This window comes from Pelecanus crispus, chromosome 16 (assembly GCF_030463565.1).
Source record: "Pelecanus crispus isolate bPelCri1 chromosome 16, bPelCri1.pri, whole genome shotgun sequence".
Lineage (NCBI taxonomy): Eukaryota > Metazoa > Chordata > Aves > Pelecaniformes > Pelecanidae > Pelecanus > Pelecanus crispus.
This window is the reverse complement of record NC_134658.1, coordinates 5,914,570-6,052,131: the sequence shown is the minus strand read 5'-3', so window position 1 is coordinate 6,052,131 and position 137,562 is coordinate 5,914,570. Positions and strand designations below refer to the sequence as shown.

The following is a 137,562-nucleotide window of genomic DNA, read 5'->3' as shown; positions in this document are numbered from 1 at the left end:
GCTCAGACATACAGGAATGCGGAGGCTGCATGTAATAGTTTACAGGTAGGAATTTGCTGGCAGATATTTTGTAAAATATTTGGCTTTCTCCTATGTCTTATCTTGCCCACAGCTGCAAAACTTCAGAAACAATAAAAGGAAAACTTAAATATATGCATATTTCTAACAGAAGAGTCTGATCTCTTCTGGTCCCTTTCTTTTTAATTTGTTTCTGATTTACCATAGCTAAAGAAAAAAGGAGGGAAATGTAGTAACACGATGGAGAACAGCAGGACCCCCACTTAGGCACTGACAGGGGAGAAGCTGGAGGAATTGAAACCATGAGTTTTACTACGTATTATGGCACAAAGTAATGCATTAACAGTCCGATCCTCATGCTGTGTTTCTAAATGGCAGCAATACTTAGAAAGTCAAAACGCTCCTCAAGTATTCAAACACAAAGGCAAGAGTTATTCACTGCAGAGGGAGCCGGTTCAATTATCCCCCATGTACCCAACCACTCCGAAGGGAGCGTGATCCGCTGGTTCCAGAAGAGCTCCGCAAAGCCCTGAGCAAGAGCAGGTTCTGCTCCCAGCCCTGCCACTGCGACTTGCTGCAAAAAGCGGGGTTTTAACTGAAAAATGGTAGGGCGGCTTCTTGCCCCGTAGAAAGTGATCTGGAGGGAGAAGGATTAAACAGGGAAATTTTCTCAGCGCTTCCTCCTTAGTTTTTTCAACACTGCATGTTTAATAGTAGTTACATTCACCAACACTTACTGACTCCCCTCTGCCCTTGCTGAGTTTGCTTTGCAATTTCTTCCTATTTCAGTTGCACCTGCCATGTGCCTGCCCTGCTCTTAGATGGTGATCCAAGGAAGCAAAAAAAGTAAGGGTAAGAACCACCATTGTGTTCTTCCCAGCTTGCGTATCTGATCCGGTTGACTCTCTAGCGAGCTTGTGAAACAGCAACTTTATTTGTTCTGTGATAGCGCTTAAAAGAGCTGTTGGACAGGGATTCAAAATCATCACCGGCAGCCGAGCAACGGCATGCTTTGGGGTCCCTGTTGCTTTTTTTTTTGACCTTTAAAATTCCTGGGGCTCCGAGCGCAACTGCGAAGTCCCACAAGCCAAAGCGATCGCTGCGCTGAGATATCGTGCTTGTCAGGTAGAAGTTGTTTCCTCCCAGCGGGGCTCTGTGCAGTGCAGCTCTGAAGGTGTGCGTCTCCCTCCGCTCATTGCTTGGCTCTTCAGGGAAGCAGGTCCCTTATCCTAAAGCAGGCAATTTGCTTAGCTGGACCTCCTTCTTCATCTCCCTCGCTTTTTCCAGCCAATAAGCAGCTGATGGAGTTTCAGCCCGTTGAAAGTTTGTGGTCTTTCTTGATTGGATTTTGGATTGCATGGCTGCCAGTAATACTATTTCTCAAAGCCCAGGCTTTGAAAATTACTTAGCCTTATGTTTGGCAGTTCAGTTAATAAGTTGCATAATTACAGTTCTAGGACCAGATCCAGTACCTTTAGAAAGTGCATTGGAATCTAAATACCTTCCTCCTCCTCTGCCTTGAAATGGTATGCATTTCTTTCTCCTCTAAATGGCAACAGAATTAATTTCAAAGACACCTGTTGCTTGAAGTGGAGTCAGTGGATTAATAAAAGTGTTAATTATTAAAGCCTGCAAATGCTCCCTAATGATTGTTTGCTGCAAAGTTAATGTTTGATTGGAGAAGGTCATCTGCAAGCCTGAGTAGAAAACCTGTCTCTGTAATAGCAGGTGAAAGCACAATTACCTTCTCTTCACGACATGCACTGGTGCTCTCTGCTACGCTCCGCCTGATCATCCTAAACAATGAGCTCGGAGGAAGAGCTGTTTTGCCATAGGACAGCTGCAACCCGAAAGGTTACCCTTTTTTTTAATTAAGTGGGAGCAATTACATCTGTGACTGTGCTTCCTCGAATGAGGCACGGGCACCTCATTCTGCATCCCTACCTGAAGATGAACCGCGGGCTGAGCGTGGTTTGCAGTGGTTTGCAGCCCAAAGGGCTGCGCTGCGTGCGGTTTCCTGAGAGCTCAATTAACACACGGCAGATAAGCGAAGGAAATGAGCGGGTGCTATGTTTTGACGCCCATAATCTGTGCTGAAACAACATGCATTCAGAAGCATCTAGCAATAATCTGTGCTGCAAAAACTCGGCCTGCTGGGTGGCTGGGGTGGAGGGTGTCATCCCGAAACCTCTGTGTGCAGTTGCCTGTACACGATCTTCAGGTGCAGTTGAATTGCATGGCATCAGCAGGTGCCTTCCCCAAAAGAGATGGGCATCCCATTGCTCCAGCTGAAGAACGAGCTTCTCTGTTAATTTTAGGTCTAAGGCACGCTGCTGAGCCTTTCTGATCCCACCTCGTAGGGGCAAGTTAACTGCAGGCTAGCCAGAATCTGTGCCTGTTTCAGTACTGAATCCTGCGCTTTGACTCTTTTCCTCCACTGAAAATTAATTGGAAAGGACATCAAGAATCTGGCTTAACAGTTTGCTTTGCCTGAAACGACAGCTGGTAGTACTAAGGGTGGGAAGAGACCTCAGTTGTTCCCAGCCCTGCCACTCACTTTCCTTGTGGTTTCGGGCAAAGCATTTAACCTGTCTGTGCTTTGAACTTCTTTCCCTATTTAAAATAAGGATGATAACGTGCAACCTTGAGAAAGACCATCGAGAGCCTTGTAGGAAGGGCGTTGTCATAGTGCTGCCAAGTTCTGTAGTTGTCAGGAGAACGGATGTTTAACTTTACAATTTAAAACAAAACAAAACCCTCTTTGAGTAAAGCGTTGCGTTTGGCTGCTGGGTCTTGGGGATTAATAATGTTGCAAGTCCCCGTAGACCCTTCCTAGCTCATTGCTTCATCGGAGGGATGAAACTAGTGTGTTTTGCAAAAGGAAACATAGGAAGAGTGGGAATACCAAGCGGTGAGTCTGTGCCAGGTGAACAGCCAGAAACAGGAGGGGAGCAGCCAAATGCCGTTTGCCGCAGCTACGCCTCAAGCGAACGAGGGACGCAGCGTAAGAACCGTCTTTATAGCAAACAAGGCAGTCGGTATGCAAAAGCGGAGTTGGAAAGGGTGGTTGCTGACATGAAGAAACAAAAGCTGCTGCTTTATCTTTCAGAACGGACAAGGCCCTTGGAAGCGTCCGCTGTGAAAGCACTGTTCCCCGGGAGGAAGAGGATGAGGGCTTCCGAGATGGCTGCTGTGACGCGTGGCACCAGGAGGAGCCCTGTCAGTCTGATAGAGGATCGCGAGAGATCATCAGGTGGGAGAGAACTGAAATAATTCTGACCTTTTGATATAGGAAAGCTCTCGCGCTTCATGGACTGTCCATGTAATTGTTGCAGCTTTGGGGATCTCTTCATTAACCTCTTAGATGTCCGTAGGCAGGCTCAAAGGAACAGCTTCTGTCTCCTGGGATTTTGGGCCCTTGCTTTTCAGCTTCAAATTAAGCCGATAAAAGGGGATTGAACAGGGTCCAAGCTGCACATGCTCCCATCGTAGCAAAACGCAGAGAGAAATCTCCTGACGGATTCCGACAACAGGAGCCGCAGCAGCGAGAAAACACACAGAGCCTGGGACTTCGCGGGTTTTGTATATTCAGCCAGTTCAGATTTATCAGCCCGCTTCTGACTGTAATTCGCAGGGACATGGGAACGTTTGGGTTACAGCAGCGCTGCTGGGCAGCGAAGGACCGAGCGGCGCGGGCAGCCGGGGCAGCTCCCGCTCGCAGCCGTGACGGCGCAGGCGTGGGGCGAAGCAGCCCGGCTGCGCGCTGCCACAGCCTACGGCTCAGCCCCTCGGGCCCGTTCAAATGCTGCCGAGGCACGGCTCCCGCGAGAGGACTCTCCCCTCGCTACCCCAATTTACGCTTGTTGTTGATCACTTAACGGCCCCCGTCGAAAGGTTTGGTAGGTGCTACTACATCGTCTTAGCTCCAGCAGGAAGCCAAGGGGGTTTCCTGCTCCAGCAACTCCAGCCTTTCAAGGGATACATAAAACCGAGTTGTTGGACCCAATATAGCTATCAAATATCCAACGGCACTTTCACGGGAGGAGGAGGGTGAGCCCTAGGGTCCTGGCTGAACTCCAATTTAGATAATTACATTCTGCCAACCAAAGGTCAACGAGGGAGAGCGGAATTCCGGGCTTGCGCATCCGCGATGCCAGGCACTTCAGGAAGTGTCCGGCGCTTGTGGATCCCTACGGTGTCTGGGGAAGGACGGCAGTGTTCTGGCCGCGGAGTAGGTCAGTATTTGTAAGCTGTCCGTGGCAGAGCCTCTTCTTTACGGAAGGACATGGACAGCAAGCGACGGAGAGGGACCCAGCCTTGCTGTGCGAGTCCTGCGTGAAACACGTTGCGGAGCCCATGAAGATGGCTGGTTCCTCCCCAGACTGATGCTGCTGAGGTACAGGCCGGGCTGCACAGGAAAGGCTGGTGGGTTTTCTTGGGGTTTTTCAGTTTTTTCATTTGTTTTTTTTGTTCCATTTTTTGGTTTTTTAAGAGTCTATTCAGCAGGAAAAAGGGCCAGAAATACATCCAGGCTGAGAAAAGCCTCCAAATCCCGTATCCAATTGAAGTTGCAGCAAGAATGAAGGTTGGCAGAATGTAATTATCTAAATTGGAGTTCAGCCAGGACCCTAGGGCTCACCCTCCTCCTCCCGTGAAAGTGCCATTGGATATTTGATAGCTATATTGGGTCCAACAACTCGGTTTTACGTATCCCTTGAAAGGCTGGAGTTGCTGGAGCAGGAAACCCCCTTGGCTTCCTGCTGGAGCTAAGACGATGTAGTAGCACCTACCAAACCTTTCCTAGCCACAGCTTGCAGCACCTGGATTTTCTTTGGCAATCCCTATCCGGGTTCTGCGGGCAGAGAGCCTGCTTCTTCGCCTGTGGGGTCTGGCGGGATGGCAGCACCTCTGCAGGCTCCGCTCACGGCTTTGTCTTTATTACCGCTATGGCAGGCGACTGCACCTTTGGTCGGCTTCTCCCACACGCCCTCCCACGTTCAGCTGAACGCTCCCCGGAGCCTGCAGCAGGGAATGCAAGATATGCCAGTTCCCTGTACCTAAGGATTTTGCTGGTGCAGTTCCCCAAACCTCCTTGCTTTTGGCCACGTCTAGACACGTCAGCGCAGCGTGGCAAGGAAGGGCAGCTTGCGTTTGCCCATGCATGAAGAGAGTCCTGGATTCGCTGCTGACTGTGTAACAAGCCCTGCCTTGTTCCGTCCTCGTGTGATCAAGAGGACCGGGGCTTCTGTGGCTGCCCTGTCCTTGCGTGGGAGCGACGTCTCGTTGCGTGGGAGCGATCGACGTCCCGTTGCGTGGGAGCAATCGACGTCCCGTTGCGTGGGAGCGATCGATGTCTCGTTGCGTGGGAGCGATCGACGTCCCATTGTGTGGGAGCGATAGATGTCTCGTTGCGTGGGAGCGATCGACATCTCGTTGCGTGGGAGCGATCGATGTCCTGTTGCGTGGGAGCGATCGACGTCTCGTTGCGTGGGAGCGATCGATGTCCTGTTGCATGGGAGCAATCGATGTCTCGTTGCGTGGGAACGACGTCTTGTTGCGTGAGAGGGAGCGATGTCTCGTTGCGTGGGAGGGAATGATGTCTCGTTGCATGGGAGCGATCGACGTCTCGTTGCGTGGGAGCAATCAATGTCCCGTTGCGTGGGAGCGATCGATGTCCCGTTGCGTGGGAGCGATCAACGTCGTTGCGTGGGAGCGATCGATGTCCCGTTGCGTGGGAGTGATCGATGTCCCGTTGCGTGGGAGCGATGTCTTGTTGCGTGGGAGGGAGCGATGTCTCGTTGCGTGGGAGGGAGCGATCAACGTCTCGTTGCGTGGGAGCAATCAATGTCCCATTGCGTGGGAGCGATCGACATCCCGTTGCGTGGGAGCGATCAACGTCTCGTTGTGTGGGAGCGATCGACGTCCCGTTGCGTGGGAGCGATCAACGTCTCGTTGCGTGGGAGCAATCAATGTCCCGTTGCGTGGGAGCGATCGACGTCCCGTTGCGTGGGAGCGATCGATGTCTCGTTGCGTGGGAGCGACGTCTTGTTGCATGGGAGGGAGCGATGTCTCGTTGCGTGGGAGGGAATGATGTCTCGTTGCGTGGGAGCGATCGACGTCTCGTTGCGTGGGAGCGGACGTCATCACGGGCTCTGCCCGGCTACTCTCAGCAATGTGTTCCCGCTAACTGGGCTAGCAAAGGGGTGATCAGGTGTCTGTGTGTCGCTGCTTTGTCCCAGCGGCCAGAACGCACCAGAAAAGTTCGTTCTTCTGATTCTTTGGTATAAATATTTCATGCGTCCCAGGAAAGTCCCAGTGCGGGCTGTGCCGTGCACTCCGAACACAGGCCACGTGAATAGAAGTGGTGTATTAATTATTATGAAACAGCTCTGAGAAACAAATGCAGGTTGCCATGGAAGCACCAGCAGCGACAATGTCACCTCATTTTTAAGATGCTTTCAATGTTCCAAACACAATTTCCTTTCTCTTTCAAGACAGACAATGGCAAAATACCCCGCTGGAGGGGAGGTGGGGCTGTGTCCGCAGGCTCTGCAAAACTTGGCTCCCCTTTATTACAGCTGAGAGATCAACTTGGTGCCCAAGGCATGGGGAAAGGGCACAGGAGCTAACCCAGGAGGCAGCGGAAAGCGCAGGCTGGAGATCGGGGGAATAGGCTGTTCTTTCCCCGTCCACTGATACAAGGGCTGGGGATCCGCAGGGCAGCAAGTCTTGCGACCCCTGCTCCTTGGGAGGCTTGGGGTGTACCAGGAGAAGAGTTAAACGTTAAAGAGGGTTAGAATAGGGACACAGGAAGCTGTCTCTGAGGATTTGAATGGCATAAATTGAGGTCTTGCATGAGAGAGGAAATGAGGCAAGCAGTAATGTTGAGAATTGATAATGCTGATTTAATGAATGCAAAAATTCAAATTACTGGAGAGCGATGAAAAATACAATAGTAAATGCCTGGAAGCTGGATTCTTCCTGCCCCTTTCAGTCATCTATGCAAAGCAAAAAGGTGACCTTTTGACCCACGTTATTTTAATGAACCTTTTGTTGCCCGACTTGCCCCAGGAACTTGCAAGTGTTAGCGCACGTAGCCGGCACTGGTGAATCTAAAGGAATTATCGGTCGTAGCCAAGTCCTGGCTTGCCTGCTCTCAGCTAGTCCCACCTGCAGGCTACAAGCACGCACCTGGAGGCAGCGGTGTTCAAGTGGCCGTGCGGTGCCGTCCGCCGGCCGAGCCGCCCCGGCCGACGGCAGGCGGGTTGCGCGGAGCGATGCCTTGCCCTCCGCTCCCCGCGGCCGGGGCGCGTTACCCTGCAAACGCGCCCGCGTGAGCTCAGGCGGCTGAAACGCCATCGCCCGCAAGCCGGTGTCCTGCGCGCTTATGGGTGCTAATAGCAGAGGTGCGACGCTTGTCCTGTTCTGGCTGTGCCTGGCCTGTAACACCAGCCAGTTCTGCCTTCAGAGCTGTGCTTGCTTTGAGCCTGCGGTTAGTCCCTCGCTTCACGTTTGTTCCCTTGCAGTTGCCTAATTTCTTCATTCTGTGGCCCCCACCTCGCTTTTTGGGTTGTCTTCGCTGCGTGCTTAAAAACCAGCGCTGTTAGCCACCTAGACAAGGGCCTTACGGATATTTCTGCAGTGCTCAGCATAAGTAGAAATATATTTACTGCACCGGTGCTGTTCAAAACTGGTGGAAAAAAACCCCATTAAAATTTCATAGATTGCTAAGACCCAGTGTCTCTGCTCTCTGCAACCTTTCAGTGCAAGGATTTCTGCTGCCTTAGAGGATCTTTATGAAGACCCCAACTGCTAACACTGAGGGCAGCAAGTTTCACCCTGGAAGGCTGGGATCATGGTCGGGGAGCCGGGGCTTGTGTCCCTGTGTTTTTCACCCAGGCCCTTAGAGGGGCTACTCCACCATTCGTGATGGGCCTTAAAAATCTCTCTTGGACTATAAAGAAACACTGCAACCTAACGCGTGTTTGAAAAATTCACACACACTCAGAGAGTTACTAAAAAAATGCATTTTAGCTAAATAACTAAAGACTTGACTTAGCTGAGCCTGAGTTTTGTGTCATTTTCTTCTGCAATGAGGAGGTTTTATTCTAGGCCAAAATAAAAATCAAAACAAAAACCCTTGCAGTGTTTTTCAGGGACCTTGGATGACCACATGCAGCAGGAAAACTGCAATATTCCAGCTGTTAAATCAAGTGATTGTGGATTTTGATTCTTTGCTGAAAGGCAGTGATATCTCCCTGCGGTAATAGCGTGAGCCAGAGCCAAGCTAGCGGGCAGTGGGCAGGCACAGATGAAAAGTAAGTGCTCTCCTTAGATTCATTTTAATTCCCCTCTCTATCTTATGATAACTGCTAAATCATCGGCACCAAGAATAGCATTTGCAGTTATTAAAAGCATCCGTCAGTCCACTTAGCCACTGTAGCTGGTGCTAACCCCAATCTGTCTGTTTTATGCTCCTGCTGTGTTGACTCTGCACCTCTGCAACGATAACAGGGGTGCTGATTTTAAAGAGGAGGAGGGCAGGCGGCGTTGGCTATGCCAGAAAGCAGAGGAAGATGCACGGAGACTTTGCAATTCTCTTCGTAAAGGGGAAAAAAAAAGAATAGAAAATGGATTTCTCAAAGGTTTTTGGCCCTGCCAAGCCTCAGCCCCCATCCAAAAGCAAGCTGTGGCGCTGCTTGCTGGCCTTCAGCTGCGAACACGTTCCCTTCGCGCCGGCGGCTGGCCCGCTAGCAGCGTGGTTTCAAGGAGTGCCTGGCACGTGGGCTGGAGCGCGTGCGAAGTGGGCTTCAGAGCTGAGTCTCGCGGTGCTCTGGCTTGTCTGGTCTCTGCCTGGCACACCCCATCAACTGCAGTGAGACTTAAAAGCTCCCAGCGTCCCTTCGCAAGCAATTTTAATGCTTTGGCAGCTGGGCTTGGAGCCTCTGGGGTGAAAACCCTTCTCCTAGAGTGATGAGGATGGCGACCTCCTTAATCCTAGAGAGCAAATGTCAGCCTGAAGCTCAGGAAAGGGAGGGGAAAAAAAAAAACCCAAAGTATCAAAGGGGACACAGATGGTCAAAAATTGATGGAGAGCACAGCTCCCTGGCCGGGAGCCTGTGGGCATTAATATGAAAAAAATTGTTCTACAGATGTCCAGTTCTTCTGATAAACAGAGTTCTAGCAGCTGATGACAAGATGGGAGCCATTTAACTAAATAGCAGGCAATACAGACTTTCCAGTACATTTCTGATGGATTTTTTTTTTTAAATAATGAGGTTTGTGGGTTTTGAGTTTGTTTTGGGTTGTTTTTTTTTTTGTCTTTTTGAAAAAGCCTCCTTTCATTTGAGCTTTAAAAAGGTTCCTGTATTTCTTATCCCTTCTGTCTCCAGCCTTAATGCACAGCAGCTGCTGAGAAGTCCAACTCAATGCCCGGATGCCGTGCAAGTTTGCAGCGCCAGCAGCCAGCAGTTTTTAACAGCCTGAGTAGTCAATGCCTTTTCTGTCTGGTCCTCAGTCGCTGGCAGTGCCTGTGATGCTGTAATCAGACCTGCTCCCGAAGCCAGGCTGGGTTCAGCGCACGGACGGATGATCCGCATGGGAAGCCAGCTCCGGCACCGAGCTGCTGGCAGCCGGAGGTTTTGGGCTTGCTCCTGGCCCAGCCCTCCAGCATGCAGCAAGGAGAGTGCTGTGGCCTGAGAGAAGATGTCATGGAAGGCTGTACCTTGAACTCTTGCCATTGTTAATTAACCGCATAATCTCTCTCTTATGCAGCATTCTTCGTCAGTTCATTTGTCTTGTTCTCTTCATTTGGCAGATGGAGAAGCTAAAACACAGAGGATCAACGTCTTGGCTAATAGTCATCCATCGAGCCCATCTGCAGAAGCCAAAATAAACCAAAGTTCCCCAAGTGCCAGACCAGCATGCTAACCATGAGGTAACACTGCTTCCCTCCTGTTCTCCCTATGAAACGTGATCAAATTAGTCTTATTTCTCCCTTTGATTCCTCTTGAAGTGCTAGGATGCTACACTCAACCGATTCCCAAATGATTCCCCAGCCCACCTCAAAACTTTGTGCCTCTCGCTCCGTGGAAGAGCTCATCGTTTGCTGTCCGATGAGTAACAGAGCACTAGCAGAGCCGCAGCAGCTGGAGCGCGGGGTCGGGGGATTTGCCGCTCCTTTGCCAAGAATGGGCGAGCGGGGCTGTAGCAGTCAGTGCCCGTGTAGGGCTCGCTGCTGCTGAGAGCATCCCTGGGGAGCAAGGTCTGTCCTCGCCACGACAACGCTCTGCGTTTCTGCTTGCTCATACCAGACACAGACCGAACGTGGATTTCTCACTGGGCCGGCGGTGGGCTGGAGGAGAAGCAAAATATCCCTTCTCACGCCCCACGCAGCAGCTGAGGATGTTTCTTCTAGCCTGGCACCCTCCATCCACCTCCCGGAAACTGCACGCAGAGCGCTGTTCCCGAAATGCGGCGTGATGCGACGGGAGCCCAGCGCTTCTCAGCACAGTCCCTCTTCAGCAGCTGGAGAAAACTAACAATGACAAAAGGTGCCCTTAAGGGTATTTGCTTCCCAGAGGAATGCACTTAAGGGCTCTGTGAAGCGCACTGACGTTATTAAAAGGATGTGCGCGGGGGAGCGCTTGTCAGCCCTAAGTGAAATTGATAAAAAGATGTTTTATGCAACAGGCTGTATTTAAATCTAAGGGGCAATTTAAGCTGCTTTGTGGGTAATAGCATCTCTTTGATTGAGAAGCCGTGTTTTAAATATGGAGTCAGTGGAAGTGAGCGTGTTGGTGACCCTGTTTTCAGGGAAGGCACTGTTATGCATGTTGCAGCGAGCGATGGGACTTGAGGCACAGTGGAGTGACTTTAACCCTTCAGTGGCTTTCACCTGATTACGGACCAGCCCCTCGGCTCTCTTCTGGCATGTCGGAGGCCTGGGTTTGGTCCCTGACCCCTGTGTGGTGACTGGGCTCAGCTGGGAGCACCAGATGAGGGGTGCAGATGCCCAGCTGCAGGCGTTTAAAGGGCTGACAGCAGAGAGGCATCTACGCCAGCCGGATCTGAAAGCCTCTCCTGGTTAATTGCCTTCTGCCTGTGCAAGATCGGCCTCTGTTTCAGACAACTCTCACATTCATTATCGTTCCCTTTCCGAGCTGTCATCCAGCGTTACTGTTCCCTGTTGCACTCCACCCCAGATCCTGGCTCCTTTTCAGTGCTCCCTTGATGCAGTTTGGCATCTCTCTGGGCGAGAAAGCGCTATTGCTGCCACCTTCCCCTATCAGTATCCCGTTCTTGCAGCGCCCTTCTGCCTCGGCGCTCAATACCATCAACTCGGTAATTAGCATCGCCTTATAATTGAATTGTCAAAAGGAGCTTGCATCAGGGCTGAGCAAGTCAGCAGGGTTACTGCTGTCTCCTTTGGTCTTTCGTCATCTTTTTAACGTCTTTTCTCCATCACTTTATCATTTATTAGTCATGATCGCATCTAAGGATGAGATTGGGAGCCTTTTGGGGCAGGCTCTGTGTCTCTCCTTTCTGCAGTACGCCTACAGCGCTGCAGGCAGCTAGAAACCTGTATCAAGAGCTGCTGTTCGGTCCCTACCCCATTACTGGCTTGCAGCCTCAAATCTTCCTTCAAGCCGTGTGCTAAATCTCCAAAGCGACTGAGGGGGATGTTTCCAGAGGAGCTTCAAGTGGCAGCAGATGTGCAGAGGATTGTCCTGCCCAGCCAGGTAGAACCAGCTGCTGAAGCCCCAGCTCTAGTAAGTGCTGGTAAGCAGCTCAAGTGGCTGCTAAAAAGGGCTCGAACAAGCTCGTGCTGCCTGCTGGTGCCGCTCTTGGGAGCTGCCTCCGTCCTCTTCCACCCAGTCCCACTTACCCTGCACTGTGCTTCTAGTCCAGCCTGCGTGCCCTGGTCCTGCTTGCAGCGCTGACCGTCCGCACGTGCCCGGGGAGTCTGGGTCCTGAGCACCTCTCCCCCTCTGCCAGGACAACTCTCCCGGCTCCTCCAGGCAGCGCAGAAGTGCGTACGAGCCTCTGATGTAGCGGGGGAGAAAGTCCAGAGCTTGGCACAGCTGCTTGCTGCAGTCAAATACAAAACAACTTCCCTGCCACTGCAACCCCATCCTCTTGGCCACGAATTTTGGGTTTCCCTTCTGGCAGCAGCATCAGAGAATTTGCAGATGAAAAGCTGCGCGGCAGAGGAGCGGGGCTGGAGCAGGAAGAAACACTGCGCTGCGGATTTGCCAGGCCCCCACCGAACGTGCTCTCCTCTTGTCTCGCTGCCACTTCCTACAAGATTAATGCGGAGAGCACGTAGAAAACGCCTTGGCAGGAATAAACACGTTTTCCAGTCATCTGGGAATCCCAGCAATCTCTGTTGATGCTCCTGCTCGTAGCCAAGCCACGAGCTTTCAAAACACCATTGGGACCCATTTTACAGTAGCATTTCCAAATAAAGAAGGCAGTTCTTGCACAGCAATTTGCAGGGCTGAGAGAGGAAGCAAAGCCATGTGTTGTCTCCTTTGCAGGTGCTTTGACCTCTTTTTCCTGGGACTGTTTTGCAGCAATACTTCCATTCTCCTCTCCCTTCATCTCCCCACTCTGGGATGCTCCGAAATTCCCCAGGGAGTTGCTGTTGCTCTTCACCAGTAGCAGGACTGCAGAGTGTGGCGGAGAAGAGCCTGCCGCAGGACCCGCAAGCCGGAGAGACTCAGGCACCCGGCTGCAAAGACAGCTCGGGCACGGCCGCTTTGCACGCCAGCAAAGTTTTCCAGCCAAGCTGGTCTCTTCCGAAAGGATTAGGCTGACTTCCTAGCCGATTTACATGCTGACTGAGGGCGGATCCGTGGAAAGCAGCTGGGATGGCAGAAATGCCCAAGGGCTGGAGCAAGAGATGCGATCCAGGAGATACTTTCTGTGCCGGTGGCTGGCAGGCCAGGACAAGCCCCTTCAGCGCTCCTGCCTACAGAGGCGGGCGTCGAACGCCCTGGGGAGCCCGTGAGGAGGGGATGAGGTCGCTCCCGGCGTGGCAAGAGAGGCTGGAGGAGCGCGGCTCCAAGAAACTGCTTGTACGCTGCAGATGAGCGGTGAGCCCGGTGCTCTCGTTCAGGGCTGGCTCTGGCAGGAGAGGGCTCCACGACCCCTTCCCTCGCTCTCGATTGCCGAGAACTCGAAGAATTCCTCTTGCAGCTGGGGCTATCGCGGGGCTGTCGGAGCCCGTGGCACCCACGGCCCGGCTCTGCACAGCCCTTGCTTTGCACAGAGCGGCAATCGGTGCAAGCGGCGTTACTGCAAAGAGCGCGGGCAGGGGTTCGTGCGCCAGGATGGCGGCACTTCACCCGCTCCCGCTTTCCAGCAGACGAGGTGCCTTGCTGCTCTGCGGATACTGCATCCCCACACGCATGCATCAACTGTCCCGTCCCCCTACAAGCTTCTCAGCCGCTCTGTTTCTTTCCTCATTAAAATTAAAGCACCCAGGCCTACGTGTTTCAGCGCCCTTCCTGTTCTTGCATTCACCGAGCTACCCGTCCCCGCGCTCCCATTCACCCAGCAAGGGTTTGCTCAGGGCAGGGGCCTGCGCTTTGCTGCTGACTGCAGGAAGAGTTAGCTGCTAAATGGCTGGAGGACAGGAGTATGCCGAGAATAATCAATATTTTATGAAACCTTCCCAGGCAGGCAGGCCTGGGGGTGTTTACAGCCCGCAGGGAGATGCGCTGCCTGACCCGCAGCTCCCGGCAAGCGGAGATGCCGCGTTCAGAAACACCCAAACGCCCGCGGGACTTCGGCAAAATGGAGTCAAGCGCTGCTGTTGCCTGCTGCGCAGCCCCGGCTTCCTCTTGGGAACGCCGAACGAATGGGAAAGATGTTTTCCCCTGAGATAGCGAGGCCTGCTTCGATTTCCATGCAGCTCCAGTGAAAGCAGCTCCCTCCTCCCGGATGGAAATCCTGCCGGGCTCTGCCAGCCGGCCCTGCGCCCCATCCCCGGGGTCGGCGGGGAAATCTCCCAGCGCGGCTGCACGGCTTTGGGGGTCTCTCCACTATTTGGGGGTGTCGGGGTATGGCTCAGGCTCGGCACTTTTGCCACTGTAGCTGCGGGGCGAACGCTGGCGTCCTGCTCCAGCTGAGGGGCTGGTGCCCCGCGGCTCGTGCCTTGTCGACTCTAGCATCCGAAAAGAGGTGAATTCACCTTCACCGGTGGGTGCACGAGGTCTGCAGGAGCCGAGCGCCTTCGGGACCTCTTCGCTCTGCCAGGCAGGGGGGAAACCCGCTGCTGGGTCCAGGAGCCGCCGGGGCGGACGCGCCGGCACAGAGCGCGGCTGCGTGCGTCTTCCTCAGAACAACCACCTCATCCCTGAGGGCATGGCCTGCAGGTATTTTTTGCATTCCTCGGCTTCGGTGCCGCGTTGCCTCTTTCGCTGCAAGGACAGGCCATCCGCTCAGCTCTGCTCGCTGACTAGAAGCAGCACCTGATGTAGCCACAGATTTGGGGGCGGCAGGGTAGCCAGTGAGCCCCTGCGACCCAGGGCTGATGGCCAGAGAGCCAGGGCACAGCTCCCACGCCGCTTCTCTCAACTGGAGCCTCTTAGCTGGGCGCACGGCTGAGGACCTGCCACCAGCACCCTGCCGAATGTATTCCCACATTACCCTGCATCCCAATTTACATGCGATTAATTGAAACCTCTCGTTGCTACGGGGCTGACATCTCCCTGCCTCACCTTGGCTTTCACCTTTTTTTTTTTTGTTTGTTTTCCAGGTAACTGCTCTTTGTTCTTTTATTTTCCTGCTTGGATGTGGTAGAAAAGCTGGGACCGGGGAGGGGGGCGGGAAGGCGGAGCTGGAGCTCGTAATAGGAAATAATGGACTTTTGTAAATACGTAGCCAGCTTTTGCATACGGCACGGCAGAAATAATCTGCTTTTGGTGGATCAGGAGCCACGCGGTCGGACTGAGGCTGCCGGAGGGGCTTCCCAGAAGAGAGGCAGCGAAGGGAGCTGGTATGCTGGGCGGCAGGGCCGGGGAGGGCCAGAGGCTGCACATCAGTCCATCCCCGTTCTCGCATGCTGCTGCATCCCCAAACGCCCGAGTCGAGCAGCCTGAGCATGCCATAATGTGAAGAGCCAGCACTTGGCACCAGCCAGTCCCAAATTAAAGCTGCGGATCAAACCCCACATTTGCTGCTGGGGGTGGTCACGCGCTTGTCGCGTGATATTATTATTATCTGTCCTGGAAACAGCACCATAAATAGCAGCAGGGCTTAACGCACGCGTTCACTGCCCCAGCCTGCTCACAGCGGGGCAGATCGTCCCTTCCCGGCGGGAGAGCGCGGGAGCGACCTCCCGGGCGGAGGCAGTCCCTGGGGAGCGGGGCCGGTGGCTCCGGGACCCGTCCGGGGGCTGCAGGAGCGGGGATAGCCCGGGGAGGGGGCTGACGCAGGGTGGCTGCTGGCTTAGCGCGGCGGCAGAGCTAAAAGCAGCAGCCGGGACCAGCGCGGCTTCTTTTGGGGCTAGTAAAGCTGCTGTGGGCCTCAGCGCTGCGGGAAAGGACCCAGAGCCTGGCTGCGCCAGCTGTGCTGGCAGAGGTTTGCTCCGGCCAGGCAGATCGGGGCCGCTCCTCTGCGCCAAGGCTGCTCGTCAGAAACGTGATAATCCCGACCCCGGGGAGATCGTGACTCTAGCATCCTCGGTCTTTGCTCGGGGATGGTTATCTTTCTTCTTTCGAGTTATTAACGTGGAATTATCGATACCCATATTGAGGTTTGTTGTACCTCCCGGCAGGGTTCAAAAGCAGATAGATGTCCAAAGAAATGTAATCGATTCGGTACAAACGAGAGCAGGATGACGTTCAGCAAGTCGGAGCGTGCATCGGCGCTGTCCGAGGCACAGGAGGTGAAGACGACGCAGGTACCCGCAGCCTTCGGCGGCGGCTCGGGGGCACGGGCAGACGCATAGCTCTGCCATATGGTCGGGAGACCAGCAGCCGCAGGAAAAGGAAGCTGGATTCAGGACAAACTGATTTATCCGAGGCACCTGGCATGGAACAACCTGACACCCGGCGTGCAGCCAGTTTAGCGAATGAAAGGTCAGAGGGGAAGGCTGGGATTGCCACTCCGAATTCCTGAAGCCGCAGCACTTAATTCTGCCTTTCAGCAAGGCATCCAGGCTTAGCTTAAGTTTTTCCGCTGCTAGAGGATCCAGCCCAGTTCTTGATAATTGCGCCAACGGCCAATTATCCTCACTCCTGAGAAACAAAACCAGAAAGACACAACAAAAAAAACCCAAACCTATTCCGAGTCAAATGTATCCAGTTTTACCCTTCAGTAATTGGGTATGACCGCCCTGTCTCCCGGGTTGAAGAGCCGCTGCTGGTCAAGCTGCTGCTCCCCGCAGCGCTGCGCCCCACGTTCAGAGCCGGTGGATTTGCTGCCAGCCGAGCCCGTGGCGCTGCCTCCCATCGCGGGCTCTGCTCGGAGGCGAGAAGAGAGAACCGGGCTCGCTGTCACCGCCGAGTGCCGCACCTCTCGCACAGGGATCGCTTTAAAATGAGAAAATTATTTTGCTTTGCAACAGTGGAGGGGGGGGCGGAAAAAAAAGAGAAGTCGGCAAAGGCCAAGACTCTTTTCCAGAAAAGGATTTGGTGACTTTTTAGAGCGGTCAATGCCTACCATTCCCTTTGCAGTCAGCTGAGACCCGAGCGCTCAGCCTTGGGAGGGCCAAGCTCATCAGCCATGTGACCAGATTCCAGCATTACTATTAAAAGCTCAAAAACATAGAGTCAGCTCCTCCCCTGAGTCTAAAGACTTAAAAAAAAAAAAAAAAAAAAAAAAAAGTCAGGTTTCTCTGCTTGCTGTCTGGGTTTTTGAACTTCTGTTCTGCATATTTTCAACCACAAAAATCTAGAGACCTCATGTTTTAATGGAAGGGAAGACTTGTAATCTGATAACATAACCCTAGGGGCTGTGTGTAAAACAACGAGGCTTGTAGGAACGGGCCACTCCAAAAGCTACAAAGCACATCCAGAGCAAAACCGGGAATCAAATGTGACCCCTGGTCTCTGGATGTACTCATCATGAAATGTTTATTTCTCTTTTTAACTTGCTGGCATCTTTCGAACTGCCAGAGCCCTGCCTGCCCCTTCTTCATGGGAAGGATGAAGGACGCTGTCCTGGTCTAACCCCAGCCCCAGCTCAGCACCACGCAGCCGTCGCTCGCGGCCCACCCCGGTGGGATGGGGGGGAGAATCGGAGGAGTGAGAGTGAGAACCACTCCTGGGGTGAGATAAGAACAGTTTAATAACTGAAATAAAGTAAAATAGTAATGATGATAACAATATAATAATGATAATAACAATAATAATATACAAAGCAAGTGATGCACGATGCAATTGCTCACCACCCGCCGACCGATGCCCAGCCCGTCCCCGAGCAGCGATCGCTGCTCCCCAGCCAACCCCCCCAGTTTCCATACTGCCCATGACGCCGTATGGTATGGAATAGCCCTTGGGCCAGTTGGGATCAACTGTTCCGGCCGTGCCCCCTCCCAGCTCCTTGTGCCCCCGGCAGAGCATGGGCAGCTGAAAAGCCCTTGCCTGGTGTCAGCACTGCTCAGCAACAACTACACCATCAGCGTGTGATCAGCGTTATTCTCCTACTAAATCCAAACCACAGCACTGTGCCTGCTACTAGGAAGAAAATTGACTCTATCCCAGCCGAACCCAGGACAGACGTTTTGTTGGGAAAGAATCCCCTCATGAAGCCTGGGTCCGGGTGGCTGGGTACCCCTCGCCAAAGGCAATGTGCAGCGTGTGCAGCTCTGGCGGAGATGCCCCGGCTGCAGGGAACGACGGCAGCACACAAAGAAAACAACAACCTGCACCGGCGGGTAAGGAGATTATAAGGCTTACACAAGATGGAGAGAGGTGTTTACAGTTATTATTAGCTTGAGAATCTGCCCACCCGGAGCAGCAAGGCACTGCCCGTCTGGTGTTTTCCATCTACGCGGCCTCGATGGTTTTGTTCCTGTCTGCGCCGTACATTTGATGTTCCGGTACAACCCGAACGTAAAGCAACACCAGCGAGAGCAAAATCTGACACTGATGATGCAGGGCTGGAGGTACTGAAGTGGCCGGGGGGAAGAAGCAGCTGGGGAAGAAGGGCCCTGCAAAAAAAACCTTGGAGAGAGAGAGGAATAGCGTCTGAAATGAGCACTGTAGCAGGAGGACAGAGAGCGCGCTGCTGGGCAGAGACAAAAGGCAAGGCAGAGTTGTCTTAAGGAAAAACTGAAAAATGGTTATAATTAAGAACATATTAAATTGAGCTGAGTGGTAATATTACATGAGGCAGTCCTGGCTTTCCACACAGTTCAAATTAGCTCCCTTGGCATTTGCGTTATAATTTCCCTTATCCACCTCTGCTCTAACCTGACAGAGAAGCGTGGCTCAGGGCTGCCACACCAGCAAAGGACGTGAGATGAGGGGGATAGAGAATCTGCCAGGAGCTTGCTTTAGGGGATGGGAAGAGGATGAAACCTTTTTCAAAGGAAATACATAAAAATCAAGGGATGGATTTTGCAGGCTCTTTCCTAAGAAATCCTCGTCTCGGCAATGGGGTTATTTTCTAGGGGACGATTTGCCTCTGAAAGGGAGGGATGCTGGACCCCGTGCGACCGTGGAGGGTTGGACGTATGGGGGGTGTACGTGCAGGGCAGTACGTGTCTCGACCATTCCTGAGACAGGAATTCATCGCTGGTTTTCAGGTCATGATATTCAACTCTTTCAAAACACTTGAGCACATCCACATGGGCGCAGGGTGCGTTCACCCCGCCCAAGGCACACGGCCGCATCGCCAGGGTGCCAGGCCCTGAGGGTTGATCCCAAGAGGGGTGACACTACCAGGGAGAGGCAGCCTTTGGGGGAGCAGAGCATGGGCAGCCCGAGACCCCAGCAGCCCTGTACTTCCAAACATCCTTCATCATTTGGGTCGAACAAGGGGAAAGGTGTCAGCTGGAAAGGATGGGGGACTTTCAGTGCCTGGATGCTTTTCTGGACGCTTTTTTTTTTAGGCTGGGCAGTTCAAAGTGTTGTCTCAAAATGGATTTTTTTTGTTTTGTTTTGTTCCTGGTGAATAATTTAAAAGGCTTAAAAAGCTTAAACAGACCTAAGGAAAGACCGTTGTCTTTCTCTTTCTCCCAAAAGTCGCTGAAAACCTGACTGAACCTTGATTGCATTTGGGAACCGGTTTGATGTTTTGGCTCAGTCTGACCTGGAAACCCGCTCCTGGTGCGTTCATAACCGCAGGCTTGACAGGCGGAAACAGAACGAGCAGTTCAAGTGGCTCGAGCAAGATTACCTGGCAGGTAAGGGGCAGAGCTGGAAATATATTCCCTGTCTTCTCTCCCCCCTCTCTGCCGAGCCCTTTCTGCCTTTAATCAAAGGATCACAAAGGTTGTTTCAGTGGCAAGGCGATAATCAAGCCTCGCTGCTGACTGTGGCGAGTTCTCACCAGCCGGTAGGACCAGGGGAGAGAGATGCTTTCGGCCGCTGTAAATCAGCGCAGCGTTGCTTTCCCTTCCAGAGAACCGCGCTGATTTATGCTGGCCTCACAGAGGTCCCCGGCAGACATGTGCCGGTGGATTAAAATCAGGCTGTCAGGTGCCCCCGTCCTGCTGATGGATGTGACCACCCAGAGGCAGGGACATTTCATTTACGGCAGTTCAGGAGCCGCTGCACAAGGGGATGCAACAGGTTTGCCCGGCAGAAGGGCAGGGCTGGGTGCAGCGGCCGCTCTGGGTGCCCCGTGGTGATCTGCCACCGCGTGCCGGTGAGAACCCGAGTCACGCTGGGCGGCTTTGGTCTCACAAAACTCTCGGGGGCTGAGGAGCGCTGAGGCCGCCCGGGATGCTCTCCCCGGCGCAGGTCGATGGGAGCGCTGGGCTTTTTCTTTGGCGGAGGGACAGGCAGCGCCGAACTGTAATCCCAGCAAGCAGAAGCCACGAGTGCATCAGGGAAGGAGAAGTAAGAGCCCTCCCCGGATAAGAAGCGGGCGGCGTGGTTTCGATTTGATAGCGGGCACAAACGAGCGGTGACCGATGGGGTCTGTTTGCCAGGAGAGCCCCGCCGTGCCTTGCGTACCGTCCCTTCTCCCCTCCTCTGCACGCCCCGGAGCCGCTTGGCTGCGAAGAGGTCGGGGTGTTGGGTCAGGGCCTCGAAAACAGCAGTTTAAGGGATCAGATCGTCAGCACGTGGATGCAAGATCCTGGAAAGAGGATCTCGGCTTTGACTGAATTAAACTGGAGTCTTCGTAGGAGCAAGTAACCTTTCCCGCTCGGGGTACGGAGAAGGGCAGGGAGTTACGCAGGGGTCTTGGAGGAGGGTTTAGGAAGCAGCGTCTACTGAAGCTCTAAGGGGCATCCTGGTATTGCAAAGTATGTTTATTTTCTCAAATCGGGTTGAAAATTCACAGCAACTTCCCCCAGGTTATGGAAATAAATACTCAGAGCAGTTCTGGTCAGAAACGTGCAATTAGCCAGACTGAAAAGAAACATTTAGCCACAACTATTTACACGTGACGTACACATGACATAGCAAACGTTGTACTGAAATAAAACCTCCAGCCCCTCTCCCACATACTGACGGCGCCAGATCCCATTTTGATGCTGAATTGCTTTGAAATTGTTCTGTCAAAAACTTTCTTGCTATCAATATGCTCCAGCTAAGTGTTTCAATCTCGGGGAAACAGCATTCCCCATTGGAAACCTCTTAAGTTTAAATATTTCCTTGTCTCTGCTGATGCTTCCTGGGTTCATGCCCTGCTTCCAGCATTGTCCTCTGTGACCAGCATGTGACAAGGCTTAAATAAGTAATGATTTGTAAAGTGCTTTGATATCCTCTGATAAAAGATGCCCCAGAACACTGTGCATTACAGTACCGTGATTTCTCTCCTCGTTTCTTCAGAATGCATTAAATGGGTGGGCGCTTCAGTTATTTCCTCTAACAGTTGATATTTTACCCTGATGTATTTTTATCTTTTCTTTATTATGTAACTAAGTTATGCTGGTGTCAGTCTGAAAGCTCCAGCACTGCCAGTAAAACTAATCCAGTTTAACACCAGCCTAAGATGAGGACTCAATTCCTTGTGATAAAAAGCAGAATTAACCCAAATAAGAGACTGAACTCCTCAAAGAGCGCCTGGTCCCCCTGTCCTTACACTGGGAAAATTAATTAAAATCAACATGAGCTAACTTTTACTCACAGCTACATCCTTGGCATGTGCCAGGAGAATTTGTACCCCGTGGTTTCGCCTCCTAAAAGCTTTGAACCTGGTAACGCCACCGGAGAAGTCGCACGAGGAATAACTTTTCCTCTCCACCTGCATTAAAGCTGAGCAATCTTTTTGGTGAATAATAAATTCACCATGCAATAAGGCACTTCCTGGGGAACTATTCATGAATTAGATGCTCATTCGGCAAATCACCTTGGCCAAACAAACCGCGAAGAACAGAAAGCGCGAGGAGGTGGGGGGAGGCTGGGGTGCACCCCGTCGCTCTGGTCGGTGAGAAAATGCGACGCAAGCTCAGTGCCTGGCCTGGGTGCAAAGTCAGCGGGAGAAGAAAGAGACCCCCTCCGAGGAGCGCTGGTCTGCTCCCAGGTTTGGTTCACCCTCTGGAGATGACGCTTTCTCCTTAACGACAGAGGGAGGGCAGGTAATTAGCTCCAACCAGACATCTAACTCCCAGGCAGCAAAAACGAGCCGCATCCTTCTGCGGTGGCTGCAGATGCTGCCGCCGCTCGGTATTTTTTGAGCCAAAGTCTCCGAGCGCTTTATGCCAGCTCTGATCTTTGCAGCAGACCAACATCTGCAGGGGTCAGAGGGGCTGCGGCTGGCGCTTGGGAGCCGGGCGGCCCCTTCTGCTCCGCGTGACGGGGGCTTATCCCAAACGCCGTGACGCCAAAGCAGCCCGCTGCGCCCCGCCAGGCCGGGGGGGGACCAGCGTCCTCGCCCGGCTCCCAGCTGCCCTCCCTGGGGCTGCGCTCAATCCCCTGGCACTTCAGCTGCCATCTGCCAAAAACTGGGGGAGCTCAGCCCGGGGCTGTCCCGTGGGAGGCCGCGGCGCGCTGGAGCAGACGCGACCCTGGCGAAGTGGCCACACGGATGGGAAGGGACCGCTCCAGCCTCTCCCGAGACTGCTCTCGGCCGTCGACGAGACGGAGCTGGAAAGGATGCCCGGGATATCAGCTCCCCTGGCTGCTGCCCGACGGGTCAGGACTGCTTCCCAGCGTCCGAGGGCGCGCTCAGCTCCTGCAGCTCAGCCCAGCACTCGGGGCTGCGCTGTGCCACCCCAAGGAAGCAGGGGACGATGTGCTGGCTGTGCAAACGCACGTTTGCAGAGGGAAGAAAAGCGAGTCTGCAGGGGAGCAAACCACAAACACGCACTGGGAACGAGCGCAGCTTCCTATTTCCCTGAACGACAGCAATGCTGATGCAGATTCTCCATCCCTCACCCTTGCCACCGTGCTCAGCTCCCCAGCTCGGCTTCCTCCCCAGTCACAGGAGCCTTTCTTCCCTCCGAAGAAGAGGGACGTGTCCCAGTGACGGGGCGTACAAGGCACCTCCTGCCTCCCCCAGCAGCAGAGCAGGGCCGGAGGCTGCTCCCCTCACGCGCTCCCGCCTCATTTACAATTTGCTGTCGGGGCAAAGCACGAGAGCTCCCTCGGCGCCAGGCTTTTGGAGACGGGCGCTGGCCACAGGGAGCAGCTGGGCTGTGGGATTTCCTGTGCGGGACATTGTTCAGACCCAAAAGCGCGCAGAGCTCCAAAAAAGAGTGCGATTTACTTCTTGGTACCCAAGAGTCTGCAGAGCTGGCCTAATTAACATAGGAAATTTGGTGAGACATTAAGTCTTACGCTCTCAGGTTTAAGCCAGCCTCTAATTACTAGGGATTAGGAGATTTCCCGAGCCATCCTCTGCAGCATCTGGCACTGCGCATCCCTGGAAGCAGGATGCTGTGCAGGTGGTGCACATGCTGGAGCAGCACTGGCCGTCCCACCTCCGCAGCCTTCCCACCTCCGCAGCCTTCCCACCTCCGCAGCTCCGGTTTCCCTGCTGCATGCTCAGCCCACAGCCCTGGCCCGTCAGCTGCGGCTGATCGGGCACGCTGACGGGGCTGACAGGCCTTGATTGCAATTAAGTCGCTGCTACTCATTGCCCTGGGCCTGTTTTCCATCAGCACGGGCGGTTCAGCGTGCGCAGCCTGATTTTATCGGTGATCCAGGTGAAAGCAGCCAGGCCGCGGAGATGTGAGAATAGCTCAAGAGCGTGATACAAAAGAGGTGGCAAAAAATAGAAAATTCAGGTCGTGGTGTCTGGGGGGAGCATGTGAGGATCGTGCCAGCGGTGGGCACGGTAATTAGTATGTTAATTTGGCATCGCCAGGGGTGAGCCCCCTGCTGCCCCTCTGCGTTGGGGGCCATGAGGAAGGTGAGAGCAGCTGGGGCTTCGCTCCCTGTGTTTGTGCACGGTGGTACGGAGCGGGGCGAGGAGCAGCAGGAGCCAGAGCGGGGATCTGGGAGGGGGGGATCGAATACCCCTCGCTCCGAGAGAGGGGGTCTCGGTTCTGGCCTGGATGCAGCTCCAGGCTTCTTAAGGATGCTTAAAAACCTTACTTTTGGGTGGCAAAAACTGCAGGGCAGAAACACAGCCCCATGCTGTGCGTAACGGCACCCGTTTGGCTGCTGTTAAAAGCAGCGTTTCATCTTTGTTTCCTGTCGTGGTCTAACCCCAGCAGCAGCTCAGCGCCACGCAGCCGCTCGCGGCCCACCCCGGTGGGATGGGGGGGAGAATCGGAGGAGTGAGAGTGAGAAACACTCCTGGGCTGAGATGAGAACAGTTTAATAACTGAAATAAAGTAAAATAGTAATGATGATAATAACAATATAATAATGATAATAATAATAATACTATACAAAGCAAGTGATGCACGATGCAATTGCTCACCACCCGCCAACCGATGCCCAGCCAGTCCCCAAGCAGCGATCGCTGCTCCCCAGCCAACCCCCCCAGTTTCCATACTGCCCATGACGCCGTATGGTATGGAATGGCCCTTGGGCCAGTTGGGATCAACTGTTCTGGCCGTGCCCCCTCCCAGCTCCTTGTGCCCCCGGCAGAGCATGGGAAGCTGAAAAGCCCTTGCCTGGTGTCAGCACTGCTCAGCAACAACTAAAAACATCAGCGTGTGATCAACATGCTTCTCCTACTAAATCCAAACCACAGCACTGTGCCTGCTACTAGGAAGAAAATTGACTCTATCCCAGCCGAAACCAGGACATTTCCCATCTCCAGCCTGGTGCTGTTTTCCGACCGGTGCTGAGCCTGGGTGTCCTGGCGTCAAAGGCGCGCGCGGTGCCGCTGGAGCGGCTCCCATCTGCAGCCTCCGGAGAGCCCTTTGCAGGGGTGACACCGCGACTGCTGCGACCGATCCCCCGTGACCAAGCGGCGTACGTGCGCTCGCTGCAACCGACAGCAGCTCCTGGCTGAACACCGGTACAGTCAGACGCTTATTTCGGCAGTATTTGATGCTATGCGTATTTATAATGCCCTTTCTCCATACATCGCAAAGCATGTTAATTGACTCGTTAACAAGGTATCGATGACTGTGGTAATTGAAGTCCTAAGCACGCCTATAAATTAGAAGTTTTACTGACGGACTGAAGTGATGATCTGAGGTCTGGGTCGGTTGCAGCTCAACCTCCGGGCAGTGGGCTGAGTTAAGGCGATTCTCCGAGCCGGGGAGCTAACGGGGAGCGGCTCAGCCTTTTCTGCAAAGCCCTGCGACGCTGCACGGCCATGGGAGGGCTAAGGGGAGTTCTGTCATCCCGGAGACGGCATCCGTCCCCCTTGCCAGCTACTCGCTTAATCAGGGTGACTCGCAACATTATGGCCAACAAACATCAATGAGAGCACATTTGTAGTTGCTGGTATTATTTTCTCCTTAATGAAATGTCAAAGGAAGGGAAAACAGCAGCAAATGTCAGCAATTGGTCTTTTATCACATAGACGGTTAGACGCAGGCTCTCTCGGCAAAGATGCCAATTTATTAGGAGGCAAACCTCGGGTGGATTTGACAGAGTGGAAGGAGCTCAGATTTCTATCAGTGATCACCTTTAACCAGCCCCAGATATGCTAATTTGCTATAAACACACTTTGCTGTGAATACGAAGACATCAGAGTGAACGAGTAAAGCCTCGGGAGCGTGCACTGTCCCTGGCTGGCGGGGACAGCGCGGCTTGGCTAAGCCGATCCACGGAAGCCGGGAGCAAACAGCCACCTCGCAGCAAAGCGTAAGGACCGCCACTGAGCGTACGTCTGGGCGGGTGTGCGCTGCAAAGATTGCTCCAGAGAAATCGGGGACGGCTCGCTTGGCTGTGGCCCCGCCAGCTGGGAAAACACAGCGGCGTTAACAAAAAAAATGCAGAAGTTTCGCTGAAAAGCCGCGTTTATTTCATTGTCATTCGTGGATGCAGACCCCGTGGCAGGGAGGAACGGTGGCAAGGATTTCTTTGTGTTTCCTGGGCAGGAGAGATGATGCTGGGCGTTAGAAACAGTGGAGAGGAGCAGCCCCGCTGCTGCAATACTGGAGATGCAAACTTGCGTGTTTCGGTGATGCTGCAGAGCCGAAAATAACCTTGAGAGAGTACGTGGGCAAAGAGCCGGCAGCTCGTCAGGAGAGACAATTACCGGGGAGATGAATGGGTGGTGATCCGCTGAGCACCGTGGGGCCGGGGAGGTCAGCCACGGGGTGCTTGCAGCTAGCGAGAAAGCAAGAAGGTTTCCAAAAACTCGCCGCTCTGCCGTGCTCAGCACTCAGACCTAAATAGATTTGACCTTGCTTGCCTGGCCCGCAGAATCCGGCTGCCCGCGGGCTCCTCTTGCGGGGAGGAAAGCCTGGGCTGCCCGGCGCGGTAGCAGGCAGATGGGCGCGGAGCTGCCGTTTGGAGCCGCCTGATGCTCTGCTTCCCTGATGACACTGGGAATTTTTTACCGTGACAGGGATATTTTAAATTGATGACTTTCAGGGAGGCCGGCTTGGATGGCACAGCCATGTTCAAGACCTTGATTTGATGACTCCTCTCTCGCAGGCTGCTGCCATGGTCCTTCGCTCTCCGACGCGAGCGGTGACCCTTGAAGAAATACGTTCCGCCGCTCCCATGCAGCAACACCTGCCCGAGACAGCGCAGTCGGCAAACCGAGGGGCAGACATTGACACCGGTGCTGGGATTCAGTGGGAAAACTCGGCAGGGGAAGGCAGCGCTGCAGCTGGGTCTCGCACCCTTTGCGGTACAACCAGCAGAACAGGAATGCGCCTCGCGCGCCACGGAAGGAGCTACAAAGGTCGCTGCAGGAGCGGCTCTAGCAGGGGAGGATTGCAGCAGCAGGAATGCTGCGGATCTTTCCCCATCGGGATCATGGCCAGTAACTGCCCTGTGAAATTGCCGCGGAGGAAACGGTGGGAAGGAAGCAGCGGAGCAGCACGCCAGTGCAGACACCGCTGCCCGAGCGAACCGGAGCGTGGTGTGATATATTTAGCCAGTGGTGGTACAAAATACAGAAATAGGAAAATAAATCACGGATGTGCCCGATACCTGCCGGGTGGCTTTCTCAGGCTAGTTTATCAATGAATTAATTGCAAAGGTGTCCGCCTTAACTCATTCGATATTGGCAAGCGGGAAGCCCTCCGGTGAAATGCAGGCTGAGCTTCCTCAAGGATTTAGTGGAACGTTTGAGCGTGTGCTTAAAACCCGGGCCTTCAGTTAGGTCTGAGCACGTGCTTAAAGTAAGCGCAGATACTTAAGGGAGTCGCTGCAGGGAGATGGATCTATGCGTACACTTAAATTTGTTGCTGACACAGCGATTTTTCAGGTTTTTTGGTATTTGCGTGCTACTGCCCTTAGAGAGCCGTGCCAACGTGGTTAGCCCTCGGGGGGAAGTTGCTTTCAAGTTTCAGTCACCGTCCCCGGCTCCCCTCCTGCGTGCTCAGACCCAAAGCAGGCGCTGAACGGAGATGTACCAGTGACGCCGGCCTCTTGGAGGCCCGGCTTTTTGGGAGAGAGGTTCCGCCTCACCCTTCCACCGCCCGCTCGTGTCCTGCGGAGGGGAACCGGCCACCCGTGGTTTGGCTCCGTGACTCCTGCGTGTTGGCTCCCGGCTGCGAACGTGTGAGGGGAATGTTAAAATTTAACTAAAAAGGGATTTTCAATTACACAAACGTTTCTGTGAATAATAGCCTTTGTAAGGCATTAATCTACAAATCCTAAATATGGGGTTTAACCTCCTCATTATTATCCCTTTAATTTCGGAAAGCCTTTGAGGGCCTTAATCTTCCACACAATTATGTTCAGGCGGTGTTAAAAGCGGCCGTGGTGACACGGAGGGCGGCGCGTGCTCAGGCTAACCTTTATCGAACGCGACATTAAAATGTCATATCCCGTTTTTTCTCATCCCAGGACGGGGACAGTCAAACACCTCTTGGGGCACACGCAACTTTTTTGGTGTCACTCGAGTATGGCAAAGCGGGGCCGTTTGGGTCGCGCTGTCCTGGAGCCCTGGGAAGGTTTTCCTGCCCTGGATCTGTGGGGGACCCCCCCTGTGGAAAGGAGGGACCTCCCCCCCCCCGTGGAAAGGTGGGACCCCCCCCCCGTGGGAAAGGAGGGACCCCCCCCGTGGGAAAGGTGGGACCCCCCCCTGTGGAAAGGAGGGACCTCCCCCCCCCCCGTGGAAAGGTGGGACCCCCCCCCGTGGGAAAGGAGGGACCCCCCCGTGGGAAAGGTGGGACCCCCCCCCTGTGGAAAGGAGGGACCCCCCCGTGGAAAGGAGGGACCCCCCTGTGGGAAAGGTGGGACCCCCCCCCCTGTGGAAAGGAGGGACCTCCCCCCCCCCGTGGAAAGGTGGGACCCCCCCCCCTGTGGAAAGGAGGGACCTCCCCCCCCCTCCGTGGAAAGGCGGGACCCCCCCCTTGTGGAAAGGAGGGACCTCCCCCCCCCCGTGGAAAGGTGGGACCCCCCCCCCGTGGGAAAGGAGGGACCCCCCCGTGGAAAGGAGGGACCCCCCTGTGGGAAAGGTGGGAGCCCCCCGTGGGAAAGGCGCCCCCCCCCCCCCCCGTGGAAAGTAGGGACCCCCCGTAGGAAAGGTGGGACCCCCCCCGTGGGGAAGGCGGGACCCCGTGGAGCTGGTGCTGGCTGCCCCCCCCCCCTCCTCCCGCAGGTGTTTTTTAGGGTGGCTCGGGGGTCCTCGGGGGTCCCCAGGTCACCGTGGGGAACCTCCCCGCATCTCGGGGGGCCCCCGCAGCTTTGCGGCCCCCCCAGGTCTCCACCGCGTCTCGGGGTCCCCCTCGGGGGCTCCCCGCGGCCCCTACAACAGCGAGGGGCACCCACGCAGCGCCGGGGACCCCCCCCCCACCCAGCACGAGGCTCCGTGGGGACACCCCCCTCGGGGGGTGGGCGTGGCCGCGTGACGTCACGGCGCCTGATTTGCATGCGGGCCCCGCCCCCGCGGGCGGTCAGCGCTTGCGCCGCAGCAAAGTTTGCGGCGGGGCCGGGAGCGGGGCCGGGCGCGGAGCGGAGCGGGGCCGGGATGGACGCGCTCAAGTCCGCGGGTCGAGCGCTGCTGCGGAGCCCCAGCGTCCACAAACCCTCCTGGGCCGGCGGCCGGCACAAAAGTGAGCCCCGCTCCCCCCCCCCGCCCCGGCAGCGCCTCTCCCCGGCCCCCCCGCACCCCCTTGTCCTGCACCCCCCGCTGCTTCCTGCCCTTCACCCCGTTCTTCTCCCTCCTTGAGCTCCCCCTTCCTCCCTCCTGCACCCCCTTTTAACCGGGTTTAACCCTGTCCACGCCCCCCCCCCCGCTTTTTCTATCCCTCCCTCTACCCCCTTTCTGCTTTACCCCCCCACACCCCTTCCTTCACCCTTCCCTTTTGCCCCCCGCTCTGCTCACCCCCCCCATTGCACCCCCCTTCCCCCATTGCACCCCTTCTCCCCCTGCACCCCTTCCCCCATTGCACCCCCCTTCCCCCATTGCACCCCCCTTCCCCCATTGCACCCCTTCTCCCCCTGCACCCCTTCCCCCATTGCACCCCCCTTCCCCCATTGCACCCCTCCTCCCCCTGCACCCCTTCCCCCATTGCACCCCCCTTCCCCCATTGCACCCCTCCTCCCCCTGCACCCCTTCCCCCATTGCACCCCCCTTCCCCCTGCACCCCTTCCCCCATTGCGCCCCTCCTCCCCATGCACCCCTTCCCCCATTGCACCCCCCTTCCCCCATTGCACCCCCTTTCCCCCATTGCACCCCTTCCCCCTGCACCCCCCTTCCCCCTGCACACCTTCCCCCGTGCAGCGGTGGGGTGGGTGGGGGGGCTCTCCCTGTCCCCCAGGCCCGGGCCAGGGACGGAGGAGCGTGGCGGGTGGTTTCTGGCCTCGTCCCATCGCTGGCTCCATCACGCGATCGATGGCCCCGTGGCGAGCGGCCACTCGGCCCCTGCCAGGCCTCCTTCCGCTGCGGCCGGGCAAGGGGGTCCAGCCCGGCAGACCCCTGCGCTGCCCCGGAGCCCCGAGCGCCAGGGTGGGCAGCGGGAGGGGGCCTTGCCCTGCCTGCACCTCTTGCCGCCCGAAAGCGAGATCAAACGTCTTGATTTTACTGATCTGATGAGATTGACCCGGCATCCTTCCACCTTTCCGCGAGGATTAAGGGCTGGCAGCTGCGGGGTGCGAAGGGGCAGCGGGCCGGAGGGCAGCCGCGGGGCTCGGGGGGCCGCGTGGCAGACGCGGGGGGCTGCCCCGACGTGGCCTTGCGGGATGTGCCCGGCAGAGAGGTCCCTCGAGATCTGGCAGCCTTCGGACTCGCTTTTGCCGCGGCGTGACCTTGCAGAGCACCGTCGTGCCCTTCGCTGGGTGGGGGGCACGGCCGGCGCCCCGCGGGACAGGCGCACCCCGGGCCTGGGTGCAGTTGTTTGCATGAGGGAGAGGAGGGTGAGGGGGGGTGAGCGGTGCAGAACAGGATGCCATGGAGGAGCGCGTCTCGCTCTGCGCTGCCTCCGGTGCTCCTTCCTCTCTGAAAGCACTTCAGTGGCTGCGCTTAAACCGCTCCTGTTTCCGTCCCAGGCCAACACAAGCTGTGGGTTCCCCGGGGCCCCGCTGCAGCCGGCATCGTCCCCGGCAGCGTGGGGTGCTCGCGGGGTCCCCGGTGGGGCCCCGAGCCGCCCCGCGCAGGGTGCGGGACCAGGGGACACGTGCTGTGCCCGGCTAGCGAGGCAGGGAGCGTGGGGCAGGCAGCCGCCCGTCCGTCGCGCGCAAACTGCCCGCCGCCCCAGCGTGCTCGCCCGGCTTTGGCCGCCGAGGGTGAGAGGACAGCGGCAGCAGCCTTGGCTTTTGAGAAATCCAGGCTTTTCGCTGGCACCCTCTGTTTCCAGCTAGGATGCGAGGTACATGCAGCATCCCGCCTGTCCTTGGTTTTTCCTTTCCCTCTTCAGGGTTGGGACGCGCTTCCGTACGTCGGACGCGGAGCCCCTGCCCTCCCGCACCCTCTCGTCTCCCCAGGGAACCGCTCCCACCCAGCTTCCGTCACTTCCACCTCAGCCGGTGCCGGGCTGGCCCAGGTGGTTCACTGCTCGGCACCCACACCCAGCGCTGGGAGTGGTGCCGGGTTTACGGCTTATCTCCCGTCTCGCCTTCGCCAGGAGGCTGAGCCTCGTCCCCCCTGCAGCCCTGCCCTCCCAGCGCTGCAGGTCTGCAGGGAGCTGCAGAGTTTGGCCCTGCTGCTCGGAGGCCGAATGCAAGGCAGGGAAGCCTTCAGGGACGTGTTTTGTCTGCAGCGAGCAGAGACTCCTCTCCGAGAGCCCTATTGCTTCCCAGGGCCCTGGGTGCCTCAGGAGGGCTGCGGTTTGTTGCTTCCTGCTGAAAGCACGACCCTCCTTAAAAACACGAGAGCAGCAGATCCTGGGTTGCGAGCTCCATGTCCGGGGCTTAGATCCTGTAGTGCAATTTCAGGCTTCGAAATAACCGCCGGACTTCCAGTTTGATCCCAAACTTTTCTCTGTATTTCGGGAAGAGGCTGGTGGCTTCCTTGGCGATCTCAGGGGAGAGCAGAGACCTCTCCCTGGTGCAGCTTCACCGGGGCGATGGGCTCCTCGGGGCTGTGGGTGACCGGTTTAGCAAGTCACAGCACATCACCTGCATCCCTGCAGCTGTGCGTGGGCTTAGCTCGCAGCAAATCCCATCTTAGCCTCTGTGGGTAGGTGATGGTTAGCAGAGCGTAAGGTTATTGCTGCGTGTGGGGCGGCACCGAGCCCTCCCCTGCGCCCGGCTGGGGCTGATGCTCAGGCTCCCCTTGGTCGTGGTGTGAGCCTGGGCGCTCACAATTAAACTGAGGAGCTGATGGAGCTTAAAGCGTCGCTACTATTTGCTGTGGCTTGTGGAAACAGTTTTGGGGAGTGTTCTTGTCTTTGCCCCGTCTCCTTCTCCCAGCACCTCACAAAAGCCGCGGCAGCACTGTGAGCTCCCAGCCGCTCGGGCACGGGGGTCCAGGCTGTAGCTGAACCACCCTGCTCGTTCCTAAATCCTCCCTCGGGGCTTGACAGGTATCCTTGTGCATTTGGGAATCTAAGAGCCTCTTTGTTGCCTCTCTAGAGCTCCCAGAGAACTGGACAGATACCCGTGAGACGCTGCTGGAGGGGATGCTCTTCAGCCTCAAGTACATGGGCATGACGCTGGTGGAGCAGCCCAAGGGAGAGGAGCTCTCCGCGGCCGCCGTCAAGAGGATCGTTGCTACCGTGAGTGTCCGTGCTGGAGCAGAGCCCCGTCCCCTCCTGCTCAAACAAGTCTGTCACCAGGGAGTTTCAAAAGCCGCAGGCCTGGAGGCAGTGCTGGGGGGTGTCGGGAGCGCAAGCCCAGCCCTCCCGGGGCGAGCACGCGTCTGGTGGTGTAGGTTGAAACGCAGGCAGCGGCGCTGGGAAGCCCCCGGGACCGGGACCAGCCCGCCCATGGCGCAGGCTGCAGAGAGCCGCTGTTGCGTGGCGGAGCTCTGGCTCCCCTTGATAAGCTCTGGGTGACCCTGGATGTGGAAGAAGCCTCTGACCCGGTGAAATCCTTCCCCAGGGTCATCGCTCCTCCTGCGAGCCAGGGACAGCGTTTTGAGTGCGGCCAGCACGTGACCGAGAGCTGGCACGCGGTTCTGGGTTCTCCTTCCTGGGATGTGGAGGGTTAAGAGGAGAAGGGAGCAGGACAGCTTGCTCCGATTCCCAGCCCGTACAGCCGCCGTCCCGCTGTAACCTCTGATGCAAGAGGGACCGATTTTCAGCCATCCTCTAGCACCAAGCCTCCCTGGAGCCCCTGCTCACCGGGCTCCAAGTAAAATTAATGCTTCTTTAAGCCCTTATAAAACTGTATGAGGCAAAGACCAAATCGTACAGTTAACCGTCGTAAAACTCAATGGGGTGGCGAACTGCGCTGGGTAATGACGGATCCTTTCCTGGCATGTGCTGAGCTGGACGGGAGGGGAGCGCTTGCCTGGAATGGGAGCTGCTGGCAGAGCCCTTCGCGTCCGCTCTGATCGGCCGAGAGTGGAGCCTTTAAATAAAAGCCCCAAGGCTGAGGCCAGCCTCGGAGGGCCGGGCTGCCGGCCGGTCTGGATGCGGCTCAAGTGAGATCCCCAGGGAGCAAGGCTGAGGATCCAGGTCTGCAGTCTGCAACTAGCTAGCTGTTGCGTTTTTTGGTGTTGGTTTGGTTTTTTTTTTTTTTTTTTCTGGTTGGAGAGCAGCTGGGCAGCGAGCTGAATGTAACCTGAAGGCCAAAAGCACGAGACTAGTAAATAAGAGAAAGTGGCCCCTAAAAGTCTAGTTACTTTTTAAGCCAGTGTCCTGACCTCGGTGTGGGGGATGCTTTGCCACTCCAGCGGGGTTTGGCAGCACGGCTTGAAGCTGGCTGCTTGGCAGCCCAACGTCCTGCAGGACTGTCTTTCCTTCCCCCTTGTCCGTGCTGCTGTCCCCCTCTGCTCCTAAAGCCAAAACTCCCCAGGATTTCACCAAGCGCTCGCACGGCTCAGCCAGAGCAGCCGCGGCTTCGTGCTGGTGGCCGCGGGGAAATCCTCGTGGAGGTGCTGGGCTGGAATTACCGATGCACAGTGCGGGTGTGGGCGGTGTGTGTCCTCGTTAATGCCAGCAAAAATCACTGCTTCAGGGAAGGAAAAGTTTTAATGAGTGCCTTATCACACCTGGTAGTAAATTCAGTCTCTAGTACTAACGAGTGCTATTAATATGCCTATTAGGTAGCGCGTATCTGGAATCTCTGCTCAGGTACCTTTGGATGTATCGGTGTTAAAAGTCTGTAACTTCCCTACCTCTTTTCCTTCCAAAGGCGAAAGCAAGTGGAAAGAAACTGCAGAAAGTGACTCTGAAAGTCTCACCCAGAGGGATCGTGTTAAACGACAGCGGAACGAACGAGCTGATCGAGAACATCTCCATATACAGGTGGGTTAGGGGATGCGCTTCAGTGCGTGCGTGCTCCAAGACTCCTCGTCTGCTCCGGTCTCCACCCAGGCTGAGCTGACGCCTCGCTCGCCACCCTGTCTGGATGGAAAGCAAGGGTGGGGGAAGGAGGGGTGGTTGCTAAATTTAAGGTAAATTTACGTCTGGTGCAATAAGTGTCCAGCCGGGGGTAAGGAAAGACGTGAGGAGCCTGGAGGTGTTGTGTGTGCGGACTACGGGTCCACAGCCAAGCGCTCCATGGCCACACGTGGCTTTACCGCCTGTTTTTGGCAACAGAAATGTCAGAGCATCCGGGGCGACGGCCAGAGTCGAATACGGGGGGATGGTCAGAGCATCTCTGAGCGGGCAAGGATGCAAGTGCCGGAGCTGGGGCTGCCCGCCCCTCGCTGGCTGCTCTGCATCTCTGATAACATTTAAATAACTCTGACACGGGGTCGGGCTGGGACAGCTGCTGAGACTCGATACCGGTGTGGGGAGGGCGAGGATGCATGATCCCATATCTGCTGCTCGGGCTTTGGTAAGTATTTCTTCCAGAGAGGCTGGAGGCAGGCACGGGCCTGGCAGAGCAGAGCTCAGCTCGGATCTGGCCCTTTCCATCTCCTCCATCCCTTCTCCCTCTACATCCCCCACGCTCCGCTTCTGCCCCGCACCTGCTGCTCTGTCCCCCTTTGCTAAATGTGGGGTGGGGGGCGCTGGGTGGGGCCCCTCTCTAACCAGACTACTAACCCGCTCGCTTTTCTCCAGTTCAAACTAAGCAGTCGCCTACAGCAGCTGGTGCTGAGCCCCCCTCTTCCCAGGAGATAAACCCGCCGCTAAAGAGCGGAGCTGGGTGAAGCGGCCGTGCCAGAATCGGGATCGCTGCACTGGTGTGAAAGCAGGCAGAGCCGTGGGGCCGGGGTTTTTTATTCCTCCAATTCTCCCCAGATGCTTTAAGAGCCGTCGATAGAGCTGTTCCTCCCGGTCGGAGCTCACGTCCGAGCATCCCCTCGGTTCAGTCGGAGCATCCTAAATAGGCTGTTGATGGGGGGACTGATGCTGCTCCCCGCAGACGCTGGCGCTGTGGGAGCGGGGATCACGGCGAAAGTTGGGGTCTGTGCATGGGGGGGGGGGGGGGGGGGGGGGGGGGTGTCATCTCCCCACTCTGCGAGCGTCCTCCACCGGTGGCGGTCCCCAGGGCTTTCCTCTAACACCTCTGCTGTCTTCTCTTCGGTGTTTCCATTCACCGGGACGATGCTGGCTCTGAGCTCTTGCCCCAGATCGTGTGCTGGGGCAGGATGGGGTGGGCACGGCTAAAATGCAGCCGCCGTCGCCAGACGAGCCGCTGCCAGAGGCCTCGGTGGTAAAACCGGCTCGCTTCAGAGGCAGGGGTGAGTTGTCCTTTCCCTGGATATTAATGGCCATCGAATATTGCGCTGGGCGTTGCTGGAAGGGCCACGTGCCTGTGCAGACGACCTTCCGCGGCTTCGTCACGATTATTAAAAGAGTGGCCATGCCACTTTGGGAACAAACGGGAGGAAGGGGTGAACTTCCAAGTGCCTCTTTAATCCAGAGCACAGCTCACCTCTACCAGACAAAATATAGGCCATTGAGCAGAGGCATCCTCACACAGAGCAAGAAACTAATGCAGCGTAAATGAATTTTGAATGTGGCTTTTTAAGTCCCAGCATCTGCTGGGAACCGGAACCTTCCAGTCCCCTCCCTGCAGACTCGTGGGGGCAGCGAGAGAAGGAGCTGAATGAGCATCAGGGGTACCATGGGAGAGCTTTTACTGAAGTGTCCCACTTTTTATTCGGGTTTTCTCTTTCCTTAACGCCCGTTTGGCCTGTCGCGTGCCCAGGGAAGAGGCTTTGCTCGCTGCCAGCACTGCTGCCTTGCACTAAACCTCCGGGGCTGCTCCAGCCTGTGCTCGCTGGCTTCAGGCGAGACGCTCGGTCCCGCAGCTCCTGGTGCAGATGGACCCGCAGGAGACAGGGGTGGCTGATGCTGCCCCGCAGAAGGGAGCTGAGCCCTCAGTCACAGCCTGATCTCCCCAAACAGCTCAGCCTGTTGCTCTTCCAGAGCCTTGTGCGGCATTTCAGAGTCAGCCCTGCCCTGCCCGGGGCTGGGAGAGACACGGCCACCCTGGGGATGCTGCACTGGGGCAGCTGAGCTTCCTTCCCCGTGTCCCGTGTGCTCAGGGGTCTCGGAGCATCCCGTGTATCTGCTACTGCGGGTCTCGGAGCCTGAATTTCAGCCTTTCTCGGGCACTCCTGCATCAATTCTTTCCCTGCTTTGAGCCTCAAGATTAAATCGTAATCTGAGAACAAGTCCTTCTCTCTCCTTGCAAGCTTATCCTCCAAGGAAAATCTTCTGGAGTCTCTCTTCTGAAGGCAGAGCATTTTGTCAGGCGTAGTCCCAGGCTGGCATGCTGCAGAGTCTTTACCTTCTCTAACCTGTCCTTTCCCGCAAGGCGAAACGTTTTCTCTTCTCTCCTGCCTCTGCGCGTGATGCGTGTGGTTCACGCCGCGGCTGTGGGAATCGCTCCGGGCTTCTTTTACGCTCAAGCCGGGGGCATCGACTCCTCTGCTCTGGGAAGGAGCCGCGCTGAAGGCTGGTAACGCTGCCCCGTTCCCTCCGCCTCCCCTGCTTGGCCCCGGCGCTGGCAGCCCGGGGTAGGCGCTTGCTGGCAGGTCAGAGGAGGGGTTGGTTGATCTCCCTTGCACACAGTGCCCCGGACAAGACATTTCGTTCTGTCTTTCAGGATATCCTACTGCACGGCAGACAAGATCCACGATAAAGTGTTTGCCTACATTGCTCAGAACCAGCTCAATGAGAACCTGGAGTGCCATGCCTTCCTCTGTACCAAACGGAAAATGGTCAGTCCGGAGGAGCAGATGGGGATGTGGCTGTAGGTGGAGGAAGGAGAGAGGGGCTGCGCTGGTGAGAGAACGGCTCTGCCCCCGGTTAGAGCGAGGGGGGCCCTGCCCCAGCGAACAGCCGCGGGAGAGCACCCGTCCTCCTGCTGCCGCGGCCCGCGGGCAGCCGCTCCCGGCGATGCTGCCCAGCGCCTGGCCGTCGCTCTCGAGCGGGGCGTAACTCCGGGCCGGGTTCAGCCCATCGTCTCGGCAGGTAACAGCCTTTCTGCCCCAAGGTCTGGGGCGGGGGTGAGAGGACCTGGCCCTGCACCCGAAACCCCGCTGCCGTGCTGCGGTCCCAGCTGCTGGGACTCCAGCTGCTCAGCATCCGCCTCCCCCGGCTGCCGGAGCCGGCCTGAGCCCGGCGTGCGGAGCGGCTTTGGCAGGCGGGGAGGTCTCCGGGGAGGCTGGTAGCGAGGTGCCCGGGGGGCGGCCTCGATGAGAGGCATTTAGCCAGCGGTTCTGGGCTCGCCGCCCTGGCTTCCTTCCATTTCTTGCCGTTGAAGCTTCTTGTCTGAATTTTAGCGGCTTCTTTGCAGACGGGACCGTGTCCTCCCCGTGGAAGCAGCACAGGAAACCCCGCTGCGTGCCGAGGATGGCGCTTGGAGCAGAGACCTGTGCATAGGAAATGGTCTCTGGCTCTTGCTTTGAACCCGCTCGTAGGATTTTTTTCCTGCTGATTCAGTGCGTCGGGATGGGCAGGGACCCAGCACTGATGAGCTGGCGAGGGCGAGGAGCGGGTCGCTGAGCGCCGGCTGCAGGTGGGGCAAGCAGAGCCTGGGGGTCTCCGGCGGAGCCAGAGCTGGGGCTCAGCCCCCTCCCTGTGGCAGGAAGGGGCTTTAGGGGAGAGGAAGGGCAGGTCAGATCCCTCTGCCCCCGGAATCCCTTCCCCTGGTGCCTGTTGCGGGGCCCAAGCGGATAACGGGATCTCCCGAATCCGCAGGGAAACAAACCTCCCGAGAGGTGTTCCCACGCAGTGTATCCTGGCGTGGGGATTCCAGGGTCCTTACGAGCATCCCTGTGCCTGGAGTGTGGCCACCACAGCTCTGTTAATATTCTGCACTTCTCCCGACTCATGGTTTGGTTTTTTGGTTTTTTTTCCGGGGAGAGAATAATGGAAGCTACAAGTTGTCTCCTTTCTGCAGCATGCGCTCCCATCCTTGCACGGTGAAGATAAGCCTTGCTCTGCAAATTAAAATTTAAATCTCTCCAGTGCTAAAAGAATTATCTCAGTGGTACATCAGCTCCAAATAAAGTTCTCCAAGGCCTTTTGTGGCAAAACCTAGAAATATTTTTTTTTTTTTCCCCCTTGTCTTTAAAACTCATGGACATCACGCTGGTAGAGTGATGCCCTGCTCCCAGACCAGGGACTGTCCCTGCCCCAGGGCAGGGTCCCTGAGTGCACGCACAGCTACCAGTCACGGGCATATAATTAGTCCGTATTTTTAGTTCATGGGTAATTCTCAGTGGTAGCTGGGTCTATTAAACTTGATTCAGATGTGACAGCTTAAATTGTAAACAGCTGTGAGGAGTTTCATACTTAATTACCATATTTAAGTTTTTGCCATAAAGCGTTTGCACTTCCATCAAAGATGTAAATAGCTCCGACATTCAAATGAGCTTTCCTGCTTTGCGAGGCTTAATTGGCATCGATAGGTTTGCTGGGTCTCCTCGCCCCTCCCGCGCAGGAGCGCCTGGCTTTTGGGGGACGTCTGCGCTCCCCCCACGTCTCCATCCTCCGAGCTACCGGGGACTGCGGGTTACGGACCCGGATCTGGGTTTGTTAGTTTGCAACTTTGTAAAACAAAGCCGTGCCTCAAGGCTCCTGCAGCGTGCCAGCCTTGCAGAGCGTTACTCGTTATCTCCTTGCACTTAAACTGCTCGTGAGCTCTGCCTTCTCCTAATGAAACTGGCATTTATGTCGCTATTTATACATCTCCAGCAACTTGGGCTATTTAAGGTGTTGGTGTTTCTTGTTTTAATGCTGCTCAAGCTCTTGGCTTGGGGAGGAATGGAGGGACTGAAGGGAAGGAACCTGCAGAACCCTGCTCCTGCTGCAGCCCTGCCTGCTGCAAAACAAACCCACGCTGTTGGTCGAAGCCAGCAAGACCCCAGCTTAGCTCGGCGGAGCCAGGGGAAGACCCCGGGGTCTCTCTTGTCCTGCCTCTAAGATTGCTCCCAGCTGAGGAGAGCTGCAAATTCCTGGCATTTTACCCTGCCGCTCTCGGAGCATCCTTGTGCGTGCGGTCGGGCGCGGTGCTGAGGGATGGACCGCAGCTCTGCGCGTCCCTCCCCAGCGCCGGTGTGGCCGACAGCGGCGTGGTCCGGGGCTCGGATCGGGCGCTGATTCCCTTTTGAGATGTTGGTCGTTCCGGTGGGTGATGCTCTGCGGAGGGTGCAGCGTAGCCCAGCCCTGGAGCGGGGAGCCACATCCCTCAGGGAGCTGCAGGGACGAGCCCGGGGCCGTGCAGCACTTGCACTTGTTTAGGTCACGCTTAGATGTGGGGTGCAGGGAGAGCTGTGCGTGCCCTGCAGTCGGGAGCAGCTCTTCTTTCTCCACCTGTCAGCGTGATGGCTGTGACAGCCATGTCCCTGCTTCCTCCATCTTCCCATTACACCTAAAGACGTGTCTACGATGAGCTGCGTGTCCAACGCGGAGCAAGTCTCTGCTTCCATCAATATTTGATTACCCCTCCCCAGCCAGGCAGGGAGCAGAGGACTGGTTGGATCCAGGTTAACGTGAATCTGCAAAGCAAAACCTCCAAATGATTTAAATCTACGCGAGGACCGGTCGATTAACGTGCTGCCTCACCGCTGTCTTTCCAGGCACAAGCAGTCACCCTCACCGTAGCCCAGGCCTTCAAAATTGCATTTGAGCTCTGGCAAGCAGCTAAGGAAGGTAAGTTTTTTTTTTCCCCCTGTTCCCATTCTTCACGGGAAAGTTCAAGGGATGACTTTGGGTTTTTTCCAGCTTTCAGGTGCCTTTTCCCCTTGCCCTCCAAATTTCCAGGCTGCTGTTAAGGTTGGGCCAACCTCTGGTGTGATTTAAGGCATCTTCCAGGTTTCTCTTGACAGCCTTGTAAATCCAGCCAAATTTTGGCTGTGCTCCTTTCTTGCAGGCGGGGTGTGAAGGACCTGGTGCTTGTCTGTGGGACCTCAGAGCCCTGCCGCTGTCGGGATTTTTGCTTTCACCTTCCATGAGATTATAAAATGCACCCAGAGCCTGGGCTGCCATGGGCAGAGGAGACCTGGTGGCCCGTCCTAGCTGTCCCCCCCGTCCCTCCTCCCTGAAAGCTTGCGGGGAAGCGCTCTGCAGGCAGTGATGGGGTCTCCTTGTTTTGCAGAGAAGGAGAAGCGGGAAAGGTCCATCTTGGAAGGAGAAGGGACGAGCAGCCCCAGCTCGGAAGCCCCTGCTCACCCTGACACACGTAAGTCAAGAGCAGAGCTTTGCTCCGGGCTCGGGGATGGGAACAGCCTGAGGTCTGCGGGGTTGTCCCTGAACAAGACGGGCTCCTGGGAGGGCTTGGGAGACCAGCGAGGAGCAAACGCTTTTGTTGTAGCGGAGATGTTGCCCTCAGCAGAGCGCTTGGGACGTGGTGGCTGCCTGCCGAGTCCTTCCCTCTCCCCCTTAAATATCTCCTGCAGTCCCTCGTACACAGCTGCTGCCACCCCAAAACTGCTTACTTCCACCCCAGGGAAACTGGCCATAATGTCTGTATGAGCTTAGCGTTGACCCTCACATCCCAAGTTTGATTTCGGGTTTGTCTCAGACCTGAAACACTCGCCATCCCATCGGGCATCCGGGGGCCGCTCTGCCTCCGGCTCCCCTAAGGAAGGAGAGGTGCGTGAAAAGAAAACAATTAAATAGTAAACCCCCTCATAATTCAGTGTCTGGCTGTGGGTTCTCTGCTGCCTCTGAAACGCAAGACGCGTAGCCAGGGAGAAGCGGGACAAAAGGCTAATCTCTCTTCCATGCTGGCCACGGAGATAAGAGGATTTGGCGTGGAGGAAAATAGCATTAAACTGGGCTTCCTTCCAGGCTGGCACGTCTCATTTCTTCATGCGAAGGCCCAGGACTGGAGGAATCTGTCACAAACAGTGGCACATTGGGATAAGTGCGGCTCGGGGATGCCGCGGGTGTAGGAATGGGCTCTGGGGGATGCTCCGCAGCTGGGACGCTTCTGCATCGCCCTCGCTGCAGGGCGATGGGGAGGATCTGAGGCTTCCCTGAAACAGCCCAGCCTGCGGTGGTACCAGCAGCCCCCAAGCTACAAACTGCTCTTCACCCGGCGCAGGATTTGCCCTCGGTCCTATAAAATAATGATGCATCTTTGTAAGATGCTGAATCAGTGTCGTGGGCTGAGCTGAGGATATTGTCCTGGATCTGTTCCTGCCCTGGGGTTGGGATGCCCTGGGGTTGGGATGCCCTAGCTTTGCCCGGGGCTGATCCTGACTCACCCTGAACCTAAGCGGGTACCCGGGAGCTTCCATCGACGGCTGCTGGAGGGATGAGCCGGCCAGTCCTCCCCTGCATCCCTGTCGAGCGGGGCTTGGGTGCCTGATCTGAGCATCGCAAATTATTCGGGCTGAAACCACGGCCTGCGCTGGGGTGAATGCTGCTCCTGCCCTAAAATTCAGGGCCATCCTGAAGGAATTGGATGCAACCCTTCGATTCGCCTCTTGAGGGGAAGCAATTACTGCAGAAAGGCTTGGTTTCGTGTCGTCTGTTTTCCCCTCCTCTGCCTCATTCCCTCTCCGCTCTGTTGGCAGCAGCAGCCACGGGAAACCTGCTGGATTTAGAAGACCCTGCCAAATCGCCCCTGACCAGCAGCGCAAACTCCCCGCACTTAGATAACAGCGCGTTTGGGCCCAGCTCCTCTGTAAATAACAACGTGGTGTGGGTAAGTGTGTGCCTGGGGCACTGTGGCGTCTGCTGAGCCGGGGGCAGGCAGCGATGCCGCCTCCGTTTCGTGTGCTCCAGGTCCCGTCCTGGGGCTTTTTCTTGGATAAAACCCCCCGGGAGCTCTGGGGTGGCTGAGCCGCTCAGGCAGGCTTTCAGAGATGCCCGAGCAAGCTGGGTTTCGGTGTCCTACTCGAAATGATCGATTAGCGTTTGAGTACCTACTGCCCTTTTTAGGCTCTGTAAATAAATGAATGAGATTGCAAGGCGCTCTGAGAAACGCTGCTGTCAGGTAATTGAATATTACTTATTCTCGAGCAGCATTTCTCAGTGGTTTGTCACTTAATTGAGAGACCACCTAACTGCTCTGTTCAGGGGAAAAAATCATTATGTTGATGGCTTTTGTTTACTGTTCGCTAAAACCAGGTTATATTTATGTTCGTTATTACTCTTATTTTTCCCTTATTCTTATTTGTGGCTCTGTCTGGCTTGTGTGAGCACGGATGGCTTCTCTAAAATGTCCTCAGTCATCTGGCTTAATTGTTTCCCGGGACAGTAACAGAAAACTAATGACGCAGGCCGTGTGTCTGGTGTGCATCCGGAGGGGAGCATCCCCCATGCCCCAGCGCTCCATCGCCAGCTGCGCTGGGGCTGATCTTTGAAGCCCCACTTGACCTGGGACCTCGTGCCCGCCACGTGCCCTCTCTGGAAATGCGCAGTCTGCTAAATTTTGGAGAACTGAATGGTAAAGGCCTTTGCCTGGAGCCTGTTTCTTGACTCTGCCGTGTCTGAGCCTGAGGCTTTTCCGGTTAAACCTGAAGATCAGCTCTAAGTCATATAAAATCCTGGAGGCTTATCGGTGGTCTCCGATCCCTCCCTTCTTGCAGAGTTTTCATACTTTACATATTACATTGAGTCTGTAAGTACATCACAAGATTTTGGGAATAGTCCAGTCTGTCCATAGCAAAGCCCTTGCACAGAGCCCATCTTCCTGCATGGAAAACCTTTCTCCCCCAAGCAACTCGAATGCTTTCCCTGGGGAAACCTTAAGAGCAGACCAGAGATAAAGGATCCCAGAGTTGCTTCCGAGCAGCGCAGGTCCCCGCTGTGCTGGTGCAGAGTTGCTCTCTGGGTTCCTGATCCCAGAAAAGCTCTGAGGGTTGCCTGGAGCATCTTTCCGAGCTCTGTCCGGGTCTCCCCTCTTCGCAGGAACCCGCAGCGTGTGCCAGTCTCCTGGCAGGAGCTGGAAAAGCCGAGGGCTGTGGTTAACCCCAGAGGGGGATGTGGTCCAGCTAAGGGCCAAATCCAGCCCCTGCAGGCAGTGGGGCAGAATTAGCCTGGTTTGGAGATGGTGGGAAAGGGCCGAGCCCCTGCCCCATCCCTGGGCTGCGACGGGAGCGCGGCATCCCCGACCCGAGCCCTGGGATCTGCTCTGAGGAAGCCTGGACCACCCGGAGTTACACCTCCTACCCTGGGGCTCGTGCAGAGAGTGAGATAAAACCTGCCAAGGAGGCAGAGTGCCGAGAGGAGTGTTGCTTTAGGCACTCGGAAGTCAATATATATATATATTTCTTTTGCCTGCCGAGCTCAAGTGCAGAGCCGGATCTCTAAATACACTTTTGTGCATTCTCTTAGCAACTACTTCTCTCTCTTTTTATCTCTTTAACAAAGGAAATGGATGATGGTCTTGACGAGGCGTTTTCAAGGTAATTCTAATAACTCCCTTTACAAGTTCATGCCACCGGGGACCAGCCCAGGAGACTTGACTAGTGACTGGCTTTTAATAATGTGACTGGCTTTTAATAATGCTTCTAATCTAATCAGCCGCCGCGATCTGACCTAGGCAGCTGCCCCATCAGTGCCTCAGCTGTTAATTGAAAGATAGGCTTTGAGGCTGGCTGATAAGCCAAATATTTTGACAACCTTTTAAGGAAGGAGAGAGGCTGTATGTGATAGGGAATTTACATCCCCAAGCAGTTGGCGTGTCCGCTCCTGCTTGCCAGGGTGGTTTGAGGCTGCCTGTTTCCAGCCCCTGTGCTAGCTGCAGCGATGGTCCCAGCTTCTGGCACGGGAGACTTTACCCTTCCTCGCCCCTCCGTGAGTGTCGCGGTTCAGCCCCAGGCAGCAGCTCAGCACCACGCAGCCGCTCGCTCACCCCCCTACCCCGATGGGATGGGGGAGAGAATCGGAGGAGTAAGAGTGAGAAACACTCCTGGGGTGAGATAAGAACAGTTTAATAATTGAAATAAAATAAAGTAAAATAATAATAATAACAATATAATAATAATAGTAATAATAATATACAAAGCAAGTGATGCACAATGCAATTGCTCACCACCCGCCGACCGATGCCCAGCCAGTTCCTGAGCAGCGATCGCTGCTCCCCGGCCAACCCTCCCAGTTTCCATACTGCCCATGACGCCGTAGGGTATGGAATAGCCCTTGGGGCAGTTGGGATCAACTATTCTGGCTGTGCCCCCTCCCAGTTTCTTGTGCCCCTGGCAGAGCATGGGAAGCTGCAAAGCCCTTGACTAGCATGAGCAGTACTGAGCAACAACTAAAACATCAGCGTGTTATCAGCATTCTTCTCCTACTAAATCCAAAACACAGCACTATGCCTGCTGCTAGGAAGAAAATTAACTCTATCCCAGCCGAACCCAGGACAGTGAGGTTTGGGCTAACCCCGGGACCTTGTTCCTGTCTGCCCCCAAACCAGCAGCACCGCTGAGGGCAGCCGGCCTGCTCCACCGGTCCCTGTTGCAGTGCGGTCGCATCAGGATGACTCTGATGCACCAGTTTTGAATGCGTGCACCTGAGCACGCTCAGAGCTTGTGGCCGTAGCTTCGTGTGGCTTAGTTCGCTTTCCAATCCAAATTAAGAGCTTCCCTGCACGTGCACGCCAAGCAATCCAGCAATGTTAAACAAATCCGGTTTCTTGGAGGCGAGTTTTCCTGTCTGTCCTCGTGCGGGCAGGCCCCTGCGGGGCGATGGGGATGCTTTAGTGTTCACGGGTCCCGTCCTCCAGATCAGTGCATGAAGCCGCCTGACCGCCATTCGGGCAGCGTGAGCTGCGGGGGCCCCAGTTTGGGCAAAGAGCTGTCTTGGGTGCAGACGCTACGGGCAGCAGAGCTGCCAGGGCTCTTCCTCCGGCTCCAAGGCGCTGAAAGAGGGAGCTGGGCAGTAGCAGGGCCGAGCCCGACGCCGTCACCTCCCTGAGAGCTGCTCGCCTCCGCCGGGGTTTGCAGCAGCACAAAAACTGCACGCTCAGCCCAAAGGAAACAGAGCTCCGTGCCTTGTTTGGCTCTCGGGAATGATTTACAGCTTTTGCTTCCACGGTAGCCCTGTCCCAAGTTGTGATCGATAAAGGGGCTGCTTGAATTTATGTCTTAATGTCATCTATTTTCCTCACCTCTGTTCCTTGCCCTACTTAATTAAGCAGGTGTTGTTGGTTGCGGTCTTTTGTTTTGCATTGCTGGATGCCGAGCCGTCGCATCACCCTTGGCCTTCTGGTGACTCAGTGTTTGGACTGCTCATCCACCGAGGCAGATGCTTCTGAAAGCGTTCCTGCCGCAACATCACCGCTGGTCATTTTTCTTTTTTATTAAAAAACGTGCGTGTGGCTAGTTTAATCCGAGGCTTATTCGATACCGTGCCTCCCCTGGATGAAACACCAAAGATTTGAGTTAACCTTTTGGCCCTGGGAGAATTGATGCCGCAGTGTTACATTTTCACAGAGGTATTTAATAACACAACAACAAACTGGGGCTTGTTAGGTTTTGTGAAGCATCTAGGATGGGCTGAGATGAAGGCCCTTTAAAGCTGATCCTGTGGGCTATTAAACATCATCTGAGTCCCGCTGTGTCTTAACCCAAAGAGTTAAATGCTTGGGCCGGGGAGCGCGGCGGGCGGCGAGCGTCAGCGCACGCTGCGTGTCCAGACACACCACCATGAAAATGGAGTCATTGCAATGAGGCTGCTCCTTTGGTTTACGCTGAGATAAGATCCCAGCAATAGCTCGGGGGAGGAAAACGCACCATTCTGCCAGACCATTAATATACGGGATGTCCAGACTGCAAATTCCCTGGATGCCTGTAGGGGAAATGTTAGGATAAACCAGCAGCAAAGCTGCAGCAAACTTGAGAGCGCTGCAAATGTTATGTGCCGGCTCTCCCCTTACTGAATTATTTCATTCCATTGGAGGATTTTGAAATGTGGAGCTGCAGCTAGGGTTCAGCATTACAGATGCACCAAGCATCCAGGCTATATAAACTGCACGGATTTCTGTTCTTACTCTGTTTTTTCTCCCCGCTTAGACTGGCTCAGTCAAGAACAAACCCTCACGTTCTCGACACGGGACTGACAGCTCAGGACATCCAGAGCGCCGAAACGCTCTCACCTGTAGACTGGAACAAAATAGATTCCAACACAGGCGAGAAAGATGATCTGTTCATGTTTTGAGGTCAGATGCATCTAACAGCTGACAAGAGAGTAACCACTAAAAGTCTATGGACTGAATCATGCTGTCCCGGGTGCTGTATGCAAGGGACTCTTCTGAGGGCTCTTCACCAAGTCAGCTGACGTTACAGCACAGTTTAGACCAAAGCTTTAGAAATCTAATGCAGAGTTTTGTACCTTGCTTTTATCTAAACCACGAGATGCTCTTCAACATATTTATTCATAGCCGTTACAGTTTACATGTATTATTGGAAGGTATGTAGAGCATCTACAGTATTAGATGGCAATATACTGTGGCAGAACCTTCAGCAGTGCCTGTTCCTCTCTGAAAAAGACTATGCAACACCAAAGTTTCTCTGTATATACTTTTCTAGACAAAGGTCTGCAGACGCAAACGCAATTGCAAGCACAACTGTTACTAATCCACTGTTTCTCGAACAACACATCACCTGCCTAGGCGGAGGGGAGGAGATTTGCAGCAGCTGCTAACAGTGTTAAAATCAAGGAGGTAGCAGAGATCTTGCTTTTGTTGTGAATGTCTGTGATACTCTCACAGTTGTCAATCACCCCTACGTGTTCTGGCTGTTTCTTCGCCAGCTTCGTATGGGAATTGACACTTTTTTTACCCAAAGACTCTTACGAAGTTTTGCACTTTAAAACTTGAACTGAAAGCAATGGTCCGAATTGTCAAGGTAAGCAGTGCCTGTAACTTCTCTTCAGAAGCTATTTACCCAAAAAAAGCCCCAACCCGGTAATGCTGCAGGTCTGTTTCAAAACTGACTACTCGCGTGCACCGTTTCTGATGCGACTGGAAATAGTAAGGCTGTGTTGCGCTGGTGGCTTGAAAAGCAAAACCGCCGGGGAGTAACAATTTGTTTTGCTAAAGCATGTTGAAAGTTGCAGGTTGGGTGAACCCAGGAGCACAATAGATCTATGTTCTTAGCTCTGCTAAGTGGATTTGGCTGTGCATGCCTTTTTCCTGTCTCAGAACCATTTGGCTGTTGCTCACTCAATAGACTCAAATGGAATTGGATTAGGCGAGACCAATACCTGGATGTTCAATTAGCAAGAGGTGCCCCTTCCAGCAGTACTCCAGTCCTCTTCCCCCCGACAGCCCCATCTCCCGTGAGGCTTGGGAAGCTGTCTTCATCTGCTCCTGGAACTGAAAATAAGTAATGGAGGTATAAAGCTTATGCTAATTAAAAGATTAAGTTTAATGATCCTAAATAGTCGCACTGACAGTTTGCAGTGTTTGTGGCCTTATGTGAAGTATACTAATCTGTTTTATAGATTTGTAACTTGGTTTTGAAACACTAATTCATTCCCCAGATAGCTCTTTATAACTCTCTTAAAAGTGCTTGCAGAAAAAAAAAAATAAAAACCTCTTTGTCAGCTGTAAGAATTTATTAGGAAACAGCTGAGTGACTCTAACTTAGATTTGATTTTTTTTTTCCCTAAGTGTTGTTGTGATAAGGTATTGAGGACTTGTGAAGCTGACTCATCATGTCTCTTAATAAAATGTGTGCTCTGTTTATCCTGCAAAATTGTGTTTAAAGCAATTTTACATCTTGAAACTACCATGCCTATGACTTATTTGATCTTATGCGTAGCATCAGTCTCGCGATTGAAGGAATTATTCAAAGTTTGTCCGTGCTACAGAGGCACACAGTAGAGACGTGAACCTATTGCATAAGCAATGCCAAAACTGCGCAGAAGTGGTTGCAGCAAGCACCTTGTCCCGACCCCGGGGAGTGGTGATCTTCCTAGGAAGGAGCTTGGGCTGCAGGAATGGACCGTGAGGATTTCTCTGTACATTGATCTTTCTCCTTTTCTAGAGATTCTAGGAGTGTATACTGAAATGCACAATACTATATATGTATGTATATAGTTTTTTAAGAAATCCTTCTGCTGTAAAGAATATCTGTACTGAGGAAAATAAAAGTTCTACCATTTTTTTGGAGTGTCTGTGCAGGGTGACTTTATTTTCACCATGGTCCTTTTAATGTGTAGAAGCCTTTGTGTTTCTGACTGGTTGAGCTCTCTGTCTCCCTTCAATAGCAGTAAGCGACTGAAAACATCCACGGGAGGTTTGTGTCCATTGGAAGAGTCTTTCCAGGGCCGGCCGGGTGGGAAAGCGGCCGCGGTTAGACACCAGTCCGCGGTGCTGCTCCAGAAGCGCTTACGGGGCTGGATGCGGCCACGCGGGATGCGCAGAGGGACGCGCCACGGCCGCCTTCCGCTCGGTGAATCCATCCCTGCCTGAGCCCCGCGTCGCCGGATCGGCCTCCAGGTAAGGGGGTGAGGGAGGGAGGGCGACGCTTCGGTCTCCTCTGCAGGTAAACGTGGTGCTGGTAACATCAACCCCCCAAATCTTTTAATTGATAGAGTTTCTGAGTTGCTGTGCAAAGTCCGTCTCCCTCGTGGGGAGTTTAATTTGTACAGCTGCCTTTTAGATAAAACCAGCCCAGAGAACCCCGGCACTGCCCTGTGTACTCAGCCTCCCCTGCAATCCCTGCCTTTGCTGGAGCGACCGGGCTCCCGCAGCAAGCAGCTGACTGCGCTGCTGACGCTCCTCTGGGAAGCGCGGGGAGAAATTCCTTCGGGGATGCTACAAACAGATTTAACCTGGGAGCGGCACCACGCTCCCTTTGGGGTATCAGAGCTGGGCTGTGGGCAGAGCAAAGGGACCGTGCAGAGATGCCTCTCTTCCTGCAGTGTTAGACTAACAAAACAGATTTGATAAAAGTTCATTTTTCTGTTTAAATCGCCTGTTCCAGTGTGAGGAGGTGCCCCAGATTTCGAGTACTTTGAGTGCCGGCAGCCTGCGCCTTCATGCATAACTGATGGCGGTGCCGAGGAACAAATTGATCTTTCAGTTTTGATGTGACCTTTTTTTTTTTTTTTTTTTTTTTTAAGCGCCGGTTAAGAAATTTTCAGCATCCGTTTCCTTCACCCCTGATGGCTGTGTGCTTGGGAGGGAGGGGCTCACCATGGTGAGAGGCGGCCGTGCCACGAAAAGGCAACTCCTGCTTGGGGGGCTGCAGCATCGGCCGCAGGCTGGGGGCCGGTGGCTCTGCTCACCCCAGCCCCGTGTTTCCCCGGGGGGACATGGAGCGACTTCGCTGCCCGTTTTCCTCCCTTCGAGCAGCCTCAGCAGCAGAAGCTGTGGCTGCGCTGTGAAATGCGGGTCTGCCACCCTGCGCTAGCGCGGGGCGTACGTAGGACGCAGCGACTCCATCCTACGGACGGTAGCCAGCGTGGGCAAGGAAGCTAGCTCGGAGCCCGTCTTCAATCTCCCTTCCCAAAGCACCTGCTAAAGAAACAAAACCTGCAGCTAGTGCAAACCATGTAGCTCAGAACAAATTTCTTTTGCTGCTGGTGCTGTAACTCGTTAAACTCATTTAATACATCCCCCAAAACTGAAACAACAACGCCTGTCGCTGCCAAGGGGCAGGCTGGGTTTGCATATAGACGTTCAGTTTATCGAGCATTGCCATTTCTCTGTTCGGTGAGTGCTCTCGAGCGATGGTCGGTCGCGTTAACGCGAGTCGAGGCCAAATCCAGCTCTGAGGTTACAAACCAGCCGACTCGGGGAAGCGCCGAGCTGTTAAGGATGACGGCGCGCAGTGCAGCAGGTACCGAGCTCTGAACTTCTCTCCTCTCCCCTTGGAGTGCTGAGAGAGTTTGTAAATTCATGCCAAGCCTGAGCGAGAGCTGTAGGGCTGTCGTTACCCAGATCATTCTTTTTTAAAGTACAAGTAAGGAGAGCAACATTTCATCTGAACACCTGAATGCTGTATTATGGTTTTTTATAGCCAGCCCTGGGGCGCCGGGAGCTGTGGGCTGCTCTGCAAGGCTTTCTGTGCTCTGAAGCAAGAAGAAATAACCAACCTCCTGGAGAAGCACAAATGCATTTTGGCTGAGGATGGAGGGGAGACTGGGGCAGGAACGGAGCGGGGTGTTGGTTGAGCACTGCTCTCCTCCACTCTTACGTGTCAGCATTGCGTGACGGCTGTCTGCAACAGCAAACTGCCAGACCCCGATGAGATTTGTCCCTGTCGAAGCCAAGGGGAGCTGAACCAGAAAAAAAAAAACCGCCAGGCAAAGGCTATGTTTGCCGAAAGCCTCGCCACCGGCCTTGCTGGGACCCAGGGCAGGGGCTTGCTCAGGAGGAGCTCGCCACGGGTCAGCAAACGGCACTGAAAGGCTTTTTTGCAAACGTGTCTCTGCCTCTGCTTTTGAACTTCTTCCAGGGTTTGCAGCACTTAATGGCAGGAGACGATATTGCAGCAGCAGAGCAGAGCGGGGATGCGGTGTTAGCAAATGGCTTTTGTCAAAGTTTCCATCGCAGGGAGCTGCGGAGCCACATGCCAACGTGGCTGCCCTCGGTCCGCACGAACAACGAGGGGTGCGGGGTTATTCTGCCAAACCCCTTCTGCGAAAGCATCTCCTTCTGAAAAAGCCTATCATTTCAGTGCCAAAAGTCCATAAACCGGTCAAAAAGTTAACTTTTCTATGCCCCCCGCTTCAGAGGGAATTCCTGCTGACCATCTGGTCCAGCTTTCCCTGAAACCTGGGGCCTTGATTCACCAAGTCGGGGGGAACTTGCATTTGACGGTGCCCACGTTGTGCCCCTGCTCTGCTGCAAACTAAAATCTGCCGGAGCGGCTCCTCCTGCAGAGGCGGCGCAAGCCCCGCTGGGCACCTGGAGCCAAGCAAGGTGCCACGTGGGCTTAGGAGGAGCCAGAAGCTTTCCCTGTCGGCAGCATGGAGGGGACCCGGGAGCCCACACCAGCGGCTGCCGGGCCAGAAGCTGATGAAATTACCCGGTGCAAACAAGAAGCAAGCGAGCTGGGCCTCTGCTGCCAGCCCTCGGCTCGAAAGGCCTTTTAGCAGCAAGCCGGCATCTGACTGCGAGCAATTTATCAGGAGTGAGTGGATCCTGCTTATGACAGAGGGAGTCTTAATGTTGCATTACTTCATTTATTTAGCACCTCTCCTCTAAAGCCCGGGGGAAGGATAATGGCAAAGAGTGTTGTAGGTTGCTGGGGGCTGGTTGTTATTTTTCTTCCCTGATGAAAGCAAACATCTCCAGCTGGTTCTTGGCTCAGAGAAGAAATATTGGCTTTACAAAAAGAAGGGATGTCAAGTCATTAAAAGCTGCAGGAAGAGGAAGTCTTCTGAGATGGGAGTGGAAGTGGGGCCAAAAGAGCTGGAGCCAGAAAGCAGATGTAGGAAGCGCGGGAAGATGGGAGGCAGTTGCGCAGCGAATGTGCAGGTGGAAGGTAATTAGCGACCAAGCGCTGGTTAATTTACTGCCACCGGCCTCTCACGCTGGACACACGCTTAGCCCCTGCTCCACTGATCTTCGTCAGCAGCGATTGCGTCTCGCTCCCAGCTCCGCAGCAGCTCCCAGCGAGCCGGCTCTCTTGGCCGGCAGAGCCAAAGGAGCCCGCTGCTCTGCCCGGAAAGCGGATTAGCGCTCTGCTAGCCGGGCCACGCGCCGCCACCAGCCCGCGCTGGCCTGCAGCCAGGCGCCTGGGAGCAGGGAGCCGGAGCCCGCGGCTCTCCATCCCACCCAGCACCCAGCTGGCACCGCTCACCTTTGGCAGCACCGAGCGTTTCCCGGGGCGTTAACCCTCCGGGAAGCTGTCGGGCTCGGCTGCGAGCAGAGATTTGTCTTTGCAATTGAGTGTTCGTTCCTCGTTCCCCGCGGCGCGGTCGGGGGGGCTCCTTGGGAGCCGTGGGGAGCTGCAGGAGCGGGGTCGTGCCAGCAAACCCAGCGTGGGAGCGCCGGGGAAAGCGGTGCCAGCTGTGCTCACAGGCAGGGACCGTGCCACCTTCCCGCCCTCCCCTTGGCTTTTCCTTGCAGGAGCCCGGCGTGATTATCACCAACGTCACTGCTCCCACGTCAGGGCCATGGGGTCGCTCCTCTCCCTGCAAAAGAAAACATCGGGAGAGGCAGGTTGTGAAACATCAACCCAGTCAAGTTTTGGCTCCAAAACCCCTGCTGACTCCTGTGATTTATCACTCGCCCAGCTGCTACTTGCAGCTTGGAAAAGATAAGTGTGTGGGGGGAGAAATATGGAGATTTTTTTTTTTTTTTTTTTAAAAGCTTGGCTTTAAAGCCCACAGACTCAGGCAAAGAATCCTGTCCTGACCGAGGTAATGGGGTAGGAACAACGTTACCAGTCACGGCTGAAATAAAACAGCCATCCACTGCAGGCTGTGGCACCAGAGGGTAATTCTGCTGCCTTCTCTTCCCTGACACACGTCTTTTGAACCATGATGCGAGAAAACCAGTATTTAGATACCAAACCCCCTGCCGCCTTCCTTGTCTTTCGTTTTATTCCCCAGGCACCTCGCTTGCCCCAAACTTTTGCCACCGCAGTTTCTGTTTCGGGCAAGCAGACGCAAACGCACCGGGGGCACCACCGAGCCTCGCGGGGCAGATGGGGTGCTGCCCGGGAGATCCTTTCAAACCAGACACTCTGCAAACTCGGGTCCAGATCGCTCCCTCTCTGCCTCCAAGGTTTTGCTGTTTTTTTTTTTTTTTTCGCCTTTCCAGCCATTGCCGTCAGCGATTTCTTCCCCAGCAAAAAACCTCCAGCCTCCGTGGAAAACAGTTCCAGGGCTGAGTTTTCCCAACACTCTTGCTGCAAACCACAGCGGCAGTTTCTGTCTCGGCTGTTAATAATCCCATGGATGGTAACACCACTCCAGGCAAAGTTTTTGCTTAAAAGCCTTGATGATGATACTTTGCAGGGAGTTATTTGGCTTGTACCTTTGTGTTTCTACCTCCCAACTGAAATCTTGCCGTAACAGCCCCCAAACTTGCTGCCTGTCAGGTCTTGTTTTAGCTACAACCCTCCTCCCTTCCCCTGCTTGGCAGCATGAATTTTAATGAGCCATCCCAGCACCAGGCCTGTCACTTGGCTATTGCCTGTATCACACGCTCGTATGTACGAGCCCCAGGTCTAATTAATGTAATAAAATGTGTAAAAGTACTAAATCTCCTCAGACGTGGCAATTTTATCACGTCTATATACTGTCACAGCACAAGTAAAACTGACAGTAAAGAATAAACCAGTTATGTCTCTGGCATTTTTTATTACTTTTAATATGCTACCTTTTTTTTGTTACTGGAAATTTAAATTATAATGGTATGCTTCACTTAAAAAAAAAGAAAGTATCCATAGCAACAGGAACATCTAAATTATTACAGGCTGATCACTTCTCTCCTAGAGTCACATCACATGCCTTTCAAAGACAGTCCCAGAGGTGCAGGATTTTAATAGAATTTTTTTTTTTACCTTTTTTGCAAATAAACAACTGTATACACAGCACTTTCTCCATCAATATGCTGCCTACGGAAAGATCTAAACCTAATAACTGCCAGCATGCTTCATTACCCAGAGAGGGAGGGTTTCAGGCTTGCTCTTGCAATCCTTACTTCACACGAGTCTTTCTCATCTGAGCCGGTGCCTCCTGCTTATCCCATGTGAAACTGGAGAATTTCCGTCGAGTTCATCTGATGTAAATTCTGTCTTGAATCAGGGGAAAGTAGGAGGGGAAGACCGCTGAGCCGGCAGCGTCGGGAACCCGCTTGTTAGACTACAAGCTGGAGTCAGTCTTATTTGTATTTTATTCTTTCCAAATTCCTACTTGTCATCCTCAGAAAACAACTTCAGCAGCTGCTCAACATTTAAAAGGCGATCGGTGGGAAAATACCCAGATATTTTTCAGCCACCATCCCTACATCTGAGCCGCCTTGGTGACTTTTGGTCCGAAGCAGTTACAGCTTTCCACTCTTGAAAAATTTCTTCACCTTAATCATGAGAAAAGCCCTACCGATACACAGGCAGAGCTGTCAAATGTAAGAAACAAACATGCTGGGAGAAATAGAAAGACCTTTTTTTTTCTCTAATCTCAATTATAGGAATCATACGCATCATCTGGATCAATAGTACGTCGAAATTGCTCAGCCAGAAAGATCTTATATATAAAAAAGCAGCGGCTGATAGCCTTCCTCTAAGCTCATGTATTATTATGTTATAGCTGAAATTATGGTAGTAAACCATGTTTACAGGCTCTCTTGGAAAGCTCAGGTTAAGAACAAAGGCTTAGTAAATGTACTTGTACATAGTAACAAGATCTTAAACCAAGCCTGTATGGATCTGAGATCTTATCATGTTCAGTAATAGCAGAGATTTACTTTTTACGTCCTTTGTTTCTCACTGCCGTGTGGTACGTTCCTGGGTCATCATTTCCTGCATTTTCCCCCAGAGGTGGCTGCAATTCAAGGAGGCTATATTTACAGAGCAGAACATGCAAATTACAGTGAAAGGAGGCAGTCTTTAAAAATATAAAACATTACTTATCATTTAACCTTTGCAGTGTAAGAGCTGATGTGTAGACAAGTGGTTGTAGTTCACCATGGCCAGCCCAAAGCAAAAATATTAAAAACCAAGAAAATGTGTCAGAGTCCTTTGGCCGGTGTGATTTGTTTGTAAGGAAGGGCCAGGGAAGCTCTGCATCCATGGAAAAAGAAGGGGCTCCGAGGAGAGAGCTTGCAGGTTTTGAATACAGTTGTCATTGGGGTGATGCCAGGCAAACGCTATTACAGGAACTGGGTGTATCGTCTGTCAGTGACTTTCAGATCAATTTGGTTTCATATGTGAGTTAAAAAAAAAGTCAGAGTGAGAGAAGGTGGGTGGTTAAAGAGGACTGAGAATGATGCAAAAAAATCTGTCAGACCTGCAGATCCAGCTCACATTTGAAAATCACCCTCTTTATAGCTCCGTGAAAACACCTTTTAATAAAGAGTCTGCAACAGGTACCTGTAATTTTGTGGTTGATGCATGAGCCAGAAGACAATCCAGTTCACTCTCACATAGCTTTATTAAAGCCACGGGTCCAGCTGGAGTCAGAAATATTTACTTTACATTGAGCACACAAGCTTATACAGAAATACTGGGCGCTGACCTTTGATACCAGGCGGCAAGTTAAAGCTGTCATTCCCTGCTCCCACCTCCCTCCCAGGTGTACGGCATCAGGTCTAGCAGGACGGCTTCCCTAATCCGTAGGTGGAGCTCTTTGACTCACAGCTTCCCTGAACCCACCTTCTCGCCTCTCGGAGTAATTAAATAAATCCCAGAAGCCACAGCCCCAGGTACTTGGGAGTATTTGTCATCCAGTGGTATGTCTGTGGGCAGGGAGAGATGGGTCTGTGCTGCTGTACCTGGGATTTGCTTCTTAAATTGGGCTGGATTTGATCCTCAGTGTTTATGTTTGAGGCTTTGATGCATCCGTAAGCGTTTTGGGGCTGGGCAGTGAGTCAGAGCTAATGGGCAAAATGTGATTGTGTGTGTCTGAAAACACTCGGTGCTGGGGGGGGCAAGACCTTTGCTTTTATGGGTGACAAGAGGGTGGACCTCATTTTTTCATGTTGGTTAAAGCACTGTGATCCAGCGGATGGCTGGTGTTGCATGAAACTATAGACTAAATTCTGGGGGAAGACTGTCAGAATCTGGGTTACTTGCTCCTCGTGGTCTCCCGCTTATATATCAAGCTGACCCACTTATATATGAAGTCTGGGGAATGCGGTGGGAGAACAGGAAAAGCTTCTGGTGAAGTTATTTAAGGACTTCAGACAGGTATGAGCGTACAAGTCATTTTACAGCTATGACAGGAGAAACTTGGCTAGCGTGCTGGTTTTATTTCACGGGTGCTTCCCCCTGCCCTTGATGCTATGTGCCTTTCCAGTTCTGCTTTTTATGTCCTCAAAATGACAGCACAGCCTCTCGAGGCTGGGGTAAGACAGAGCCAGCACAGGCTGGAGCAAATCTTTTCAGTTACAAGTGTTCCCTTGTCTCGTTAACCAGATTGCATAAGGAGGTGCAATACTGCTGAGCTCAAAATTACATCTCTTCATTTCCTACCTGACACAGCAGCAGCAGACGAGAGAGACAGCTGCAAACAAGTTTAAAAGTATTGCTTCCTCAGAGCAAAATTCAGGAGACGAGACGTTTGGGTTTCATCTGGCTAACCGAAAGCCCGTGGGGAGCTCTGGATGCTCCTGCCTGATGCCTGCAACTGCCGCAGCCACGTGATGTTGGCTCTGGGCTGGCCCAGAGCACCGCAGAGCTTTTGAGGGCACCCACCGTGCATTTTGCAACAAGCTGTGATTTATGGGATGCCTGTGGAGCAGCTGGTCTCTTTGTGATAATGAAGGAGTCTGCGACGCGACTCCTCTGAGAGCAGGGAACGGACTCTTCGACCCCGGGGGTCCTTTGAATGGCCCCGTGCCACCTCTGCATCCCAGCTGACCACACAATCCCACTTGTCATCCCCTCTCTGGCCCACGATCAGCAGATCAGTTCTGATGGCTGCAAGCTGATCTCTTAATCTTACTCAGAGGGAGCACAGGTGTGGTCCTGCCCTTGTATTGTCAACACTTCTCCCCTTATGCTGCTCCTGCCAGCTTCAGTTAAATGTCATTGATTCAGTCTCTTCCGAGTGATTAACTTGCTCTCAAACCCTCCGTATGAACGGAATGCTGAGCTAGGAGTGATGGAGCTGGGAGATGAGATTTGTGGCCAGAATCTGGGAAACGTTCAGTCCGGAGCAAGGTGAGCCTAATCCTAACCTGCCTCATGTCTCTTGCTGTGGCTGCGAAGTTCGAAGCAGGGAGTGATAAAGCCTCCTTTAAATGCTGGCTACCCTGATGAGCTCAGGTTTTATCTGGTTTGGGACCTACTAAGGCCCTTTCAGGAAGGTGCTGAAGTGACAACGTTATGCGATATCTGGAAAGGCAGTTTCTGGCTGTGTGGTGAGAATAAGTGTGATAGATTGTAAAGCCAGGGGAAACCATTAGCAGCATCTAGTCTGATCTTATACAGAGACACATGGTTCAAAGATGTCACTTGGTAACATCTGTGCTGAACTCCAAACTTCCATCTGAGTTACCAGGTCTCTTTAAAACCAGTGTCTTCAAAACTTGTGAAAAAAGACAAGAATTTCCTGTATCTTAAAGACCTTTCCAGCCCTGACACAATAGTGTATTCCCTCTCCTCAAAAGTTTGACCCACCAGGTGCAAAAGTGCTTTCAAAGAGCAAAAAGGTGGACAACTAGCTCAAGAGGAGAGCCCCACCCATGTAAAGCAGTGCTCTGCAATCAACCATTTGATCATCTGTCCCTGGATTTTTCCTCTTGTCTCCAGGATGACTCTCAGCAATGGCTATTTAGGGCTGAAGTTCCTCCTCTTTTATCTCTCGGAGCTTTTGACGCCAGTGCCGGGAGGATTTTCTAGGCTGAAATGGAAAGAGCCCTGAGCAAGTTGGGGGAAAGGCAGGAAGCAGGCCATTAACAAAGCATTAAAGGCTGAGCTGAATTTGCCTTTGGCAAGTACACGCAGGCTTCCCAGGTTTTTGCAGGCTTCTTCCTGGCCCTGATTGGAGATGCCGCTGGATGCTGCTGCTCCTCCGATCCCGCAGGAGCGGGCTGTGGGGAGCGAGGAGTGCCAGTGCACGCGTAGCATACGTCCGCCCTCCTCCGCGCCGCACAGCCCCTGGGCTGCCTTTGAGGGCCATCACGGACTCGGTGGCTTGTGTCAGAGTGATGGCTGGAAAAACCACCTGACAAATTGAAGCAGACACAAAGCAACAACCTTCCAAGATCAGCGTAGGTGACATTGCTTTTCTCCTACCAACCAGCTAGAAAATGAGCAATTACAACCTCCCTGCAGTGCTAGCTAACTCCTACAAAGGTACTTGAGAGTACACGGCCTCAGCACTGGCTATGCTGATTAACTCCATATCCCATACAGCATTTACAGTCCGTGGGCTTGTGCTCCAAGGAAGCTCAGCCTGTCCTGAGTGTCTCTGGCTTCAGCAAGCCACAAAACCTGGGAGAATATCAGCGATGTGAGGACTGTTGCTATTGCAGCTCCCCGTCAGAAACCCATCAGCCAGGCTAGAGGAGACTGTGTCCCCACGGGTCATGCATTTCACATCTTGACCAAGAAATCTTTGGGGTTTGTTTCCTTTCTGAAGCTGGGACAGGAGGACACTGGCCTGAAACATTCATTTCCTTACTTCTTCCTTCCCCCATAACTACTTGTTTCCCCCCCCCCCCCCCACTTCTGATACCTGGCAGGTATGTTTACAACCCCATATTTGTTATTTTCTCCAGTTCTCATTTCCTATTTTACAGCCTGGCCACCTGGTCAGAACCTTTTTAATCTGTATGCAGCGTGCATGGCTGGTGCAGCCCATTGGAGACCTATATTTAAAAATGCGTGCTAATATACAAAAGCTTGAGGCACAGAAACACAAATGCTTTCTTCCCCCACTTTTTGGCACTACTGCGGGCTGCAGCATGAGCAACAACGTATGTTGTTGAGGGAGAAAGCACCAACCCACCCAAGGTTTGTTAGGGTCCTTGAAGAGGATCTGTTTAGCCTGCACGAGGATCCAAGGAAGACTTTTCTTGTTCTTTTGCGTGGATTAGGCATTGCCCTATGTGCAAGCTTAAGGTAGGAAAAGGAAAGACAAACGACTCCTGAAACGTAATCAGATCTATGGGTCCAAGTAGGAGATTTGTCATTCCATGGGATCTCTTAGATACCAGATGGAGAATGATGGGATGGTGAGTCTGGGCTGGTGCTGCCCGGAGACATCAAGAAGGAAAAGCATTTTGCTGTTTCATAGGGCTTCAGTACCATAAAATTGTTTTATTTTGTACTGACCCAGGAAAAATTGAAAGGCAACCGAGGAGGCCATTTCTGAAGTCAGCAGCAACCTGGAGCACCAAACCCCACTCTCTCCCACCAGTACGTGGCAGGGTCCTTCCTACGGCACAGGCTTTGCTGGCACGCTTCCACCAGTAAAGCCCCGTAGTCAGGAAGCGGCTGACGCTGGAAAAGGGAGCTCCTCTGTCAGCGGAGTGCGATTGCCTCTTCAATGCCGATGCCGGGATGATGAGGCATCTACAAGCTGTGTCTGTGTCGGAGGATGTGTTTTGCTTGCATTTACCACGAGTTAGATGGGACGCCTCTGTTCACCAGACTTACACTGGCAAAACGTCCACAATTTGGTGTAGATACCCCCAGGCTCCTGTATAAATACAGCGTAGACGGTGATTCATCCGAGTGATGTTAGGAGTGACCTGTTTCTCAGGTTGGGACACATGAACTTCACCCTGAAGGTGACTTACGAGTTATTCTGGGCTACACTGAGCCCTCTCTGTGTTTCAGTGTTTACCAGGAAGCATGGTGCAGCAGAAAGACACAACCAGCTGATGTGGATTTGGCCTTATGGGGGATATTGGCACTCAGGGGAAAAGTTGATTTTTTTATTTTTTTTTTAAAAAAAAAGAGCAACAATCCTGCCTTTGAGGGGAAAAAAAAATAACCTGCAAAATAGGACTGTGACACCATCATGTCTGCAAAGTGCAGATTCTTCTTCTTTTATGGCTTTAGCTTATGACTTCCCATGATCATTTACAATCTTAACTCATATTTCTTGTCTGGATACTAATGATCTGACACAGGAACTCCCACTCTGGAAATGCGAACTTCACAGTGTTTCTATTTTTCTGTATTGGTTAATGTCTGGATAGGGAAAAGGGTAATTCTGTAATTTGGCAAAGCAATGCATAGCAAAGCACTTCAACATTTACTCCTCTCCACAGGGAATAGAAATATATTTAGCTGCTGGAACATCTGCCCCATTAACCTTATATTTTCTTTTCTTTTTTCCTACGCACTATTGACCTCTTTGAAAGATGTTTAAATTCTGCTTACCTTGAAAGTCCCTGGGGAGGGACTTCACCTGCCAGGCACCAGGATCCATGCAAAACACGCGAGGCATTTATCCCAATCAATAACCTGGCAGCATCAGATCACTACAGAAAGAGCCTGGTAACATCTGAGTAGTGCCAATAAAAGACTCTGGAACCTGTGTATTAATCTTAATATAATTGCCCAGAGGGCATCTACTGACCTACTTTACCCTCCAGTGTAAGTTACTGTACAGTTGACAAATGATTTTAACAGAGCCTTAGTGGTCACCTGAGGATGGCCAATATATAGTGCTATAAGCTGGAATTTTCATTGCAGCACATAGTTTAAATGACTTTTAACTCTTTGGAAGTGCTTCTTTTTCCCTGTAATGGAAATATTTACGTCATCCCATTCAAATGCTCTAAGGTGTCTTTATTTCTCTTGGTCTGGCTCATAATGGCCTAGTTCAAGAGCATTAAAGTTTAAAGGAAATGACCTTGGCACCAAAGGAAGCAGGAAAACATTTTTTTTCCTCTGTAAGATGGATCTGTTTGCGTTAGGAAGGTGCTTGTTCCATAATGGCGGAGGCTTCTCATTTACCACATGCGGGGAGAGTCTCTGCAGCAGATTCAGGGTCTCTCTACATCACTTTAGTAGCACAAGAAAATAATTGAGAGGGTTTGAAGGCTTGATCCAATGAGTTTATCAAGGATTTCCTAAACAGTGTCAGAGAGAATCCAATTTAAAGACAGCAACGTTGGACAGTAACTTATCCTATCTGTAGGCAAATGGCCAGAGGACCTCTATGGCTCATGGAGTTATCAGTTGCCATTAAGTCTAATAACTCTAGTTAATAATCTGACCCAAAGGTTTCTTATACTGTTATCTCTTGCTGAAAAAAGAGGACTGCTTGTCCTGTAACAGCCATTTTGTTACGTTCCTTTGCAACATCCATAAACTGGTGGGTTTTAGTCCCTGACTTGTGGCGTCCTAAAAACAAATGTCCTCTGTGTAGATTTCCATATGGTTGATATGAACTTGGGGTTTTTTCAGGTTTTTTTTTTTTATGGATTGCTACAGAGCAGTGTATTAACCCCAAGGATCTGCTAACCACAAGTTGGAGATCACTGTCCTAAATTATTGGAGCGCTTATCTATTAGTCCAGAAGAATTCACATAGTAATCCTCACCTAAAACTATCCCCTTTGGGCATGATCCTCTTCAGACGCAGCACCAGAGTTGAAAACTGCCGAAGCCCTGTTGAAATCACTAGCCCCATGGCATAATTATTAACAGAAGTGACAGTTCAGGCAGCGGGTCCGGAGCAGACCGTTGCTTGTAGGGTTGACATAAACCGTAAGAGTTCTGAGGCAGGTAATGAAAATATATGACTGTGTTTCATCTTTGGCCAAAACACAGAGCAGAACCCAAAGAAAATTTTTTTCCTAGTCTGTGGACAATCAAGAGGATGAACAGAAAGGCTTTTTTCCTCCCGTGCTCCCACATGATGATTAATCTTCCCAGCATTTGAAGATGTTGGTCATTATTTCCTGGCTTGCCTTGAAATCCACTCTTAAAAAGCAGCATCTGCAGGATATATTTATATCATGAAAGAAGATTTTTGTGAAATATGCATTTGTTTCAATGTTTTCAGAGCAAACCTAGCCCAACCCTTCAAGGAGAGCAGAGATTATCACCTCTGGGGGAAAGCAGAGACTACTGCAGACATATGAGGATGCCTCTGGATTCGGGACTGACAATGGACTACACAGATGGTTGTTGAATAAATGGAAAATCGCCCCTTGGGAGATTATTTTTCTTTAACCACTAAAACAGTCTTTAGTGACTACCCAGAAGCCTGGCAGTTTCCGAAGGCATCATTCTGGCTGGCTCCTTCTGTGGCTGGAAAATTCCCGTGTTTTGTCAAACAGGGTCCCTTGGCACACTTCTGCGTTGTGCTCGGTCCCCACCAACATAAGATGAGACTGTCACCTCCTGGTTTCTTTCCAAATAGTTTGGATGACTGCAGAACTTGTTAGGAAACTTTGAATAGCCAGATTTTACCTGAAAAGGAGGGGAGATCTTCCTGCTCCAAATAACTTCAGATAAACTGCTATAAACAGAGGATAATTCATTCCCCAGGATGCTGTTGGGGCCACCACATCTCATACAAACTGCTTTTTGGATTGACTCCAGATATTTTTTTTGACCCAAACCAAATATTTAAGTTTGGTTTAAGATTTTGGGGGTTTCTTAATGCTTCTGTTTGTCAAAAAAAATGGTTTTATTTCATTTTTCTTAGACGAAACTACTCACCAAGTTCATCGCTGATTTGTCTGCAGTTCTGGTTAGCCTGAACTGCATTTTCTGACAAGTCAACTCTTTTTCTGAAAATTATTCTTAGACGTTTTCCACTTGGGATCTTATTTCTGAAGCCATCTAAAATAGGATGTTGCTCCACATTCACAACAGCAAATTCACTGCGTTCTTGTGGCCCTTATCTCACTTAAGTAGGGGAAAATGGAATACAGTCATTCTGATGATGCCGATTTTAATGAAAAAAAAAAAAAAAAAAAGCTTGTGCAGCCTCCTACATTAGTCACCTGGTGTTACAAGAAAGTAATAAACTAGAACTGTTTCTGCTCTTTCTTCCATGCAGCTTATGCTGTGTTTCTGCTTTTGCACTATTTTTCATCTTTTTTTTTTTTTATATTTTCCCTGGCATGGGAGAGGTAAGATTGTTGAGACATGAACATTTACCATAATTAAGCAAGATCCCTCCTCTTGTGAAAGCTCATTCCTACCCAATTCTGGTTTAAGAGACATAGAATGGATTGTTATCTCAGATGTGAATGGCTTTTTCCCTTTTTCTTAGAAAACTGATAAGTCTGGCTGAGGTGGTGGTGGTAGGTTTTATATTGTGCAAATGTCTCTCACTCCTGCTAGCAGAGAACTGCCATTTGAATTCTCAGCGAGACTTTCGTGCATCCCTGAATGTGAGTCTTAATTCAGATAATTAATATCTTGTATGTATGAATGTGGAGCTAAAAGAAAAGCAGTCAAACCTGCAGATCGGTGCATGATGATGCGTCTCAGTTCAGAGGTTTGGGGGCTAAGATATGCTATTTTCTGTGTTTTGAATTTGGCTGTAGCTGCTGCTAGCATTTCAACAGCTTCATAGGCAGGGTGAGGAAGCTGCCTTCTCTGCATCAGCCATTCACTCTTGACTGGAAAGGAGACGATGGGGCTTAGTAGCCCCTTGTTTTGCAGGTTTAGCACATGGAAATTGTATGCCTGCGCAGCACAAACTAAATGAAATCAGGGCAAAATCCGCTACTACTTTGTCTGCTCTTGTTACTTACAGCCTGCAAACCTCCTCCTTGGCAGCACAAGATGGTCAATAGATGTTGCTGGGATCATCTGGAGGAGGAGGAAGGCTGCTCCAAAGAGCCATGCTTTAAACATGTCTTTCTACACCTTTATCACGTGCTTTATACATTAGTTTTCTCGCACCATATGTAGGTTGGTACTCCAGGCTGTGGCTGGAGGGAACTTACTCTGTTGGCTGAAGTCATCGGGGCTATATATCCACCCTGTCTAGGTGACATTGCCATGGTTACATTATTATCACAATTTAGCCTTTCAGGTGTTTTATTAGAATCCCTCCTACCAAAACGACCCCAGTAATCCATCAGCGTGTGGTCTAATCTAACAAGCAATCATGCTCTTCACTCTTTGTTCCTTAAGTAACACAAGGCAACAGCACACTCTCGTAGGTTAAAAGCAAGCTCCTACATACACTGTGAAACTGCAATCCACTTTCACATAGCAGATAACGAAGTTCCTAATTATCTAGGCTTCTCAGGAGCCTTGTGTCCTCTGCTTGTATTTCTAAAACCTTAAAATAATCAATATCAGACAGATTTCTTCTGTCCTGAGTCATTACGGGCCATCAGGGATTGTTTCGCTCCTTCTCGCTGCGTGTAGATGAGCCCTGCTTCGAGAAAGTTTAGGGCTGCTGTTTGCATAATGTATCAGCCGGTTTAAATGTATGGATTTCCCCTTACCTGATCACAACCAGATAAAATGACGGTAGCTGCAGTGACAGCCCCCACACATCTAAGCCTTTAAACAGACATTAGACCTTGCTGCTTGCAGGTGAGGAAAAGCAGCCTTGGGGCTGCACGGAGAGGGAAGGTGCCGCAGAAGCTTCGTCCTCCCCAAAACATTCCCCGTTGGGCCACGCGTGAGTAAGAGCCCGGGTGGGAGCAGCCGGCAGCCATCCCACGCAGCGCGAGCCCTCCGTTCCCAGCAGGGAACTCGGCAGCTCGTACGATCGGGCTTCAGAAAGCTGAGCAACAAATTAGGCTCCACGCCACGGTAAAGTGTCAGAAATCTTTTAACTACGCGCCGGAAGATGGCACCTTGTTCTGTCAACTGCCGTGCTTGCTCTTTTAGAGGTATCCTTATTCCTTCCTTTTTAAAGCTGGCAATTTCATCAGGTTTTGTTGTCACTATCTATACTTTGTAGTAGCTATCATCAAAGTTTAGGTGTCTTGTTTACATGCTGAGGCTGCCCTGTTTTAAGGATGTATTTAAATGTACTATCCCTTTCCACTTCAATGAAACAAGGGTAGGTTGTTGGGTTTGCGGGTTTTTTGGTTGGTTGGGTTTGTGGGTTTGGGTTGGTTTTTTTTTTTTGGCAAAACTAACTATGTTAAGTCTGAAACTGTCTGCCAGCAATACAGAGCCTTTCTTCCATCTGTCTGCTCTAGCCTTTCATTGCTGTGATGCCTAAAAAATCGCAGGTTTGAGTGGTTCTGAGAGTCGGAGAGGGCTTTCTGGCTAAGAACTGGAGTGCATTTCCAGCACAAGAGAGACATCCCAGCCACTCCTGCAGCCAGAATGGGAGCATTTTCTACAGTGAGAGGGGGGGGGAAAAAAATCAAGCCTACTTTAAAAGATAGGCTGGAGGCTTGAGCATAATTATCTTGCCAAACTCTTTTGCCTCGAGTATTATCTATCACTCTGTAGTTTTTCTTCCTCACAGAAAGGTAGATATTAAAGTCTATTTTTCTTATGGCCATAAAAAAAGTAATTTTCTCAAAATTATTTCTTCCAGTCCTGCTAAAAACAAGAATCATAATGCAGCAGGACCCCCAGCTTTCCAGTAATTACGCTCTGCCTCCTAACTCCTTCACCACCAATTTCTCAATTTATTTGGCTTATGTCTGGAACTGCAATCATACGCAGAGACTGGGCTCTCTATCTTATTATGACACAGTCTAAATTGTTTTAAAAATGTAATTAAACATTTACCTTGAAGACAATGCTTTGTCTTCTTTAAGAAGAATGATATCTTAATTTAACCTAATTTAGAAAACCTTTAATTTCTAAGCATTTACCTTCAAGACAATGTTACGCTAAACACAAAGCAAAACAGAAAGATTTCTTAATTTAACTTAATTAAAAGATAAGCCTTCAACTTTTCTATCACTGCTGTATAAAATGAAGAGCTAGGCACAGTCTTTTGGTTTGCTCAGAACCGTCTATTTTATTATCCCTCTGGTTTGTTCTCAGCTGTCGATTTTATTATCCTACTTGATGCCCCCAAATCCTCTTAGAAAGCAGAGCTATCTAACCTTTTCAGTCCTGAGGCCATCTATAAGAAGATCAAGGGACCACCACCACCGCAATAGTGGAGGTGGGGTTTTTTGTTTGGTTTGGGGTTTTGTTATGATTTGGGGTTGTGGTTTGTTTTGTTGGGTTTTTTTTCATAAGGCTGAGACAAAATGCAGCCTGCTGCTTGAGGTCTCCCCAGGGAAGAGGAGATCTGAGGGGGGTGAAGGATTTTTTTTTTTTTCCCCTTTAGTGTGAGGCTGAGGCAGGGTGTTAGGTTTTGGGAGAAGGGATGATGGAGTGATGGTCTCTTGCCGGTCCCTGGGGGACCACTGATAAATGCAGGGCAGCAGTCAAAGCCCTCCCAACCGCATCGATGCTCCAAATAATGGAGCTGGCAGCTGGCTCTCAGGTTTCTCCCCCTTCTCCTGAGCTGCCTTGCGAAGGTGTGCAAAGAAGCAAAACCAAATCCTTTGCAAGGAGCTCCCGTGGGCTCCAAGGAGCCTGTGGAGCATCTGCAGCACTCAGCGAGGCTCCGGTGCGACCTGCCAAAATGGAGCGGCCAGATCTACTCCCCTCTCCCTCGTGGTGCGGGGCAGGGAAGGGAGAGCAGCTGATCCGGGGGAAACCATACGTGGCGGCTGAGAGATGGTGCCCGCATCTCCCTCTTGCTTGGGCTGAACTGGTCCTGCCGGCAAACCGCAGGGGACGGTTCAAAGGCCATGTTTCAAAACCAAATAATCAAGATGCAAATTTGCCTCTGAGGGTGGTTGTGTTCGAGGTCCACTGGGCAGCCACTAGACAGCTAAAACCACAAGGCTTACTTTTAAGTTTCATTTTGACTCGATGAAAACCTGCAGCAGTTGTGGAGGTGTAAGGAAGGGCAAGGCAGGATGATCACCGGCCTTGGGCATAGCTGGGTCAACAGCAGCTCCTCAAGCCTGCTCCCTGAGCTGCTCTGCTGCCTGCTTTGTATCACTTACAGCACTTCTCATAGGAAAATGGCAACGTAACTGGTTCTCAGCTGAACAGTTTAACATGTGGGACCCTGTAATGTGCTCCAGCCAGACCCAGCGATCAGATCGGGTATTTCTCTCCTGTGGTGTTAGTTAGTTATGACGAAGGAGCACCCTGAGCGCAGGAAGATGCAAACAGCAGATGATTTCTTTCCTCGCAGCTCCAGCTCCTCTCCAGCCTACAAAACATTCTCTTGTAGCTCTTCTGAGTTTAGGCACATCAATACTTTGGTGGCTGCAGTTTACCCTTTCCTGTAAGCCTCCTCCTGCTGCAGTTCCTCTACCTCATGCTCGCAGCGCCCAAAACCCACCTCTGGTGACCTCCACCCATCCAGCTCCATTCTGGGCGGTTTCGGATGCCTTTGGTTTTAGACACCTTTGGTTTTGGGCGGTGGCCTTTTTTCCTCTTTGGTTGCTAATTCTGCAGATGCTTGGGGTTTTTTTTAAAAATGTTTATGAGCAGAAACACTTCGGTTCACCACCTGCACCTCCGGTATAGCATTACCTCACAGGGCAAATGTGAGATTTGGTTAGTTCTTGTACGGTACGTTGAAGGTTAAGGCATGTGATGAGTATTTAAGTATCTGGGATTCAGATTTGCTTTGTGGCACTTGACTCTGGGCTCATAAAACCCAAGCAGCACAGTTTTGTGTGCAGAAAGGTGGCTCCCAAACCACCTCTAGCCCTCTCTGAGGCCCCTGCTCAGGGACAAGCTGCCATGCCAGGCCCTCGGGACAAGTCCCCTCCTGGGGACTTTGACCCTCTAGCACACGCCAGACCTCAGGCGGCTGGCTATGGGGGCTGCGCGGGTAAATCCGCCCCTCAAGAGCCGGCACAACGGGTGAGGTGATGGGAAGGGGCCGCCATCACACCCCTCCCGGCCGAGCCCTCACAGCTCCCTGAGCCCCCCGCGCCCTCAGCCCCTATTTAAAGTAGCTGGGGCCCCGTCCGCCAATCGCAGCGGGGCTGGGGCATTCCTCGCAGCCAATGGGAGGCTGGCTGGAGGAAAGGGGCGGGGTGAAGCGCTCCCCCAGCTCGAGCCGGGCAACTGTGGTAAACAAGGGGGAGGGTCTCCCGGCTTTCCTGGCGTTTGGAAGAGCCAATGGGCGAGGCCAGGTTCCACAAGACAGCCAATAGAAAGCGAGGGCGGAGCGCGGCCCCGCGGGCGAGCGTCACGGCGGGCAGGTCCTGGCTCGCTGATTGGCTCGCCTCCTCCCCAGAGTGACCGTTGGCAGGCGGGGGGGCGGGGCGAGGGGCGGGGCTGCCGGCGCTGTCGCAGTGAGCGGCGGCGGAGGCGGGCGCTGCGGGCGGGCCGGGTGTGCGGGCAGCGCAGCCCGGCGGGTCCCCTTCGGCGGGGAGGAAGGCGGGGCGGGGCGGAGGTGAAAAGCAGAGGCTGCGAAGTAGCTTGATGCAGTTCGGTACTTCCCTGCCGGGTGCTTGGCTGGGCAGGGGAGCGGAGCTGTCCCCCGGAGAGCCCGGCAGGCAGCCAGCCGCCTCCTGCGCCGAATTTAAGGGGCACTTGTGAGCGCTGACAGCAGCGGGGAGTTCTCGCTTCTGAGATGCGCGGGCAGGACTGAGAAGATTTTATTCCCCGCAGGACCCCGAGTGGCTTGGATTTGTCAGAGGGGTGAGTAAGCAGGGCTGGGGGTAGGAAAGCGCCCGCCAAGCCGGGTCCGACGGCGTGCTTTTGGGGCAGCGCCGCTCCTCCCCGTAGGGTCGGGGTGATGTGGGGCTTGTAGGTGGGTCTGTAAAACGTGTCCTGCTTTTTGAAAGTGCTCCTGCTCGCTGTCGTGGTCTGAAAGTTGAGCTCTGTGTCTTCCAGCGCGCATAAGGAGGGGATTGGCGGCGGCGGTGGTGGTGAATAACAGCGAGGCAGAGATTTGGGAGAGAAGGGGAATTCGCCGGGATCCATGTAGCAAAAACCAAAATCCGTAGATATTTCTTCTCAAGCAGCTTAGCCCGAGCCGAGCTGCCCGCACGGCTGGTTTGCAGCCCCACCGTCCCCAGCCCTCTGCGGGCGAAGGCGGCTCCTGGCAGCCCGGTGAGCAGCGGAGCAGCCTCGTCCCTGGCTCCGCGTCCCGGGCACCCGGCCCCGCCGGGGGTTCCTCGCTCCTCCTCAGGGCGCGGATCCTCCTCGGCCCCAGCGCTGCCCCGGCCGGAGAGCCCGGCGCTGGAGGGGATGGTGCAGAGCGGGGAGCCGCTCGCAGACGAGTTGGTGGCAAGTCTGGGGAGAGGCAAGAGGAGCTAGCGTGGCTGGAGGGCGGGGAACGGCCGGGGAGGCGGCAGAGCCTGCGGGACAAAGGCTTAGAACGCCGGCTGCATCCTTCTTGGTGTTGACCGAACGCGCTCCTATCTCCCCCCCTCGCAGAAATGCTGCAGCATGAACCTACCGCCTAGAGAGAAGGGACCGCGCCGCCTCGGCCCCGCTCCCTGAGCCGGCACCGCTCCCCGAGCCAGCCCCGCAGCAGCCGGCCGGCGGGGAGCCCGCACCGGGGACTGACACCGGGAGCAGCCCAGCCCAGCCCTGCCGCTCCGCCGCCCGGCTCCGGCGGGATGCACTCGCCGTCGCCTTCATGCCGGGAGGGGGGACTCTGAACCGCGGCTCCGCGCCCTGCGAGGCTCTCCGGCAAAGGACCCCGGGCAGCGGCGGGGACCCCGCGGCTTAGCCCGCTCCGGAGCCATCCACGTGTCCGCCGCCGGCGGTGCCCGGTGAAGGCGCCCGCTGCAGCCGCTGGTGCGGGGCGGGGGCACCCCTGAGCCTTTCGCCGCAGGAGGCAGCGGCGGCCCCCGGGGTGGCGGCGGCGGATCCCGCCCGGTGGCCGCGATCCGGTGCCCCATGGTGCTGCTGCGGAAGCTGCCGGGCATGCCGGGCTGGCCGGCGGCGCTGGGGCTGCGGCTGCCGCAGAAGTTCCTGTTCCTGCTCTTCCTCTCGGGCCTGCTCACGCTGTGCTTCGGGGCCCTCTTCCTCCTCCCCGATTCCTCCCGCTTCAAGCGCCTCTTCCTGCCCCGCCGGGCCACCGCCTCCGCCTCCTCTTCTTCCTCCGCCTCCTCCTCCGCCTCCTCCTCCTCCACCCGCGACACCGACCTGCCCCGCAGCCCCCCCGCCGCCGCCGAGCCCCGCCACGCCAGCCCCGCCGCCCCCCGCCGCCTCCGGGAGAAGCTCCGCTCCGCCGCCCGCATGGCCGGCCCGCCGGCCCACACGGCGCCGGGCTCCCGGCAGCAGGTGCAGGGCGGCGAGCGGCGAACCGAGCCCGCCACCGGGGCTGCCCCCGCCCGGGAGACGCGAGCTCCGTTCCGCTTCGACTACGAGCGGTTCCGCCAGAGCCTCCGCCACCCGGTGCGGGGCAGGCGGCCCGGCGAGGACCCCGAGACCCGCGCCCGCAGGATGAAGATTAAAGAGGTGAGGAGACCCCGCGCCGCCCTCGCCTCCCCGCACGGCCGTGGCCCCCCTCGGTCAGCTCTCGCCTCCCCTCACAGCCATGTCCCCCCTCAGTCAGCTCTTGCCTTCCCTCACAGCCATGTCCCCCCTCAGTCAGCACTCGGCCATGTGCCCCCTCAGCCCTCACCTCCCCTCACAGCCATGTCCTCCCGCGGTCAGCCCTCGGCCATGTCCCCCCTCAGTCAGCTCTCACCTCCCCTCACAGCCATGTCCCCCCTCAGTCAGTCCTCAGCCATGTCCCCCCTTAGTCAGCCCTCACCTCCCCTCATGGCCGTGTCCCCCCTCAGTCAGCACTCGGCCGTGTGCCCCCTCGGTCAGCCCTCACCTCCCCTCACAGCTGTGTCCCCCCTCAGTCAGCTCTTGCGTCCCCTCACAGCCATGTTCCCCCTCTGTCAGCACCCAGCCATGTCCCCCCTCAGCCCTCACCTCCTCTCACAGCCATGTCTCCCTTCAGTCAGTCCTCAGCCATGTCCCCCCTCAGTCAGCTCTCACCTCCCCACATGGCCGTATCCCCCTTCAGTCAGCCCTTGGCCATGTCCCCCCTCAGTCAGCTCTCACCTCCCCTCACAGCCATGTCCCCCCTCAGTCAGCCCTCACCTCCCCTCATGGCCGTGGCCCCCTCAGTCAGCCCTCGGCCATGTCCCCCCCTCGGTCAGCTCTCACCTCCCCTCACAGCCATGTCCCCCCTCAGTCAGTCCTCAGCCATGTCCCCCCTTAGTCAGCCCTCACCTCCCCTCATGGCTGTGTCCCCCCTCAGTCAGCACTCGGCCGTGTCCCCCCTCAGTCAGCCCTCACCTCCCCTCACAGCCATGTCTCCCTTCAGTCAGTCCTCAGCCATGTCCCCCCTCAGTCAGCTCTTGCCTCCCCTCACAGCCATGTCCCCCCTCGGTCAGCCCTCACCTCCCCTCACAGCCATGTCCCCCCTCGGTCAGCCCTCACCTCCCCTCACAGCCATGTCCCCCCTCAGTCAGTCCTCAGCCATGTCCCCCCTCAGTCAGCCCTCACCTCCCCTCACAGCCATGTCCCCCCTCAGTCAGCCCTCACCTCCCCTCACAGCCATGTCTCCCTTCAGTCAGTCCTCAGCCCATGTCCCCCCTCGGTCAGCTCTCACCTCCCCTCACAGCCATGTCCCCCCTCGGTCAGCCCTCACCTCCCCTCACAGCCATGTCCCCCCTCGGTCAGCCCTCACTTCCTCTCATGGCCGTGGCCCCCTCAGTCAGCCCTTGGCCATGTCCCCTGTCGGTCAGCTCTTGCCCCCCCTCAGCCCTTGCCTCCCCTCATGGCTGTGGCCCCCCTCAGTCAGCCCTCACAGCCATGTCCCCTCTCAGTCAGCCCTCACCTCCCCTCACGGCCATGTCCCCCCCTCAGTCAGCCCTCGCCCTCAGCCATGTCCCCACTCAGTCACCCTCCCTTCCCCTCCTCATCCTCTCTTCGTTGCCTCCGCTCTCCTCACACACCCCTCACCCCCCAGCCTTGCCCCCATTTCCCACACAGGCCCCTCATGCCCCTTTCTCCCTCCTTTTCCCGAGGAAGGGGAATTGGGGGGTGTCTCTCCTGCCCTGCGCTTGCAGAGTGTCGGCGGGCGTGCACGCCCGTCCGTGTCTGCACACACCTCCGCTCACCGGCGAGGAAATGTTAGGGCAGCTTGATAGGGTGTGACTAGAAATTAAAGAGCTGAAATTAGGGAAAGGGAAATTTCAGCTTGGTTATTAGGAGAAAAAAAAAAAAAACTTGCTCGGCGGGCGATGTCTGTGGTTGTGCAAGAGGCTCCCTCCCCGGGGTGTCGGCGTAAACCTGGCTGCTTTACGCAAAAGCTGGTAGATGATGAAACTTGTGCTGGTCCGTGGGGATGGAGGGATGGGATGTGGCCTTGCAGAAGTCAGGGAGGAGGCGTGAGGCTGACTGTCCCTGTAAATCGTTTTGTCGCTTACTCCAGGTGGAGTTGGCTCGGGACTTGTTACCCGCTAACAGCGACCTGAAGGCTGCCCTCGCTTAGTCCCCGATGAGCCTGGGTAACATCATCGGTGGGGTTACGGGGGTGGAACAGAGGGGAGAATTTGGCCTGGTGCCTACAGTCCGTGCATAAAAGCCTGGCAGCCTCGCAAACGTTGCAGAGCAATCTGTGACCTAGTTAACCAAGAGCTATAGGTTCTGTGTAGTAGTCGATTGTGTTTGTCGTATCTTTTGCTATGATGGTTAACCAACTTGGAGTCAATTTTGGTCTAGTAAGAGGAGCCAATAAGTAAAATGCACAGATTTAATTAAGCAGAGTATAAATTTCCTGGCTTTGTTCTCTCACAGAGGTGTAGGCATTCAGCAAAGATGCTGCCCCAGGTTGAACGAGAAGGAAGTCAAAGAATAACACACCGAGGGCTTTAATCCGCTGTAACCTGCGTTTTAAAAACAGTTTTTTAAAGCTTCCCTCCTGATACCTATGTCAGTCATTAAAACAAAGGCTGCACCGCTGGTAAAACTCCAACTTCTCTGCCAGGCAGCCAGACACAACACACCCAGGGGTGCTGGGTTTCTTTATGATCCCAGGCGTGATTGAGCCATCGTTTCGTTCTGCATCTCAGCTGCAGGGTATTTGGAATATTCCAGTACCGGGCCCTCTCATGTGCTTGGAGTTGTGGAGCGTGTGCTTGAATACGCTGCAGGCTCCCGCTTTCAAGGTGCGCTAGGGTAGGAGAGCATACCCGTGAATAACCCAGCTTCCACTCTGTACAAACACATCAAACTGGAAATCAAATGTATGAAAGCTAGTGGAATTCAGTCCTTTATTTGTAGTTAATTATTTTTTAAATATAGGATTATTGCAAGTTGTATGAATTCAGCCCCATCTGTTTATAACAGCCATAATCAGTGCCGGGTAGCAGAGTTAGATTTTTCAAGGATAAGAATCCATAAATACTAGTTTTATGCTGACAGCTAATTACTCTTCAAACAGAGCCCTTATTCCTTAAAAGTGCCTGCACTTCTATTTATTCAGAAAGAGAAAGAGAGACAAATATGGTGCTGAGATATGAGACTGAATGTGCAAAACAAGGGGGGGTGATGGAGCTTGTGGAAGAGATAAGGTGTGTCCTTCTTTTGCGAATCAGAAAGGCATGAGGAAAACAAACTGAGAGGCTAGAAGACAAATGCTGTATAAAAAGAAACAGATGGGTAAAAAAAAAAAATTGCAAGGAAGAAATAACTCAAGTCATGATACTGCATTTGGGTTAGCAAATATTCCTCGCATGATGTGAGAGATGCCAGCAGGGGCAGGTAGTGGGGTTGCTGGCCATCTTAAGGTGTTGTGTGCAATAGCAGCGAGTAGCTTTTCTCTCCTTCTTCCAGAGCTTTAAGCCCTGTAATTTGCTAAAATGTGTTCCAAACTGTCCTGGTACTTCAAGTTTTAGGGTTTTTTTCCTCCCCCCTTAGGCCATTCTTACAGGTCAGCACCTATATAACAAGGAAGATGGATATAGATGGGATTTGTTGATATTTTTTTTCCCCCATCTGTCTGCCAGAGCCTAGATGAAAGCCTGGAGAAAGAACTGGTGCATGATCAAAGACTAGGGCTGATGCCCAACCTAGAGACTTGGAACTTTCTATTTTCTCATAGGATCCTTCAATCTGAGCAGGAGTCTGGGCAGGCGTCTGCTCTTTCCCACCCAGCCTCTAATCTTCATGATGCTTTGGCCAAAGAAGAGGGTGTGCCATTAGTTTCTTGGCTGTTATGCGTGGAAAGTGTCGACTAATATAGTCCTGCTAGACTTTTTCTTTTTAAAAGATAGTGTTGTCCGGAGTGTGAAACCCACCACCGTGGTGTCTCCCACTTTGCTGTTTGGGAAAGCTCTGAGCAGCGCTAGGGGCACCGGAGCTGTTTGCAGATTTAAGGGGTCTGGCTGGGGATAGATCTACCTGACTGACTTGTGTGCTTTGAATGCTGTGTTTCCTAGTAGCGCAGGAAGGAAAGGAGGTGGATTAGCAAGTTGAAATGGCATGTAGAATTCTGTTAAAAGAAGTACTGTCATGAGCTGAGCTGATGTGTGCGTGCAGGTATGCTGCTTTGCACTGGTGGGTAACTTAAGAGAGTGGCAGGCTTCTCAGGTTCGACTTAGCTTTTTAAAGACAAGTCCAGAGTCAATAAGGAGTTGTTTTCCAGAGAAGGAAAAAAGAGAGCACCTGTATTGCTCAGACTGCTGGCTGCAAAAGGTCATCGGTCACCTGGAGAATTGCCTAGGATATCCTGCTGTGTGTTACTGTGGGCAGCTGAGTACTGTGGGCGCTCTGACCTTTTGAAGAAAACTGCAATAAAACCAAATAACAATCTCCCTATGCTACAGGTTGGGAAATTTAAAAGGGCCTGGGATTATTCATCTCTTAAACTGACCTCTGAAAAACGTATTAGTTCTGTAATTGATCAGTCATGCATGGCTTCAGGGAATAGCTAATTTTTTACATGTGCCAAATAGTAATCACTGATGTTCAAAAAAAAAAAAAAAAGTGGTTGTAGTTGGAAAGTGACTGCAGAAATGCCACAGTGGGATTCCATATTTATTTGCTCTCAACGATTTCCAGATCAAATTGGCTCAGTGAAAAGTCAAAATGATTTCCCTCCAACTGCCGCTACTGCAAACTCGGCCTCAGATCTGGGAAAATCAGACCGTGTGGTTTCTGCCTTTTGCATCATAACCAGTAATAAAGATTTTGCTGTTGGAGCTGAGCTGACAGTTTTGCTGATGATGGATGAAGCAAAACAGACTGCTTCTCGCTGTACTGTTGCTGCGTTGGCTTCATGGGTCTTGTAGGTAGGGAAGCGGTGGGGAGAGAGAACAGCATTTTTCTTAAGTATTTTTATACCAACTCTACTAATGACCACCACTGTTACCAGCTAGACCAGAAAGTGTCCGTCAGTGAAATTAAAGCAGCTAGCTTACTTCCAGTCATGAGATGTGAGAAAAATGTGAATGGTGGAAGAGATTTACTGGTTTTTCTTTTCGGTTTTGGGTATAAAAGGCAAGTTTCCTTGCCTGATGTCTGAGAATACCTTAACCTGAAAGTGTCCTTTGTCCCTTTCAAATAAGGGAATATGTCAAATTCAGGCAGGCTTTTAGTCCTCTGCTGGGATTGTACCCTTGGGTTTGACACATGCATTCATTTCCTCCAGATTGGTAATACTGAAGCCTATTTGTTTTACAGTGCAGTTCTCTTCATCCTGGCTTTTCCTCCTGTTTCCACCTTCATTTGCCTCACCTTGCCGTCTGCTGTCCTAAAAGAGGACACAGCTCTAAAGATGTATTTGCTTTTGAAAATCACACCCCAGGGGGAAGAAGGCCGTCAGAGTCCGTCCGTCTACACAGTTACCCTGCATCACTCTGCAGATTAGCAGGTACCCGTTAAGGTAGATCAGTCTTTTAAACACAAGTATCTTGACAGTATAGAATCATAGAATCGTTTAGGTTGGAAAAGACCTTTAAGATAATTGGCAAGAAACAGGAATGTTATCAGGAGTTCAGCTTTCGCGGAACATTAGTTGGTGTTGGCTGGCGAGTTCCCTTTGTGTGGTTTTGACAGTCCTGAGCAGTGATGCCTTCCGCAGTGGAAAAGCGCGTGTTGTTGGGCAGAGCTGGCGAAGCGCTGCTTGTTCTCCTGAATTTGTGCCGCAGCCCTGACCCCTGGTGGGAGAAGCGTCTGGTCAGAGGCTCGCTCCTCTCCCACGCCTTCATGGAGGCCGTGGGTATTCTTGGGGGATTTTGCAGGGGTGCGTAAGCACCGGGAACTGGATTGCGAGTGCCTATTTATTGAAAGCAGGGCTCAAAATGGTTCTCAGTTTGAGTTACAACTGGCCTGTTGGTACAACGCTGTGAATCACTTTATCGGTCGTCCCTGATCCATCTCGTTTCTGAAGCCAGCAGTAAAAAGGTTTCAGACATCTCCCTTTCCCTACACTGTGCAACTTCTATTCTTTCATTTGGAGAAAATGCCTTTTCTTTCTGTAATCTGGGGATGAACAGTACTACAAGCAAATAATGTAATCTGTCAGTGGCTTCGGTACGTGAGTCACACCACGCACCAGTTCTAGGTGGAAGTGCACCTCCCCACATGCATTTTCTTTCTGAGACCTGTGGAAAACATCTAATCCTTTGTGCTGGTCAAATGTAAATCCCGTGACTTCCAACAGACTTACTTTGGACACTGGGGGTAAACAAAACTGTTCTCAGTAATATACTGATTATAATGGACTAGAATGATGGTCTCAAACCAGGCAGATAGACTACGATCAGATCATAATTCTTTCTCTGGGGTAGAGATACTGTTGCAGTGAGAGAATTTCTCTGCGGTTTGAAGCACTGGCTGGCTCCAGGCTTGCTGGAATTTTCCTTTGCTCCATGCTCCTTCTCATGCATTTATTTACTGAACCTGTGAGAAGGATACTGTATTCTAAATCCCACAAATGGTGCATACAGTGTCTTTTTTTGCTTCACTAGCCTCTGGTGGATTCATGCAAACAAAATTTAGACCTCACCTGTCTCAGCCTCTTTCGGCTGTAGGGTATATGGTTAATTGACTAAAAATATATTTGTTCTGTTGGCATAATGCATGAGTATAGAAAATACTTCACATGCTGTGATCCGTGCTACAGTGCTGCTTGCCTTGGAGATGCCGATGATACCTTAGTGCACGCTATTACTGATATTACTCGAGCTGAGGGCATTTTGGAATTTGAAAGTACTGTGCAATTTGAAAACATTTGTTCTTAGCTACAAAATCTAGCACTGAAAGCACTTGTTCCACAACAACTAGATTTGGTGTGAGACTGGTTTATAAACTGCCCCTTAAAGACAATGCACTATTCGCACAACAGCGGAATTGTTGGAGTGTGTAACTCTCCAGGCAGATTACAGATAATGACTGAATGCAAGCGCTGGACATGGTGAAATGGGTTTCCAGGACACGCACAAGCGTGTTGTGCAGAAGGACCTACACCTTGCTGAATTACTTCAGTAAATACACATAAGCTCTCTGAAAGTTTGCAAATATAAAGAGAAGGGGTTTAGGGCAGCAGGGCTGGAGCCTGGCTACGGCCTGTCGGTAACATCCTGCTGTAACAGCGCCCGCGTGCCCTCGGGGAGCAGCACCAAATGTGGCCGTGGTCTAAGCGGGGGTCGCACAGCGCGGGGCTGCGCTAGGTGAGGCTGTGCCTCACGGTGCGGTACCAGTGACACGGTCCGGTGACGTGGTACCAGTGCCAAGCTCCCGTCAGCCCCCATTCTGCCATCCATCTGGGGACTGTGTGTATGCAGTGGTGCAAATATTTACTAAAAAGCAGTCACCTCGGTTAAGATTCCATCTTTCCAGCCAAAATATTTATAGACTCCTGATTAACTTTTTAATCAGTGGTTAAATCTACCCCTTAATCGGAGAAAGATTTTTGTGTATAGTGTTCTTTCCTTTGGATCTGTATGCAAGGCTTTACCAGATGATGTTAATCAATCCTGTTTGTTTTACTCTATTAGTCTTATTATTGCTTAGGTTGTTTATAATTTTGTTTTGATGTTTCTGAATATGTTTTTCAATATTTAAAACAATTCAGGTTTTAGATGGGAGACTGAGACGGGGGAAAGGAAAATGTATCTTAGATCAGTCTGTCATTTAGTACCGAATTTAAAACTGACGCGAAGCTGTCAAAAGGAGAAAGCAGGAAAGAGTATTCACTTTGTTGGTGGGAAAAGGAAATCTTGTGCTTGGAGCATTTTAATTTTTATACTTAGGAAAGAGACTAAATTTACATTCCCCAAAAAGTACTACTTTTCACTGAACACTGAATGGATTTGGCATGAGGCGCGAACACACTCCCATGATTGCTGTCTTTACTGCGTATCCCCTTGGCGCTTCAGTTCATCATATGACACAATATTTTGGAAGGGCTCCAGAGAAGCTGTCGCGGGCAGTGGTGTCAGTGATCCGTGCATAATGCGAGTGTATTGTGCATGATGGACCCAAACCGTTGTAGGAAGGAGAGCGCAGTGGGAACACTGAAGGACTGGATAATAAACATCCTCTATTTATGGGACAGGGACGTTACTCATTTGTACTCTTACGAAAGGAGGCAGAGCATCTACTGTTAATTAGAACAGGACACTTGGTCCTGGGTTCTGCTCCTGACGGCAGATTCATTGTGTCACTGTATGGATCCAGTATGCACCTCTGTAAAATGGGCGTAATTTTTTTTTATCCCCAATCCAGCAAGCTAATACGAGGCATAAAACTGTTTCCTCTTGGGCACTTCGGCATTCCCTGGGAGGATGCTGGAGCATAAGTAATGGCTAGAGGTTGCACTAAACTGAAGTGGCTTTAGTGCTTTCCTTTTGCATCTGCTTATCTTGACAGCAGAGATGCAGAGTCTCTTGTGTGTGTATCTGCTGCATGCTAGAATCAAAGGAGAGACCTCAGCAGTGTTTAAAAAGGGAAAGTGTGCTCTCAATGCTTGCTTCTTCCCTTAGCAGGAAGGCAATGGAGCCTGGCTTTCTAGGAATGAGTCCTGGGTGCCGAAACCCCCGTACGTGCTTAGACCCCAGCTCACACAGTTTGTGACTTTCCCCATCCCTCTGTTTGTAGTTCCTCCTGTGCCACCCACCCCTGCCCAGTGGTGCCTGTTGCTTTTCCCAGTGTCCCCCCTCAGCTGTGCGGGCCAGAGGCAATGATCTAGCTCTGGGTGCTGGGTGCCCATAGCTGCCCGCTGCTCAGCGGCCTGTGGCTGAACAGAGCAGGAGCTTGTGCTGCTCTCCTGCTTTTAGAGGGGCACTCTGTGGGTCTCCCCTCCAGCCCGCTGGCAATTTGCACTGAACTTTAGTTTCTTTGTGAGCTTTACCCTCTGTCAAACCTGATTGAAGTTTTCCAGCTCAGAAGTTACTTGGGAGGATGGGCAGATGACAGCTGAGCAGAAAACAGTTCTCGGGCTTATTTGAGCTAATTGTTCCGATGGTTGTGATTGAGTGGGAGCCAGGAACTCGTCAGTTCTAATCTGCCCTCCAACACTTCTATTGCATGGCCATAGAGCTGCTGTTATATTTCTCTCTCCCTTAGTTTGTGGGTAGAACGATATCCTAAGAGTAAGGCTGCAAAGAATAATAAATGCAAGAGACTTCAAAATTCTGCAGCATCTCATTGCACCAACAGCACTTGCCCAGGATGATGATATACAGTGAAGCTGTATGTTCAGTACATCCTAGCGAATGTCTCTTCTCCAAGAGCTGGTACTTGCTTCAGAGGAAGTCAGTGACAGAACTCCCACTGATTTATGGAGCAAGATGGCTCTGAAGACTGTCTGTACTGAGAATTGGAACCATGTTAGTAACATCCGAGCAAACCGTGTTTAAACCAGGGTTCCTGCTCTAATTGTGTTAACATGATTTCCCTGGGCAGTAAAGAAAGTGCATAACCATGTACTTTGCAAAGTAACAAAAGATAATTATAATGTAATCACATTGCATCCATCCTAAAACCTTCCTGCTGTCTGAGTTAGCCAGCCCAGCTCACAAATAAAATGCTTCCAGTGGAAATATGGATGTTTCTGGCTCTTATTCCATCTGAGCCTCCATTTTCCTCTAGAGTTATCTAGGAAGGATGTATTTATGTTGGTAGTTCAGCATTGTGCTAGATGAACCCAAACAAGATTTCTGGTGCTGTTCTGGCTTTCTTGAAGGCCTTCCTCCAATAGTGATACCATGTTAGGATTCCTCAGTCCTGAAACATCATAGTTGTGTTTTATTATCTTATCCATCAGACATTTGTTCTGCGTGCTAGTGAGCCCCCCAACAACCGGAACATTGTTGCTGCTGGATGCGGATCTGCCCACTCTCAACAGTGGCTGCACAGTAGAATAATTCAAAAGATTGGTTTTTGAAAGGCAACTCCTTGGCTGGTGTAGGATAAAGCAGTAGACAGCTGTCTTCTGGTTCTTTCATTTCTGGATTTCAAAGACCTAACAAAATAAAATTTTGAGTTGAATATTAGGGTGAAATTTGGTAAGTGGAACAGAGTAGAAGCACAGCCAGAGCAGTACTGAGCCACTTCTACATTGGCAGGAACATGGAGTCTGTGACCTAGGAGGTGCCTTCTGTCTCTAATTTTGATGAATCTTTATGGTTCTTTTCTTTAGTTTATTACCCAGATCTCCTAGCTTTCCGTTTCTTGCTTTATTCTTTCATCAGTCCATTAATTGTTGTTGCATGACGACTGTCTAGTGCAGTGCTGGAATGATGCCAGGGCCAAGCCCTGGTCCCTCTCGTGATGGGAGGTCAGGCTAAATGAAAGCGAGTCCCCTTCATCCTGCCAGCTGAATTCTAACATTGTGCTAACATCCATTCCACCAACTTCATTTTTATTAAAGATCCAGTATTTGCAACCTGATTTGTATGATTTATTGTTGACTGAGGGACTCTTCCAAGAGTTTATTGGCCTCTGGCTAATAAATTTGCTACTGTGGTCCAAGAATTTCTTCCAACACTTTTGTAAGGTGACAACTCTGACATGAGGCTCTAAGAAGGCTGTGAGCAAGTTTCTTGTGTCTGTTATTAGCTATTACCTTTGATAAATTATTGGGCTAATCTCTGCTGACTACTTAATGCTTGAGAATTGCTCTGTTCCCCTCTTCAGAAGTTCAAATCACAAGTAACTCTTGAAAGGGGAGAGGACAGCAATGCTCCAATCTGTCCCTCCGAGCAAGGACTACAAAGACAGATGGGCAGCAGGTGAACCAGCAAGAAATCATTAAACTAAACTCATCCTCCCAGATCTCTCCTGTTAAGCCATCCAAGTGTGAGATAAAGCACGAGGTGTGCTGGCAGTTCTCGACTTCCCTCTTTTCTCCTGTTCCAGCATTTGGACTGAGACAAAGACAGTTTCCAAACAGATGTTTCTTCTGCTCCGTACGTCCGTTCTCACTGTGCAAAACAGCAGTGATGCAGGTAACTCTTGTCCTGTATTTACATTTTTTCTTTCTTTCTTTCCTTCTTTCAGTTACCGCATCTGCTTATGACTGCTTTTTGGGCCCAGGAGCCATCCATGTATCAAAAGCAATTCACGCTTTGCTGGTGCTGGGAGGAAAGAAGCAGATCAGATGCATGGTCCTGAAATGGAAAGAGTGAGACGTGTATATTGAGCTGCAGAGTGAACCTGTGACCATGCTAAGTTTTTTTTTCCAGTGTGAAAGGACTCCTTTCATGTCTTACAGTGCGGGTCCTATTCAGAGCTGTGATTCCCTTTTCCAGATTTAAGGGCCTTACAGAGGCCTGTTCAGTCTATTTAGGTTGTCATTAGCCAAGATTGTACCTCGAGCTGTGGTGTGAATCAGTTCAATTTATCTACCTGGCTTCTTACACTGACTTAGCAGCTCCAAGTCATTCATGTTCCAAAGCATCTTGCTGTGTCCCAGGCTGAGAAATCTCTTCCTCCCAAAAGAGGATGTGGCTGATGGTGAGGGTGATCTTCACTTTTGTATCCAAAAATGCTTTGGAAATGTTTTTTTTGGCTGAATGAGAGCTCTTCAGCTGTCCAGCTTGGGCTGCTGGCTTCAGAGCCACAAAGGACCCCAGCCTTACGGTGCATCATAATTTCCATAACCGTGCTTCATGGTGACTGTCAGGCTATTTCTGCTCTGGGTGAGGAGGGCTTTATTTACTTGCCTCAGGACAGCTCCGTGGCAGATTTATGCACAGAGACTTTGGCCCCTGTTTAGTCTTTCACTTCCATACCCACAGAGTATTCCTGCCATAGTCCCACATCCAAGGCTCAGGAGTACAAAGCCTTGCATCTTCTCTGTTTTGTTTCTTTTCATAATTGATCTGTTTGATGTCTGTCCCACAGGCTGTCAAACAGGTAGGCCTAATAGGTTCTAGAGATTTTCTTCTTTTTATTATTTTCCTTGAACAGAAAAATATCCCCACACTTTTTTTTTTTTTCCCTTGCAATCTGCCCATTTTTGGTTAGTTATTGCTACAGCTTCTTTTAGAGCATCCCCTTGGGCTCTAGCTCTCCAGAAATGAGAATCCTGTGCAGATGGTATCTTCAGGGAAAGAGAAAATGACTTACCTTGTCATAATGCAGGTCTGGAAAAACAATCTTACTCAGTGTTTGTGTTTCCATCCACCTTCCCTTTTAACGTGGGGGTGTTATGGTGAGGAGCTGGTGGATTCTGGCCTGGGTGTTTAACTGATCCTTGTACATCAGTCATGTGGAGTGTTGATCACTTTTAAGGATAATTTGTAGTCTTTGTGTGTAATTAGGGATTTAGGAAGACTGTGTGCTGTACATGCTTGAAGGGATGTAGCTGAAATGTAAGAGCCCTCAAGGCAGCCTACAGGTACGTCACAGTGCCCAAAATCTTAAGAGCTAGGGGAATTTCCTGCATGATTTGTGCTGCAGGCACAAAACTCAGGAGGGGGGACTCTGAGGTGACATTTGAAGAAGCACAATTACTAGGTAAGTAATTTTTTTCCACTTTCCTCCCTCAAAGCATGCTGGAATAAAAGAGTAGTCACTAAGAAAAGCCATTACCAGACTGTCCAACCTAGAGTTAAAAGGACCTGAAAAATCCAAATAATAGTGTCACACAAAGCGTATTGCTTGCTTTCTGGGTCCGCCTGCCATCCTTTGTGCATGCAACCCCTGGCAGTAGCTGTAGAAAGAGTTGCTGCGTGTTTGACAGGCACGTCCTAATATGCAACTTTGTTAGCCAAAGTAATGTTGTGAAGTGAACCATTACATTAGAATGTAAAGGTAATGATTTGTGACATCGCAGTAGTGTTGGGGAAAATATTTGCTTGATACGCCTTTTTGTGCGTGAAAGTCTGTATATATATATATTTGGATATATGGTACCTTTTCGCTTCCAAAGCGCAGCACATACGATAATTCCTGAAACTAGCATCATGGTAAAGTATAGCACAGTGTGATGTAGTTCATAGGTATATTTTAATACTTTTAAGTAGCTAATATTAGAATATTATTATCTAGTATTCCAGTATTTTACAAAGAGATTGATTTCCTATCTTCCATTGTTACTTGAACACATTCTGATATCTTCTACTTTGAAAGCACTTCTAAGTGCTACAGCTATATACTCACAACTTAAATTTCCATTTAAGAAATCGTTTGGGTGGGAAATCTGAATGCATGGAAGCAGTAAACCAGAGCTAAGTTCAAATTCTGCACAGTATCCAAAAAACCCCCAGTGTTTTATAAGGACCTTAAATTTCTTTTCCGATTTCCTCATAGAAGATGTTGCTCAAAGAGCTACTTCTGCCTTCATTCTGTGGTAATAACAAGGGAGATCATAATTATTCCTACGGTTTTAAGCTCATCTTTCTTGAAGTGTCCTCTCTTCAATTTTTAATCTTTCCTGTATCTTGCTATTTGCTTTCTGTATATTTGCCAGCACAACATCTTCACTTTCATCTGCATCACAGAAGCTATAGTTAGATTTGCTCTTCCAACACTGACCCCAATTTTTTTGCAGCATGCCAAATTACCTTTTGAGTATCCGTCGATGGAAGAAATCAGCTCTCGAATTTAATAGGGTCAGTTCCTCTGGCAAAGACTGCCGGGAGCAAACTGGACATCATGGATTGCCTTTTTGTGGAAGTTCTCTAAACCTCATGACAGCAATAGCAGTTAGAGGTAACAAGCTTAGGACCAGGAGAATCTTCATCGGTTTATTGCTGGCCTTGTTGTACAGCGTCGGCTTCGGTTGTGCTCTGGAATATCATATGTTTGATCAGTTATAGAGGCTCAGAGGAAATACGAAGCTGACAGCATTAGGGTGGCAGAGAACACAAATACCTTTTATTTCTATTAGATTTTTCCACAAGCTTTGATTCTGGGAAGGGAAGGAGATGAGACTACAGCTTTTCTCGTCTCTACTAAATCACCCTGTGCTTTGGTCTAGACTTGCAAATTTGTTCTCAAAACCATTGTTGTCCTCTTACAGTCTAGCATCTCATTAAGAAACTAACTGCAAAATCAACTGCTCTTGCTGACATGTTCCCTGATTTAGATGCAGCTCGGTCCAGCTGGGTCTTAATGCCTGAGATAGTCCTATTGAAGGGATTTTTTTTCTTCCCCCCCCCCCCCCCCCCCCCCCCCCCCGACATGGTTAAATCTAGTTGCATTAGGAATTTAATTAGGAGTTAGTTTAATTGTGTTTTGAGCTGTTCTTTCTCCCATTCAGCTTTCCTAGCAGGGGCTGTGAGTCAGGAAGACTCTTGAGTTCTATTTCTGTCCTTGTCACTAACACTAACGACCTTGGATGACTCTCTGCTGGTTTGGTGGTTTTTTTTTTCTTCCCCCCAGTGCAAATCAGGCTTCTAGTCCTGTTTTTTTCCCAATTGTGGTGGGGAGAGAGTGCTTACCTCTGCAGATCTGAGCTGAATAGCTCTCCTTTCTCAGCTGGACCATCTGCCTGGGAACAGCAAGCGGAAGTTGAAACTTTTTTTCATTGCAGCTTGCTGGAAGGTGCCTTGTGGCTGTGTGATGGAAGGTGATTTCTTTTAACTTCATAAAGAACTCCTCCATTGCTTCCAGTGATGGAGATCAGTTTTCTGAGCAATGTTCTGCTGTGTGTTTGGCTATTGTGCAAGAGAGAGCGAGCTGTGGTAGTAACTAATGTCATTAAAAAATACCCATGCATGTTTGCAAACAAGCTGCCAAGACTTTGCCAGAAAAATCTGCAGCAAAGCTCCACTCACCCGTTGCTTGAATTACTGTTATATTTACTTCTAGATAAAGCGACATGTAGCAAGTAATTCACGGTATCTATCTACCATCTAACACTAAACAATCAGCTGATGTATTTACAGTCAGTAGGCTGACAAGGTTTCAAATTTTGTTTCAGAATCTGTTACAAAGAGCTGGAGCGCATGAGAGGAGCTGTGTACTCGGGCTGGTGCTTTGGGTATGGAAACGTGAGCCCTTGTGTTTGAGGAAAAATTGGATAGAACAGTGGCAAAGGCAGCTGTCAAAGAGCTGAGGCTTTCCTGAGCTTTGGGCATCGTTCCAAAGGGTGTATTTGCAGAAACTTGCTTTTGAGGAAGTGGGTTTGCAACAGGAATCAGTCTTGTGTTATCTGGGAGGCTAAGTTACCTCCTGCCCCATTAGGGTTGTGCGTGTAATCCCAGCGTTCGCTCCCGCAGATCGCCACTTTGACTAAGTGGTGTGTTGTTACCGTGTTGATGCAGCTGCAGCAGAATAATTTATACTCTCCTGAGTCAGGGACCTTGCCCAGGTACGTGAACTTCTTGCTGCCGTATTAAGTCATCACTGACGCCAAGTGCATGTAGACAGTCGTTGAGTTTTGACCCCGCATCTGCCACTGCCATTTCGTGCAAAATGATTCTGTGTCTGCAAGATCACTGGGTGAAAGAATTTCGAGCACAAATTCACCAAGTGAACTCAGTCCCACGCTGTTTAATACACTCTGGTTATTTCTCTTTATTATGCCTAGTGCTCTTAGAAAAGGATGAGGTCCGTGTTGTACATGGATAAGCTGAGGCACACAGCAGTGGAAGCTGCCCAGCGGGTGTATGAGAGGGGTCAGGAGCAGAGAGGAAATACCTGTCCTGTTGGAGCCGATGAGATTGTGTTCACTTGGTTTTGCCAGGGCTTTCATTTGGTGGTAACAGACTCAGGTTTTACATGCAGTCACCCCTTTACCATCAGATAAAAGAAGAATGATACTTTATTTAAAAGTTAGAGGAATGAGGCGATGTTAGATTAACACTTACCAAGGTGAGACTCTGTAATGGTTATCCGTTGTGTGAAGGCCTATTAAATGAAGAAATCTCTGCAATTCACTTAAAGTTTTATTCAAAGATGGACACTAACATGGATGCTATCAAACAGGCAGGTTAGCTAGCATGTCTCTAAATTGCTCAAGTTCCTGTTGGGATCTATTGGATTTACAGTAATCTTTAATTATAAAATGTAATTACTTTAGAATGGATTATCAATGTTGGTGTCCGTTTCTGTGGGTTGCTTGGTAACGTCTTTCATGTGCTGAAGCACTATCTGTTCTGCGAGTTACAGGCTTTTAAACCCATGAAGTAAAAGCCCGTGGATATTAGTGTCTGCCTAAATGGAACCTTTCAATCAACTGGAGTTAACATGCAGCTTTTTTGTTATTATTTTGCTGTTACGTAAAAATGTTTCTAAGGACAATATCCCAAAGTAGTAGCCTGAGAGGTTGCTCAGCTTTATATTAATGATTTTAAAATAAATTCTAGCCTTTTTATAACATTCTGCCATGGTGTTTGTGGGGGTGTTTATATCTCTGTGTGATAATATTAAAACCAGCAACAGATCATAAACATGGTACTGTTTCATTGCCTTTCCCACAGCCAATCCTGAATGATACAGGTGTTTGCAAGTCTGACTAGAAAAAAATACCATCCATTATTCCAAATATAAATGGCTTATCCTGACATGTTCAGGCAGACTTTTTCTTCTGTCTGCAACACTGACAGTCGGTTCCTTTTTTCTCTGTGTCTTGTCATCTGGCAAATCATTTTTTACACAGCTGGGGAAAATATATGGCACTATATTGCAGGTTAAAAATCCAAACTAGAACAGGGGTATTTTGGGGTAGCAAGAAGGTTAGAAATGGGAAAGAACAGGTCCTAGTTTTGAAACTGATATGACAACTAATCTTCCTCCAACTGCAGAGAAAGGAAGAGAAACCTGTCTGGTAATTTGAGGTGGGAAAAACCAAGTAAGAAATACAGTAGGGGAAGAAATATTTAAAATTACACCCACCGCCACCTTTTCTGTTGTTGTTGTTTTTGTCTGGGGTTTTTTTTTTTTTTTTTGAAAACCCAAACTAGGAATTTCTTAGATAGCTTAATAGTTAAATATTTGAAGGGGAGTTGAAGAAGGGAGGCTAAAGAGTCACAAAAGTGGTTATCTCATGAAGATAATGGCTTTGTGTAATGTTCCTTGGAAGTTCTTGAAAGGGGCTGATTGGTTGGTATATTTAGATTTCATCTTTTAAGCATTTACTAATTATCCCAGCCTAGATGGATAAAACTAATCAAATAGCTGTTTGGGAATGCTCTGCATTTTGAAATCTTCCCTGGTAACAAAAGGAGGGCAAGTGGTAGTGGGGGGGATTTTTTTTTTTTCTTTTTTTCTCTCATCTCTCTGCTTTTTGCAACTGCCTAAACCCAGGGATTTTCAGTGGTTTAGTTATTACATATATTAAAGGACATCAGGTTTGCATATCTCTTCAGAGTGAAAACGCTTCCTCAGTCAAGTTTTCCTGAGCCCTGTTTCTTCATTAGCTGGATCACAGAACTCGCTAAATGCCTTTTTGTTCCGAATTCTTCCCGACTGCCTTTCCACTGGAGTCTGATTTTTCCATGACCTCAGGTTCCCTGAAAATCAGTAAAGTGGTGGCACTCTGAAAATCAAGACTGTGGTCCCCATGGGCAGAAATTGCAAACCCCAGCTGTTCGATATCTCCCATGTAACAGCCTGGGCGGCATCATAAAGGCGCTGTGCACCGAGGAGCAGTGGTGCTCTCCTGTAGTGTGCACGGAGAGGGAGTGGTATCAACTTTGTTGATGCTTTTATTTACTGAGTCTGGAGTGATGATTTTTTGTTGTGTTATTTGGCATATTTGATCTCAGAAAATGTAAGAATTCTTGCCGAGTTAAGGCATGTCAAGAGCAAACAGAAAGGAGAGAATGGGCAAAGCTGTGGTAGCCGTCTAGGTGCTCTTGTGTGCTTGTTAGGCTTAGCAGATGGAGATGTTTGGGGTATCAGTGAAAACATTAAATACTTGTATGATTTCCTGCTGCGGCATTTGGAGGGACACTTAGTGTTTGGCCCAGTATTTTAAAGGAGAGTATTTATAAAGCTGACTTCTAAATAAAAATACTTCCACACATTAAGTAAAAAAAAAAAAAAAAAAATGCACTGAAAGCAATTTTAACCCAGCCTTGTTCCGCAGTGTTTTTGTGCGATCTAAATACTGCAGTGTTGTGAGTCTGCAAAGTTGTAGGCAAAGACCCCGAACCAGCAAACAGCTCGGTGCAAGACTTTGCACTCAGTGCCTGGCTCTGCATGGCTGCAGCTGCTGCCCATGTGAAATACACGGGAGCTTGAGAGAAAGATCTTTTTTGGGTTTGGATGGAGCAAAGCACAAGAAAAGGTAATGGCCTAAATGGTGAAAGGGATGGTGCAGGTTTTCAGAATTCAGTTTGGTTACTTGTAGTTCATTTGAATATATAATCGTCTAGCTGGGGAGCTGAAACTCTTGAAAGTAAAAAAGTGACTTACAGATTATAAAGAAGAAGGAGCAATTTGACAAACTTGATTATAAATTTGGAAGTCTCTGCTATGAATCAGCTGAAAGCCAGGGTGATTAGAATTTCATGGCCAAATAGATAATTGTCTGTTAGATGGCAGATGGCACCCCGGTAAGAACAAAATCTAAAATTACGGATCTATTTCCATAATTTTTGTGGTTCTGGTGCCATTTCTCAAATCTAAAATGGCATAATGTTAATGCTGACATACTGTGATCTGTCATGACTAGAATGGCATAAAATATTCACTTCTAACCTTGAAGTCTCATCAGAAAGCGCACTTAAACACCTCGCTATGCGAATTTCCATTTTCCACCTCTCAGCTCCATCCACTTCTGTTTTGACCCAGTGTTTGGAACCTCTGTCAGAGAAAGCTCCTGAAAGCTCCGTCTCAGTCCTCCGTACAGTATATAAATGTGGAGTCCCCACTTTTAGAAACTTGATGAATCTCTTTAGTGGTTTGGAAGTTGTACTGCTAAATTTGGATTGGAAAGACAGCTGCAGAAAGCCAGAATGGGCAGAATGGCACAGATGCTTTTGGCTTTTAAAACTTTCCCAGTTGCTGCTTTTGGACCCATCGTTAGAGAGAGGAAAGCTTGATCTTGGGAAATGAAAGGGTACCACATTATGCATCTTGCCCTCCAAATATAAAGGGTTTAAAAGCAGTGAGCAAAATTTCATTCTCATAAAGGCAAACTGACAACCCTTTAGTATGACGAGGCAGCACATCCAATCTCATCCATCCTCTCTCTGCTTGATTATCAGCTCAGGACAGAAGAGAGAAGGAGAATTTAAGACACTGCAGCCAGCGCAGCCCAAGAAATCATTTTGTAGTGGAACTTTTTGCAACACTGTGACAAATGCAGCTGAAATGGTTGAATAGGCAAATTAAGAATAAACGTATTTATTCAAATAGCACTTGGGAGTCCTGTGTGAAGTGAGTCGCTTTGGGGTGTCTGTCAGCAGGCCTCATGCAGTCCCTCCTCGTGTGAGAAGACAGAAGGGGAGGAGGAGATTTCCCTTGTAGGATATAAGCGGCCGCTGAAGGGAAACCCGGGGTACGTTTCTTGCCTGTGGTGGAGCTGTCGGCGAACTCTGGATCCCAGGGAGCCATCTGCGCCAGTGTGGCAGAGATGCCTACGTTTCTCGCATGCTTTGAAGAAGACATTTCGGACCTTCTGGAATGGAGGGGTTAAAAAAGTTGAGGGAAGGAAATAACTTTAAATTTCATACTCGGCTTAAAGTGAGGCTGATTCAGAATTACAACGTTAGGAGTTCCGTGCAACAAAATAGAGTCATTTCCACATCCTCTCCATGTCCAGGCTCTCTATGTGCCAGAAGGGTGGGTCCCCCTTCCTCAGCTCTGATTTAGAAGAGGAATGAACCAAATAGATTGCCTAGCTGTTTCCTTTCTGGTGCACAAGCCCTATCTCTCACTGTGGGAAAGCTGTCTTTATGGAAACACCGTCTTTCCTGCAGTAAACTTCAGGACCAAGCTCTGAGACACAAACGCATTTGCTCGGTACCATCAGAGAGAGTCCAGAGTTCCTCAAAGATTTGCCCTGTTACGTTAATGAAGAATGAGAACTTCCCATTTAGAATAATGCTCCCACTGAAAAAAAAACCCAGAGACCTAGCAAAAATAAAATGAACACCCTGAGTCATATGGTTGAGGCATGTTCAAATGAATTTTGCGGAGGGTTTCTTCCCCTCCGTCCCCTCCCGGTCATTATTTAGTTTCCTCGGAGCAGAGCGCTCCAGTGACTAATTTATCCCACACTGAGTTTTTAAAACCCAAGTTGACTTTGTTTGTTTGTCCAGCATTCCTTCCCCTGGTGGTGTTGGAGTCTGAATGTTATCAATCAGTTCAGCAAATGTTTATCCTTGTCCATATGAGCAGCTCTGTGAAACTTTACTTTGGAAGCTTGATGTTTAAAAAGTAGAGGGGGTGGAAATCTGGTGATGTGGCTTTTTGTGTGTGTGTGCTAATTAAGGAGGATACTGCCAGAGGCTTGCAATGTTGGTTTTGTGAAACACACAGCTGGAGGGAAGGACAAAAGTTAGAACTGAAACGACAGTAGGGATTTCATGCCAAAGTAACCTGCATATTCTGATCCTGAAATAGAGCAGTAAATGCTGTTGCAGGCACTAGACAGGGGCACTCTGTGGAGGAATGATTTGTTTTAAACTGTCATTTTCTCTCAAATGTCTTGTTTGAGTGAAGCATTTTAGAGGACTCTTATCTTTGTCGAGCGGCGGTGGAGAATATTGTCGATTCTCTGAAGCCGCCTTCTTCCCCTTTGTTATCTGACTTTTTTCCAAGGATTGAATCAAAGTTTGTACAGGTCACTGCGATGCTGGGTCTGAAACTGCTCAGAGTCAGGCTGTGTGGATTATAAAAGGCAGCTTTATTTAAGGCACTCCTTAGAAGCTGACAAGTCCTAGTCTCTCCTAGCTGCAGAGAGGATACTTGTAGGTTTAATTTTTCCTACCAGCTGGAGCCAAAGGGGTAGGAGGACAGAAAAAGCTGTGCTGGGGTGTGTGTGTGTTGGAACTTGCACAAACCCGCTGCCTTGCAGGCCTCAGGGAGAGGTTAATGTGCTGCGCCTGGGCAGGACAGTTCAAATGTCCCAACAGGAATTGTTTGAGTTGGAAGGGGTTTCTCAGAAATCACCCAGCCCATCTGCAGGACTCTCTTAAGAAAGCACTTTGAGTTTTGATAGGAAGATATCAAAATGTCACGGATCTCCCCTTTCTCCTTTATGAAGGTATTCTGTTAATAAATAGGAAGAAAAATTCTCTGCAGTCCTTAAACAAAGAACAATTTCTTCCTTTGCTCACCACAGTGTTAAGTGCATTGTGTACCTCAGCGGTGCTGCTTTGCCTAAGTTTGGTGTGTAAGCGCTGCAAGGTGGGCAGATGGTGGGTGGTTTAGCAGTTTGATCAAGTTTCATTACTGCTATCGTAAAGAAATGCAAAAACTGGGAAGGTAACATCCCTATACTTAGGGATATATCAGCTTTGGCCTTACATTTTTAGCCCATTTTAATTACCATTCTGAAATACTGATACTCCTCGAAAAAGGTGAGGAATTCAGAGATGGAGGCATCTTTCTAAAATTCCCACTTGGTTTGCGCAGCCCAGGGGAAAAGTGGACTCTCAGTGTGTTGGATACTGTGGTGCTTCTGAAATGCGCCAACCCTGTGTTCTGCACCAGGCGTGATAAGTTTGACACTTTAGCAAACTGCTGAATGCAGCCCCATTCATAAGTGTTCAGTGCAAATTAAGATTTTCTAATTAATGGACCATTGTTTTCTGGGTTTACCAGTGGATGGGAAACTCCCATTTGTTCCCAGAGCTGAAGTTCAGAAAACTTTCAGTTCTGTTAAGCGCTTTCATTGAATTTTTATTTTTACAGATGATGAAATTCGCTTGGGATAACTACAAACAGTACGCACTTGGGAAAAATGAACTGCGACCGCTGACTAAGAACGGCCACATCGGTAACATGTTTGGTGAGTCTGAATCAATTTTAGTGCAATTTTGTTGCATTTTTTAAAGGTCACATGTCCATGTCAGTTCCTTTTTCTGCAATGCAATGAGGTATCTGAGAGAGCTTTGATCTCTTTCCTCTTTCCATTTTTATGAAGTGAGACTTTCAACACATCTCCTAAAGGTTACCTGCTCATATTCCATTGCTGGGAATCTCATTCCTACAGGCATTTCTCAATGCCCAGCCTGTATCACCTCTGTGTACAGATCTAGCACCAAACGTGTCTGAGAACAGTGCTAAAACCAACCAGTGTCTTTATTAAAACATGAAATCAGTCCCAACCTGACAATACTGCTGTTTGTCTAAGCTTGTGGGCATCAGGACCTGACCAAACTGAGCATTTTCTCTCTCATTTCTCCACTGTTGAGCAAGATGTGAAATCCATGAAATATTGAATGACTGAATCAATATTAAAGGCTTTTTATACTATGTGCTTACTGGCTTGTATAATTTTACTTTTTAGCAGATTACTTTTTTTTTTATGTGAGCCACTTGCATAATTTCAGTGCTATTCCCCTGCTTGTTCTGGTGGGATACTTGTTGACTTTCTGGGATATAGATTGTCTTTTTCCTCATTTGCACTCAAAACATTTCCCTGCTCTGCTCACTCTGCCATGGCTTGGCCTTGCCTGCACAGGTTGTGCCATGGTGAGAAGGTGCAGAAGATGAAGGCCAGCAGAATCTCCTTTAGCAGCCCTTTCCCACCCCTCCTTGGGGAAGACTTGCTGTACAGAGGTGTCTCAGCTTCTTTCCACAGGACTCTGTTTTGCAGATATTATCTCTGGATTATCAAGAGTCCCTTGCCCAGATTAGGTTGGAACAGAGTTCTTTAGTGGGCAAATTATCTGTGAGCTTTATTTCCTCGGGGCAAAGGACTAATACAGTATGAAGAAATGCTTTGCACTCTCTAGGAGTCCCAGTCCTTCTCTACCTCGGGTACGTGACATGGGTGTGATCTTTCAGAGGGCAGATGTGGAGATGTACTGCTTTGTGTGGAGAGGTCTACGCAGGCCTCATTAGCTTTGGGGAGCTGTGAGATGTGTGTGGAAATGAGGGTTTGAAGGTGGAAATAGCATCATGTATCTTCTGGGATGGCCAAAACCTTGAAGAGCAGCAGCCCTGTTTGGCCTCTGGACTGCAAGGGCAGATGGCCCTGATGGAGGTGGCAGAGGAAGGGCTGGCTTTTAGTTTAGCCACAGCACAGGAAGAAACCTTGGTGTTCCGCTTGTGGTAGCACCATCAAGTCATTTTATTACCCCAGATGAGGCACTTGTCTCTTTTTAGTTCCTGCAGAAGTACCAGGAGAGTTAACTCACATCTGGTTGTGCTATACTGTAAGTTGCATGGAAGCTGCATTAGCGATTGCTGGGGTATCTGGAGGAAGCAGTTTTGGAAGTGTGCCTTGTAGTAACACAGGCTGTGTATGACCAGCCACTGCTCTTGCCCAGTCTCATTTTGTCAGGAGCAGGGCTTTGGGTTTGTTCGTCCTCTGCCTTCCTCTTTCAATGCCCCAAGAATACCCAGGCTTCTTACTTGAGAATTTGCATTAACTTCAGCACTAAGTTAAGCATTTTGCAACTTTTCCATTCTGGCAAGCTTGTCAAAATTCCTTAAGGAGCGTGCCTGTAGACAGACAAAAATATTGAAAGCTTTTAAATGCATTTATCATGCTAAAACAATTGGCAGTACTTGTGCTTGTTTGTAGCATGCCTGTGAGCACTCTCAAGGAAAATGCTTTGGAGCACAAGGATTTGCAGACAATTGCAGAAAAGCTACATGCTACATTTCAGCCTCTTAATAGGCTTTTCCTCCTTTTAACTGTGGCTCGTAAAGAACAGAAGCATTAGGCAATCCGTTGCTGCAGCCCTCTATCCCTCTTGTCTTCAGAGGCTTTTAGAAATTAGGACAGGGCACTGTTTGCCCTCTTCATGGTTGCCCATTCCCCCTCCTGTCACATCATGCATCTTTTTATTCCAAACTACAGGTGTAATGGAGGCAAATCGGGTGCTCTCCAGGCTGGAGGTGTCAATATTAAACTGAGGTTTCTCTGCAGCTGCTTCCACGTGGGAGGGAAGGAACCTCTTTTGGTCTATTTTGAAGTGTGTTTGTGTGCATGAGAAGCAGTCAAGTTCTTGAAGGGTGATACATTTTCCTGTTGTGGATGTGATGCTCACTTGTAGCCTAGCCTTCAGTTTAGCAGCCTCACCCTGGGGGAAGCGGAGGAGCTGCTCTTTATCAAATATTCTCTCTAATCAAAGTAGAAATACAAAATAAACATTTACCTTCCGCTCCTACATAGCATTCTGCTTCTCTTAACAGCCATGAGCTAGCATGCATCCCCAACATCTGCCCCCATGGCAGAAAAATCACAGGCAGAAAAACTCTTGTATCTCCACCCTAGCTCATCTCCTTTCTCATCTGCCGTGGAAGGTGGCAGCTCGCATCTGGGAGAGTGTCTGTACGGTTTCCATACTTCTGCCTACCCAGAGATCAGACTTGCCCGCTACCCAAGGAAGTGCAAGGCTGCTACACACGCTGGAAGGCAGCGTACTCACTTGGACTTCGATCTCGTGACTTGGTGTTACGTTCCTGCTTGTGACTGATGCTCTCCAGATCCTATTCCTAGGGCATCGATTTCATTGAGATTCTCCCATGTTCTAGATGTAGTTTGTTTGTACAGAAGTCTTCTGATTGCTGTCATTTACAATCATTTCAACTTGGAAGTCCTTTCCTTAAGCCCACTAGCTGTGTTTTTTTCATAGGCATTATTTATTCATCTGTGATGCTTGTGATAAGTTGTGCCACGCTAAACATCCCATCCCATGCTCTCCAGTGGGGTAAACATGTTTTAGACTTGCAGCCATTTCAGAATTGTGATGATTTCCCTGGAAATTATGTCATGGAAGTGGGCAAAGCACACTACTAGGGCGGAAGGATGAATTCTCTTAGAATAAAACCTGCACCACAAGGTTCTACTGTGAATGACTGCACAACTGCGGGGTTTTCAGAATGATCTGCAAAATTTCTCTCCACACTTAAGCTAAGTCAAGACCTGCAGCGTATCTGGCCACTGTTAGAATCAGGCCCCAAATATGCTTGTTTAGAACTATTTAAGAAAAATGGCACAGCTGGGCTTGTGGCTAAGGGTGAAGGCTAGAGATCCACAGGTATGTATTCTGTTCCCAGTGCTCATCTAGTTATTTTAACCCTTCTTAGCCCAGCATCTCCGCATTCCTGTCTTCGATGTTGTGAGCGTTAAATTAATTGATGTTTGCAAAGCATGTTGAATTCCTTGGAGTGAGGCTGCTGGAGAGGGCAACCGTATTATGTAGCGCAGCACTTGAAATGCACCTGTCACTGATATCCAAGCATTAGATAGCTGAATTATTATTCTGCCCGCTCCCTGGGTCTGTCATAGCCACTTATTTTTCTGACAAAATGTTTTTAAAATCCTGTTAGCCTTACAGAGTTTCTCTAGCTATGGGAGAGTGAGCTGGCATCTATTTCTGCTCATGCATCAGCTGAATTGTCAGTTACATTTTGATTGCACAGTCTTTTAACAATGATAAGGTAAGAAGCCTGATTTTCAGATATCTCTTGAAGTGTGCAGTGCTGGCAGCAGAAGAATCCTTCTTTGACTTATAACCTGAGCCAATTTGCTTTGAAATCAGTGACAGCAAGTAAATACGGAACCTTGCTGTGGTGTTAGACAGTCATTTTTCACCACCTAACTGCACATTAGTGTATTAATTTTAGTATAAAAATAGCAATCCTTAACTAGGTTCCCCCCCTTTTTTCCTCTCTCTCTCCACTTGAAATCACGCCTAAAATTATGAATTGCCTTGTCACAGCCATCGCTCCGCTCAGCATATGCTGAATTTGTGCATCATTGCGAGGCTCTGTAGTTTTATCTGATGTGAATCCATGTGACAACTGTCACATCTAGGATACAGCCAGGTCACCAGAACTGGATGGCAAAGATCTGACAGCAGCTGGATCTGAAAGATATAAGGCGTTTAGAGTTCGTCCTCGTGTAGGGCCCTCCATGTTGTTCCACGTTTGATTGTTTGGTGACAGAGTACACAGGGCTATCTGCACAGGCTGGGTAACAGTTCTTGGAAAATCAGTGGCTGCTTAGGCTGAGTTTGTGTACTCAGCTCAGACTTTGGCCTGAACTGTCCTGACAGTTTGTTTTGAAGACAGGAGGTCATTGGTCTTGGTTGCCTGGAAATAGTGCTATTTTGGCTCTCTAGGACAAGCAAGGCCTTGAAGTGGCTGGGGAAGAAAAGTAGTGGCCACATGAATAAGTACATAGAGGCCTCTAGAAAGTACCGAGTTGATTGTCCTGAGAGTCAGAAACTTTCTTTTTTTTCTCCCTGGCAAATGCAGTGCTCTCCTACTGGACTTTCTCACTGCACTGTGACCTGCCCGGTCTCTGATCTGGATGGAGATTCAAGTAACATCTCTTCACTGGACTTAGACCATCAAGCTCCTTTCACAGGAACGTTTGACAGCAGCTGGAGTGCTCTCTGACCGCCACCTCAGGTGCTGGGCCCCCTTGGACACAAAAGGCTTCACGTCCCAGAGTTAGTCCCTTCAACCATCCAGTCTTGCCTGTTGAGCCAAACATTTTCCAAATAGCTGCTTCCTTCATCACTGATTTAGCTAGGAAACCATGAAGCAGGCAGGAAATGTGCCACCTCAATTAGAAGCAACAGGAGTTGGTGTATGAATGAATATTTAACATGGGAAAGGTAGTTGGATGAAAATATTCATTTAACAACATTCTAACCACCAGAAGAGAAATGGTAACCTCCAGTTGTGCAATCACTTGGTGCAGCTTTTCTGTTCTGCCTATGAGTCTCTTTCCCTGTGATCACAAAATTACAAAACCCTGGAGTGTCCTTTTATGTGATTAAAATAATGATAATAATAATAATTGCTCTCTGAATTTGTACGCTGGATTATTCCTGCTGCCTATTGCGCATGACGTTACACGGTTGGCTCCATGGGCTCTTTAAAGAGAAAAATATATTGTAATGAAGATGTTGCTGGAACACTGTTGTTTCCTGGCATCATAATCTTTTTTTTTTTTTTTTTTTTTTATGTATAATGTTACCCAGTTGAGTATTATTTTTCAGGAAGGGCATTGAGTTGATGTTGGCTTTTCTGTCACTGAAATCTGTAGCAACAAACATATTTCCTGTCAGCAGGAAGCAGTGAATCAGGATATCCTCCAAATATCAAACTCGTTGGAGATGAGTTGCATGATTCATGTTAGAGCTGACGTTTATCCCTGTCACGGGGGTTTTTTCCCCTGCTTTCCACCTGCCGAAGATCACTCCTTCCAGACACCAAGGTTATCATTAATACTGTAGGAGATCCGTTCCCGCTCTGCTCTCACCTTGGGTCATGCTGAGAATGGTGGCTTCCTTCAAATGTGCTGTTTCAAGCATTAGCTCAAACATCAGGGCTCCACTGAACCCTAAACCTCGCACAGAGAGATTTAAGCTTATTACAGTGGCTCAGCTGACAAGTAGTAACATGTCAGCTTGAAATACTCATTTAAAAAGTTTAAACAGAAAAAAATGTTAATGTCACATACAGTGGCCTAGGCCCTTCTTCAAACACCTTTGCTATCTATCAAAGCCCTTCTTCTGGGGCTGAGCTAGACCTGGTCAGCTCTGTCGTGGTAGCAGTTCCTGAAAAAAAACTGATTTGAACCAAATAGATTCATCTCCCCTCAGCTGAGATGCACATCTTAGAAAACAAAAATCAAATTCAGAAAATGCAGTGGAGAACAGCCTTGGCCTAAGATGCAAAGCACAGATGGATGTTGCAGCATCTCTCTGTGTTCAGCCCTTTAGGTATGAGGACAGCTGTGAAGATTGGACAGCAAGAGTTTGGACCGGGCCTGTCTTTAGCAGGAAACCGGGCAAACTTCACATTATCTCAGTGTAAAACCATTAATCATCCCAGGCATCCTCATGAGTTTCATGAACTTTCCATTGACCCTGAACAGAGTTTTGAGTTTAATGAGGCCTAAAAGTAGGAGGGTGTTTTGGGATTTGTCAGAACTGCTTTGCACAGCAAAATGGAGGAGAAGGAAACAAAAAAAATTAGAAAAACAGCCATTAAAGTAGCAAATGAAAGCAGCAGAAGAAGGAAAATCATGTTGAGATGTTGTGACTAGAGAGTGTTCTTTGGGACCTCTTTTCAAGATGCTGAGGAGTAGAACATACACCGGTGTGGAGGAAGCAAGCCACACATGAGCAGCCCCGTTACCATGTAGACAGGGGAACAATCCAGGCTGTAACTATTTTTTTTTTTTTCCCCTTTTTTTCAGACTCTGGGGGCTGTATTCAAAATACAGTGAGCTTGTCTTTAAGCTTTTTTTTTTTTTTTTTTTTTAATCACCCCGTTATGGATGTTGTTTGTGCCTCATTCCGGACACTAATTATGTGGAAATAATTGTCTAATCTTCAGAGATATTGAGCGTGTGATTAAAGGGCAGCCAACTGAGAGTGGGTGTAGTTGGACTGCTCACCGATTCTTCTCTGGATTACGGAGGAGTTGGTGGCAACTCCACAGCGAAAGCTGAGTTGGAGGTTTGGTGCTTCCAACTGGCTCGAACTAACATCCAGCATCCACTCCAAGGATCTTAATGGCACCCCTCTGTGTTGACTTGATAATAACACAGAGTATGCAGAGTTGAGTACCAGACCTGAAGCTGCTGACTACACAGATGCCTCTGCTTTGGGCAGAATATATCCTTCAGAAATGCTGCGGGCCGTTTGTCTTCTAGCCACCATTTGCAATCAGATGCTTTACGTAATTTCTGCTGCAGACGCAAACCCACCTGCTGACACGTGCTACCAGAAACTACGTAAAAAAGCAGAGCAAGCTGAGAATATTTAAAAGATGTACTTTTAGCCATGCCTTTTTATGTTGGAAATATCTTGAGATTTCTTATCTTTATCCGTCTGTATTTAGCTTTTCCTTGTTTATTCAGAGGAGATGGGTAGCAAAACCCCCACTTATCTTCTTTGTTTATAATTCACTCCTTTTCCACTCTTGAAGCTTCTGAAGAGATTAGGCAGGTTCAGAACTGGCTTTGCTGCGTTAGATTTCACATTTAAAACTTAACTGCTTTATCGTACCTTTTTTTGTGCTACTGCTGAAGTTTCTTGCCACCTCCATTATGTATCTCATTGGATATTCATCTGGATTTAGTGTTAGATTTTGACATTTTTCTATTCGCCTTCGGGAGATTGCATTTCAAATGGCTCCTGCTACAGAATTTCCTTTTCTACAATTTCTCCAGGTACTTGTTTCCAATTTTTTTTTTTTTTTCATCTGTGCTGCCTTTTGGGACGAGAGAAGTCTCTTATCTCACTTAATCAGTAGGTTTAACGTCATCCCATCGAACGTCAACTTTCAGGTTTGTCACTGGTTTCAAGGTTGGATCTATGTGTTCAGAATATTGTGGTAGGCATTTGTCATTTGAAGACCTTTATGCTTTTAAAATACTCTCTTTCAGCCTCTCAGGATTGTTCCTGTCTCCAGAGAGAATTTTTTGGAGGTTCAAGAAAATCCCTTAGCCTTTGCTTGAGGCATCAGTGTGAAAAACGGGGAGGATTTTTTTGGACTTACTAAAATTGTTCATCCTTCTTCTGATGTTTTATTCTCAGAAAATCTACTGCACCCTAACACACTTTATATGCAGCTCCCATAAGAAAAAAGGAGAAAAAACTCAATGCAGGAAAGTGAGGGTGTTTCAAGAGAAAGTTCTAAAGCAGAGGTTATTTCCATACCAATTTCAATATACCCATAATATCCTTACTCTGATACAAACATGCAATTAAGAACACCTAAGTTACGCCTATTTCTCGCCACAGTGCTTTTATCTGAATACATGATTACATAGGGATATAATTTCTTCACAAAGCAGGAGGATGGGAAAGCACAAATTATGTGAATACTAAAGTGTAGCGTGGTCCAAGATCACAGCATTCCCGGTGATGGTCTTCGCAGCAGCCTTGATTTGTCTGTCTTGCATCTTAATTTCCAATCTCAAATCTGTGCTGTGTTCTGCAAGCAAGAGCAGATAATTCAGGAATGGAGAAGCTGAGGATCAAATTTTTCCCGTACATGAGAGCAGAGAGCTTACTTTGACTTCATCGAGGCCTTCTTCAGGCATCTGGAAGTGGAAGTCGCCTTCAGGCATTAAGATTAACACCTTTTGACTAGGCTAGAACATTCCTTCTCTCTTGGCAGGCTGCATCCTGGTTGCTGTGGGAACCGGCATTTTTAATTTCCTGACTTCTGTGTACATCCAAAATTGTAACTGTGATGTACTCTGTCACTGAGGTAGCTTTGGGGGTTTGCAGGGAATAGAGTCATCAGAAAGCGTTTTATGTAGCACTTCCTTCCTTCAGAATCACTTTGGTGCATCTCCAAGGGGCATCTTCATGAGGTTTTTTGGAGACCTGCAATTCTCATTCATCTTAGTGAGTAATCACAGAATAAAAAAGGAACAGTGAGAGGTCATTTAGTCCCTCCCTTCTTAAGCCGTCCCTAAGCTACCCCACATTGGAAAGTCACCGCAGGCATTCTGCTTCAGTGCTTTACAGTTTTAAAGCTTGTACTGGTGTCTGACCTTGCTCTCCCATGGAAAGTTAAGCTGTGACTTCTTGGCCTCTCCCCGTGGATGTGGAGAATGGTTTACCATCTTATTCTTTGCAGCATCTCTCTGCGTCTTTGCGAAATGTTGCCAAGTTCCCTTCGATCTTCTCCCCTCAAGGCTGAGCAACCCCAGACCTTTCCAGCTTTAATTGCAGGTCGCATTCTGTGGCCTTCTCCTCAGTGCTGTTGCTCCCCTCTGGAGTCCCCAGATGAGCCAAACGTTTCTTGAGGCGGACTCTGTGTCCTGGCTGAGGCTTTGCCAGCGTGGAGTGGAGTGCAAGAGCCCTTTTGTGTCTTGCATGTGACACGCTATTTACCCGTCCGGGGGGGGGGGAGGTTGCTCCTTTTTGCAACATTACAACGTTGTTGATTTCAGCTGAGTTTGTAATCTGCTGTAGCCTTGGTATCATTTTATGCAGAGTGCTGTCTAGCCATTTATTCCTTATGCTTCGTGGTTCGTTGTTCTTCCCTCAGGGTGAAATACGTTGTGTGTCCTTATTGAATCGCATCCTGGTTATTTCAGACTATTTTCCCAATTTGCTAAGATTATTTTGATATCTAATCCTGTCAAGCAACATACTGGAGAGCATTTGGAGTCTTTCAGCCAGGGTCTTGTTGGTGTGACTTTAACAGTATAGGAGAGAAAAGGAAGAATATGGACAGCTGGTTCCAAGTGATGGAGTTACCATGGCTTAATGTGTTCCTGCTCATCAGCTGAGACATGGTAATGGACCATTTGCATTCTCCTGACCCACTGCATTCACAAATAAAATCTATTTAGATTCCTTCATCGTTGATTATTGGGGACCTTAGCTCAGCTTGTGAGCAGTAACTTGAGTGCTTAGCAGTATCTGGACTGACAGCAGGTGTCCAGGCCCAGCACCTCCCATTCCGTTGCATACCGAACAGCATAATTAATCCTATTAGCTTTATTTTGAGGCAAAGGGCAGTTTCATTCCTGCATCTCTGAATTCTGCTCTCACACCTGGGCTTGTGTTAAGGACCAGATCATTTCTGTGAACACGCTATGGGAGGTGATGTTTGCTTGTCTGGACTGTAGATAAAACCACGTCAGGGATGAGCAGTTTTATAACCCAAACTAGAATGCACTGTCTGTTCTGCAAAGCCCCTCCAGAGCGTATCTTTTCTGCTGAGGGAAAAATGCCGTCTAGAGTTACAAGCTGCATCTCTCTCCTGTGCTGTCATAACACATCTGGCACAGCCGCTTTTTGGGAAGTGTGTTTGGAAGACAGAAGGGCACCTTCTTCCTGATTATTATAATGAAGTGTCTCTCCTTTGAATTCTAAGATGAATTAGCAGTCTGTGCTCATTAATGGCTACCTATATCTCTCGGAGTCCATGGATAATAGTTGCAGGTTAGGACGCATGTGTTTGTTTTAATAGGCCTGTTGGGACCCCTCACGTTAAATGATGCAAGTCCTCGAGTTAGTGTGTGAAGAAGCAATAAATAGTGTATAATCAGATTACCTTTAACTAGTCTAAAATTAATTTCAAACATCCAGAAGAGGAGAGACAGCAGTATTTTGCCCCACCAATATTACTGCTGTTGTCTTCTGCTTAACCTTCTTGAACCGTTCCTCCCAGAATTACTCCTTGCTTGTCAAATTACCTATCTTTGCCAGAAGTAATCACCTCTGCTTCACTGACATCTGAGCCTTGTTGCCCAAACAAAGGAGAAAACCTCTTTCCCGAAGGAGCATTTGAACGATTATTGCTTTCAATTTTCCGCTGAGCTCTCCATAGCCAACATAGTCTGCCTGCAATAGAATCTGTATGTCATGGGAAACGGATTGGATACACGGGGAGAGTGGATTTGCAGTATCTCTCCTGTATCGAGGATTGTGTTCCTGAGGCTCAGTCAGACATCTTCTTCCTCTGTGACACTTTCGAATAGAAACAGTTTGATGTGAGCTCCAGGAGGTTTGGAGTCATGCAGTGATGGGACAGTGCCTGTTGTTGGAGGATCGCTAAGTGATGAAAGATGGTTGGAGAAACTGGGGAAAAGAGGATTAAACTGGGGAGCTGCTGCCAAGTATTAAATACTTAAGAGTCAGTTGGCAATAGGTGCTTATCATATATCTTCTCTTCCCTTTTGCTGAAGGAAGTAACTATCTGAAGGGCTGTTACTGTGACAAGCAATTCATTTTTATGCTGAATGCCTTTCTTTTTTTTTTTTTCCCAGTGCATAATAAGAATATTGCTAACCTGTTCCCACCAGCCTGATCTCCTCCAGACACGGTCTACTTTGCCACATCCCTAAATGAGCATGAGCTCTCTTTTTCTCTCTCTCACCTATCACTTGTTCAGGGGAGAGCTGCCACTGCTAGTTCAGTTTGAATGATAGACTTAATTCTTCAGGGGAAATTGATATTTGAAAAACATGAGTGGTTTGTAATCCAAAAAAGCTATTTCTTCCCCAGCTGGAACACATTTTGTATTAAATTTGATCATAGCAACCTAAAAGCCAACATTTCAAGATGCTTCTCTGTGATGCCAGATTTACCTAGAAACTGTGCAGCGCATATGCTAACACCCATTGTGTAGTGCAGGTGGAACTGTGATTCATTAGCACTCCCCGTGAACTTGGAAGATCGCTCCTGCTGACAACGAAAACCAGACCGAGCTATCTTGTGGGCCAGATGTTTGGGTGATCTCCGTAATGCCAGTCTTCAAAATTCCTTGCTTTTAGGTGGGAGGTGGGTCATACTTGTTTGGCAAATGGCTCTTTCAAGGTGGTGTTACATTTTAGTCTCTTTGCATGGACTGATGTACCATGGGCTCTGCTTCTTCCAAGCCGTGTGCTCCGGGATTAGTTGTTCTCCTGTTTCTAAGCATCTTTTCAGGGAACGATCAGCACTTTGTCCTTTCCTTAACTGGGGCAAGTGTGACGTTACCCACCCTACAATATATAGCACTAGGTTTTGAGCTGATTTAGGTATGAAGCTTATAGAGCAGCAGTAACCTTGGCATCAACTTGAGTGATGCCCTACATCTAGTAAAATGCATGGGTTTCTGATGGATCTGCTAAGTGTTTCTTCCAGAACTGCAAGAAAATTAGCATCTCCAGGATCAGATAATTGATAGCTGGCGCTGTAGGTTGGTAGCCAGTTGGTTGCCTGCGAAGCAGGGTCATCACTCTGTCAGCTACCAGAGCCTAAATCTATCAGGAATCATGAAGAGATCAGGCGTGGCACATCAACAGAAACTGAAATTAAGGGTGGTTTGTGTCTTGGGGTGATGGAGGCTGGTTAGTTGGGATCTTTGAGGGCTTGGCACAGTCCCCCTCCGTGTCTGTTGCCCCTGTCGAAGTGCTGACCTGCTGCAGGGCAGGACACGTGCCAGGGAGAGGCAGAATCTGGAGGCAACCAGAACTGGTGCGGTTAGTGAGCTGGGAGCCACGGCAGTGCCCAGCGTGTTGCCCCAAGACTCTATCGATGGCTGCTCACTGCTGAGCTTGGCAGGGGAGGAGAGGACAGAGCTGCCCATGGCGCGTTGCTCCGTAGAGCTGCCTGCGAGCCGCTGGAGGCCAAGGGCTCTGTAAGGTGGGTTCTGCTCTTCCGCGTAGTCACCCCCTGCTCTGTGCATCAGGGGATCGTGCGTGGGGTGGAGAGTATTTGGGGTGTGACCTTTTGACCAATATCTGGAGAGGAGGGGAAGATTTGTAAGAAGAAGACAGGAAAATAACCTTGGATATGAAGTGTTTTCTGATGAAGTCCCTGAAGTGTAGGTGCAGTGGTTTATTTGGAAAGCAAAGAAAAATGAGGTTGTTCAAAAGCTAATGGATTTTTTTTTTTAGTCTGCAGGAGAATGTGCTGATAAGAAAAGAAATAGATCTTTTCTAATTCTTGGACTACTTTTTTGTCCCCTTTATCTCTCTCTACTGCTACCTTGTTGCTCAGATGTAATTTGTTTAGTTTACCTTAAATAAAGGGAATAAAGTTGCTCTGTGTTACAGCTATCAGGTTCACAGACAAAAACCTCAATAAATAAGACACGGTGGCAAGGCTGTAACTCACATCTGGTGGTGTTGGCTTTGCAGGCTTCATCTGCAGTACGTAGGTACCGTTCACGGGCAGCTAAAGGACCGGGCTGTAATGAGACGATTGTGAAGACTTAACCGAGACATTTTCTTTCTTTCTGAAAAGGCCTGTAACCTGTTTGCTAGTTTCATTTGGATTTTCTGTTTAATTAATGTCAGCTGAACAAATAGTACCAGCCCTGTCCTAGAGATCACTAACAACTGGCTTGATCCTACTTGTAATGTGAGCAGATTGTTTTTCTACTTGAGAATATCTTCTGGGACTGGATTGTATCTTCCTCTAGCGATACCTAGTGTAAGGTTTCTGTGCTAGAGCACAGTTATGAAAGGAAAAGTTAAAAAATAAGCTGGTGGGAATGTTTTTGTATGGCCAGCAATGCCATTCCACAGAGAAGATGAACGGCTAGCGCGAGGTGCTTTAGGATGAACAGGGAGAGAAGTGCCAGGTCAGATGATGGTGGATAAACCAGTGTGATCAGCAGAGCTGGTGAGACAGCAGCTGCCTGGGGGACAGGCCAGTACACAGGGGCTGTTTGCTTAGGGTCACAGGGGTAGCGTGTGCCTTGCTCGCTATTGACTCTTGTTTCTTGTCTTGCTGTAACTGGTACGAAGTAGAACAGGCTGAAACTTTGTGCAGCTTGCTGCATCACTTTCCCTGAATGTGGATTTTTAAACCTTTTTATTTCTCTAACCGGCACATTATCTTTATTTAAACTTTTTTTCTTTTTAAACTTGGAGGAAAATGCCTCCTGCTTTTTTGCTGGCAGAAGAAACTAGGGCCCAGAGCAGGCAGGGAGCTCTGGCCTAAACCCAGATCCTATCGCAGCAGTTCCAGACTCCCAACCACTTGTTCTGCCTGACCCAGCGCACTCCGTAGAGAGGACTGGCAAATCTTCGCTGCAAAGCAGATTTTTCAAGAAACTGTTCAGTGATTTTTCACAGTTTACTTTGTTGCCAAGATAATCCTGAGCTGTGTAAAAGTCTCTGTGTAGATTTCCCCCAGAATTCGACAGTGTGCCAGCACCCAGAAGCTGTCTGGTGACGTGGTCTCAGCCAGCTCCCAGGCTTCTCGCACAAATCTCTGGATAACTGTCAAAAGTTCAGTCTGGTCTCCAAGCACTATCAATGAGAAAAAGAACTGAAAAGAACAAGAGAAGCAGCACTCGGAGATGGTTGCTTTTCAAACTCCTGTTTTAACAAGGCACTGATTTTAATCAAAGTCAGTTCAATCCTTTGAAGCCTTCGGTACCAGCGTAACCGGAAGAAGGGATCTCAGTGTTTTCAGTTCTTGTTTTGCCCTGCGTCACCTGCACCCCAAGAGGTGAAGATAAATAACCAGTAACAACTGGAGTCTTTTGTGCCTCAACAGTTAACAAGTTCATCATGTTTCATAGAAACTGCATCCTAATTTTTATTCCAAACAAGATTTCAGCACTAATTTTTGTTTTGACAAATATGATTTGACATAAGAACAGTGGGAGTCAAGACCTTTCGTTTTTGATCTAGGTTTACATTGTGCTGATCTAAATTCCTCCCCCTTTTGCTCTTGCCTTTCAATTGTAAACTTGGTTATTAAAGTTAGCAAAAAGCTATTTGAAACTCTCTGTTCTGTAGCATTTAAACAGTCCTGCTATATGCAAGATTAAGTATGATAGCTTCCTAATGACTTGTGCTGTTCATTTTAATCATTGGCACAATGCATTACTGTACAGATTTTTTAAATGGCTTTGTGGAAAATGAAGGATTCTGTTTCTGTTCACTGAGAAACTTCATAAGGGATTGTTTGCCAAATGGCAGGACCAGGCCCCCTGGGTCTTGGTCTCTGTGACATTAGAGACAATATTCCTTAACCGCTTTGCTTGCTCTAGTGGTTCGGCAGTGCCTGCTGAATAGATGTGTTGGTGAGGTTAGTTTGGGCTTCCATCCATCTCTGTGACAGACAATTCATAACAGCACTGTAATAGCAACAGCAGGGTTACGTGGCTCTCTAAATGCAGGTGATATGGCACAAAGAAGAATTTTATTCGAGCTAAACCCTGACATCAGGGAGATAGTGTTGAAAAGCTGATGAAGATACTTCCATCTCCTGCTGCTTGGGAATCCTTGCACCATTTCCAGCGTTGCAAAGGCAGCGCATCTAGGCACACGCTAAATCCATCATTATTCCTTGCACCTAGATAGCAAAGCTGGGGAGAGTTGAGACAGGGAGACTGCCTCGTTGCATGTGATGTACGTGCCATTTTAGCTTTGCAGCAGGGCAGCCGCCCTTTAGATGACACACCTGCAAGCCATCGTGCTTAGTGGCTCCCCAGACGCAGAGTGGCTGTGGGAGTAAGGCAAAGCCATTGGTAAAAGGCATTTCTCCTTCCTGAGGAAGAGGGCTATTAAAGACCCCACTCTTAGCTACTCATTGCTGAAGCATCACTTTTACAGCTTTTCTAAAGACTCTCAAGGGGCAGACTTGCAGCTGGGAGCCCTTCAAGTCTCATATCTGGCCTGCGATACTCCAAGTTGGCTATTTTGGGAAGAGGGGAGTGAGGGAAGGCGACTCTCTCTGTCCCTCCCATCACAGCTGCTCCACTTTGTCTAGAAAATCGAGCATTTGCTGAGCTATGGAGGCTGAATATGTCCTGGGGTTAGGCCACTTGTTTAGCCATTGGGAGAAGCAGGTGCAGGTCTATGTGCTAAGTCTGGTAGCAAAAGGACTTGAACAGGTAGATTCCCAGCCTGTAAATACCTCACCCCAAGGACGTATTTCATTTTGGCCAAAATTGCTTCCTAGAGCCTGAATAACTACCAAAACACAGACAGACACACACACACACAAAAAAAGAGGCAATCCCCCCCCCCCCCCCCCCCCAAAAAAACCAACACAAAACTGATTTTGACAAAGAGGCGCCTTTTGATTCCCAAAAGTGCAACTGAAAAGTGATACCCATCAGGTAGGAGAGCTGGTTGGACTTTGTAGGAATGGAGCTGGAAAAGCCAGGAGGAAGAGCAAGGGCTTGGTTCACCTGTGCAAGCATGTGAGGGTGTTTTATGAGATTCTGGAGATTGGTCCTGAAATGCAAGCAGCTGTACTGGCTGTCCCTTCTCTTTGGGCCTGCTGTTCTGCACCCTACTTAATATAAACCCTCTGAGGTAGGATGAAGGTAAGTGAATCGTGCTTTGTTACCAGTGAGTCACTCTGTTGCTTAACTGTTGTCTCTTCTCTTGTCAGTGAGTCACTGACACTTTATTAGAGCAGCTGACAGACCCCAGGCCCTGTTCCCACTGGAAGGAGTGTGATGGGGCTTTGTTTCGACGGCAGCTGGATAGGCTGAAAAGATGGCACGGGGCTCAGGCTCCACGGCTCAGAAGGCTGATAGATTTGCTTGGTTATGGGCAACACTTTAGCAGTTTGAACTGATAGAGCAGGAGCAGAGCAGGGGAAGACAAACCGTTTTCTGAGCACGGCAAAAACCACAATCTATTTTCTGGTGCCAAGGGAACGTGTTGAAAATATCCTGGATGCTCTTGCAAGTGCTCTGCAGTCTTTGTTTTTCATTTTTCTTTCTTCATAGTCTGGTTCTGTCCCTCTCCCCTTTCCTTTCCTAATTTTTGTCCTTTCCTTCAGTCCCTGCTCACTCCTCAGTCATGTAGTTGCTGTTATGAGAAATCTACCCAGTCCTGTGCATCTCAGCTTGCTATTGTCTGCCTGCAGGGTGCAGAGGGTGGAGACAGAGGTTCTTTCAAGATGAAGGTTTTGACCTTGGCTGCAAGAAGCCCTATGAAAAGTTGTGGCTTTCTCTGATGTGACTGTCTTCTGTTCTGTGTAGCTCCCACAGAGACTGAAGAAGAGCTAAACCCAGGATAATGTCACGGTCTCCTGATAAAAGACAATTCTTTGGTGTGAAGACTATGTCTTTTGCTCAGTAGACCATCTTACTTAGTAAAAAATGTAACCCTGTCCTCTGGGCACTTTCTAATAGGGCAGCTCAACTGTGCTGTGTGAGCAACGCCTGGATCAGTGTTCTAGCCCAGTAAAACCTGTGGCCGTCCCTTGTTGTTCTCAGGCAAACGTGGGTTGTGTATGTGAGCAGGTGCAAAGTATTTGCATCAGTTGAATTTCACATGTGGAGTTGGTGGCTTGTGAAAGCTTCAGCAAGTCAGATGGAAACTCTTATTGCTCCACTAATGATCAAACGTGCGGTTTCTGTTGTGTACCTGACGCTGGTATGTTTGATTGGCCTGTTTCTGCCTAAATTGGTGGGTTTGATTTGCAGATAATGGGTAGCTAAAAGGAAGCTCACAGATGCAGCAGCAGTTGTGATTGTTACCACAGTTATACTTAGTCCCTGCTTGGTGCTTTGCAGTGCTTTTCAAGCCTTAATTAGCTCTTACATGTTTGGCAGGTGGTAGGGTAGATATTTTCCACCTTTGATCAGCCCTCATGGCCTCCCTTGAAACTGTAAGTTGAGAAGAAAGCTGTTCCCTTTTCTTCTCCACATACTGGCTTGCCGGGACGCTGAAGGAGAGCAGGGCTGTGGGACATGTGCAAATGGGTGAATCTTGTGCATGTGCCGGGGGTCCCATCTGGCGCTCGTAGGTTCCCCACTTGCTTGGAGCTTTTCACCCTTTACAATCCTCGTTCAGCTTGTGATCAGGACCACACATCTGTCACTTCTTGGCCGTAGTCTGTGGGCTCATAGTCAATAGAGATCTTTGTGTTGGGGTCCGAGGAGCCTCAGGCTGCAGTGGCAGCTCTTCTGCCCTGCGCTCTGTAGCGGGATCAGAGGGAGAGCTGCCTCTCACCTGGCTGCCAGCTCCCTGGGTTGCGTCAGTGCTGCAGTAGCCTGGCAGGCTTTTGTACCTGTTGGTTCCTTTGGTTGTTGAGATTGGCATATGTCTTCCAAAGTGTTCCCTCTCTGCTCCAGCGAACACACGTTAAACCTCCTAATGAGCCTTTGGAATTGTGTTTTGTCTTATAAACTCTTGCTGCAAGTGGCTTTAACGAACGCCTGAGCTAGCAGGCAGCGGGGACGAGTCAGGGATAAGAGAAGAGGATGAGCCCTTCTGTTCAGATTATCTACCCCAGACTAGAACAAGCTCCTACAGGCTTTATCTGTGGTTCTTAGAGATAACACTACTGTTAATGCCCATGAAGGCCCTTCTGAGATAGTATCACTTGAATGCTCTTGTTCCTCCAGACTGGCATTAAAGCACATTCCCACTGAGGCCGTGGGGGTACGGCGTGCGTACAGTGCCATCTCCTCTCCGTGGAGTGCTCCATTCAGCACCTTTCACAAGCATTATGTTAATTAATGTAACGTTTGTTAGTGATTTCTGTGGCAGTGCTCACAAGCGAGCCGGGTAGATGCTCGTTCCTCTGGGTGGGTGGAAGTAGGAACAGAGCAGCCTTGTTGCCTACATGGATGTCTCCATTCTTCTCATGCACAAAAGAGCAAATACACTTGTGGCTTGGGACGGGGTGGTACAGGCCCTCCTTCAGCTCAAGAAGAGATGAACCTTTGTATTCCTACCATGAGCTCCTGCTTCTGGTGTGCTGCTGTTCTCTCACAGATGAAACTCCAGGCAGAGACCCTGCCACTTGCTGTCACAAGAGCTGCCATGAAGTCTTTCGGTTAGAAATGCCCCTAGACAAGCATCTCTGCCTTCTGCCTGAGGTCCCAGTTCTTCCCGCTGGTCCCACTGGAGGGTTCCTCTTTCCCATTCAGAATGGCCATGGCCTCCCTCTGGGCAGCGTAGAAGCTGGTGTGGGTCCCAGAGCTGTGTCTAATAGACACACCTTCCCTTTTGGCCATCAGCGAAGTGACCTTGCCTCTCCCGAGCGAGGTTTATCTCCACTCCAAGCCAGTTTTGCAGCAGGATCAAGGGGGGGCTTTTCGTAGCACACAGGGCCTTAGATTTGTGGAGACAGGTAGAATCTCAGACATGGAGTCCTGCTTCGAAGTCATTGCCACCATTTCTGGGTACTTTCGGAAGGGTTTATTTTGAGGGCTTCTTGGTTTCTACTTTAAAACTCCCTTGGAGGAAGTACAATGAGGCTGAAACCAGTAATTTAGAGAGGGGAGTGTCAGCAAGAGTCAAAAGTGACAGAGTGGGTTTTGATTCCTTTTCCTTTTGAAGCTGCTTCCCCTTTGATTATATCCCTCACATTGTAATGTGTAGATCTGGAAAGGTGATTATTTTTTAACATCTCTCCAAATAAGCAGCATGTCAAGCAAATATCACCACCTTTATAAATGGGTGCATATATATTGCAATAAACATGCTAGGATATGTGTAGCACCATCTTTTGACAGCTGAGTATAATCAGAGCCATTGGACATTGTATGACGAGCTCTGTCATGGTCTGATGAAGCAAAGTCTGAGCAGGAATGAAGATGCTCCTGTAGTGAAGAAGTAACATCCCTGTGTGCACAGGGCTGTCAGGGTCCTCCTTAGATGTCCTCTCTGTCCTGGCACGTGACAGAGACACAGCAGTTAAGTCCTAGTGCCTGGTTTGCTCTCTGCATGGTTGTGGAGGGGAAGGAGGTTGTTTTTTATCATTCTCATGAGACGGCTGAAGCTGACACGGTAGTTTCTGGTATTGCGATAGAGTTTGTTAGCTGCAGGGAAAAAAGTCAGCCATGCATTTTGCAATTGCTTCAAAGCTGGTGCAGAAGAAAGGAAACATCAACAAGACCCTTGTACAAAACACACAGCCTGCGGTTCTTCAGATACAGAGCGTTTAGGGGAATATTTAAAACAAATGTTTAAAATGACACAAAGACAAACCAGCGGGGAAGCAAGGTTTGCCCTCCACTTTGTCAAATACAGGGGAGGAAAGCTAAGGAACTCCGAGCTATGCTTTAGCAAAGAGCCGAGCATGTTCCTAATCCCCGATTCATTTCATGTATTTAAAGGCCTTACTTGCTAAAAGCATAAAAGGCTCTGTAAATTCAAGCAATATTTTTCACTTCAATTAATCATCCCAGAAAATTGTAACTTTATTGTCTCTTTGTCTCCATTTAGTCTGAGCAAATCCAACTTTTCTCATTGTCTCTCTGCAGATTATGAAAGGCTTTGTGGATTATATCATCAAATTAAATCAAGCCTGTTAGTGTTACTCTCAGAATATCACAGTAATGGGCTGTGCCTCAGGCAGCGTTGCCTTTCCTTCTCCTTTTAAAATGTTTTGCCTGCGTCCGTGTTGCTCTGAGCTGGTTTGTCTCTCCTTGCTAATAGGAAAGTGTATAAAAATCACATAATCGTTAATATTGAAGAATCATTAAGGTTGATAAAAACAGCTCTGACTGCGATGATGTTGTTTTTCATGGTCACTGCTTTTGGAAAACATGCCATACAAACATCAGCTCAGTTGTTTTTTAGAACCCACCAGTTGATCTAGTGGCTGTTTGACTCCATCTATTGCACTCTCGGAGATAGCTCCAGTTAGATGATCATTGCACAAGCCTGCAGGAATAAATGGATTTCTAGAGGCTGTGTCTACTGCCTTCATCCCTTTTCCACAGCCCCTGTTTTTGATGCAGACAGCATCCGAAAGTCAGCAATCTGTAGCTGAGCAGTAAAGTCTTGGTTGGGTTTTTATTAAAGCAATGATGTGCTGACTGGCTGAAAAGTGTCAAAACTGCAATCTTGTAACATCAACAAAATAAGGCAGGGTGCCTTTCTTATGGGAGAGGAATGCTGAAAGCATAAATGAGCCCTGCGTGAAATTGGTGGATCTGAGCGCTGCTTCTCTGGGGAACGGGTATGATGTACATCAGACACGGTCGCTTTTTTCCTGTAGTAAGAAAAGACCAAAGTCTTAAGGTTCATGACACATGACTCACCTTTGCCTTCCTCTCCCCTCTGCAGTAGTTCCTCGACAGCGCATCCAGCTGGGTTTTCCTCTTAAGCACAACTAGAATTGAAGTAACACTGAAGGTATTACAACAGTGCCAAGCCAATCTGAGCATGCAATAAAAGGCTGGGAAAGCCAGGGGAATTTGGGGTAGTATTTTAAAGTCTGTTAGTAAGAAAAAAGAACTGACCTGAGCCAAATAGAAATACATCTCGGGGAAACCCCTGGGCATAAGCAGCATGTGTGAGTCTTTGTGGTTAGGCTGGAAAGGGAGTTGATAGGCACGGAGCCGGTACAAGCGGTTTATTCTGCAGAAGTGAAACCTGAACCTCATCCAAGCATCTGCTGCCAGAGGCTCCAAGAGGTCTGGCTGTCAGGGGGTGGGTAGGAACGCGGCCTCATCTGAGCAGCGGAGGTGGGGGGAAGGCCTGCACGTGCCGCTTGCTGACGGCAATATAGAGGCAGCTTCTCGCCTGTGTCCCTGGTGTGTCACATCCGCGGAGGGAAGGCTGGTGATGATTCCAAACGAGAGTCTTCCATGTGAGGATTTGTGTTCGCTGAGTTACCCAGGAAAGCGATGGCTTTTGTAGTTTAAGCACAAAGGGTTTTGAGTCACGATGTGCTTCATACTCTTTGCTTTCTCATGCTAGGAATAATTTTAGGGAACCCTAACAGAAAGAAAACTCCAGTGCTGACATTTTCCAAAGCCAGGGTTGTTGACATCTCTCGTTTCAATTAATTGCAACTGCCACAAGATTGTTTGTCTGCACAACCTGTAGAGTTTTCTTGGCATGGCAGGCCATGTCGTTCTCTCTCACTGGAAGTTCTCCTGTAGTCCATTTGCATAAGACAATGCTTGGCATACAATTTTTTTTACATGGATGACATGGTTGGTCCAAGTACTTGGTTGGCACTTGCTTCCTCTGCATGTGTCCCATTGCCATCTGCTGGAGAATGGTGAGCATGCTCACAGGGACCGTTCTGTTAGCCAAAGGAAGGGAGCTGTCCCCAAAGTCACCCACTCTCTGTTCAGGATTCACTGAGAATAGTTTCTGGTCTCTCTGCTGCCAGATGAGGCTGTGTTTTGTATATATGCTGGTACTGGGAAAGCCTGGGTCATGGCATGGTGCAGAAGGACTTTGTGCCCCAGATAACAAATGCTGCATCAGGACAGAATGATCAAAGTCCTGCCTTGGATGCTCTTGCACAATAAAAATAAAATTCTCTTCCCTCACTTAGAAGAGGGTTATGCCTGTAACTGAGTTAGAGGCTGAATTTAGGTTTACAGCTGAACAAAGATTAGGGGTGGAATTGCTTAACCGCTGTGGCCAAGACAAGAACTGGAAAACAAGGCCAAGGCTTGCAGTCATGGCTGGTGGCTTAAAGTGTGGACCTTGAGCTGTTCCAGGTTTGGTTTTTGTTTTTCAGAAGTGTCAGGCCTTTGAAAATTGGGCCTCTCCAAAGCAACCCATTTTGGGTAGCAGAGCTCGCTAGCCCTGTTAGAAGATCTCAGCCTAGACCATGGCCAGTCTGGATCCCATCCAGACATCCCCAGTGTTGGGCCTGGAAGCTGCTTCCTGTCCCAACTCCTGCAGATTGATTTAGAGCTAAAGAAGACTGCATGAATGGGGCTTCATCACGCTGTTCTGTTTGCAATGCAGGAGGCCTTCGAGGAGCTACGGTAGTAGATGCCTTAGATACTCTGTACATCATGGAACTCGAGGAGGAATTCCAAGAAGCAAAGAAGTGGGTGGAGAAGAGCTTTGACTTGAATGTGGTGAGTCAGTTACTGGGAGTGCCTGTCTGTGTCACAAACGCTGCGTGTTTGGCCAGTTCTGATCACAGTCTTCTCTAAGAATCATTTCGGGAGGGGAACTATGAAGTCTGTGGGGGAAGAAATCACTCAACTCTTTTTTTTTTTATTTTAAGGCCAAAGGGACTACTGTGATGGTTCACCTCATCTTCTGCCTATACATGGCACAGGGTTCCAGCCAGGGGCCACCAGATCAGACTCACCGTGTCTGGCTGAAAATGAGATTCAGTGTTTAATGTTTTTTGTTGTTTTGGTCTGGGTTATAAAAACAGCTGTAATTATTAGATACTCCAAGGAAGTTTTATTCATCAGAGAACAGGTTCTGTTTCACCTCAGTTAAATGTCTGCCTGTGATAAGACCATTTTTCTTTTTACGTGCGAAAACACTGATCTCCTTGACTGGGCCCTGCGTTGGTATGTTGTTGCTGGGACTTGCAGTGGGAGCATGGCACCTTGGCAGCAAAGTGGGAGCACGTAGTGAGCCTAGATTTGGAAGGAAGGGTATCATCTCTACAAATGGCCAGAGATGCTCACTGTCTGTGGCCCCCGAAGCTTTCCTAGCCACTTGTTCTTAGAGCTAGTGTTAGACTTGCTGGGGCTCTGGGTGCAACACATGCCTTGCAGTGCTATCAAATGAAGGATGATGTCCTTTATCTCCCTTTGTGGTCAGGGCCCCTTGCCATAGCTCTTGAGTGTTGGTCTCCAAGCCAGCTCTTGTATTTCTTATGGGAGAGCTGATAGGATCTGATCAGTGGCATATGGAGAATGTTAAAACCAGAGTGCAGTTCAAACTTTTATTATTTTAATGCCAGCGTAGTTGTCTGTTGTGAAAAATGGTTCTCCCCACGGGAACAATGCATGCAGCTGCCTTTATAGAAAAGCATCATTTGAGAGGGCACGACTGGCATTCATATATTCATAAAAGGAAGACCACATCTGATAAATTTGGTGAATGCTCTCAGTACGTTACTGAATCGATAAACAAGGGACAAAATCAACTGGGAGATAATTTATCTGGATTTCATAAAAGCTTTTAATCTTGGCCTGCAGAATAGATTGATCTGCAAAGACAAGAATGAATGCTATGGATTGATTGGTGGAGTCAGAAAGCACAGCAGAGGGAGAGAAGGAGGGAAATTAATTAAAAATTGGCTCTGTACAATGAACTCTAATAGTCCAGAAAAGTGAGGCAGGGACTCCAAGGCCCACAAGCTCGTTTGAAACTGGGTGCTGTGATCTGTCTCATGCAATTTCAGTCATCATCTGAAGAAAGCACTTGCTCTGATTTGTAACCTGCAGGTATTCGGAAAGGGCAGGCTAGTGCAGAAGTTCAAGTGCCCCTTTGCTCACTGAAAGTGCTGTGTTGGTGGAAGATCTTTCTGGGTTTTGGCTTTATGCATTTGCGTGAGGGTAGGAGTCATTTATCATGCAGATTCAACAGCCAGGAGCATGTATTTTTTAAAGGCACATTTCAAATGCAATCTTCCTGACATTTGCTGATCATAAGCTGAGTAGGTAGAGCAAAACTTGTTCCAGGTGAGTGGGTTCTTGAGCGATTCAGTGAACCATATCCATCTGTGTCTGCTGTCTGTGGTGGTGGGGCAGATGGACATCACGCAGTTTGCCTCTCCGTAAGCATGCCCATGACAGGCACCCTATAGGCTATGCTCCTCCCTGAGCCTGCAGACAGGGGTGAGTCTTTGAATGACAGAAAGTATCTACCTAATGCAGGAAGTGCATTACGTCTATCTAATGCAGTGCCCCCTTTACAAGAAAATGGAGAAAGTAATTTTTCCACATGGCTGTACAATTTTCTCTTTAAATAAAACATTTCATGGGGCAAATTTTTGCCCTAAACTAACTCACAGCTTTTTGCAAGGTGTAACACAAGGCAGGGCTGGGTGGATGGACAATGCATCTGCCCTAACTGATCTACATATTGTCAGCTGGTGATAAATGGGCAGTTTGGGTGTTTCTCTTCCCTTCAGGCTCCACCTGTCACTGTAGAGCAAATAAAGTACTGTGAGATCTTAGACAAAAAGCTGTGTTACGCTGTGGGTGAGGACTGGGAGACTTAAGTATCTGCCTACAATCTGTTCCCCTTAGCTGCCATTTGTGCGTGCAGACTTTGCAGTCAAGTGTATAATTATGTATTTTCAGAACGGAGAAGCATCCTTGTTTGAGGTGAACATCCGCTATGTTGGAGGACTGTTGGCCGCATACTACTTAACTGGAGAAGAGGTTTGTTTCAGCAGCTTTGCATGTCTCACACAGTCACCAATAATGAACTGAAAGGGTTCTCCACCAGCTTTTCTCTGAGCATCAGATAATCCCTCCGTAACAACAGGCTAAACCTATCATTTTTATGAATATTGAAATGCCACTAATGTTCTTTTAATTAAGTCTCGCATAATTACCTTGCACACACCATGCATGGCTCATTTGCAAAGATCTTTTCTCCTGTGGGCAATTCTAGCAAGACATGTTTTCGGTTGGACACATTGCTCCCCAGTGAAATGCCGTTTGCAGTGATCTTTGTCTTTGTACTTGTTCCTTTGTATTCTAAACGTAGGCAATATTTCATCAAACATCATTCCAGATAGTGCCTCGGACTAAGGAGGGCAACTGATTAGTGGCAAGTGCTCCAAACTCTACCTGGACAGTCTCTCTGTCTGAGATAAAGCGCCCTGGCATACAGGGAAGGAGGGTGGCAAACTGCCAGGGCAGGGTACCTGTATCCTGCCAACTCATGTGACAAAGTGATACAGCTCCACAAAATGTCCCCTTGCCCAGGAGGTGTGGGCTAGGCAGCACAGCCCCTCCTGCAGTTGGTGGAGCAGCTGTTCGGTGGATGGTCCTGTCCCCAGGAGTGCTGCCTACAGCAGAAGGCTCTCGCTTCCACTTTCCTCCTTTCTTTCCAGCCTGGCAGAGGCCAGGGCTTAATGCCATAATCTGTTCTGTAATGTGACTGGACTGGAATTCTACAGCTGGCTGTGGAGAGATGAAGAGATTATTCCTTTGCCCTCGAAGTCTTAGGCGAGCAGAAACTCTGATTGAAGGGGGAGTTTTGTGAGTGGAGGAACTGGAAGGCTGGCTCTTAAATGAGAGCTTAGCTCTCATGCCATACACTGACCGTGGCTGGGTGCTGTCCACCATAATAGGGTGGGATGGCTCATCACTGCGTAGTGGCACCATTGATCCGTGGAGTCATGGGAGCAGCTCTGTTACTTTAGTTTCTTTTTAAATGAGTTCCAGGAATGACTTCTGTGTTTTCCCTCCAGGGAAAACTCTCAAAGAGTCAGTGCCCTGACTCAGGGGCCTGTCTCTGTCACAACTTCAACAGGCTTCAGATCAACAGAGCAAAAAGAAACCACATTAAACCATAAAACTCCAGCAGTGACCTCTTGAAGTGCAGTCAGCAGCGATGCTCAGCAGCCAGGGCAGTGCCTGTCATATACCCAGTCAGTGTCACTGGGCTGAAAGGCAAAAATCAAGTCCCTGTCTCTTGCTTTCCCTTCTGAAGCAAACCCCTACCTCCTTGTGAGTGTATCAAAGGTGTGCAGGCCCACAGGAGAGCTCAGGTTTCCTCAGTGCTGTGTTTCTAGAGCCATAAATTCCTGCTTTCTGAGACCTACTATGACAGCTTGGGCTGGTATAGGGGGGCTAGAGGTAAAAGGCTTGTGCTTTATCTCCTAAGTCACTTACAGGCTTCCCTTGATCAGGACTAATCTCTGGAGCAAAGATTAGTGCTTGTATCATTTTGTCCCAAAGTAATTGTGTGTGGTGGCTTTGTGCTGCAAGGCGCCATAAGCTATAATTTGATTTGAAAGCCCAAAACTCAGGCATTAAAAATGGAAAAGGAGCAGCTTACCCATGAAACCATGAATCCTTCCTGGAAGAGAGTTGCAAGTAAAAGATTTTTTGTTGGAAATCATGTTTTTTGCAACAGGAGATGACACAAGCTAGACAAACCCATGTTGTAAATCTAACAATGCTTCTCCCTAGAAAGATTTCCTTTGATTTTAATTCAGTCATTTTACCTCCTTTATGTCCTCTGCCACCCTGGGAGAAGGGAAGAATTTGTCTCCAAAGAGTATTCTTTGGATCAATTCAGATCACTGAAATTTGCTGCTGAGGTATTTGGGGTGTTCTGAGCTCTGCAGCTCTGGCTGCTCTTATCCAGGCTGAGGGTTTGGCAGGGGACTTGGGACTGGTTTAGCGCAGATTTTTAGAGGACATTCAAATAGATACCAAAGTTCAGCGTGACTTTTGGTTCAGATCTGTCATGCAGCAGAACTAGGGCAGCAGCATACCTGAAACAGTAGATTCTTACAGTGCAGCACTTTTAGTTTTTTTGTGTTTGAAAAAAGGGGATTTGAAAGAATCCAGTGTGGCTAGTATTCACAAGCAGTCCATCAAATATTTATCCTCTCTTCTTCTTTTAACAGGTGTTCAAGAGTAAAGCTCTGGAACTTGGAGAGAAACTTTTGCCAGCTTTTAACACCCCCACTGGTATCCCACGTGGCGTCATAAATCTGGGCAGGCAAGACACACGTCCTTACAAGCATGTCATTTTATTACTGAATGTTTGTAAAAGACCAGGACTCAAGCAGGAACAGCAGCAGTTCCTCAGAGGTGCCCCCCTCTAGTGCAGATTCTTCGAGGTCATTTGTTTTGCCAACTCAAAACCAAGAGGTGCCTTGGCAGAGATTGCAGGTGACTCAAGTTAAACCCAGCTGTGTTTTATTAATTTTGGGCTATCCGCAGTTTCTTCTCTACCTCTTGGCAGGGCTCCCTGCTGCAATAGCATTTTCCTCACTCTCATTTTCTTTGAAAGGTTATTTGTAGTCTGCACGTAGCATGCAGTCCTCTCTGTATTTTTGCAGTGTGCCCAACTAGCTGTGTGTGAATTTATCTAGGCTCCATGTTTGGAAAAATTGGGAAAGGAACTGGATGGGACTGGCTGACAGTTTTGCTGCTAGAAAGGGGGGAGTGTACAGCTCCTCTAGTTTTCTCCCTACCGGCAGCACTCAGCCAGGTGTGTATCCTTCACTTAGAGCCATGACATTTCATGTCAGGTAGGTGATGTTCTCATGCTGGAGGGGAGCTTTGAGGCAGCAAACAGAGGCAAGCCTGGAGGCTGGACTCCCAGTCTCTGATTCTTGCTAGCAGACAGTGTTCTTTGCCAATAAGGGCTCACTGGCTCATTTTGATGCCTACAAACAAATCCCCCAGGGTAAAAGCTGCATGCCGACTGAACAGAGACAGCAAGAAATGTGGATTAACAAAAGCCTTTCATCCGCACCTCTTGCAAAACTCAGAGCGGCAGCCATGAAAATCGTTATTCATCTCCTAGCCCAAATCTCCTGTTTGGCTCGCGTCTCTGTGAAGTGCAAGACTTTTGAATGTTTGGCTCACGCTGATCCATTGCTCAAATATTACTGTCACCCTTCAATTGTCTTATCTGCACACGATCCTAGTGAAAATTTGAGCCACTACCACGACTTTAATTGTCTCTTTTTACCGAAGAGGCATTCTGCTTCCTCTGTGGCTGATAAAGACTCGGCATAGACTAACCTTTCACAGAAATGCCAAACCCTCCCCTGCCCTTTGTGAAGACAATTGAAACAGACTGCGTCTGCCCAGACATTCCTAAAATGTTTTGCTGATGACCTTGACTAAGAGCAAAGAAAATCAGAATAACACTGAGCCCACAATCCAGAACCCATATTGCTGGCTTGAGCTCTGGCTTCAGGGCCTTCAGAAACTGCTGTGAGGGCTCAGAGTATCAATTGATTTAGGAGCAAGGATGAAACGAAGTAAATCTGTAGTCTGACTACTGCAGGAACATGATGAACAGCCAATGGCTGTAAACCCAAAGGGGAAGGGAGTTACTCAGCGTGAGATAGCGTGTGGAAGTGGAAGCAGAGGAGAGTGAGGTGGTGCTGTGAGAGCACGCTGACCCAAATGTCAGGGCCAAACCAAAGCCTAGAAGAGTTTTGCAAGAAGGAATTCTCTCTCCAATTCTACTTTTGCAAGGATGTGCTAATTCCAGAGAGACCTCATCATCTCAAAAGGAGGAGAGTCTTGCAGCATGTGTAGGCTTTTGTTGGTGGTAGCTTGGGGGGGTGGGTTAAGAATGACATTCAGAAATTTGAAACAAACAAAAGCTGGCATAAGTCAGTTCTGCATATACATTTTTGAGGACCCAAGTACAAAGACACCCACCCCCCACAGCTCTTCCCATAGCCAGCTGGCTTTATCTCTTCCTGTCACCTCACACCACCTTTTCCTCTTGTGTCCCCTTTCTGCTGATGTGCTTCCCTGTGGCCTTCTGTTTTCACACAGGCACTGTATCATATCTCACACAGGCTTGTTTTCCATCCTGCTGGTCCAACTGCCACGTTGTCTGCCAGGTCCTAGAGTACACTGTCTTCTCACACTGCTGTTCTGTGCTCTCTGCCTGTGTGTTGCACTGTGATTTCTCTCCCTGTGCATCCTGTTCTGGGTCCCTGGCCCCTGCTTTCCTTCACATCTCCCCTAAACCCTCTGCACCTCCAGATTTTTCCATTTTTCCTTGTCATCCTCTCCTGGTCTCTCTCCTGACTTGGCATTGCTGCTTTGGATATCCGTGAGGGAAGGAGATGTTTTCAGTCCATGCTTGCACTGCACAGTGTTTAAGGAAGACCCACTTATCTGGGGGATAGAGAGCTCTGGGCATTTTCTTTTGTCTTGAAGACAAAGGTCCTTTAAATAATAGTTTCCTCTGAGATGTTACAAAACAGGGCAGCTGTGAAGACCCAGTTTGTCCAGTCTGTAATGCTGAAAAAATGTTTTCCTGCAGGGGGTCATTTCAGGCTGCTCTTTAACCCAGGGACACATTGCAGCCGTACTCTTGTTTCCTCCAGACCACCTCTCCTTGCGTTTTATTGTGATTTGTAACCCCAGGGCTTGGGTTCCTGGCAGCACGGTTCTTGCAGGCAGTGTGTTTGGGATGGAAGTTCCCGGGGGAGGGCTGTGTTGGCTGCTGTGACCCCACATAGCCACTGTCACAACAAACACAGCCCCATTTGGCTGCTTCCAAGCACTTCTCATTTGAACTAGCTCAGAAGGCAGTTTCTGTTTGTGCGATCGTATTTGTTACAACGTCCCTTCAGTGCAGTAAATAAAGAAAAAGTAATTCACTCTTTATAGATATGAGAACACTGTAGGATTGTTTAGCACACCCGCCCCAGGGGCAGCTGCTGCCAGGTCCAGCAGATACGTCCAGTGCGATATTAATACCAGCATTAACCTGGTCAGACTGGAGGACCTTTCTGCCTGCACAGGGAGATTTCTGCCATAAACGCTCGATGTTATTGGGGTACCCATTTTAGCTGCACAGATGAAAAGCTGGTGATACAGCCTCCTGACAGCTTGCAGGGAAGGCTGACGTTTGGCAGTGACTGAGCAATTTGAAACAGCGTGAACATATTGCTTATCTAATGGCTCTTTTTGTCTGGAGGCGAAACAAACAGCTCTGGACCTGAAATGGTTTTCCATATATCGCATGGCAGGGAAACTTTTTTTCTTCCCTCTCAGAAAGATCATTAGTTTTAGCCTCCTGTAAACAACAGAAACCCTTTTCTTCTAATAGCCAAGCTTCCAGGCGCCATCTAGTGTTATCCCCGCCCCCCCATCACTGGAAACCTGTTACCTCATCGGTGTCAACCGCAACCAGCACTCGCAGAGAGACGTGGAAAATCAAAGCCACGTCACTTCTGAGAAGGCTCGGCCAAGCTTCCCTGGGCCAGCACCTGCAGAGGCTGTTTTGGGACCAAGGCTTAAGAATGTAGGGCATTTTCATGTTTGTGTAGATTTCGGAGAGGCGCGGAGCTGTAATCTGTAGCAGCGAGATAGAAGAAGGAAGCGGTCGAATGTCAAAGCAAATGCAAGAGCCTCTGCCCTCCCACGTCCTTTGGTTACTTTTCTTTGAGATTTAAGGGAGAAGTGATGCCCTCCTCATCCCCAGAATTGATTCCTTGCTTTGCTTTAGTACTGATTTCTCTCTTTGCGTGGATTTGGCAGGGTGAGGGGAAACAAACAGAAACTGAGAAGGGATCCCAGTACATCAAAAGTAGGGGCGGAGGCACTTTGTGTAACTGGCTTCTTCAGATCGTGTTTGCCACCTTCTGTGGTTTTATGCTGGCCCTCCTGTTCTTGCAAGGCACATGAGATGAGCACCAGTAGGGTACTTTCAGAATCAGATTTGTCCTGTGCAGATGTTAAGATTCCCTTTTTTTTTTTTTTTTTGCATTACAGTCAGGTTTGCCCAATGGCATCTTTCCCCTAGCGCTGATGTTGCTGTATCCCCTTGCAAGCAAACATATGCTGGGAATGGCAGTGTCAAGTATATGTAAAGAGTATGAGATCTTGTTGAAACAAGGTGCTTCGGGACAGTCTGGATTCTGCATAAAATAGCAGACTTGTTGGACTTGTGGGACATTTGAGATGGGAGAGTTCAGCCCAGGCTACTTACAGACATGCTTTATCCCAGAGTGTCTTGTGTAGGACAGGTAGTCAGTGTTCTTCCAAAGTTTGCTGTAAGCTGATCTGTTTGGGAGGGATTACTCTCCCACAAAAACTGCAGTTTCCCAGCATGTGCAGTCTGTGTGTTTGCCCTGTCCTAAACAATCTTTTGTAAAACTACTGCTCCATCCCACTAGAACTGCTCCTGTGAGAGTCCTAAAAATCTGTGTATGTCCTTTACATCCTGTTGAGACCTGGTGTGCGCTGCATGCACATAGCAAAGGCAGGATCTGCACTGGGGCGGTGGGGGGACCTCGCCCTTTGGCTGTGTTTTCCTGGCAATGAAGGCTCCCTTTTCTCTCCTTGCAGTGGCATGAGTTGGAGCTGGGGTTGGGCATCTGCCGGAAGCAGCATCTTAGCAGAATTTGGTACCTTGCACTTAGAATTCCTGCACCTCTCAGAGCTCTCTGGCAACCCGGTGTTTGCAGAAAAGGCAAGTACTTCCCAACTTGGTCTTTAGCAAATTGGTCTCTTCATACTCCTGGGGTCAGTGCTGGAGCAGAGCAGCACTTTGGTCTGCCTGCAGCAGACAACATGGCAGCAAAGTGTTCCTTCTCCCCAATACCAGTACAACTCACCAGAGGAGAAACCTTCCAGAGTAGCACGTAGGTTCAGAAACCTGTGCTTTGCAGGCTGCAGAGGTCACCAGGGTTCAGAGCATCCTATCCACCAGCTCACTGAAAAGGTCACAGCAAGCTTCTGTTGGAGATCCCATCACACCAACAGGCCTTGGAAGGCAGTTGCCCCGGGGTTTGGCCACTTACATTTGTGGTAGCCCCTTCACCTGCCCCTCCATCACTTGCAGCCACTGGGGAGATGGGGATGTTTTTCCCCATGTCTCGAGTTGTGTGAAGTTGTAGCAAAAACTTACTCAGAGAAGTGTACAGCCAAAACCTAAACCATCTGTTGGATGCAGACTGCAAAGATAATTGTTAATTCTGATATCCTAATAGTAGTGCCTTGTACTTGCAGACCTTTTTACTCTAAACAGGCATTAAATGTTATGCTCCAGCCAGCAAGATTTCTGCTGAGGTTTGTTATGTAGGAAAGGCCTGACAGTTGACATACTGGATTCCTTTTGTGCAACTTGTAACTGAAAATTTATTCGTATTATATGTTACCTTCAGCTTTTTTTCCAAAGTGATCTTGTAGTGCATGTGAGAGCAACTTAATAAATATGCTGTTGAATACCAGCAAGTCATTAGCTTTTGCTGCACATCCCTGAGGAACCAGCTTTGAGGGAGACAAATTGTTCCAGTTAGAATCCAAACTGCCCCCGTGAGCCCAAAGGAAATGGGGCCTGTCCACAGTCCCACAGTGGGGTGAAAACAGACAGCGGTTCTGGGATTGCCAATAAAAAGCTCAAAATGGTACTTTCCAGGTTATTTCCAGTGCAGGTCTGACAGTTGTGAAACAAGAAGAGAATTTGCAGAAGAGACAGGCAGAAAGAGAAAGAAGAAGCTAGGAGAGCAAAATGGAGAATAGGATGGAGTGTATGGAAAGCAATAAGCGTGGTGTGAGCAAGAAGAATGTCACAGAGGGGTGAGCAGGAGAGAAAAGCAGGGGGTGAAGGGAAACTAGAAACCCAGGAAACTCTGTAGGGAAAATAAAGACAGACTGGTGATTTGAAGTAAAGGAGACAAGCTAAAGATTCCTGAGGACAGTGATACTGACAAATTGCTCAGAGGAAGGCAGGGAGCTGAGAAAAGACCAGTGAAGGGAACAGAGGTATGGAAAGAAAATGCATGGGAAGGAAATGAAGGAGCAGGGGAAAAAGAGAGATGAGCACTGAAAATACCAGGGCAAGAAGATGCACCATTAAAAACTAGAACTGCATCCATATTCCAGGTTCAGTCTGTGGCGTTTTGAGCCAGGTCAAGCCTCTCTCCCCAGCCTAACAGGTTTTCTTCTTTGCCTCCTAAGCCCATAGAGGGATAAGGGCAGAACCTTTGTAACTCTCCTGAGTTGAGCGTGCCTGGTGTGTGCCACAGAAAATGTATCACAGTCATCCTAACACCCTCTGAGAGAACAAATGTAGGATGATGTGGACTCAAACAGCCCATCCTTTGGGAAATTACTTCAGAGGAACAGATCAACTCATTAACTTGCAGCTTGGGACTTGTGTGATTTTAGCAAGAATAAAGTCCATCTGTGTCTTTTATTCAAACATGTCATTAATATGCCATGCTACTAAACTTCAGTAAATATTATGCAGCCTGACAACTTACTTGGAAGCACAGACTTAAGTCTGTAACTGGCTTTTGGCGTACAAATTGTCTAATTTTATAAAAGGTTTAGAGTGTATTAGCTGCTCTGTAGGTTATAATAGAATATTTATGCTGCATACCATTTAACTTTGTCCCTTATGGGAAAGGCCTATTGGATTTAATGGGGGTGAAACCAAGGGAGGTTTTAGAGAATAAGTACAGCTGTTCTAGCATATTAAAGGAGCTGTCTGTTGTTGAAATTAAAGGCCCCAATTCATCATGTTAAGTGACCACATGGTGAATTTAAGTACTGTGTGAGTCACTCACCCCTGCCACTCCTTTCCCTTTGGATCATGGAAAAAATCACCCTCCGCATCTCATACATTTCCACCCAGATCCCAAATCCTCAGGATTGCTTCTGGACCACTGTTAGCAAACTGCTTCCACTGCTTGCTAAACGGGGGCCTGGCAGGGTTTTTAGAATCATTTCTGAAATCCCGCAGAGCTGGATAAAGATTGTGCTGAGGAATCCAGCAGAAAAGTTTCTCCGTAACAGCCCTCTCACCGGCGAGCCATGTCATTGGGTTCTGCTTGCATGGTGATTCACAACGTTACAGGCTGCTGTGCTTGTTCAGCCAGGGATCAGCACTGATGAATTACAGAGTTCCCAGTGACAGTGCAAAACCGTCGCCTTTCTCAGCAGAGAAGTAACATAGTTCTTGTCTCTCATCTCTCCTAGGTGATGAACATCCGCAAAGTCCTGAACAGAATTGAGAAGCCACAGGGCCTTTATCCCAACTTTCTCAGCCCGGTGACAGGGAACTGGGTGCAGCGTAGGTATCACTCTGCGTTCAGAGTCCTGCCTGGAGCATTTCAGTATTTCCATTATTGTTTAGGAAGCAATAGCAACTGTCAGAGCAGCAAGCCAAGGAAATGTCTTGTCAGGCAGCCTGTTATACATGTGATTAGATAATGCAACCCGATTTGTAAGATGCAATATAGTAATTGTACACTTATTCTATCAGCCTTGTTTCCAGCTGAGTGTCTCACCTCCAGAGAGAATTAGGGCCTCTCTTACACAGGGGAGGATAATGGTACATGGTTCATCACACAGATATTAGAAATCGCCATATCTCTTTAAGTCCTTACCCTGCAGGCATCACATAGCCCACAGACCTCCTTGGGAGTTGCACGTGAAGGCTGCGAGCAGAAGCACTATGAGATTTACTTCCTGAGTGTGCTGCAACAAGTAAGGAACCACCTGGAGAGGCAGAAGGCTTACAGAGTCTTGGATCCCCCTAAGATCGAGGGATGCATTCTCTTGTGTGCATTCATGTACCTGTCGCCATGGTACCTCTGCGTAGTGCAATTTTGTGCAGGAATGGCAAGACAAGGGCGTGTTCTTTTCTCATGTTGGGAACCCAGCACTGGCCAGCCCTGAAGACATGGGCATTAAGCAGATACTGCTCTGATGTGAAAGAGGAGCAATAACCAGGAAAGGGCTTGAAAAGAGCAAGGAAATATTAGAAGCAGCATACCCAGGGAAAGATTATTTACTTTCCTGCTTTACGCACGCAGCCCCTTCCTTACCCAGAGAAGAGACTGCACCCTTCTTCTTCTGCCACCAAAGGGCAGAAGCTTGCCCTCTGGTAGGAACACGAGAGGCTACTTCTGCCTCTGTGCCCCAGATCTCTGACCTCAACTTTCTGCTCCGTTAAGGATTTGCTTGTTTTGGCAAGGGAGAGTTGCTGGATTTTGTATTTCTCTTTCAAAGGAAAGAAAAGTCTCTTTTTGCAGAAGCTGGTATTAACCTGTCAGTGGATCACATTTATATTGTTTAAGCAGTTTTCTTTGAGTCATTGCGTTACGTGGTGTCCCCATGTCTCATTGCACTGTTTGCTAGATGGCTCCAGACCTTTCTAACTGCTGTATTAATAGCTGATTGTAACTGACAGGCAGTTGCATGGCTGCCATCATCTGAGACAGTGAGAGAGCACTAGCTGTGAGCAGTCCCTGACCTTTAACTGCCACATCAGCATCTCTAATAGCAATTGACAGGGCTTGGCTTGAAAAGTGTCCCAACAAAGCATCTTGGATGGTTGCAGTTGTCTATTAAACCAGGGCTGTCCTTTGGTGCCATGAGGAAAGAAGATAGGCTTCTGTGTTTGTCCCGTTAGTTGATCTTCAAAGTTATCCAATCCCTTTGTAAGCAGTTCAGCTTCGCCTCTGCAGAGTTGTTGCAATACGTTCCACTTGAAAAGCTAATCTCCCATCCCCTACCACACCCCTGAGATGCCATTTTCTTTAGGTGATTCCCAACTGGCAGCCACACTGCACATTTTCCCAGACACAAGCATTAATTCTGCCTACTCATTGGTGCTGAGAGGAGAAGAGGTGCCTGCCTGTTGCCGTAACGGATCGTTACAGAATCTTTGGGAAACTGAAGAGCTGTGCTCTCAATTCAGATGGTTAAAATACTCAGCTTGATACTCAGTATTCATTTCTTCTGCCACGAATTTAATTCTGTTTATGTCTGCAAATTTTACTTCCTTGTACTGACCTGCACCCACCCCTTGCTGACATACAGAGGGGCCTGTTGCCGGTTCTTGGAACTTATTAAAAGTAGCCTCTGATTACCTGGTCTGGGATAGGCTGATTTATGCAAAAGGACTAGAGATAACCTTCCTCCTAGACTTTCACGTCATGAGGGCAACTCATGGCACAGGCTGTTTGTGGCAGTTGCTCATAATATGACCTTGTGGTCCGAATCCATATTCGAGTGAGGGAGGAGGTTGATCAGCCTCTTCTGCATCTCCAGTGCTGCTGGTGAGAAATAGATTAGGACCAAAGTAGGGAGGCAGCTGCAGCCTGCCACTGAGATGTTCCCTGTAGGTGCCAGGCTCTCATTTTCTCTCTTGTCATTAAAGCTCTTTGCGGGAAGCTGTTTTTCTTGGAATTGCTGTGATTTTCTTAAAAGGTGTATCTTTGACCTGGCTGAATGAGCAGGTCTTCTAAATGAAGAGGCAGTGCTGTACCTCTTCTGAGTGCAGTTGTTACCTTTAGAAAATTAAAGCATGGTCCCCTGCTGAAATAAGAGATTTGTTTATGCAGAGTGCCTAGGAGGCAAATGCTGGCAAAGCTGATGCCATATGGAAAGCAATTATGTACCAGAGCTCCTGCTTTGGTGATTTTATGAATGACACACTTAGGATCACAGAGCTTCTCTTTAAAGACAGGCTGTGCAGCCGGTGTTTGCAAATAGTCTGTCCTCTTTTTTTTTCTGAATTCATGCATCTAATCTCATTGTTTTGCTATGGATTATTCCGTGGATCATTGGACACACTGTATCAGGGATATTTGTTCTTCGGGTCAGGAAAATGCATGGCTGTTGATCTCTTCTGTTGGTAGGATTTAGCATTTAGAATAAGCCTCAGGACTTTATATATGCACAGTGAAAGGGAAAATAAAAATCTGAACAGCTAACTCCGAAAACCCTGCTGCATCTGCTTACGTTTAAAATGGGGACGCATGCAGACACAGAGGTGGACACTGTTAATTAACTGGGATGGTTCGGTCCATGGTGAGTAATTTGTCTTGCTCTTCTGAAAAGGGGAGTCCTTGGCTGCTTGAAAGAATGAATGCTGCTTTTCCCCCTGTGGTATAGTTCAAAGATATAAATCCATCCAGCAGTTCCCCCCAGGCAGAAACCTGCAGCTGTCATGCCCATTTCACAGTGCAATTCTTTAGCATCCTCCTCTCCAGTAAGGTCATAGCATTGTGTACTCTGAACAGATAGCCTTGCAAATCCGATTTCTGCCGAAGAAAATATTCAGTGCACATCCTTGTACCTGACTTTATCATTTTAATATGCCGACAACCCCAGCCTTCCCCAGGGCACAGAGTCCCACCACGAGCCAGGAATACAAATGGCATGATCGAGGGGTCCCTACAGCAGCCCCTTGCTGGCAGCTCTGTGTGATCCAACATGTGTTCTCCCTTTCCTCAGGCAAGGAGGCAGCACCCAGTGGCTTCATATAGGCAGAGATCTATCAATACCTGCCATTGCTTTTGGTTTATGAGGCTAGGATTTATGATGATTGCTTCATAAACAGGAAGCATCTTCAAGTTGCAGTATAAAAAACTGTTGCAAAATAAGACCTCCGAATAGTTTTGGTAAGGGATACTAATGCTTTGTAAAATGACAGAACATTTTTCTTCTGATTGCACTTCCTACCTTTCTTCCTTTTTTGAAAAAGAAATGCTGCAAGCTCTCCCCAGGAAACTGGAAAGAGGAAGGAGAGAACAAGGGCGTTAAATAGGGCATGGTTGTTTGCTCTTTGTAAAGCAACTGCTCATTGTATATCATGAACCTGAAGTTCTTTTCTGGCTTTCCCACTACAGACCATGTCTCCATTGGGGGGCTTGGGGACAGCTTTTATGAATATCTCCTCAAATCTTGGCTGATGTCAGACAAGAAAGACTCTGAAGCTAAAAAGATGTATGACGATGCATTAGAGGTAAGGAGCAGGTTGCTGCTCTGTATTTTTTGTGTGGGACATTGTTCATCAGAATGCTTCAGGCAAAAATGTCTTAGACCTTGGGTTTCCTTGTTATTCACTCCTCACCCTGTCCACTAAGTATCCTGAAATCCTGTTGTTCAATCCCTTTAGGCAATAGAAAAGCATTTGGTCAAAAAGTCTGCTGGAGGATTGACCTACATTGCTGAATGGAGGGGTGGCATCTTGGATCACAAAATGGGCCACTTGGCTTGCTTCTCTGGGGGCATGATAGCACTTGGAGCTGAACACGCCGGTCAAGAGAGGAAGCAACATTACGTGGATCTCGCTGCAGAAATAACAAACACCTGTCATGAGTCTTATGCACGCTCAGGTAAACCCGTGGACTGCCTAGAACATGTCAGTAAGGGATAGCTTGCGGCCTTAGGAGACTCAGCTTTTGTGTGGCAGAGGCTTGCAGTAGGGTATTTTGTGCTTCAGCATCATCTGCATCCCTGTGTATGATTTTTCACTTGTCTTTTCTGGGATATCTAGAAGAGAAAGCAGTATGTTTTATGTAGCGGACAGCTGGAGCAGAGGGACAGGCAGATGTGAGCTCCTGTGGCAGAGTTGGGAAACAAACCCAGAGCTGAATCCTAGTCCTGCCTCCCAGTCGCAGAGCTGGCCTTCTCCCAACAAGACTATAGTTTGAGTCTTTCCTTTCACATCCCTTTACAGACAAGAAGGGGAGATTAACAGATATTAATTGCAGGGTGTCCCACTATATGGAGCAGAGCAGCTGAGAAGCCCAACAGGAGACCTGCAGCTGCTGGTAGGAGCCAGAAAAATTAAGTTGCTCAGCCTCTCCTGGCTGCCTAAGCAGAGGCTGGCTAAGTCTTTCTATTTCATGAGTCCAGTAAAATTTGTGTCACCATCCAGTGTGCTTATCAGTCAGTGCTTTGGGAGAGCAGTGACTGGTGAGGAATGAGAGACTGGGTTAGTTCTCTGCCTGCAGGGCTTTCAGCACAATGAGCTTGCATTGGAGTCTGCTCCTTTCCTTGTAGGCATCTCTGCAGCTCTTCTGAGACTGCAGGCAGCGAAGCAGCAGTCTGCTTTCCAGGACCTTGTCAAGCACAGGTCTGTCTGCACTAACTGTTCCCCAAGATTGTTTCACACCTTCACCGCATCAGCAAGCCCATATTGGCAGCCTGTGTCCAGCATGTTTGCGCAATAAACTTCAAGCTAACCTGAAATGGTGTTTGCAGATAACCCTTTCCCCGCCCCCCAGCACTTACAGAACTAAAATAAGCCACCCAAACTAATAACCCCTCTGGTTGTGAGTGCCTGGAGCCAGTTTTCACCTTCAGCAATATCCATCTGCGTAGAAAGGACAGTAGCAAGCCTGCCCACACTGGTTACGTTGCTGTCATTTCAGCAAGCTCATTGTTTTGCAGAGAATGTCTGTGCATGTCACCCTGGCTCTCAGCAAATAGTCCAGCTAGCAAACAGTGTTAGGTCCCCATGCAGACAGGAGGGCCCAGGGAAGGTGTGCAAAATAGTTAGAGAAATAAAATGGCTCCCTGAAATACAGCCTTGTGGTAGACACGTGGGTGCATCAAGAGAAACCTTGTGGCATGATCATAAGCAACCTCTGTGCTCAGTTTCCCTGTTTTTTGAATAGGGAGAGGGTTGGTGTTGAAAGTAAGGATGTGAGTGCTAGCTAATGCTTGCAAGAGGTTGAGATTCTCACGTAAGTGACACTCAAAAAGACCAAGGTACTCGTATTAATGTTTTAGTCATAAAATACTAGTGAAATTGATTAAGCCTTCCGCATCATCCTGATGTCTTCTTTTCGAAGAGGCTGCTAGTGGACCAGAAAGGAAGGCAGAAGAAGTGGTGGCAGGTCCCAGGTACCACTTCCTACAGCCTCCCTGCCTCAGCGCAAGCAAAATGGCTCAGTCTGGTGGACTGATAATTGTGAAACAAACCCCCTGCCTGGGAGCAGTGTATCAATAGCTCTGTGATGGCAGGGTCAGCTGCATGGCTAGATTTTCCTTTGAATGTGTTTTCTCTTTGAGGCTTTAGGACAGGATCTGTTTCCCTGTTCTTTCTCATCTCGGTTCTAAGTTTGTCTTCAGTGACAAACTCTGCTCTCAGGGTCGGGGGCAGTGCAATTCCTAGAAGCAAATACCAGCCCAGCAAAAGTACTAGGACATAGGGAGATTTGTACCTGCCCTCTCCACGCTCAAACCTGGTCCAAGTCTGTGTTTTGTCAGTTGTATCCACCCTCAGAAACACTTTATCCTCACGTAGGTGGTACCCAGGCATACCACCGAATGAGCAACACCTGCGGTGGCAGTGGGCACAGCTCATGCACTCTGTGGAGTTGCCCCTATTTTGACAGCAGCTGTGAGGTTGATCTGATACACAAGCATGGCTGATCCGCTCACCTGACCTCACACAAGCCTTAGTTAAATGTTAGCAGCCTGAGCAGCATAAAAGCACCTGGACAGTCTGTTTACTTGGTTTCTCCTCAAACTCATCATTGCATGTGTGTGTGATTTTTGTCTAGATACCAAACTCGGCCCTGAAGCCTTTCGCTTTGATGCTGGAACCGAAGCCATGGCAACCAGGCTCAGCGAGCGCTACTACATCCTACGTCCAGAAGTGGTAGAAAGCTACATGTACATGTGGCGGCTGACACACGATCCCAAGTACAGGCAGTGGGGCTGGGAGGTTGTGAAGGTATGGTTGGAAAATTTGCAGTAATAACTCTTACAGGCTGCTGGATTCTTACAAAAATCATTCCTTCGGTCAATAAAAAGAGCAGAAATTATTTAAATTGTGTTAGGCACTAAGACACACTAGCAATGGGGCAGGAATACACAAAATAGCTCAGTTTAGTGTGGTGTCTCTGTTGATCATTGCGAATGTTTTCTTCTCCATTTGGGCTACGCTAAAATCAATCAGTCAATCAAAACAGTGGAGGTTTATGGAGAGGAGTGCTACAGACAGCAAACCCTGCTATTAATATAACAGCCCTCTGCAAAAAGGAGTCAACCTTCTATTTGAAATATCTGGACTGCTCAGAACCACTGGTTCGTAGTTGGCCAGGGAAAATCAGCAAACCCGCCTTTGCCCTTTGTCTCAAAGACCTCCCAGCCAGAAAGCCACTCAGTTCTTTCTGTCTCATGCAATAGCCCGTTGGCTGCTGCCTTGCATCCTAGCAGGGGCTGTGTTTCAGGGGCAGAACTGTCATTTGTCTACTGCCCTGGAAAAGAGGCTCTGCAAACAGCTAGAGTTGCCACTTGAGACCTGCTTTTGCTATGTGTGTAACGCCAGGGTCAATCAATCAACTAACTTAGGCGGTTTATGTTTCTCTTGCTATTTCATTAGAACTAGCTTTATTCCCGGAGTCTGGAGTAATCACCACACTCTTCAGTGAGAGACAGGGGCTACTATAAACCTGAAATTTGATTTGTAAAGCTGACTTGCCATGCAACTGATGATGATTAATGAGTTACTCCATGCTGTTGTGTGTTACTGAGATTTCTTTTCCTTTCTCAGGCCCTGGAAAAACATTGTAGAGTAGAAGCTGGTTTCTCTGGCATCCGAGATGTTTACGCCACAACCCCAACCCATGACAACATGCAACAGAGTTTTTTCCTCGCAGAGACTCTGAAGTAAGTCTAGTATCACAGAGGCCTTTCAGAGTAGCATAATTCCTGCAGCATCAACACTCTTGTCTGCTTAGTAAGTTTCTGATAATAAGGGGGAGGTCTCATTCTCTGTGGGGAAAACTGGGCAAGGCTATGGGTGCTGCAAAGCTTTGGTAGTTTCCTCCTGTAGAACCACTGCTGTCATTGGCACTCAAGGTTTCTGCTTAAGGACTCTTCCTGTGATTTAGAGCTGCTTTAAGTGGGAGGCCCTGACTGCTGAGCTCCCTTGGATTTAGCTCTGATGGTTTAAGAGACAGCAGTCTCCTCTGCCAGGTTAATGTCCTGCGCGCAGAGGAAGCATGACTGCAGCCTGAATTTGCTGCCCCTTGGTGCAGATCTGCCTTTGCTGGTAGCGTGAGCTAATGTTTATGGGGTGGCTGGGTGCAGATGCCAGTCCTGTTTTGCCACCTTTGCACCAGGGGTGGTAGTTTCCAGCAGGAGAGTGAGGCAGGCAGTTGGGAAATGTGTCACCATAAACCATGGCAGCTGAGGCCGATGGCAGCCCCCATCACAGTTCTGCTGGCAGTGCTTTCTTGTGCGTGCTTGGAGTCCTACTTGAGTTTCCTTTAATCTCCCTTTGTGTCCATCTTCTTCCCACCCACCCTTACCTTATGGCTCCAGGTACCTCTATCTTCTGTTCTGTGAAGATGACGTGCTGTCCCTGGACGACTGGGTGTTCAACACAGAGGCTCACCCCCTGCCAGTCAACCACACGAACTTTAAAGCAAGTGTGCAGTAGTGAGGCCATTGCCCAGCGCCCTGCTTCTGCAGCGTCGGCGGGTTACTGCATTTTCTTTCCATTAAAGGAATTCGCATTGTTCCTAAAATGGTATTTTGGGGCACTAGTCCAATTCCGGACAGTATTATATTGGGAAGATGAAACCATGACGTAAGCACCTTCTTTTCCTCTGTGAGGAGCTCTATTAGCCTGATAATGAGATGTTTATTCTGGGCCATATTGTACACAGTTCATAGACATTCCTTTATACAGAGAATTTATATGAAATCCACTGACTTTGCTTTATAGTGGCCAAAGGACTGGAAGTTTGCCATAAAATAGACTTCACATACACACACATCCTCCTTTTGTTTTTCTGTTTCATTTTTGCCTTTTATATACTCTTGGATTTGTCACCTTTCTAATTAACAGTTTTCAATATACTGTGCTTTCTAGGTGGTAGGCTTTCTAGGCTCTTTAGGAAGGACAGGATAGGAGAAGGAGGAAGGGGAGTTGCCCTTTATGTGAGAGAGTAGCTGGAGTGCATGGAGCTCTGCCTGGGGACGGATGAGGAGCTGACTGAGAGTTTATGGGTTAGGATTAAAGAGAGGACAGGTAAAGGTGACATTATAGTGGGTGCCTGCTATAGGCCACCTGACCAGGGAAAACAAGAGGATCGGGCCCTCTGCAGACAGATAGGAGCAGCCTCAGGTTTGAATTTGCAGGCCCTGGTCCTCACGGGGGACTTCAACCACCCTGATAGCTGCTGGAGGGACAACACAGCAGGACCTAAGCAATCCAGGAGGTTCCTTGAGTGGACTGATGATAAATTCCTCCTCCAAGTGACAGAGGAGCCAACAAAGAGAGGTGCTCTGCTGGGCCTCATACTCACCAACAAGCAGGGGCTCCTTGGGGATGTGAAGATCAAAGGCAGCTTTGGCTGCAGTGACCACAAGATGGTTGGAGTTCAGGATCCTGAGGGCAGGAAGGAGGGTGAAAAGCAAGCTCACAACCCTGGCCTTCAGGAGAGCAGACTTTGGCCTCTTCAAAGATCTGCTTGGAAAAGTCCTGTGGGATAAGACCCTGGAGGGAAGAGGGGCCTGAGAAAGCCAGTTAATATTCAAGAATCACGTCCTCCAAGCTCAAGAGAGTTCCATTCCAGTGAGCAGAAAAGTCAGGCAAAAATGCCAGGAGGCCTGTGTGGATGAACAGAGAACTCCTAGCCAAACTCAGACACAAAAAGGAGAAGCATAACAGAGGGCTGAAGCAAGGATGGGTAACCTGGGAGGACTACAGAAACATTGTCTGAGCATCCAGGGCTGACGTTAGGAATGCTAAAGCCCAAATGGAATTGAATTCAGCCAGGAATGTCAAAGACAAGAAGAAGGGCTTCTATAAGAACATAGGCGACAAAAGGAAGACTAGGAAAATATGGGCCCACTGCTCAACAAGACAGGGGACCATGTTACACAGGACGTGGAAAAGGTTGAAATACCAAATGCTGCCTTTGCCTCAGTCTTTACTAGCGAGATTGGGCCTTCAGGAATCCCAGGCTCCAGAGATCAGGGGGAAAGGCTGGAGCGAGGAAGATGTACCCTTGGTGGAGGATCAGGTCAGGGAATACTTAAGCAAACTGGACATACGAAGTCCATGGGCCCTGAAGGGATGCACCTACAAGTGCTGAGGGAGCTGGCAGATGTCCTTGCCATGCCACTCTCAATAATCTTTGATCAATTGTGACGAGTGGGAGAAGTGCCCAAAGATTGGAGCAAAGCAAATGTCACTCCTGTCTTCAAGAAGGAGGACCCAGGGAACTATAGGCTCATCAGCCTCACCTCAACCCTTGGGAAGGTGATGGAGCAGCTAATCCTGGAAACCATTTCCAGGCACATGAACGACAAAAAATTCTTCAGGAGTAGCCAGCATGGGGAAGTCATGCTTGACCAACTTGATAAACATCTACAATTAAATGACTGGCCTGGTAGATGAGGGGAGAGCAGCAGATATTGTCTACCTGGACTTCAGGAAGGCCTTTGACACTGTATCCCATCAGATCTAGGTAGACAAGCTGTTTGATGTACGAGGTGGATGAGCAGACAGTGAGGTGGGTTGAAAACTGGCTGAATAGTTGAGCACAGAGGTGGTGATCAGTGGCATGAAGTCTAGTTAGAGGCCAGTAACTAGCGGTGTACCCCAGTGGTCAGTACTGGGTCCAGTCCTGTTTAACATCGTCATTAATAATCTGGATGACGGGGCAGAGTGTAGCCTCAGCAAGTTTGCTGATGACACAAAAGTAGGAAGGGTGGCTGATAACACCAGAGTGTCGTGCTGCCATCCAGAGGGACCTCGACAGGCTAGAGAAGTGGGCTGATAAGAACCTAATGAAGTGCAACAAGCAAAGGTGCAAAGTCCTGCACCTGGGAAGGAACAAGCCCATGCTCCAGTATGTGCTGGAGCACCTAGCTGGAAAGCACCTTGGCACAAAAGGACCCAGGGGTCCTGTGGACAACAAATTGACCATAAGCCGGCAATGTGCCTTTGCTGCAAAGGCGGCTAACAGTATCCTGGGCTGCATTAGACAAAGTATGGCCAGCAGGGCGAGGGAGGTGATCCTTCTCCTCTACTCAGCACTGGTGAGGTCGCACCTGGAGTACTGTGTGCAGTTGTGGGTTCCTCAGTATGAGAGACGTGGACATACTGGAGAGAGTCCAACGAGGGGCCACAAAGATCGTTAAGGGACTGGAACATCTCTCCTATGAGGAAGGGCTGAGAGAGCTGGAACTGTTTGGCCTAGAGAAGAGAAGGCTCGGGGGGATCCTGTTAATGTGTATAAATACCTGAAGGGAGGGTGCTAAAAGGACGGAGCCAGGCTCTTTCCAGCAGTGCCCAGTGACAGGACCAGAGGCAGTGGGCGCAAACTGAAACACAGGAGGGTCCCTCTGAACACGAGGAAACACATTTTCACTCTGAGGGTGACGGAGCGCTGGCACAAGTTGCTCGGGGGGGCTGTGGTGTCTCCATCCTTGGAGATACTCAAAAGCCGCTTGGACACGGTCCTGGGCAACTGGCTCTGGGTGGCCCTGCTTGAGCAGGGGGCTGGACCAGGTGACCTGCCAGCCTCAACCATTCTGTGATTCTGTGATTCTGTGGTGTCAAAATTGTAACTAAATCAAAACCTGTCTGCAAAATTCTTGATCCTAATGTATTTTTATATACTTTTTCTGTGCTCTTAGAACACATTTACCACACATCAGATCTCATTTAACTTTCCTTTATCGTTTTTGTGTTTTTCTACTTTTGTTTGGAACTAAATGTTATGAGTCACTTGTAATAATTTCACTGCTGTAATAGTCAAATCTGTGAAACAGAATAAAAGTCTTGTAAAATAAAAAGCATGTTTGGGTTGATCCTCTTTAAAGCCATCTGTCAAAGACCTGTTACGTCATGCTTGGAATAACTAGGTGACAGTACTGGTTGATTTCAAGAATATTTCACAATAGATGTTGATTTCCAGAGTAATCTAGCCAGTGTATGGACAGCAATTCCCATCTGCACCGGCTCCCTTAAATTGCTTGTTCACCATCTGACATGGGTTAGCAGGAGTTCTACTAAATGTCTTATTTTTCTAGCGAAAAATAAATAATCCCCAGCCAAGTTTGCTCTTCGGTATACGTTGTTTCTGGAATGAAGTAACAGAAGAAAAAGAAAGGAGAAAACTGAAGCCAGATTATTCCATGTGTCCGTCCACTGAACTGGCAGTTTAGCCGGTGTGTCCTCTGTGACTGTAAGCAGGATGGCCGTGCAGAGATGTTTGCACACCGCTCCTGTTCCGACCCTGGCAGTCGTGAGTACCCGCTTAACACTTCTTGCAACAGGGGCTGGATCTGGGAT

General features: G+C 49.6%; 2 protein-coding genes across 6 annotated transcripts; both read left to right on the top strand.

Annotated features, from left to right (window-relative positions):
• Positions 1-28,647: 28,647 nt before the first annotated feature.
• LDLRAP1 (low density lipoprotein receptor adaptor protein 1) lies at positions 28,648-46,074 on the top strand. Of its 2 annotated transcripts, XM_075721918.1 has the most exons (10): positions 28,648-28,732; positions 31,692-31,834; positions 33,417-33,529; positions 36,288-36,402; positions 39,268-39,340; positions 39,786-39,873; positions 40,281-40,282; positions 41,212-41,342; positions 43,013-43,047; positions 45,655-46,074. In XM_075721918.1, exons 1-10 carry the CDS (start codon positions 28,648-28,650, stop codon positions 45,797-45,799), a joined length of 930 nt encoding a protein of 309 aa, XP_075578033.1. In that variant the 3' UTR covers positions 45,800-46,074. The 2 variants fall into 2 exon arrangements, with proteins under 2 accessions (XP_075578033.1, XP_075578031.1); XM_075721916.1 differs by lacking the exon at positions 40,281-40,282 and having other exon boundaries at positions 39,786-39,869.
• A 22,976-nt stretch (positions 46,075-69,050) lies between these two features.
• Positions 69,051-136,777, top strand: MAN1C1 (mannosidase alpha class 1C member 1). Of its 4 annotated transcripts, none has more exons than XM_075721776.1 (12): positions 69,051-69,614; positions 91,422-91,518; positions 113,812-113,927; positions 116,124-116,204; positions 118,412-118,506; positions 122,841-122,964; positions 125,478-125,571; positions 129,140-129,255; positions 129,409-129,628; positions 131,807-131,979; positions 132,802-132,917; positions 133,575-136,777. In XM_075721776.1, exons 1-12 carry the CDS (start codon positions 69,051-69,053, stop codon positions 133,690-133,692), a joined length of 1,914 nt encoding a protein of 637 aa, XP_075577891.1. In that variant the 3' UTR covers positions 133,693-136,777. The 4 variants fall into 4 exon arrangements, with proteins under 4 accessions (XP_075577891.1, XP_075577893.1, XP_075577892.1 ...); XM_075721778.1 differs by having other exon boundaries at positions 69,576-69,614; positions 122,850-122,964; XM_075721777.1 differs by lacking the exon at positions 69,051-69,614 and adding an exon at positions 81,105-81,119.
• The last annotated feature ends 785 nt before the right edge of the window (positions 136,778-137,562 follow it).

Bases quoted from the DNA above. Each gene is read 5' to 3' on its own strand.
- LDLRAP1 (XM_075721918.1), top strand. From the start codon at position 28,648: ATGGACGCGCTCAAGTCCGCGGGTCGAGCGCTGCTGCGGAGCCCCAGC. The intron at 31,835-33,416 runs GTGAGTGTCCGT...TTCCTTCCAAAG, and splicing joins TCAAGAGGATCGTTGCTACC to GCGAAAGCAAGTGGAAAGAA. The intron at 39,341-39,785 runs GTAAGTTTTTTT...CTTGTTTTGCAG, and splicing joins CTGGCAAGCAGCTAAGGAAG to AGAAGGAGAAGCGGGAAAGG.
- MAN1C1 (XM_075721776.1), top strand. From the start codon at position 69,051: ATGGTGCTGCTGCGGAAGCTGCCGGGCATGCCGGGCTGGCCGGCGGCG. The intron at 118,507-122,840 runs GCAAGACACACG...CTCTCCTTGCAG, and splicing joins GGCGTCATAAATCTGGGCAG to TGGCATGAGTTGGAGCTGGG. The intron at 129,256-129,408 runs GTAAGGAGCAGG...CAATCCCTTTAG, and splicing joins TGTATGACGATGCATTAGAG to GCAATAGAAAAGCATTTGGT.